Raw genomic sequence first — 107,154 nt, 5'->3', positions numbered from 1 at the left:
ATTTAATTATAAAAATAGTTTTTTATTTTATAAATTATTATTTTATCAATTATCTATTATATTTATTAACAATCAAATACAAAAATAACAACTAATTATATCCTCCATTCATCCTAATAATTCCAATTGATTAAAAAATTAATTTTGATCTCGTTACGTTCGTCCATGGCTTCCAAATCGTGTTTCCTTGAAATTCAATCGATTGGTTTTTCAAAACAATCGATTGAATGATAACTCAATCGATTGGTTTACACTATATCACAAAACAATCGATTGAAAGTTGTAAGGTAGAATGGTAAAAAGCTTATACCAATCGATTGTTTATACTTTCCAATCGAATGAATGCCTCAAAACAATCGATTGTTATTGTTACTCAATCGATTGAATTCACGAAAACAACATGGATTTGCCAAATACAATCGATTGGAAAGTGATGACATTGAAGTTTTAGCCAAATTCAATCGATTGGTAATGTAATCCAATCGATTGGAAGGTGATGAAGTTGAATGTTTTGCCAATTTCAATCGATTGGTAATGGTACATAAAATTTATAAAACGTCAATGATATTTTCTTTTAAATTAATTTATAAAATTTTTTAGATTTGTGTCTTCTGAAAAGTAAAAAAAAATTATAGTAGAGTAAAACTTACCTGAAACCAAATAACATAGTGTAACACACATCTTTGATCAATATTAAAAAAAAATTAGCCTAATTATGTACATAAAATCCTAAAGAATACAGTTCTATCTTATTTAATTAAGTTAGCTTTAAAATACCAATAATGCTTTTTCATGTGCTGCTTTTAATCTAAAATCCTAGAAAAAATTGATTTAAAATATTATAATGTTATTATATTGGTACAACACTTTATTTTTGTATGATAAATACAAGTACATTTTTATATAAAGTATTTAAAGTATATAAAAATGTACTCCTATTATAAAAAAAATATTTAAAAAGTCATTAAATTTTTATATGTTATTAAAATTTAATAAATACAAGTACATTTTTATATGTTATTTTTAATTCAATATACTAATAGGAGTTAAAATTAATTTATATTTAATAATTTTATACTAAAATTAATTTACTATAATCTTGTTTTATACTTCTTTTAGTATATTTTTTTTATATTATATAGTATTTTTTCTAGTATCTTATTGTACAATGTGTAATTCGAATTACCATTTGATTCGAAATGTGAGTAATTCGAATCAATTTGATTCGAACTTCTTCCTACTCACGTGTTCCTACTAATTCGAATTGATACAATTCGAATTATGCTTTTATAATTCGTTTTAAGTTGATTCGAATTACTTGTATACAATGGTTGGGAATAATTGGAGCTGTATTGATTCGAATTATTAAGGAATGTAATTGGAATAAAGTTGTTTCGAATTACATTAAAGTGTGCTTTGGTGAATTCTTGTATCAGATTCTTGTTTGGCTTATATGCGTAATAAACTTCTCTCCTTGGCTTAAATGCGTTTTTTACCCTCAATTTTATATTAACTCTAAATATATTAAAAGAATTTACTCAATATGTTCTAACATTTAACTAATTGCAAACACTTATCCCAAAACATATTTACAAAAATTAGAGCACTGATTACTAATATTTTAACGAAACTAAATTTGTGTATAACACAAATAAATAAATTAAGCATACTTACTACTTGATACGCTGCTACCTTATCAATATCATATACTTTTTGTATTTTTTACTCTGCCTTACTTGAATAAAAGCAAAAGGTACTATTGATCGGCAAAATTAATTTTATAAATTACCAATCTATAAATTAATTTTATGTACCATTACCAATCGATTGAAATTGGCAAAACATTCAACTTCATCACCTTCCAATCGATTGGATTACATTACCAATCGATTGAATTTGGCTAAAACTTCAATGTCATCACTTTCCAATCGATTGTATTTGGCAAATCCATGTTGTTTTCGTGAATTCAATCGATTGAGTAACAACAACAATCGATTATTTTGAGGCATTCATTCGATTGGAAAGTATAAACAATCAATTGGTATAAGCTTTTTACCATTCTACCTTACAACTTTCAATCGATTGTTTTGTGATATAGTGTAAACCAATCGATTGAGTTATCATTCAATCGATTGTTTTGAAAAACCAATCGATTGAATTTCAAGGAAACACGATTTGGAAGCCATGGACGAACGTAACGAGATCAAAGTTAATTTTTTAATCAATTGGAATTATTAGGATGAATGGAGGATATAATTGGTTGTTATTTTTGTATTTGATTGTTAATAAATATAATAAATAATTGATAAAATAATAATTTATAAAATAAAAAACTATTTTTATAATTAAATAAAATATATGGGGTTGATTTGTAATTAAAATTAGTTTAAAGACTACGTAGCAATTGATAAAAAAACTCTAAAAACATGTTTTTTACTTGGACTACTAAGTGGTCCAAAGGTTCTTGGACCACCGAATCCTGTGCCTATTAAGTGTATTAATAAGCAGGATTCACTCCTATATTTGTCGTATATAAAATTAATAAAAATAAAATTAATTAAGATGACAAGTAATTTATAACTTAATTAAGAGATCATGCGTCAAACATTGGAAATAGCAAGATTTTTTTTAAAAATTATAGATAACGAAGGATGTTATTTTTAAAAAAATTGGATATCAAATTTTTTTTGTATTTTTATTAGAGTCTTATTACAAATATAAGTATTTTTTATAATTAAATCTAACTAAGTTGATTCAACTCAACAAAAATCATTCATATAATGTGCGTGTAAATTATACATTTTTTTTGCGTTTTTTTTCTGTGTCTTTCTTTTTTTTTTCTTTTTTTTTGGAATTTCCTTCTCTTTTTTTCTTTTTTTATTGTTGTTGTTGTTGAGTTTTTTTTTCTCATCCTCCTCTTAGTGTTATTGTATCATTTTTTATTTTTTTTGTTTGATTTTTTTTATTTTTTTTCTTAGAGTGAGAACAAGAAGAATTATAAAAAGATGAAACAAAAAAATAAAAAAAATTGTTTAAAAAAATATAAAACAAAAAAATAATATTAAAATTTCTTAGCTATGACACAGAAAATTTTTTAACCATGACATAATAAAATTTTAAATCAACTAAAACTTGTTTGATTACTTCTTTTTTTTCGTGCAGAATTTGTGTGTTATTGTTTGTACAATTACATTTTTGCTTCAAAAAATTTTGTGCTTATTGTTGAATATAATAAACCAAAAAGTAAAATAATAATAAATTATAGAATTCTGTACAAAACTAAAAACACAAAAATTTTTACTGAAAAACGCAATAATTTTGTTAAAAAAAAATGTCTACATTAGTGTTGCATTTTTTTTTGCTACTTCTTATTATTTTCTTTTTTTGTGTGTGAAATTTCTGTGTTATTATTTATAAAATTTTGTATTTTTATTTAAATTTTTTTGTATTTATTGTCTAAAAGAATAAACCAAAAAATAAAATAAAAATTATAAAATTCTGAACAAAACTAAACATAAATTTTGCTAAAAAAACATAAAGATATTTTTTAATGTTGTAATTTTTTTTGCAACTTGTTTTTGCTGTTACTTATTTTTGTTATGCATTTGTTTCGTTTTTTTGGCTTCTTGTTCTTATTCTTTTGAAAGAGAAAGAGAGATATAGAGAGAATTAGAAGAAGAATACGTACTTAAAATACTTAGTTAAACTTAGTTATTAAAATACTAGATTGTCAAGTATTATTATTCTCATTATATACTATACAATATGACTTGCTATAATAATTTATTTTTTTTCTTGTAAAATTATGTCATTATAATAAATAACTAATACAAAAGATTTTGCAATCCATGAAAATTATTTATAGTTTATGTATCAATACCAAAACTAAACACAAATACTAAAGTTATTGAATTAAAAGATGATGAGTAAGTTAAACTTATAAGAATGAGCTGATATTTGTATAAAAAAATTGCAAAAAATTGAAGGGATAGTATCATTTATCTATATATTTTTATTATATAAAAGTGTATATCGATTTTTTATATAATAATTTTAAATTATAGTATTCTTTCTAATGACATCATATCATCAATTCTAAATACATGATAATAGATGGCAATTAGTTAACCATTTTTAAGCAAAATAAAAATTTATCATTTTAACCTCCTTAAGTAATTAATTAAATTTATTATTTATCATTATTTAATTTAAATATTAAGTATTGATTATGTTACAAGAATGAATGCTACAATAGAACTTTACTGCAGTTGAGAATCTCAATAAAATTGCTAAGAACAGTAGCAGTTAACTTTTCGTAAAAAATACAATATGAAAAAGAGAGAATAATCACACAGAACCAAATTGATTTTATTTTATCACTTCTACTTACATTACATACATTGTACTAGATATATATACACACTCACTAGAACAGAGAAGCTAATATAGCTGCTGAGGTGGACAAAACAAAATAACAAAATATTCACTTTTATTAACTATCAACTAATATTAGCTAAAATTGGTTAACAAACTATTTTTTATTTACAGTCTTACCCTCAACGCTCCCTCAAATATAGTGAGAGATGAGTTTTTATCCTAAATTTGCTCTTAAATTTGGTGAAGAGGATGATTGAGAGAGATTTTTTTAACAAGTCTACTATTTGGTCAAGAGCAGAGATATAAATCACATAAAATTGTTTAAAATTAACCAATTCTACCTGCTGTGTATTACAAGATTCACAGCAAGTAATATGTGTTATTATTGTCACAATAAATTGTTGGAGATATTGTTTGTGAGACTCTCAATTCTTTTAATAGCTGCTCGATGCTCATGATCTCAGTCTGAACTAAGGCTATCGTTTTATATTCTGTTTCAGTTGTAGACCTGCTAATCTTAAATTGTTTGCCACTCTTCTAAGCTATTAAATTTGTGCCAAGATAGATACGATAATTAGTAGTCGACCTCCTATCATCTAAATCCGAAGCCCAGTCTGAATATGCAAAAGATAAGATACGATAGTCAATGCATTTGAAAAAAAATTGAACCTTCTAGTGTTGAATGGTTGGTGAGTGCATAAATTGAAAAACTTTATTCACAACAAATGCTAGATCTGGTCTTGTAATTATGAGATACTGTAAGGCTTCTATAATAGATCTGTATTGCTTAGGATCTTTATAAGGATTTGAGTCGCTTTTGCTCATCTTTAAAGATGCCATCACAGATATAGACATAGAATCTGTATTGCTTAAAATCTTTATAAGGATCTGAGTTATTTTCGTTTTTTTTTTTTATTTTTTAATATTTTTATTTTTATTATTAAAAATTTACTAAACACACTAACAATAAAAAAATCTTTTGTATTAAATTTTTTTTATCGTCTGTATGGGAAAAGCCGTTCCCCGTTAAGTAGTTTCCTGTTTCCACCCCAACCAACTGTTCTGTGAAAAGATCTTTCTCTCTCTCTCTCCACACAACAAGCGCCTCTTTTTTCATGCTCTCTCTGTCCCCCCACCCCACTACTTCAAACTCAAATTTGTTCTTCTTCTTCTCATTCTTCTTCTTCTTCTAATTATTATTATTATACCTACCTAACCGAAATTATCCACTTTTTTTTCTCTCTTCTTGGTCTCCTTCTTCCGTCCACAAATTGCATAGCAGATATTGTGCCACAAAAGGCACAAAAGTTCTCATGGGTCGCCCACCCAGCAATGGAGGCCCTGCCTTTCGCTTCACTTCATCTGAGGTGCTCATTTTATCTTATTTTCCCCTCCAAAAATTCTCTCTATTCCACGCACGAACATGTTTATTTATATGGTGAACTTTTGGATGTTTTGAATTCGAAGTTCTCACATGGGTTAGTGAAGTTCTGTTCCATACTTCTTTCGTTTTCGAGTATTGGGTACCTGTTTTCAAGCTAAATTTTGAATCCTGTGCAGTATTAACGAAGTGGTTAGCTTTGCCTTCATTATGCAAGTACCTACTTGCTTACTTTTAGGGTTCTGAATATATTTCATTTTTTTCCCTAATAAATATTAAATACATGATTACTAAATTACTAACTAATACAGCCAGCAGTGGATTTTGAAATACGCATGCATGGAGTTCGTATTGGGAAATTTTTTTATTTGAAAACATCTATGTCTTCAAAGAAAGCATTCCTTATTAGAAGAATTTCGTAATGTTTTATAGGCTGGATCACATGATGATATCCTCTGCACACTGTTGCAGAAGCTAAATGCCACATTCTATTTCATTTTCAATTTGCTATTCAATGAAACTTTGTCCGAAATAGAGGGAAAATCTTACTTTTCTTTATTGTGTCATTCAATTCAAATGTTAGACTACTCAATATCAATAAACACATGAAAGTAGACTAGGGGCTTTCCATGTGTTTCTGATGGGATTGTAGTTGTTTTCCTTAAGGGTGTGTGTGGTTCAAGTATTACTTTGTTACAAAGATTCCATTCCCATGGGAATCAAAGATACCCAAGGAGAAAGTGGGAATTGAAATGATGGTATTCTCATTCTCTGAAATCAAATTTGCTTAGGAATAGCTTTTCAAACTTTGAACCAAATAAGGGAATATGATATTCCCATCTTAAAATTTCTAGGAATCATTTATAATTCCTCCAACCACACACACCCTAAAAACCTCACTTTAACAGCTTTTGATCGATGCAAAATAAGGGACTAATCTTATTAGAATTGCAGAAGTGAGACAATATGGGGCTTCACCACTAGTGGCATATGGAATATTTTCTATTTACAATGCTGCCATAAACTGTTGTTTTGACTGTATAGGTTGCAGAAATGGAAGCTATTTTGCATGAGCACAATAATGCAATGCCGGCACGCGATGTTCTTGCTGCTATTGCAGAGAAGTTCAGGTGTGTCATACCTTTCTTGGCTCTTATCTTTAGTTCTTGAAGGAATATTAGTATTCAGTACTATTCAGTTTGCTCTAGTACATTAAGATTAATGAAATGAGTTCCTTTATTTTTCAATAATTTGCAGTGAATCACCGGGTCGTTGTAAAGACAAGATTACTGTTCAGATGAGACAAGTACGATAATCATATTTTGTTGTGAGACGACTCTTTCCTATGCTGTTATCTTAGCTTTCATCTATTTTCAGGTGTGGAATTGGTTTCAAAATAAGCGATATGCTATAAGGGCAAAATTAAACAAGTCTCTTGTAAAGTTAGATATCACACCAATGACCAAGGCCAGTTCAGCCGTAGTAAAGAATATTCATCAACCAACAGCCGCTACAATTCCAACTGCTTCAGGTAGAACCATGCCACCTTTTTTATGCTTCAACAGATATTATATGGTCCAAGACTAGTAATAATGTTAACATTTGGCTAGATATATATCTTGGGGTCTGAATGTGTGTTATATGAACATCTCCACTCTATGTCTCTGAATACATGTGTCACAGTAATGTAACTTTTTAATGTCCACGATACTATGCTTCTTGCAAAGATGTTAATTTTTTTAAGTCATGACTGAGCAGAAAGAAAACTCGGAGTTTGCTCGTGATGATCTTGGCTTAGAGTTTCATTTATTTTCTGATTATAATCTTTAATAGTCGTTGGAGAAAAACTTATTAAGCAAATGATATCCTACTACATCAAGTGTCTATGCTTGTATGCTCTTATTATTCGATTTATTTGCTTATGTACACTTTTTTCATTTTTCTGCTTATTCCAACTGCAGGAAAAGTTACTCAAGAAAGCTCAGCCACGGAATTTGAAGCTAAATCTGGAAGGGATAGAGCATGGTCAGGATTTTTTCCCTGTTCATTTTTAGGATATTCGGTTTCCTATTTTCCCTCTAAATTGTTTTAGGATCTTCTGTTTCTTATTTTCCCTCTAAATTGTTTTGTATCCGTGGGAACTGACTTATGGTTTTTTATTTTCTCTGTAGGTATGACGTTGCTAACTTTATAATGCACAGATATTTGGAGAGTGGTGATCCGGTAATTTTAGTTTGAGATTCTTTAAATTCACAAGCTTTGTTGAGAAATGTTGGTCTTTTTATTTTCATGGGTTAATTTCCCTTTTCCCTTAATATATAAACTTGATGATCCAGTGAATGTACTACTTTTATATTTCCAAATGCATGTTCACGGAATATCAAGACTATGTAGGGGATTTGGTATGCTGTAAAACATTCTTAGCAATTGTTCTTTTGGACTGGTTGATTTTGCTGCAATAAACCATCAAAGATCGGTTTTTCTTGGTTGCATGACTGATTTTTGCATACAAGTTCCAAGATGTTTGTAAAGGTTGTAATGTTTTTACTTGTAAACAAATGAATTGATTTGATTCTCAATTTTCTGGTCGCTCATTAATGATTATGCAAATATCTGGAGTTGCGTCATGAACTCTTTCATAACAGGAAGTGACTATTTTCTTGCGGCTTATGCCTTTATAGTTCCTTAATGGTAGTAATATGTTCACTTTCAGGAAGTGCTGGTAAGATTTTCTGGTTTTGGACCTGCGGAAGATGAGTGGGTAAATGTCCGAAAGAATGTCAGGCCACGGTCTCTGCCATGTGAATCAGCAGAATGTGTTGCAGTCCTTCCTGGGGATCTTATACTATGTTTTCAGGTGTGAGGCTCTGACTTGACATGACATCATTAGAAACATAATTGCGGTTATTTTTATTGTCTATTATCGTCCTATTTGACTTCTTGGACACTCACCATATCTGGTAATCATTCTTTTATGTTTTTGTTTTCGACATCTCAGGAAGGTAAAGAACAGGCCCTTTATTTTGATGCCCATGTACTTGATGCTCAAAGGCGGAGGCATGATGTAAGAGGTTGCCGTTGTAGATTTTTGGTTCGTTATGATCATGATCAGTCAGAGGTATTAATATTTTTTTGTGGTTCCATCTTGTGGGATTTGTGTGTTTTTATGCTACGATCATTAGTGTTCATGTTAAGATCCATGATTGATCAGCGAAACGGATAAGATACAGTACTAGAATATAAAGAACGGATAAGAGAATAATGTTATATTACTTAGATGGTGGAGACTCATATGCAATTGTGTTCATACGAAGTTTGATAGTTAAGAACCGTTAAATAATTTGACATGTCCGACTAAATTGCTATCTAACGACTTCAACTATCAACTTCACTTGAAGAAAACTGCATATGAGTTTATCTTTTTGGATTACCGAGATGATTTGTGTACAAATATCAAACTAAATCAATTATAAATGAAAGGTGTTGTTGTATAGTGCTACTTAGCAATTAGTTCATATTATGTTCATCATCAATTTTGTTTATTCATCATCCACATCCACTTGTGTTCTCTTCACAGGAAATTGTGCAACTTAGGAAGATTTGTCGCAGGCCGGAAACCGATTTCAGGTTACAACAGCTTCATGCCGTGCCGGAGATGAAGAGTGGCATCGATCCAGCACCTGTTCATGCTGTCAGGGTTGCTACTTCGGCCGAATCACAGAAACAACAGAATGCAAACACTCCAATGTCAACATTAGCACAAAGTATAAGTAAAGTCGAAACATCTAGCGATGTTACGGCAGGAAGCGTGTTCCCGGTCAGTGCTGCTACATTCGCAACCAACGTTGCTTCAAGCAGTGTTCATGGTGCCTCTAGTCACAGCATGGCCGAAGGAAAATAAAGCATGCTTATTCTAATCCTCTCCCATTGCTGGGTTTATTTTTTCTTCCCTCAAAATGATTATTGACATTTATGTAAGAATTTTATGATAATTCAATTAATGTTAGTAGGGAGAAAAAAGAAAAGCACACGTTATCATAGTACACGGGCAGAATTAGATAAAATATTAGAGGGATTAAAAATATTTATACAATAAATTAAGGCTAAAATAAAATTTTAAGGGGGAGTTACATATAATTAGTAATTTACAGGTAAAAAATTAAAATTAGGGGTCCATCGTCCCCTTTCCTACCCCTTGTTCCGCCATTTTTGCGTTTAAAAGTGTATATCAGTGAAACGCACCATTTTTCGAATTTTTAATTTAAAAATAAAATATTAAAATGAATATATTTTTCAAAATCCCCAGATAATTTGCAACTTGCGAGCCCCAACTTTACCCGATTTTCGTCTTAAGAGCAGAATTCCTTCTGAACCTACGACAGTTCTTGCCTTCTTGGACATGGTGGGCATTTTCCGTTCCTCCGTGGAAATTTTCAAGATCACCAAATATTATTGAAGTTCTTACTTTCCATTGAACTATTCCCTTTATAATCTCGAAAAGATGCACTACATTCTTGGCAATTTACTCGATCTGATGGAAATTCAACTTTATGTTCGTTAGTAACACCATTTGGAGTAACAATTTTTTCCAGTTTAATCATTGCTCAGAGCCTCAGACTATAGCAAACAACCAATTTAAAGTTTTACTGGTAACAATCCAGATTTTAGTTAATACCTACAATATTATTGATATTATGTGAAAATAATAATTAATATTAAATAAAAATTTAATTTTGATGTATTGTTAATGTAAAATAATTTTATATATACATCTAACTACATAGCACCTTAGTAAAAATAACTATTTTTTTATTGACCGTATAAATAATCATTTAAAAAAATGAATGTGATTGAATGACGGTATAAAATTATATGCAATGTATAAAAATTAAATTATAAATAATTTGATATATTTAATTAAATTATATTTATAAAAAAATTGGACATTGGAGAATTTCCTCAAACCAAGGCTGAACCACCAATGTCCATCAGAGTTTGGGCAAAGAGAGATAAAAAGGGCATAACAAATAACAAAAACAGTTTATCTAAAATGTTTAACAATCCCACTACTTATACATTTTTTATAATAAATAATATATACTAGTATTTTTTTAATAATTATACACATATTTTCTTTATTTTATTAATTATAAAATAATTTAAATACATAATTAATTTATGACAACTGTATTTTAATACTAATATCAAAAGTGTTTAATAAGTAATATCTATGTGTTGTAAAATAAATAAATAAATGAAAATGAATATAAAATAAAAAATATAAATAAAAAATTCTACTAATATTTTTTAATATTATTCTTTTAATATAATTGAGATAATTCTTATATTTCTTGATAATTTACTTTTTCATATGTTAGAGCATACATATATAAAGAGAAGTATTTTATGCTAGTATTGTGTGTGTTCTGTCTGGTAGCGTTTGGTTACTGAGACATAGACACTGAGACATAGACACAGTGGTACACGGTGACACATGTCTGCTATTTGGTTTGGTGAGACACAGATTTTCGAAGGACACGGGAGGACACAGATGGACACGGAGACACTAAATTTGTGTACCTCCAATTTGGTGAGACACTAAGACACAACTTGTGAGACACTAATTTTTTACTCTTTTACCCTTATTGAGTTTTTAAAATTTGTCTTCTTATCTTCCCAAATCTTTTTTTTCTCTTTCTCTTTTAGATTCTACAACTAAATTTACTTTTCTATTTTTTTTCAAAAAAAATTTGTACATTTAATTTTTTTTATTTATTTAAATTTTGATTAATCTTTGATAAATTCTGAACGTTAATTTTCTATTTTTTTTCAAGAACAATTATATATTTAATATTTAAATGATAATTTAAGATGGTATTAGAAGAAATAAAAAATTATTAGAAGAAATAAAAATTTAATGGTGATGGCATGCATTGTTTGGGATAATAGGTGTATTGTAATAGTGGTAAAACTTGTGGTTGAATGAAGGGTAATTTAGTCTTTTTTAAATATATGTGTCTTATTTCTTATTTTTGCCAAACACAATACATAGACACAAATATTTTATGTCCATGTCTTTAATGTCTGTATCTCTGTGTCTATGTCTCATCAAATACATCAACCAAACGGAGCCTCTCAGATCATGCTCTCTCTATTTATACATATACAAAGTTAATATTTTCAAACTTTATTAAGATAATCCATCTTGAGAACTTTAACCTTCTACTATTGAAAAACTGAACTACTCATATTATAAAAAAAAATCACATATCATTAAATGGACATCAATATTACAACACTCTTCTTTAGATGTCCATTTAGGATTATACCTCATTAAAATCTTATTAAAAAAATTCAATGAGAAAAAACTTTAGTAAAAGAAAAAGAATACAATATTCTTTGTGATGAGAAATGCCTCGTTAAAAACTTTATCAAGAAAAATCCAATAAGGATAAAAACCTGACAAAAAAAAGAGAGTACAACTCCCCTCTTGATGTCATTATTTAATATCTCAAAATCTGCGCATCCCAATCTAATGTACCAATCTTTTAAAGAAGAATTTTGGAAGTGACTTTGTAAATAGATCTGTCAAATTATTGCTTGAGCGGATCTGTTAGACATCAATTGTTCTTTAATTTTTGATGGTTTATCAGTGGCTAAGAGAATGGGGGTTGAATCTTAGCCCCTTTTTTGCTTACTAACTCTTGCTGTCCTTTAGAACACTTGAGGAGATATTTCTTGTTTTTGTCTCGTGCCTAGTCAGGAGACTTTTTCGTTTTGTCTCGTGACTAGCCAGGAGATATTTTTCAGTTTTGTCTCATATGCAGCAGAATCAAGAATGGAGTAGAAGAGAGAGAAAATTACACCAAGATATATCCTAGTTCAGCTGCAACGTGCAATGCAGCCTACATCCAGTCTCAATCACAACAATGATGGAATTTCACTATAATCATCCTTGATTACAAACACCAATTCTCCCAGGAACTACCCTTCCTATCCGGGACAAGTCCAAAATCTAAACCCCAATCCTGAACTTGACTTGGTCACCGACCAAACTTTCAACTGCAAAGTGCTAACCTAACTTGCAAGGGGATTTCCATAGAATCATGATACACAACACATATGTACAAAGGACCTCTAAGGACATCTATGGCTTTTTCTTTTAATTTTGCACTCTCTGCCTTTTTCTGGTCTATAGCTTTTTTATACAAACCTCACTGTTTGCCTTTTTCCATGTGACTCAAGACAGACAAAATTAAACAGAAAAATACAAAACATAATACATTAAAGGAGAAGAACTTCTGTTAGCTTAGGTAGCTATGTGAACACTATGCTTTGCACTCTCACTCCTTGCTCCTTGCTTCAAACCCTGGCTGTTCTCCCTTATTTATAGAAGGGGGAGCTTCCACGGTTGAAATGTTGAACCAAGCTAAACTTCTTCTTCTTCATGCAAATCGGTTCGGCCAAAGAGAGAGAAGAGATAACCGAATGCAATAACCAACATGCAATTACCTCTGGGTCTTCCTTGGTCACCAATCTTCATCAATCCGAGCCTTCCATCTTGCCTTGCACTCCAAGATGGATCCCTAGCCCTTGATGAGTTATGATGATGACAGCTTCATCTGCCCTAACTTCTGCCTTCTCCATCACGTAGCTACTGTAGCTACCTTCTGTGGTGGTTGAGCAAAGTCAGAAACAAGCCATACCTCCAAGGATCTTCTCCTTGCTGACCGAGATCTTCTTCATCCATTTTTGGTTTGAAGAGCTTGAGGTTACTTCACCAAATCTTACCACTCTTGGTGAAGATTTCAGCCACAACATACTTTTTGTTTTCTTTTTCTTGCCATTATTACAATGGTCTTGTTGCTTGTTTCTTCTTCCTTTCGGTAGCTAGGCTTAGCTTCCATTCTTTCTCTGTGAGGTGACCGAAGGAGTAGAAGAAGTGATGAGAGAGAAGAGAGAAAAATCAAAGCTATGAGTAATGAGTGTTATCACAAATGAATTAATTAAAATCAACTTCCCATGCTTTGTGTAGTAGCGTGTAAGCTACATTAAAGCCATCAAATCACTTATCTCTTTCTCTTTCATGTTTCCAATGCAAGTCAATTCAAGTTTAATTGAATTTGAAGTCCATTACAATTGAAAGTGGGATCCGTTAAAAGCAATGAAACTTTGCTTTCTTTGCTTAATGGTTTCGGACCAAGCTTTGGTCTTGGTAGCAAAGTTTTAATTGGGCTAGTAGTAATAGTAATCCATTCTGGCCCAATTAACCACAAATTGTTTCAGCCATTCAATATAACATTTTTTGCTCAAAGCTGAATGAACTGGGCCTGTTTCCCAAGCTATTGGCCCAATTAGCATAACCATAATTTCAGCCATCATAATCACAACAAATTAATATCAAGGCTGAGTATATGGATTCATGTTGGGCTAGCCAATTTTTCGGCCCAACAACAAAATCTGCATAGCAAAATTATTTAAATTAGCAATTATCAAATTAATAATTTTACAATTAATTGTTTTAGTAATGTTTGATCATCATCAAATTAGATTAGAGTTTTTCAAACTCATCAATTTTGAAGGTCATGAGTGAAGAAGAATTTGGGAGAAATATCTTTGTTCTATCACCTTTGATGCTTAAGTTGAACAATGCATGATATATTATCTTCAAACAGAATATTTAGAACTATTTTTTGATCAGTCAATTCACATGATGATAGGATATATTGGATTAAACTCCTGAACTAAAAATACTCGCGACTTGTTGAAGGATTACCATGTGTTCATAACACGCAGCGGAAGAAAAGAAAGTAATCCTAAAGATCTAATTTGTGCTTAAATTTTATTCCAATAATAATATATGAATAGATAAGATCTAAATACATGTATACGCTAGTAAAAATGACTATCTCCTTTGATGATACGAAGGTGCTATGCGTATCCACATCCGAGACCAACCTTTGCTGTCAATTCCTTGACCAATGAACATCTGATCTAAATTGAGAAACCTCTTGCAACTCTTTGCATGCCATAAAATTCTTCTCAAAGAATTAGGCTCACATATATTTATGTGTGTATAGGTAAAAGAATAAAACTCTTGTGTTTTATTCTCACCTCTTTTCTCTACTCTTGGCATATATATTTATAGCATGAGATTTATTATTGATTTTAAATTTGAATCTCAATTCAAAATTGAATCATATCTTACTATTTTAAACTTGAATCTTTTAAATTTATGAATCATATCATAACTCAATTTGAAACAGAATCAGTTAGGATCTCATCTAAATTTAGAATTCAAGTTTAGAAATAAAATAACTAATTATTCTCAAATCTCATTTAATATTCTCAATTATCATATTATTATTATATTCTTGGTACTAGCAAAGAATATAATAATATTCTATTTGAATTAATATAATTATTTATTTGATCAAATCAAAATAATAGTTAAATAATTCTACAGCAAAAATTAAAACACTCGTTAGTGTGTGACCTCATAGGTTTAATACTAAGCGGGTAGTAAATTAGTCATACTAAATTTACTAATCAATGTTGGGGTCTAGCAACACTCCTCAACGACCTGATAGTATGAAGTAATCTATTTTTACTAAGAACCTCAGAAGAACAAAGTATAATTCCTCCCATCTTTCCAGCTCTTGGTTAACCCTTAGAGTATGGTTTAATTGTCAAACTCTAACTTGTTATTATCATTATAATGAACTGTGAATGATCTAAGAAACTCATTTCTTCATTCATTCAAATCCCTTTGGCCAAGGTTTTATTCATCTCAGTCATTATAATCATAGAGCTCAAACTCTTTACCGAGAGTTGATGGATTCCTTATTGACTAATCATTAATTCTACAAGTATTTAAATTATACCCAATATCCATTCAACTAGCACCCTAGGGTATTAGGTGTCCGGAATCAAAGTATAATAAATACATTGTTAATTACTATGATAGTCGTAGGTCAAAAGAAACTCTATTACTATGTTCATCTTGAGAATATCTTATTGACAAATATGAGGTAATTATAACCATTAGAAATTCTCAAAGTGAGTCAGTTCAATGGTCATGTCTCTATATGCATCATCTATATATATAATTTAATAAAAAAGAGCTATTAATCTTCATCCAATGAAGACCATTATATATATATATATATATATATATATATATATATATATATATATATATATATATATCTTTTTAGATTATAATGTCCTTTTTAATAATTATATGACCAAGAACAATTCAAATTAAATTATAAAAGATTTATCTCTCAATATTATGATCACTATCACAATGATAAATCTCTAAATTTAATCAAGAACCTTATTATATTAACATTTTAATGTAATAACAATAATAAATTATTTGACACATGATTGATTGGATTGTGGTCATACTACTTATTCCCAACACTTGCTTCATGTATCGCTAGTATTTTATCATGATTAAAAGATGTTGCTGCTATCGTCTGTTTTGTAGACCTCCATGATATAGCTGTATCACCATATGTGAATAGGCATCTTGTTTAAGATCTTTCTTTGTGTGGATCAGACAAGTATTCTGCATTTTCATAGCTAACTAATTGTGATTTGGATTCATATGGATTAAATAGTCCCATATCAACTGTTCCATGAAGATATCGAAAATTTTGTTTGATTTCATTCCAATGTCTTCTGATTAGAGAGAAATTATACCTTGCTAGTAAATTCATAGCAAATGATATGTCAGGTCGTATAATATTAGCAAGATACATTAGTGCTCCAATTGCACTGAAATATGATACTTCAAGACCAAAGATATCTTCATTTTCTTCTTTAGGATAGAATTGATCATTTTTCACATCTAAATATCTTACGATCATTGGAGTATTTAATGGATGTGACTTATCCATATAAAACCTCTTCAAGATCTTTTATGTATAAGTTGTTTGATGAATAAAGATCTCATTGTTTGTGTGTTCGATCTGCATGCCGAGACAAAATTTAGTCTTTTTGAGATCTTTCATCTCAAACTATTCTTTTAAAACTTTTATAATCATTGAAATCCCTTCAGGGATTGCAATGATATTTAAATCATCAACGTACACAGCAATTATAATGAATCTATATGCATATTTCTTTATAAAAAATATGGTAAATATCATCATTTTTGAATCCCTTTTTAGCCAAGTACTCAATAAGACGATTAAAGCACATTCATCCAAATTGCTTTAGACTATATAAAGATTTTTACAATTTGACTGATTATAACCCCTGCGAATATTCATTGGACGGTTTAGATATCTTTATTCTTTTAAGATTTTTCATATAAATATCACGATCTAATAATCTTTATAAATAAGTTGTCAACACATCCATTAGATGCATGTGTAGTTTACGGTATACAGATAAACAGATCAAATAACGCAATATTATTGTATTTACTACAAAGAAATATATTTCTTTATAATTTATACTGGGTCTTTATGAAAAATCTTGTGCTACAAGTCGAGCTTTATAGTGTATGAACTACATGTCCAAAGATTTTACATTTTACAATTGAGTCTAACTCAACCTTTATAGCTTCTTTCCATTTTGGCCAATCATTCCTTTCTCGACATTCTTTGATTGTTCTTGACTTGAGATCCTTACTTTCATGCATGACGTGTAATGCCATATTATATGCAAATATTTCATTGATAATTGTTTTATTTTGATTTTATTTTTCCCCTGTATAGACATAATTTATCGTGATCTCATTATTTTCACACTTTTCAGGTACCTGAACGTCTTCTGGCATTAAAACTATATCAGAATTTTGGATAATTACTGGTGTCATTTCTATGTCTTTATCTTTTTTAACAGGAGTACCATTTGTCTTGATAATATCAAATGCCTCTCTTTTTTTCTGAGAATTTTTATTTTTGGAACCAATTAGTCTACCACGCTTTCTAGCATGTACTTGTTTCATTAGCCATTTGTCCAACTAGAACATCAGAATATTTTCAGCTGGTATGCAGGATTTGATTATTCTCTTTGTATCAGAAAATGCATCAGATAATTCATTTGCTATTCTTTGCAAATATAAAATCTCTTGAACTTCTAGTTCACATCGTTCTAATCGTGGGTCTAAATGCATTAACAATGATGCATTCTAATTACGTTCTTTCTCGAATAGCTTATTCACTATAGCGGGAGAATTATATCCCATATAAATCTCTAATTTTTTAGAGATCCCATTTTGGTGAGAGAAGGTGAGATAATTGAAACATATATTGCATACACAAATATTCTCAAATGGTAAATATTTGGCTGTCGGCCAAAAGCTAATTGCAGGAGAGAGAATTAATGGTAACTTGTTGGCCTCAAATGAATAAGTGTTGCAGCATGTAAAATCGTATACCCCTAAACAAAAATAGAGAGATTTGTTCTCATGAGAAAGGGTCTAGTAGTTAATTGGAGACGTTTAATAAGTGATTCTGCTAACCCATTTTGTGTGTGAACTTGAGCTACTGGATGTTCAACACTTATTCTGTTAATCATACAATAAGCATCAAAAGCTTGGATAGTGAATTCACTAATATTATTAAGGCAAATTATTTTGATTGGATTTTCTGAAAAATATGTTTTTAATCGAATAATTTGAGCAAGTAATCTCGCAAACGCCAGGTTACGAGAAGATAATAAGTACACATATTACCATCTCAATGATGCGTCTATTAGGACCATAAAGTATCTAAAGGATCCATACGGTGTATGAATTGGTCCATACATATCTCATTGAATTCTTTCTAAGAATTTAGAGGACTCAAATCTAATCTTTACTGGTGATGTCCTTACAATTAACTTTCTCTGAGAACATGCAGCACAACAAAATTCACTAGATTGAAGAATTCTCTAACTCTTTAGTGAATGTCCATGGGAGTTTTTAATAATTATCCATATCATAATTTTTCCAAGATGACCCAATCGATCATGCCAAATTATAAATTCATTTGAGTTAGTAAATTTCTGGTTTACAATGACATGTAATTCAAATGCACTGATTTTAGTATACTGAAGAAAATCTCATGTTTTAAGCTATTCAAACTGTGATGTTAATGGTTTGATGAACCAAGAGAGAGAGAAAGAGTGAAATTTGAGAGAGAGAAAAATTGGTTCTTCTCATTTTAAAAATTTCAAATGAATGAAAACAGAAAATTTTAAAAAAATATTTTGTGGTTAACCTTATATACTCCTTATGTACTCCTACTATAATTAATTACCATCAATATTAAACTAATAAAAAAATAATCTAGGTAACACCTTTCCACAAGCTATAATTGCATAAATCTAACAATTCTCGTTTGGAAACATTAATAAGAAAAGGACTTGATGGCAGAGCTTTGGTAAGAATACTAGCAAGTTGGTCTTTGGAACGAACTGGCATTAGATGAATGAGATCAGACAAATATTTTTCACAAACAATGTGGCAGTTCACTTCAATGTGTTTAGTTCTTTCGTGAAATATGGAATTATTGGCAATATGAATGGCTGACTGGTCACAAAATAGAGTGATAGACTTTTGAAGTGACAAACCAATAAAATCCATTAAAAAATAACTAACTAGCTTCACAAGTGGCAACAGAGACCTATATTCAGCTTTTGCAGCGGACTTGGCAAGGGTGGTTTGCTTCTTACTCTTTCAGCTAAGGAGAGAGTTCCCAAGTATGAAGCAATAACCGAAAATGGAGCTATGAATATTGGCACAGGTAGCCTTGTCAACAAATCTGGTGAGATGCAGATCAGAAGTAGAGAAAAATATTAAACCAGTTACAGATCTGCGTTTTAAATATTGAAGTATGCGTAAAGCAGCCTATAGGTGAAAAGTGGTTGCACAGTCCAAAAACGGGCTCCAACGTCCTACAACATAAGAGATATCGGGTTTAGTGTTTGTGAGGTAAAGGAGTCGGCTAATGAGATGTCTGTAAGTAGTGTTGTCTGTTAAAATAGTACCTACTCCTTTGAGAGTTTCTGACTATAATCAAATAGAGTAGAGAGAGGCTTACAATCTAGATAACCAAGATTCTTGAGAAGGTCTATGGCATACTTTTGCTGATAAATGTGAATTCTAGAGTTAGACCGTGCTACTTCCATTCCCAAGAAGTACTTAAGATCACTAAGATCCTTTATTTTAAATTTGTCATCCAAAATTTGCTTGATAGAATTGATTTCGCTGATGTCATCCCCGATTAAAACTAAGTCATCCATATATACTAGGATGACAATGAAGCTTTCGGATTGTTTCTTGATGAAGAGGAAATGATCATAAAAAAAAATGCTTACAACCAATATCAACAAGAGTCTGAGTGAGCTTAATGTTCCATTGTCTGCTTGCTTGCTTAAGTCCATATAGAGGATTTTGCAATTTACAAACCAACCTGGTTGTGACATAGTCAAACCAGGTGGTATCCTCATATAAAATTTCTTGTCCAAATCTCTGTGAAGGAAGATAGCATTGACGTCCAGCCTGTTTCAAATGGCATTTCTTTGCCGCTGCTAATGCTAACATTACTCGTAGAGTAGTCATTTGGACAATTGGACTAAAAGTATCACCAAAATCTACTCCTTTGTACTTGAGTGAATCTTTTCGCAACTAGCCTGGCTTTGTGCCTTTCTATGGTGTCATCGGGGTTAAATTTACCCAAAAAACCCATTTGCAACCTACAGTCTTCTTGCCTTTTGGTATTTCAGTGAGACACCAAGTTCTATTCTGTTTGTATTGCCTTTCTCCAACATTCATGTGTAGCTTCTTCCTCATAAGTGTTAGGTTTTAGATTTGAGGTGATGGCTAGAGAAAAGAACTTATATTTTGGGATTAGTTTATCATATGACAAGTGTTGTGGGATAGAATATAAAGAGTTAGAGTTGGCAAAGTTGCTAGAGTGAGCTGCATGGGTTATCATACAATGGTAGTCCTTCAAATAAGCAGGCAATTTTTTTACTCTTTTAGATTATCTAGTTATGCAGTCATGTGTGATGTCATAGTTTTTTGATGCATGTGCATTGTTCGTGTGTGGTGTGGTAATGGGTGCAATGGTGGGTGAGAAAATTGATGAGTACATTGAGTTTGAGAAATGTTCATTTGAATCTGTAAGTGTGGTATGTATGGGTGATTGCAAATGATGTATGGATGATGTATCATATTGAAAAAGATCAATGCATTGTGGAGTGTGAGTGAGTGTCGTAGGAATGTTAGTGCTAGTGGAATGTGAAAATGGAAAATGAATTTCGTAGAAGGCCAGGTTACATTTCTAGATATGAATTCGTTTGATTTTAAATCAATAAGTCAAAAATCCTTTGTTCCAAATTTAAAATCGAGAAAAGTTATTTTCCGGACTCTTGGGTCTAATTTGTTCTTGAATTTGTTAATGTGGCGGCATATACAAGATAACCAAATACTCTTAGATATGGAGGGTTAGGTAAGTTACCATACAAAAGTTTATAAGGACTAACATTATCTAGTTTAATGTTGGGCAGCCTATTAATGAGGTGAATAGCGTAAGCAACTGCGTATTGTTGAAAACAATGTGAAATTCCTAATTGAAATAATAGTGCCCTAGCAACACTTAAAATGTGCTGGTATTTTTGCTCTACAGTCCCATTTTGCTATGGTGTTTCTACACAAGAAATTTGGTATAAAATGCCAGTTGATGCAAAAAAAAAATTTAGAGTGAATTCTGGCCCATTATTAGTCATTATACGCTTAACTTGTTTTCAAATTCTACTTTAACAAAATTCACAAAATTAATAACCAATTGTGATGCCTTAGATTTAGTTTTCATAAAAAAAATTCAAGTGAATCTGCTCTTATCATCCACCATAGTCAAAAAATACCTATGTCTTTTATTGAAAGGGACAGAAATGGGACCCCAGATATCAAAATAATCTTCTATTTCAGTTGTACTAATATCAAAAGATATTTTTTTTGTTTTACAAAATGACATAAGTCACAAGGAAGTTTTGAAATAATACAATCTACAAAAGGATAATATTTCTTCAGTAAAATCAGTTTATGCATAGGAATGTGTCATAATTTAAGATGCCAAATATTTTTGTGCTCAGTGTGAAAGTGTTGCGGGATAAATAGTAGTCGTAGTTATCGCCAATAAAGTTTGATTTGTTGGAGGAGGGAAAAGTGAGAGAATTCTAGTTCTCTACTCATTGTATATAACCCTTCTCTACGCTTAGCAATGTCAATCATCTTCGATGTGGATCGATCTTGTATCTCACAACATTTATCATCGATTAACAGTTGACAATGTAAGTTTGAGGTTAATTTTGACACAGAGATCAATTTGAAATCGAAAGAGAAAATGTACAAAATATTTTTGAAAAAAAGCTTTTAGAGAATGTGATTATGCCAATGATAGTGCTGACAGTTTTGGTCTCATTTGGCAATATCACATTGATTTGAGCAATATTTTGAAAGCTTGCGAAATTTTTTAAGTCAAAAGTCACATGATCTGTTGCACTGGAGTCAATGACCCATAGTGAAAATTTTGGAGTGATAATGCTCATAATTCGTGCATTATAATGTAATGCATTGGTTATACCTGGAGTGAAGGTCTGAATGAAATTAGTCAAAATTTGGTTTACATTATGAGATTGTTGCTGCATACTTTTGTCTTTGATCAACTCTAACAAGGCAAATCTTTGTTCTGGAGTAAACTCAGATCTTGATGTTTCGGTGTTCTCTTGGAGACAATTGAGCTGGAATTGTTTGTCACTGAGTATATCATCATACTCCTCAGTGATCACGTGATCGATTATGGTGTTATGTTGCTGCTGTTGCTGAAAATGGAAGGAGTACCTATGCTTCTTATAGCACACATTTTTTGTATGACCTTGCTTGTTGCAATGAGAGCATGCTATTGTAGCTCCACGACCTCTATTACTTGGATTTTTTTTAGGATGGAGAAAATAAGGGTTTGATTGATCTTAAATCAAACTTGTTGCTCTTTGAAATTTGAGATTGAAGATTTGTTAGTTGATGGAGGAGATTGGCATTGCTCTGGTTGTCAAAACTAACACCCAAGGATCTGTTTACCATGTCCGTCATTTTGAGAAATCAATGAATCACAAAGTAATAAGGATTCATATTTTCTTCTTCCTTCCAACTGTTGATCGAAACAACTATGTTCACCAAGAAAGAATATTGCGAAATAGCCTCTCATCAAACTCTATTGGATGAGTTTGAAGGAAGAGGTAAGAAAGTGAAAAAGAAAATGTCGAAAAAAATAAGGGAAAGAGAGAAAACGACGTCATTGGCAACTGCTGGCAATTCATAACTTTTTAATTCGATATACAACTTGTTGCTCTCTACGCTCACCGCACTAATAAAAAACTCATGTCTTAATCTATTCAAGCTCTGATGTTAGGAGAAAGAGTGAAAGTTGAGAGAGAAAAAAATTGGTTCTTCTCATTTTGAAAATTTTAAATTAATAAAAACAGAAAACTAAAAATTATTTTTTGGTTAACTTTATGTACTCCTACTATAGTTAATTACCATCAACATTAAACTAATAAAAAATTAATCTAGGTAACATGTACTATAACCCAGAAGAAAGTGAGGATAACTTTTTTAATATAACTTTTTCATTTGAATAATGACTTGTGATATCTAAGTACTCATGATTTTTTTCATTCATTATTTCAATTTAATATCTATTTTGGAGAATATCTTTAAAACTCAACAAGTTCCTTAGAGATTTAATAGATAATAGTGCACTATTTATTATGAATTTTATTCTTTCGAAAAATAAAATTATAGCTCTTTCCAAACCTTCTATCACATTGCCTAAGCCAATAATGGTATTAACCATTGTTCTGAAAATCGAACCGGACCGGCCAGTTTGACCGGATTAACCGAAAATCGGTCATCTATCTGGTTTGGTTGATGTGAAAAATTGTCCTGCAAAAAATTGGTTTAAAAACCGGTCAAACCGGTGGTTAACCGATAAACCACATGAACTATCTGGTTTTTTTTCGGTTCAGTACTATTAATATATATATATGTAAAAAAAAAAAATCAAACGTCCAGAATCAGAACCCTTCACCCACCCCTGCCCCTTTCTCTTTCTCTCTCTCTGGGCAAACCCTAACGACGGTAGGAACCCAGCCCCATCCCATCGTCGAGCTCTTCTCTTCCGATAGACGATGTTGTCACCGCCGGCAGAGACAGATTTGGGTGCCGTCGTCGCTCGTGGAAGGTTTGCTCGCTTCTTGATCCTCTTCTCCTCAACGTCGAGTGCTTGCTCGGAACTGTTGGCGGCGCCGCTGCGAAGGGCTTCTCCGTTGTCGTCTCTGCTTGAGTTGTTGGTGCCCATCTCTCTCTTCGAGTCATCTTTCTTCGAGTCATCTCTCTCTTCGAGTTCTCTCTATCCGAGGCTACGAGCTCTTTCTGTCTCTCTCTCTGCGACGTCTTTCTCTGATCGGCTGTGGAGTATTTGCCGCGCCGTCACCTTCCTCCCTCGCCGCCGATAAGCACTACTACCTCAATTTATTTTGTTAATTTTATTTATTCTGATTTTTGAGTTGTTAGCTGTTGATTTTTCAGATTCTGCGTTGTTGATGAACATTGTTAATGCTAGAATTTTTTCAATTCTGAGTCGTTTATGTTGGTTTTTCTGATTGAGTTGTTAATTTTAGTTGCTGATTTTGTCTGATTCTGAATTGTTGATGGTGGTACAGTAAACTTGTTTTTCATCACTTCTCATCTTTCAGTAGCACAAATATATTTCTTTCAATAGCACTAAAAATTGTTATTTTTCATTGCTATCTTCTGCATTTAATTTCTGTTGATTGCTGCTGTCTTTTACTTTTTAGCTTTTAATTTTGTTAATTAAATGAATTAATCAAGTTTTTTTTATACTGTTTTTGTAAGTTTTAAATTATGTTTTTGTTCTATTGTTAATTTGTAAATGTAATTTGATTTCGTAATATGTTTGTTTGATTTCATAATATTTTTGTAATTCTGTTTGTTTGTTCAAATTATGATTATGTTTGTTCAAAATTTAAATTATGATTATGTTTGCAAATTCAATGGTTAGTGGTTATTAGTGATTTATTTCAATTGTTTGTTATTTTTATTATTAGGTTATAGATTGAAATTTTAAATTTTAAATTTTATTAGGTTAAATTTTATTGAAATTTAAATATTTAAAATTATATATTAAATTTTTAATAATTTTATTTAATATTTAATTAAACCGGTTGAACCCCGGTTGAATCCCAGTCGAACCATTAAACCTGTGAACTAGTCGTCTCACCGGTTTATTGACCGATCCGGTTTTCACAACCTTGGTATTAACACATTTTTCTTTTGGTACAAGATGAATAAAACATATATTACTTTTAATAATGGTAAGTGAACTTGCACTATTTGTAAGACAAATATCTTTATTATATGTCATTGCTATTTTTTTGAAGACAAATAATAATAATAATAATAATAATAATAATATCAAAAAATAAATAAAGGTGTATGCACAGTAAAATTGTATTCTTGAATGGAACTGTTTGTTTAAGTAACACTGTACAAAAGAATAGTATCATATACTAAAAATATTATTATTATTATTATTATTACTATTATTATTTTATAATTTGTGACATATTTAATGATTTTTTAAAATTTTTTAAACATAAATATTAATATTTTATTAAACATTATTTATATACATCATACTTGAAACTCAAATGCCTAAGAAAAAACTTAACAAGTTTTTTATATTATTTTATGGCATAAGTACTTAACGAATTCAAATATTAAACTTTTTTATCATTGATGAAATGACCAATATTTTCTTCAAGATTCTCAAAGAAATTATATACTTCATAATTAGTGGTATAATTTTCAGCAACATCCTTTGAAACAAAATTTGTCTCCTCTCATTTGTCATCTTTCTTTAAAGATTCTTGATAAAGATCAACTAAGTGTCTTGAGGTACGACAGGTACGTGACCAATGACGTTTTCCACCGCAACAGAAACATTTATTCTCTATTGATTTATTTTACTCATTATTTTTTTCTTTATCCCACTTCTAGTGAGATCATTTCTTGTGAAAATAATTTTTCTTCCTCCCATCATTTTTCTTCTTACCAAAGTCTTATCATTTACCTCTTATGGGGTTATAATTTGCCGCATTTATTTCAGGAAATAGGCCGGCGCCAACTGTGCGCGCATCATGATTTATTAAAAGTAATTCATTATTTCGTTTAGCAACAAGAGCACAAAAATTATATCTGAATATTTTTTAAATTCTTTTTCTCAATACTGCAGCTGCCTGTTGCAAGAGCACTTTCGAGGCACAGAAAGTTAAGAAAGTTTTTTCTAACATGTCATTATCATATCTTTTTTCCACATAATTTCGTTCATGAGATAATTCGGAACATGGCTGAATCATATTCATTTATGAATTTAAAATTCTGTAGACACAAATGCGTTCATTTATATCAAGCTTGAGGAAGTATCACTGACATTTGATAATTATACTTTTCTTCAAGATTCTTCCAAAGATCTGTAGAATCTTTTAATGTGAGATACTCATCTTTCAGACTTTCATCAAGATGACGACGAAGGAAGATCATGACTTTAACTTTATCTTTTGGAAATTTTTTATTATCATATTTAATGATATCTCCAAAATCTGTTGAATCAAAATGGATTTAACATCAAATATTCATGATAAGTAGTTATCTCCAAATATATTATGACCATTAAGTTCAAGATGAAAGAGTTTTGATATATGTAAATTTATTACATGTGTCTTCCTAAATTTTTATCAAAGCATTGTGCTGATAACGTATACCCCATACAAATATTCATTGGATCATTTAGATATCTTTAGTCCTTTAGGGACTTTTATATAGATATCACGATCTAATGATCCGTATAAATAGGTTGTTACCACATCCATTAGATGTATATGTAGTTTATAGTATGCGGATAAATTGATCAAATAATACAATATTATTACATCTACTACAGGAGAATATGTTTCTTCATAATCTATACCGGGCCTTTGTGAAAAACTTTGCACCACAAGTCGAGTTTTGTAGCGTACAACTTCATTCTTCTCATTTTGTTTTATCACAAATACTCATTTGTATCCAATAGGTTTTACATCTTCTGGTGTACGGACTATAGGTCAAAAGACTTCACGTTTTGCAAGTGAGTCTAACTCAACTTTCATAGCTTCTTCCCATTTTGGCCAATCATTTATTTGTCGACATTCTTTGACTATTCTTGGCTCAAGATCCTTACTTTCATGAATGATATTTAATACCACATTATATGCAAATATTTCATTGATAATTGTCTTATTTCGGTTCTATTTTTTTCCTATAAAGACATAATTTATCGAGATCTCATAATTTTCACAATTTTTAGTATTTTCAGGTACCTGAACGTCTTCTGGCGTCAAAACTATATCAAAGTTTTGAACAACTGCAGGTGTATTTACTATGTCTTTATCTTTTTCAATTGGAATAGTATATACCTCTTTTCTTTTTCGAGAATTTTTGTCTTTAGAACCGACAGGCTTACCACGCTTCTGACGTAAATTTGTTTTTAGTGGCCATTTGTCCGACTGGAAGATCAATTCAAATTGGAGCATTTCAGCTGGTATATAGGATTTAGTTATCCTTTTCATATCAGAAAATGTATCAGGCAATTCATTTATTATTATTTACAAATGTATAATCTTTTGAACTTCTAGTTCACATTGTCTTAATCGAGGATCTAAATGCATCAAGGATGATGCATTCCAATTAAGTTCCTTTTCATAAAGCTTATTCTCTCCCCCTAATTTTGAAAATTTTTTATAATCAAAATGATAATCCGCAACTCGAGCTTTAAAAACATCTTCAGTTTGTATCTCAAGATACCTCACTATAGAGGGAGAATCATATCCAACATATATCGCTAATTTTTTTTGGGTCCCATTTTGGTGCGAAAAGGTGGTGCAATAGAAACATAAGTAATTATAGGCGTTTAATAAGTGATTATACTAACCCATTTTGTGTGTGAACATTAGCTACTGGATGTTCAATGCTTATTCCATTAGCCAAACAATAAGCATAAATGGTTTGGAAAGTAAATTCACCAGCATTATCAAGATGAATTGCTTTGATTGAATTTTTTGGAAACTGTGCTTTTAATCGAATCATTTGAGCAAGTAATCTCGTAAATACCATGTTGTAAAAAGACAATAAGCACCTATGTGACCATCTCGAAGATGTGTCTATTAGGACGTTAAAATATCTAAAAGATCCACACTGTAGATGAATAGGTCCACATATATCACTTTAAATCTCTTTTAAGAATTTAGGAGACTCAAATCCAATCTTTACTGGTGATGACCTTAAAATTAGTTTTTCTTGAGAACATGCAACACAACATATTCACTAAATTTAAGAATCTTCTGATTCTTTAGTGAATGTCCATGGGAGTTTTCAATAATTTTTCGCATCATGGTTATTCCCGGATGACCCAATTGATCATGCCTATTTATAAATTCATTTGGACTAGTAAACTTCGAGTTTACAATGAAATGTGATTTAATTGTACTAATTTAAGTATAATATAATCCAGATGAAAATGAGGGTAACTTTTCTAATATAACTTTTTATTTTTGAATCATGAGTTGTGATACATAAGTACTCATGATTTTCCTCGTCCATTGTTTCAATATAATATTCATTCCGGCGAATATCTTTAAAACTCAACAAGTTTCTCAGATACTTGGTAGACAATAGTGGATTATTTATTATGAATTTTGTTCCTCCGGAAAACAAAATTATAGCTCTTTCAGAGCCTTTTATCACATTGTTTGAGCCAATAATAATATTAACATATTCTTTTTTTGGTACAAGATGAATAAAATATATATTACTTTTGAGAATGGTATGCGAACTTGCACTATCCGCAAAGCAAACATCTTTATTATATATCCTTGTCATTTTTTTCAAAGACAAATAATAATAAAAAAATGAGTAGTAGTACATGCACAGTAAAATTATATTTCTGGTTGAAATTATTTTTCTAAAAAATACTGTACATAAAAATAGTGTCATATACTAACATTTTTATCATTATTACTATTATTATTATTATTTTAAATCTTAACACATTTAATAATTTTAAAATTCTTAAACATAAACATTAATATTTTATTAAACATTATTTATATACATCATACTTGAAATTTAAATAGTAAATACATTGAAAATAAAACTTAACAAGAAACTTTTTACATTATTTATTTACGTGATTACTTTAATAAACCCACATGTTAAATTTTTCCAACATTGATCAAATGGCTAATATTTCCTTTAGGATCCTCAAAAAAATCAGATACTTCATAATGAGTGGTGTAATTTTCAGCAACATCCTTTGAAACAAACTTAGTCTCCTTTCTTTTGTCGTCTTTTTTTAAAGATGCATGATAAAGAACGAATAGGTGCCTTGGGGTACGACAGGTACGCGACCAATGACCATTTCCACTACAATGAAAAATATTTATCCTCTGTTGATTTATTTTGTCCATTGTTTGTTTCTTTATCCCACTTCTGATGAGATCCTTTCTTGTGAACATAATTTTTCTTCCTTCCATAATTTTTCTTGTTACCAAAACTTTGCCATTTACCTCTTTTGGGGTAATGATTTACCGCATTTACTTCAGGAAATGGGACGGCGTCAGTTGGGCATATTTCATGATTTTTTAAAACTAACTCATTGTTGCGTTCAACAACAAGAAGATAAGAAATTAGCTCAAAATATTTTTTAATTTTTTTCTCGATACTGCTGCTGTAGGAGCACATTCGAGATATAGAAGGTCGAGAAAATTTTCTCTAACATATCATTATCAATTATCTTTTCTCCACATAATTTCATTCTTGAGGTAATTTGGAACGTTGCTGAATTGTATTCATTTATGGATTTAAAATCCTGTAGACGTAAGTGCGTCCACTCATATCAGACTTGAGAAAGTATCACTGTCTTTTGATGATTATACCTTTTTTCACAGATCTGCGGGATCTTTTAGTGTGAGATATTCATTTTTCAATCCTTCGTCAAAATGACGACGAAGGAAGATCATTGTTTTGACTTTATTCTTCTGAGATGCATTATTTTCAACTTTAATGGTATTTCCAAGATCCATTAAATCAAGATGGATTTCATCGTCTAGTATCCATGATAAGTAGTTGTTTTCAGATATATCAAGAGCATTAAATTCAAGATGAAAGAGTTTCGACATAATAAAAATTTATTATCTGAGTCTTCTTAATTTGATCAAAATCGCGTATTCATAACTTGTTGTGAAATAAATAAATAATAAAGAGAAAATAAATATAAAATAAAAAATTTTATTATTAATATTCACCATAATTAATATCTCAATATAATAGAAATAATTTATATATATATATATATATATATATATATATATATATATATATTAATATATATATAATATATATAGTACCGTCTATATTAAATTTTAGAAAAATAGTGCCGTCTATATTAAAATTTTATACCATTCAAATAAACTTAATTAGAGGAATGGTTTGTCATCATCTACATTATAACAAAATTGAGCCTTTTCAAACTTTATAAAAATAACAAATTTAGCCATCTATATTAAAAAAAAATCACGTATCATTAAAATTAAATGGGCATCCATATTAACACTAGATATTTTTCAATATTTAATGCATGTGTAATAACATGATTATGAAGGATCAGGAGATGAATAACGATCCATCATTAACCGTTTAAACAGCAACCGCTACGTCAGCAAACCAAATCCACCACCCAACCTCCCTTTCTCTCTCTCTCTGCTTCTGTGTGATGCTGTGCGGAGCCTAACACGGACACGTTCCCCTCTTCTCTCTCATGCACATGCACACACCACACACATCAAATTTCAATTTCAATTCACTCGTTATAATTCTTCTACAATCCCTAATTTCCCAAAACCCCTCCATAAACCCCACCAATTGAATCAACAAAATGAGGATCCCGACAAGAATTGCAATCACTCTCACACACTCTGCTAGCGCTGCTTCCAATCATAATCGCAGCTGCTACTCCACTTGCCGCGCCGTTCTTGTTCCCTCATTCGGCGGTCCCGAGGTTCTGCAACTGCACCCCAACGTCCAAGTCCCTCCCTTGAAGCCCAACGAAGTTCTCGTTCGCTCTCGCGCCGTTTCCATCAACCCCTTGGACACTCGCGTCAGTTATACTCACTCACTCACTCTCTCTCTCTCTCTCTCTCTCTCTCTCTTAGAGTAGATGCCAATTTCAGATTCCTTTATTCCTCCATTTCTTCAATCATTCGTTTCTAAATTTGGATTTTACTCCATTCTTGTCTTGTATAGTTGCATCTCTAATTTGTGGAGATTCGATTCTTGCATTGACCCTGTTCCGGATTCATTGACTTTAATTTTCCAGCTCGTTTCTTTCTATTGAACAATGTGGATGTTTTGGAAAATGCTGAATCGAGTTTGTTTTGGCTCAGATGCGTTCTGGCTATGGGCGTTCCCTTTTTGAGCCGCTCTTGCCTATCATCTTGGGCCGCGACGTCAGCGGCGAGGTTGCAGCCGTTGGAGCTTCGGTGAGGTCGGTGAGCATCGGACAGGAGGTTTTTGGGGCTTTGCATCCAACTGCTGTGAGGGGTACTTATACTGATTATGCTATTCTACCTGAAGATGAGATTACTCCAAAGCCTAGTTCACTTTCGCATGTGGTAAGTGTCTTTAGCAGGGAATGTTGATTTTAAATGCAAGTTGTGATTTCATGTGCCATTGACGAAAATCAGAAATTGGTCTTGTTGCATGTGATATTTGGAGCTCTCTTGTTTCTGTTTTGGTCCCAAGCTTTATTTGGAAATTTTATTGTTCTTCCTTTTTCCATCAGCTATGTGTGGCCTATTGATTTGATGGATCGTGGGCCTAAATTAATTTGAAACACAATATTTGGTGAAGGGAATTTGATAGTAGAAGTGTGTTTGGAAAGACCGAGTGTAAATAATTTGGTCGCTTATTTAAAGAATGAATATTTGATGTGTAAGTGGCCAAATATGTTTTAATATAGAGCTGTCTATTAGTCAATTTGTACAATGGTTCGGCAACAGTGATTGGCTTATATTATGATCAAGACTTAATCATAACTGAATTTTGAATATGAAAATGGCAGTACATTGAAAAACATAATTATTTTAAGATCTGCAGCTAGAAGAAAACATTTGAAAATGTGCTGGCCTGTCCTATAGATTATGAAACATTTGCATGCTTTATAGGCTCAATTCACATAAAATTTAGTTTCTTTAGGACTTCTTGTAGACTATGTTAATCAGGAAACATATCCAACTTCTTTATCTGTCATGTTGATCTGTTCAAAATGTGAGCCACATATCATCCAAAATGTTCTTATTTCTTGGAAACCCTTTTGTCCTTCCTAACCGAGAGATATAAAAATTGAAAGCATGTTTGCTGATATTTTTATCTTATAGGAAGCAAGTGCAATACCTTTTGCTGCACTAACGGCTTGGCGTGCTCTAAAAAGTACTGCCAGAATAACTGAAGGGTATGATTTCAATTGGATGAATTTAAGTTTTCATCTTATACCCTCTAAATTCATCTTGCTGAGACCTCTTTTTGTTTTACTTACTAATATCCTTTAGTTTACCTCAACAGACAAAGGATATTAGTAGTGGGAGGTGGAGGAGCAGTAGGTTTTGCTGCAATTCAGATTGCAGTAGCTACTGGTTGTCATGTTGCAACCACTTGTGGAGGTCAAAGCATTGAGCGACTATTAGCAGCTGGTGCTGAGCAGGCTGTTGACTATATTACTGAGGTGGTTATGAATCTTTTTTGGATCATATTACTTGCCATGTTCAGATATTTCAATTATGACAGAAAATGTTACTGAAATTCTTTGTTCTGATTTCTGGAAGCAAATTTCATGAATTGGAAAGTAAATTAAACTTTCATCATTGAAATCAGCTAATTTATTTTAGTGCGATTGTTTAACTGCACTTTTAATGTAGCAACAATTATTTCTAAGCCCTTATCCTGATGCAATACATCAGGTAAATGGAACAAAATCCTGAATCCTATAAGTATTTTAATACTGTTAGTCCATAAGGGAAACTCACTGGATGAGTAAAACTTAGTAAGACGTGATTAACATAAACCCCAAACCCAAATACAACCCATACATACATGTAAAATAGGTGGACTATGTTATATAAGTAGCAGGTTAGTAAAGCTAATAACTATATAATATGATCATCCAGCATGTTATGAAAATACAATCAACCCCAAATCAGATAATTTGATCTTTGAATGTATGCTTTCTTGATGCCAAACATCTTGTTTAAGACCTGGTTTGTCGTGAATCTCATCTTGAGTGACAGGATGTGGAGGTAGCTATAAAGGGGAAGTTCGATGCTGTTTTGGACACGATTGGTGTGCCAGAGACAGAAAGGATGGGCATTAATTTTCTGAAGCAAGGTGGGCACTACATGACACTTCAGGTAGGTGATTAAAGTTAATGATAAATGGTCACTCAAGAATAATCTTCTAGATTTTTTCCCTTTGAAAGCAATAGCTGCGCTTCAACCTTTCTTTTCTTTCCTTGAAGGGTGAGGCAGCATCTTTGGCTGATCGGTTTGGACTGGCAGTTGGGCTTCCTGCAGCTAAAGTTGCCGAGTTACAAAAACAGATTCGATACCGATACTCTCATGGAATAGGTAAAAAAATGCCCCTGGTACATTTCGTTCTTTTGCTTTAACATCATGTATGCCACTTTTTTGCTATGCAATTTCTGTTTTCCCTTTAACAGTGTTAGATTGTCCTGAGAAATAGAGGAAAAGTGGAATCATGTATGTTGCTAAGTGTTCTTAGGTCAAGGTGGCTTGAGAACTTAAATAACATTAACAGATAATCGAGGGGAAATTTGAGCAGGGACGGGGCCCATTATACTTGCCTCACCATTGGATAACTCACAAGTAGGGTTAAATAGGGGCCCATTATACTTGCCTCACCATTGGATAACTCACAAGTAGGGTTAAATGTGAGTGCTGCCCGTGCTTAGATTGTTGGAACTAAATTTAGTTTTATGGCTTGCTTTACAAACAATCCTTAAGGCTCAATCTCAACTGATTAAAAGTTTAAGAGCTTCTCTACTTAGACATAAATTGAGCGTCTTGTCTATAAGGAAACAATCTATTGAAAATATAATTTACATATCAATACTATAACCGTACACTATCTTACTAAAGTTACATAATAACGAAAGAATATTAGAGTTTAGTACAATTATAGAAACCGACACACACTTGTTGAAAAATGGCTCAAGAGCTACTAACTCAAATATGATCAAGCTTAAACATGGCTGATTTTTCATTTAATAAATGAGCTTTACCCAAGAATCACTCTTTCGGAGGAGGTGCTCTCCCTACTATGGTGTCTGGTTTATCTAATTCTGGCAGTACATTTGGACTTCCCAGCTCTGCCGTTAATAGTTTAGTATTCATGCCGATATCCACTGATATGATATAATTAACTCTATTGATTCCGCTGGATGTTCGTAGTTAAGGTTAGGGTTTATTTCGATACTGTTTTTTAACCAATATTTACAAATGCTGTGAAGTATGAAGTTTATGTTTAATATGTAATTCCCCCCTTTTTTATGGTGCAGATTACTCATGGACATACATGAGGGCTGACATAGAAGGTCTAATTGAGATTCGAAAGCTATGTGAAGCTGGAAAGTTGAAGATACCTGTTGATAAAACATATCCCATAACACAAGTAAGGGAGGCTCATGAGGCAAAAGACAAGAAGTTGATTCCAGGTAAAGTGGTGCTGGAACTTGATTAACATTCTCAACCTATCGGGAGTTTACTTAAACCAGATTTTTTCCTTCAATAGATTGTTCAACATAATTGAGAATTGGATAGTGCTCTCTCTCCCCCACCCCCACCCCCGCGTAAATCTCTTTTTTTCTTTGTTTCCCCTGTATGTAAGGGGAACCTTTTTATTTATTTGTAAATTTTGATTCATAATATCCAATAATAAAATTCTGTAAATTGGCTTGAGAATTTTGTGTGATGCTGAGGTTTACAACTGTTCACTTTTTTAGTTATGTTCACTAGTGAAAAGTGCTGGCATGATATAACAGCACTAGAAGTTTGATGTGTCAATTGCACTCCCCCGTCAGTACCAAATCCATGTTCTTTTGAATTGTGACATTGAAAGAGAACATTGCTCAATTATTAGCAGAAAAATTGCAAATTGTATCAAGATTTGGTGCTGGAGGGTAGAGAATTACGCATCTTTTGTTATCAACATTGTTAGGCAGCATTTGTCCTTTCGCTTTATTTTACCTTATATGAACAAGCTATGTTCCCTTCTTTCTTGATCAAGTGTGGCACTCGTGTGGTCGTGATCCATATACGTTAACAAAGAAGTGTCTAGATTAAAGGTTGTAATGCCATTATTCGAAATGCAAATGTTCAATAATATATAGTCTTGTGGGGGCATAATCTAACATGGGTTGTATAGAGTGTGACACACTTTGACAAGGCACAGCGATGGTCACCAAAACCAGCTGGGAGAGAATGGACTACAATGGCATACGTAGTTACGTACGTAGAATGCAAATTAGGTTGTCCCTTTTTATTCGCTTATTATTATTATACTACACACTAATCAGCTTAATAATTATTGACGTCCTTTTTAAGCTACAAGGAAAGGTACCTCAAAAAAACTCATTGGCCCACCCTTTTGGTGTTGGCTTTATCCCAAAACAGGGCTCATGCAGAGAAGCCCAAGAAATTAGATACAAACTTATCCCAAATTGTTATGTAGCATTGTCTAGTGGTTATGATGTATACCTTACAACAAGTGCATCTAGGTTCGAGACTTGTTAGTAGATGAAACCTTAAGTATTGTGTACGAATGTGGTGTGGGTGAGTTTGTAATACTTAGAATTGCGACTCTCCAATCCATTTGAATAAAAATAATTGTTCGGTAGCATTAAGACAATCTGCTTTTCCTTCATTTGATTGATGTACGTGGCTTCCATAATGCCCTTTTAAGTTGCTGTTTTGTCTAGTTGTGGTGTTAATATTTGGTCAAACGCCTTCTTTTTAAGTAACTTTGACCCACTTAATTGTTTTCGTTATCATTCAACTTTGGAGTTAGGATCATAAAGTGTGTGTGCAACTCTCTTTATATGAGTGATCTTTTTTGTAGCAGGAGTGCAGGACGACAGGACCACACTACTACCCTCTAACCCATCCATATTAAATGCTTCCTTTTGTTGCATGTGGTGCGAATTGAAATGGTTAAGGAAGAGTAATTAGGTATCCTTTAAATTACTCTTCTATTCAGCTTTTTTTATTATATTAATTAAAAAAATAAAACAAACATATCGAAATAAATTTTGTTATTTTTTAAATTTAAATATAAATCTGCAAAAATAAATTAATTAGAATTAAAATTCAAAATTTTAAATTTAAATTTTATAAATTCTAAAAAATCCTAAATAAAATATTAAATATTCCAAATCAGATTTTCACTAATGAAACTTTCCCACCATAAAGATTCAAAGCTGCAGCGCTTACTCCTCCTCATCTTCTCCCTCCTCATCTGTGGCCGCTTTCGTCTTCTGCCGCGCTGCCCACCTCTTCTGCGACGATCTCCTTCTTTGGCGATGCGCACCTCTCCTACGTCGCGCATACACCTCTACGCCTCCCTGTGCCCGGTCTCCTCCCTCGTGCTGTGCACAACCGCCCGCTCCTCCCACGACTCTTCTGTCGATGCGTGCCCCCCTGTCTCCTCCCTGAGTCGCACTCCTTCTCTGTCGCTGGTATTTTTGCTTGTACAATTCTAAAAAATTTTGGTTGACTTCATTCATGAAGATATGTTATCCCTTTTTTTGTTTAATAAAAGGTTCTATTTTTTTAATTTATGGATAATATTGGAAGTTTTTGTATTTTTTTAAATGTGTTTGTGATTATAATTTTTTTTGGCACTCATATGTTTGATTTAGAAATTGTAATGTTAACGTAATTTAGATGTGTCAATATCTAATTTTAAATGTTTATGTTGTTTTTTATGTTTCCCAAGCCTATATTAAGTTTTTTTTATATAAATTTTAGATGTGTTGATAAAATATTTAGAGTGCATTCTTATAATTTTATGTGTATTTGAGTTTAGTTTTTCTATGTCTAATATATAATTTAGAGAACTACAATACCAATAATTTAAATGTGTTAGTATATAATTTTGGATGTGTTACGTTGTTTATTTAATTTTAGATGTGTTATTGATATGAAATTTGAATATTTTGATTTTAAAAAAAATTAAAGTGAATTTAATTTATTTTAAAAATTTCACTGATTTTTTTAAAATTAGGGCCCGAAAAATTGTTACAAATTTTATGATTTAGTTTACAAAAAATCAATATATTACAAGTAGTTACAAATTTTACGTGACAAATATAATAATAAATTAAATAAAAATAAAAGTGATTTTTTAAAAATAAAAAACATAATTAATTAAAAAATTAAAATAATAAAATATTAAATTTAAAGACCGAATAAAAAATAATATTTAAAAAATGAGTAGTATTTTTTTTAATTTAACAATTCTATTGATTATTTATAATTATAATTTGGGCCTATAATGGCTTAATATGTATTACATTTATTTGAGTGGTGAGTGCTGACATAAATAAACTAGGTATGCAATTATAGATACCGCAGCTGATTTCTTGCAAAGGCAATCCTGTTTTTATGTCACGCGCCACATGTGCGGGAATTTCTATCATATGCGTGGGGAGTACAGTACTATGCAAAAGGGATCCATTAAGCATTGTTAGAATCTACTTCCACTCTCCTTTTGGTGCGCGTGCATGCCTTTCTTCTCACTCATGCCGTTACTACTATAATTTGATTAATTTCTTTTCTCTCTCCATCTACTATTTCTTGTCCTTCTCAATGCCGTTATCAGTTATACACCCCGCTTTTTCTCCTTTCCTCTTTGAATGTTAGGTCCATATCATATTACCATATAACATAAAAAAAAAGTCATTCCAATTAAAATATCGACGTATGTGTTTAATAAACTTACGAGTAAACAACTTTTTTGGCACAGCTCATGAAACGATTTTGATGAAAGAAAGATGATGGTATAAAGCACTCTGATGATGATTATTGTGATTGGGATTTGGAAGAAATGGAACTATGGAAGAGGGTTCCATAAGTGCGGTCACGTGCCATGCATATTCCTTCCTCATTGTTTTGTTCGCCACCCTATGATGATAATCGATCCTATATCTTATCCTATGGCCGTATCACGTGCATCACATCTTTTCAAACTAACTTCTCATTTTTCCACTTTATTTCCTAACGGCCATTCTATCATTTTTTTTGGCAAGTGAAATTTATTTAGAGAGTAAATTATCAAAATAGTATCTAAAAATTTACATCACTAATAAAACGAATTCTAAAAGATATTAATGGTAAATAAATTATTGAGAGATATAAAATACGATAAAAAAAGAATAAAAATTAAATATATATTATAAAAAACAATGTTAAAGATTAAATTTTAAAGTAAATTTTTACAATTATTATTAAAAAAATAAGATATTTTTATTCTTAAAATTTGTTAATTTTTGTCAATTGAGTTTCTTAAAAAAATTATTGTGAATAATCATGTTTTTTTGAAAAAAAATTAGAGATTAAATTTTGTTTCGATTTTTTTTTGTATCTTCTAAATATTTATTCAAATATTGCCACAAAAATTTAGATCTAATGGATAAGTCATTTATTAAATATGAAAATTGTTTTGTTACTTACAAAAAATATAATATTTATTAATTCTTTTTGTCATATTTTCAAATCATTCAAGAATTATTTTGTCGATAATATTTTTTACAGACCTTTTAGTCAACGGATGAATCTTTCGGGTATTGAATTGGTAATTAACCCTTATTCAAATCAGTATACTATATTGCAACAAAAGATAATTTTCATGGAATATCTAAAAATTAATTTAGTTATGGTTAAATTTATTGCCTTATTTTTTTAATATAAAAAAATGTCAGGGTTTTTTTTGTTAAAATGGGTTAATCAAGTGTAATTGCAGGTGTATGGAGGTGGCAAACATATAAGCCCAACACGCAGGTGACGGTTGGATGTGAAGTCTGAGAAAGAGGCTAAGTATCACTGACACGAGGAGCAGGGTGATATCCCAGCCAACTACGACGTGTGTATTTGGATTTCAGTTTGTAAATGGGAGTTTGTATAAAATTGATTTTGCAAACTTGATTTTGATGAAAAGTGAGTTTGTGTTAAAGTGATTTATGTTTGGTAATCTTTTATCAAAATGGACTATAGTAAAGTAAATATTGTTTGGATTACACTACTTAAAATTACTTTTAAATAGAAAATTACTAAAATAGACATCAAATTAAATAAATTTTTTATATTATTCTATCATTTTAATTTATTTATTTAAATAAATATTATTAATTAATTTTATAATAAAATTAATATTTGCTTACTAAAATAAAAATAATATATAAAAATTGACAAAATATATTTTTATATCAAAAGCAAAAATAATATATGAAAAATATATATCAAAATATACTTTATTAAATTATATTACTTATAATTTTTTTAATATTCTCAGTACTCTTTTATTTAATACTATTTTAAATTATAAATTTTAATTATTCATGACTTGATTCTTAGTTATAATTAATTTTTTATTTATTTTATTCTTTTTAATGGGATCAATAATTTATATTATAATAAAATTATATAATAATTAATATACAAGAATTACACTTACAAATTTTAACAAAGCCAAACAAAAATATTTTTTTATACAAAATCAAAAGTAAAAATTTAATAAAAAAACATAATTATATATTTAAAATATTTGAATACTAAAAGGACTACAAGCAAAGAAGTAAAGGGTAGAATTGATAAAACAAAATAAATCCAATCCTAACGTGATTATTTAAACGCAGAAGCTACGATTTCTAGCTTCTTATAAACGCACGTTAAGAACCTAAAATTACGTTGGCGTTTAAAGAAAAAAAAGCATCCAAACAAAAAGAGGAAGCGTTCAATGCACTCAAACGTGCTTCTCTTCCTTCTAACGCAAAACCAAACACACCCGTCGATTTGCCACATCCACCCCACCCCTACCACCACCTCCACCACCACTGGGGTCACAGTTACAGGCAGTTCGAGACGATTAGGATACTTCACTATGCGCAACTCCAAACCTATGCACCTCCCTAATGACATAAAATATACTGGTAGACATTTATAACAGATATAATCATGATAAATAAAAAACTACTCCCCAATTAAACTTGAACTCACCAATAACCGAGATTTTGTCGGAGAGCAACACAAAGACTCCAAGGACATACAGCTGCCGACAATGTATATAATACTTTAATCGGTCCGACTCTACGACTCAGGTACTCAGTACTTCTGCCGACAATGTATATAATACTTTAATCGGTCCGACTCTACGACTCAGGTACTCAGTACTTCTGCGAATGCTGTAATTCTTCACTCCTTGCATTATTACCTCTTTGCTTTTGAATTTGTGGACAACCATAAACTCCATACCATCGTCTAGGTTATAATCGTCTCCGCCCGTGTTGAAAATGGAGTTTTCCTATGCATCGTGTCCAGATCTAATGTATGATAGTGACTGGATATAGCTAATAAGGCCGGAATTGATGTGGGGCAAGAAGAAGATACCTAACTGATGCGTCGACCGGCGTCTCTGGTACAAACTCCTCCTCCTCATCATCTTCAGAAGAACAACTATCGTTGCTATCGTCAACATACTTTTCATCGGATTCCTCACCATCCACGTCCATGTCTTCCACATGACTAGCACAATGTAGCGATGCTGGGGCAAGAGGTCGATCATCCTGCACAAAATTTGAGTGACCAGATCCACCACTGCTGACATCACTAGCCTCCGCAGAAAGCTCCACTACTTGTTCCACCATGATTCTACCATGGATGTCAAACGTGAGACGCACATATTCTTCGACATGGAGTCAAAACAGCCGAAACTGAAAAACTCCATTTTCCATTGGTGCTAGCAACTTATACCCAACCCTTCCGACCTCTTTTCTACCGCTAGCACAAACCCTCCTTAATATCAGACTCTTTAACTCGGACAAAGAACTTACTCGCCAAGTGTGTAACAGAATGAGATTATCACACTTAAATATCATCCTAGTGTCACTATTTCTCATATAATATTTGAGATACATACTTACAACCACATATCCAATACTACTAGATATTTTTGCTTTACTTTTGAAAAAAAAATAAAAGAGAAGAAGTGAAATGTTTGTATTGAATACAAATGGTTGCAAAGAAGGCCTGAACCTTGCTATATATAGGTGTTCTCTATGTTAGCCTGTCTCCTGCATGCAGAGAAGGCTAGCAAGCATTTTGTGTGTTGCTCAACATACAATCTGTGTGTTAAAAAAATCGGTCTCCAACATGAAAAAGATTGACACCTACTGCCTGAAACACAAAATTTTCATGTTGTGCAGAATCCGCCGCGCGTCCTATTTTTGGTTCTACTATCTGAATCATGTTATCTGCATTTTGGCGAGACACGCATGCTAATTTTGTAGAATTGTAAATTCATAATCCTACATAATATTTCATGAAATATATATAAAATATATAAAATACACAAATGTCTTTTTCATATTAAAAATAATTTTTGAAATTTATTAGTATTTTAAATTTTTATAAATATAATTGATATTTTATTTATTTCTCATGTATATAAAACTAATTTTACTAATTTATGAATAAAATTTTTAATATTGTATATTTTTATAAATAAAAAAGATAATTTACTCTAAATATACTACTTAATTTGATGTGAAGTATAATCCTTTTGAAAAGCCTTTTAGAAATTATAAATGTGAAAAATGTTATGATAGAATGTATTTTCAAAACCTTGTATATATAATGCTTTTATAAACGCGAATGCTAATGCATTCTCTTCACATAAGTCCCTTTACGAACTTAAGAATATATGAATTGTCACTGACTCACAGCATTCTTCAACATAGGTTGAAACTTGGATATATAAAATAAGAGGTAATTATTAGTCACCAGAAAAAAAAAAGGTAATTATTATGATACCTAAAAGGTAGTGCTTAAATTAAAAAAAATAATATTTAATTTTAAAAATATAAATATTTTTAAAAATTTAGAATTTGTTATAAAAATTAAGCTAAGCACAAAATATACGTTAACTCATATGCACTATAAAATTCTTCAAAAGAAAAAATTATAATTGAGTTAATAATTTATTTGATTTTAGAAATTTAAAGTCAGATTTAATTTGATTTTAAAAATTTTAATGGACTTAAATTGGACTTCGAAATTTATATTGTAACTCTCATTAACCTTTGAACTAATCTCTATTGATGACGTGTTGATTTGGTACATTAACTTGTTATGATTTAGATTTCTCACCTAAAAGCTTGATTATTGTTTCCGAGCCACAAAATTTTTAAATTAAAATTATTATTATAATCTTCATGAAAATATTGCGGAGCCAATTAAATTTTTAAAAGATCTAATACATTTTAGTCATATGAGATTTAGGCAAAGCATCCAAATGATAGCAAATTAACGTGTAAAATCAACACATTATTTACAAAAATTAGTTTAATGCTAATGGGAGTTACTATTGTAAATTTTAAAAGCCGAATTAAATAATTTATAATTTTAAGAGTCAATTTAAGTGAGTTCAAATTTTGGGGTCTATTAACTCAATTATAAAATTATGACAAAAATATTACATTAATGCTATTCTTTTCTTATAACAATATTTTAATTTAGCTGGAAAATAAGAGAATTCAATAATTTCATTCAACTGAGAGCCGAGAGATAAAAAGCTAAGGAAAAATACACAACAATAATGGCGTGTTCTGAGTTGTGACCTGTGAAAACTGAAAACCGAGAAGTGAGAAATGAAAGAGCAGAAAAAACCACATGTTACAGACACAAACACTGTTACAAAGTACAATACATTGTGTTGAGAATTTAATTTCACAAACACAATGCAATTCAAGCCTGCACTTCAAACCTTTCACACCACACGCATGGAAATGGATGTGAAATGCGAATCCCGTTCTTTTCTAAGAAAAGAAAAGAAAGTGTTATGAAGAAATTAAATATGAATATAATATAAGATAGATTAAACTTTATGATCTGGCCACGTTCTTGCATATACTTGTATTTTACAGCGTGGTAACCATATTGATTTGAGAAAAATATAACCACCACTACAAGATCACTACATGGAATCAAATATATGAATGTATGGGGATTTTGTGTTGGTGTTATTCCAACCATTTCCACATGAGATCACTTGCAAGCAGCATTATATTATGGGTTTGTCTCTATAGACTAGGAGTATTTGGACTTCTACTATTATTATTATTATTATTATTATTATTATTATTATTATTATTATTATTATTATCCTTAAAGAAGTCATGTTTATTGTGTGTATTTTTGTATACTCTTATATACTGTTTGTAAATTTATATACTATTCGAAAATGATAATAATGAATTAAAAACGTGGAATGAAAAAAAACTAAAGAAAATTCGCGCGAACTCTATCATTTTTATAGAGTTCGTCGGGGTACGGCAAACTTGTTCTAAAAAAAATCATATTTGGAGAATTAAAGTTCAAAAATAATTTTTAAAAAAATATAATTTTTTTTATTTCTGAAAACTCCTAAAAATATATTCTATTTGACAAAATAATTCTAACGTTGAGTCAATAAAATTACAAAATATATTCTCACATTCTCTCTTTCATCTCTCCGGTAATTTCATCAGCATCACACCATTTCCCCCACCCCCACCATTCCTGGCTTTCACCTAGTGCGACCATCCCACTTTGTCAGCGCAACCCCTCCCCACCCAAATATTAATCTTCAATCTTCTATGATCGACATTTACAAAAAATGGCCTACCTAAAATATTTGGATTTGTGCATGTACATGTATGCTTAAAGAAAAACAAAAATATATGCAAAATACCAAGATTTCTTTAAACTAAAATTTTAGTGTATTATTTTTTTTTTATTTTAAGCCACTTGAATACTGATTAAAAGTATTTAGAATTTAACAATTACAAATAATGATTTATGCATAGATAATACTACCAATACCATAAAACACTTCCGGTGCTACTTGTTTAACAAAGTTTTTATGTAGTTTTCATTACTTTGTAGGGGTTTTGTTGATAAAAAGAGTTTTCCAATTATAAAGCATCTTCCTTAACCCAAAAGTTGTGATAAAATATTTTAGAAATTTCACCCATGTTTAACTAAATAGAATATTTTTCATAAATAATTATAGAAATGTGGACAAAATACACAATTAAATTAAATGAAAGATCAAATTATACAATTACTAAATTGAAAAATGTTATCTGAATTTTCCAAAAGTATATTCTTATGTAATTCGAATTATCCGGTGCTACTTGTTTAACAAAGTTTTTATGTAGTTTTCATTACTTTGTAGGGGTTTTGTTGATAAAAAGAGTTTTCCAATTATAAAGCATCTTCCTTAACCCAAAAGTTGTGATAAAATATTTTAGAAATTTCACCCATGTTTAACTAAATAGAATATTTTTCATAAATAATTATAGAAATGTGGACAAAATACACAATTAAATTAAATGAAAGATCAAATTATACAATTATACTAAATTGAAAAATGTTATCTGAATTTTCCAAAAGTATATTCTTATGTAATTCGAATTAGGCAAACCAACACTAATTCGAATTAGACCAATTCAAATTATTCATGCTTGTAGTGTTGGGGTAATTCGAATCAGCATGATTCGAATTATGCATGCATGTAGTCTTAGGGTAGTTAGAATCATAATAATTCGAATTATGCATGCAAGGAGGGTCCTAGTAATTCGAATGAGTCTGTTTCGATTTACATATATATAATTCGAAAGATATTCTTTCTTTTCCATCATTTTGACATGTATCAAAAAAGAATTGTGACATATCATTTCGTACAACATTTTCAAATCAAGCGTTTTTTATATATCGTAACTGCTTCAAATTATCAAACCCCGACGTATATAAATATGGTGTGAACGTGAATTCCTCCCATTAGAGTGAAACCAATGGCTAGTGAGGAGAGTTTTTTAATGTTGGTGCACTATAGAGGGTAGATTAAGAAAAAAACACGTTTTGGTATTAAGTTCACTGATAAGAATCCCTTCAATATTTTTTTTGAAACCTACAACGAGCTTCGCTAATTTCCTGAATTCTATAATACAGAAACTAGGATTGCAACAGGTTGAGAAGTTATTCTATCGCATTCCGATTTTAGTTTTGTGATATGATGTGAAATACGATTTGTTTGTCATAGGGAGTGACGAGGATTTGGAGATTCTGTTCCATTGTCGTTGGCAGTTTTCCAAGGTCAGGACACATGAGTTGTTGGCAAAGCTTAAAGATGTGGTCTCTAACTCAAGTGGTTCGAACCAGAATACCCAAACTCCAGCAACGGCAGCCTATTCTAGTTCGAGACTTGTTGGTGCATCTTCATCTGTGCCTGTGATTGCACCTCAGGAAACGGGGACCCCGTCCTTCGCAGTTGATCTCAACCGCAGTGGTGACGGAAAAGTTGGTATTATTGATAGGGCGCCGGTTTCATTACAGCATGGGGCACCAAATGGTATAGACGATGCATTGCCGGATGATGATGACGCTGATGATGTGGAGCCGAACATCATTGCCGATGATAACGGGGATGACATAGCAGCGAGTAATCCAGCTGGGACTGGCAGAGTGTCCAACTTAGGGACTCAGCAGTACCTCCCCCCTCACACTTTTCATATTTGGACTTGGATGCCATGAGACAGGAGGGGGTTCTTGGCGAACCTATTGGATTTGGTGCCAGAGATACTCAGGGTACCGGAAGTCTATCAGAGTTTCAGGTTGGTCAGCAGTTTCATGATAAAGAGAAGGTCGTGTTAAGCGTGAAGACATATAGCATCCGACGCGGGGTACAGTACAAAGTGGTGGAGTCCGATTATCGCAAGTACCTTAGGAAGTGTACGGAATTCAGTAACGGGTACACATGGTTGATTACGATCGGTCTCTACCAGGTAGAGGTATTTTGGGAGGTAAAACGGTACAATGAACCTCATACTTGTCTGGCCACGTCGATCTCAAGCGATCATAGGAGTCTTGATTATCATGTGATCTCGGCTTTCATACTGCCAATGGTTAGAGCTGATGCAGCCGTCTGTATCAAGGTACTGCTGAATGCGATAGAGGCACATTTCGGGTTTAGGCCAACTTATATGAGGGTTTGGTTGGCTAAGCAGAAAGCCGTGGTACAGATTTATAGAGACTGAGATGAGTCATACAATGAATTGCCACGATGGGTCTTAGGTGTGCAGATGACGATGCTTGGTAGTGTTGCAGTGTTGAGGACGAATCATGTGCGAGTGGGTGAGCAGGTGGACAGACTCATAAGCTTATTTTCACCGGATTTTTTGGACATTCTCACCGTGTATTGAAGCATTCTGGCATTGCAAGCCGTTGGTAAGTGTCGACGGGGTCCACCTGTATGGCAAATATGGGGGTACGTTGCTAGTTGCGATTGCACAAGAAGGAAACACCAACATCCTGCCTATTGCATTTGCACTCGTGGAGGGTGAGAATGCTAAGTCCTGGTCATTTTTTCTATCCCACCTCTTCCAGCATGTGACTTCGCAGCCGGGTATTCTAGTGATATCAGATCTGCACAACGGTATCAAGGCAGCACTTGAGGCTCCCGACGGAGGTTGGCTACCACCTACTACATACCATACATTCTGTATTCGACATGTGGCCGCAAATTTTGCCCTAACTTTTAAGGGCAAGGATGCACAGAGGCTTCTGGTGAATGTGGCGTATGCAAAGACTGAGGTTAAATTTGATTACTGGTTTGATATTATACAAACCAAAGACCCTGCCATGTGTGACTACACTAACAGGATTGAGTATGCGATGTAGACTCAGTATCGGGATGAGGGTAGGAGATTCGGACATATGATGACGAATATCTCTGAGTGTGTGAATTCTATACTGAAGGGAGCCAGGAACCTTCCGGTTTGTTCACTGGTGAAGTCCACGTACGGGAGGTTGGACGAGCTATTTGTTCGCAAGGGGAGAGGCTATAGAGGCTAATCTGAAGATGTTGAGGTGTTTCACATTGACTTTGTATGATAGAGATAATTTTGAGTTCACTGTCGGTGAAACCACGCCTACTGGGTCCTTCTCACTTGGTAGTTACAGAGTGTCACTCATGGCTCAGACATGTGATTGCGGATATTTTCAGGCACTTCACTGGTTGTCCCAATAAAGGTGCCAAAACTGCAAGTTGTATGGGAACCAACGATCACCACCTCTGTCATCCTTTGACATCAAGAAGTCAATGTCTAGTGTGGCTCGGGGTCGAGACTGTACTCCACCAAATTGCGGTAGCACCCAATCTATTTGGTGCTACTCTATGATAGCAAAATATATCAACGCTGTCACGGACCTCCATAACGCTGTATGCCAATGCTCTAATATCTTCGGATGCACAACCTGAACTACGTCATGAGAGTTATACGGCATCCAAATGAACTGTGAATAGAAATAGTTACAAAACGTCATCGTTGATAATACCGAATTGCTAATCTAAGAGAGATTTTAATTATAAAGATTTGTTGAAGTACTCATATCCCCTGCCTAAAAGAGATATATTCTAAGCCTCAAACTCACAACTCGAGGTCCTTTCTCGCTCGCTGTAGGGTTGTGACCTGACCACCTGCAACCCACACCAAGTTTATCACTAAATGAAGGTAACACCAAATAATAGAATAGAAAAATTGTGAATAGGACAAAATAATAGCATATAATGAACCTAACACCTAATAGTTGTGACAAATAAAGCATTCGAATATAATAGTAGCTCGAGGCCAAATGCCATCCGAACGTATCATATCCAGCGGGTCTGAATCCAGGAAACCGCCAGCAGATCCATAACTGAAGCAGCTGTAACGGTCCGGCTAACTTCACCACTTGTCTGTTCGCCACTCGACACTTGTACTAGTATAACCACGAGAGAGCAGCTGATCTCCAGCTATACCCACCCATGTTCTCAAGCCTGGCTACGTACGACAGCCACTTAATGTGAATGCGAGTACCGGACTTATCACCAAATAGCTAAGTCCCCAACAATATCATGATATAGGCCTGGTCATACCTCCTAACAGTGGGCTCATCAGTTCCATCAGAAAGCTCTCTGAATGTCTCCTGGAATCAGCTGCAATTCACTGTGAACTTCTGGATGCAGTTTTCAGGAGTCAATATATCCAGCAACTCCTCGAACCACGCCCAAGCTGGGCGACCACCCTCGATGTACGTTTGGAAATCTATCAGGCAACCACTAACATAATGTCCATCGATCGACAGCCCTAACTGGTACGCCATGTCCTGCAGTGTAATCCTGTACTCCCCCGAACGACATATGAAACATATGCGTCTCCAGACGCCATCGCTCCACGAATGCACTAACCAGAGGTTCATCCAACCTAAATCAGCTCTCATTCAACCTCGTAAGATGGTATAAACCGGCCATCTGCAAGTACGGAACAATCCTCTCGTCCAGGCACATACCCTGCTGCCGTCGCATGCTCGTGATACATTAGTGGGGCTGCATAAAGAACGTATCAGATTGTCTCTCAGTTCGGAACATATTTATACAACATCATTCACTAATGCATATCTTAATCCAAATAATACAACTTGTACTCTACCAAATAATGTTACGCATTAAGATGGAAAATAACATCATATATACATCAAACTAGGCCTAATAAAAAAATATTTTCTTAAACATATTTTCTTAAAAATAATATAATATTAACATAAAAAATTTACTTCAATGATTACTATTCATGTTAACAAGAAAAAAAATCTTACTCTAAATAAGTTTCATCCTCCGTTATTCTTACTACTCATAATTTTCTATTTATTTGCAATCACTATCCAAATTAGAGATTGATCCGTCGAACGTCTACAAACTAATAAATCACTAATATAACCACTCTATCTAACTTAACAACGGTAAATAATGACTACCATTATAACAAACAAAAAGCAAAAATATAAAACAACACATTAAATTCTATTTTAAAAGGAAAAGTGTGCACTAACCTCTTCATTGATGATACCAACTATATGGACGACTCAATCCAAACGATAAAGTCGGTCCGGGTTATCCCCCATCAGCAGAATATGATGTTGAACACTTTGTTGGAGTCGTAAAGAAAGAATTTTCTCTGGGATTTGGTGAGGCAGGGGTTGGAGATTGTAGTTCGAATGAGCTCAATTCGAACTCTATTTATAGAGAAAGACTTTGTAATTTGAATGAGGGCAATTCAAATTAGCATGGCTGCCTAAACCTTGAGTCATTCGAAACAGGCTATTTCGAATTACTATGTGCAACAAACCGTGTGCTAATTCAAATTAGTGTGGCATATGTGTGTAGTTTGAATCGGGGTGATTCGAATTACCCTAAAATTCTATAAATGCATTATTCAAATTGGTCCAATTTGATTTATGTTGATCACTTGTAATTCGAATTATTCTTGAATTGTGTATTACATAAAATTGTCTTTCTAGTAGATTCTTGTAACATTTATCTTTTTAGTAGAATTGTGTAATATATGCCTCCATTTAATTTATAGATGTGATTTGTCCTAAAAATATTCTAATTAAAATATCTGGCCATACCATTTTTTTCTGCTGAAAATTTTCTTTTTGTACACTTCAGATTGAGGGGAGACGATACCAAAATTTCCTTTATCCATGCCTAAAAAGAATATGCTTGTTTTTCCGATATTTCTTACTCAACCTTTTCTCACCCGCCCTCATGTATTTCCTTTTTTTCTTTTTAAACCACATCACTTTCTGTCGTTACCAAAGTCCAAAGTTGTTTATCTGCCAGAAGTCTCGTGCAAGCAGATAATTTTAACTTTCCCTTTTTCTTCCTGCTCAACACTTGATGAACTTTGAAATGTTCACCATCAGCTATCATTCAACACTCTCCATTGACTTGATTTAATCATAATATGATTCATCAGGATTATGTTGTGTGCATTTTGCATACATTGTGTGACATTCTATCAACCTGCATGTAATCAAGTCTAAATTACGTTTACATATAATTATAAATGTGAATCCAGTAAGGCAGTAATCATCATCTTAGCCAAGAGTTTTCACCCCAACAAAAGAAGGGGCATTATTGGCATAGTGGAACTGGACCCCACAAGCACCGTTTTGCCAAAAGACAAAACACCATTTCGTCACCCTCCGGCATTAAACCCTTTTCTCTTCTCTCATTAACACACCACGTAACATAACCCTTCAATCTCTCTGCAATATCTTCACAACACCACAAAATAAAGCACAAAGCTCCTTCATTTATCAAACCCCATTATTCACTTCACTCTCATTGTCCTTATTTTACCACTCCCTTAAAAAAAAAAAAAGAAAAAGAAAATCTTGTTCTGTCATTCCATGGCCATATCCTACCACTAAAGTGTCTTCATCCAAATTCCACAACCCCCCCCCCCACCCCCCCCCCCCCAAAAAAAAATTGAAATATAAAAGAAGAAAATAAGAGAGACAATGGAGACAGAAAGACCCCATAGAAGTAATAGCAATAGTAGCAGCAGCACAAGCGAGCTCTTTGTATGCTTCACTTCAAGGCTATCTTCTTCATCAATGAAGCTCTCTTCCAAGTCACTCCTCAGCCCAAGCAGAACCAGCAGAGACCCTCCTCCTCAGATTTCTCTGTCTTCTTCCCTCAGCAGAAGGCTCAGAAGCAATGGAAGCATCAAAGGAGGTGGCCAAGCTTCTCCAATGTTCCCAGCAACAGCAGCTGTGGGAGGGAAGAGAAGAGGGTGTGGGTTTGAGAACCCTGAACCTTCTTCACCTAAAGTCACTTGCATTGGACAAGTGAGAGTGAAGACAAAGAAGCAAGGGAAGAAGATGAGGGTCACAAGGTCAAAGTCAAAGAGAAGAACTACAACAACAAGTGAAGCTAGCTTCAGAAGAACATCAACAGAAGGTGGAGGACAAATAACAAACTCTTCAGATCTCACGAGGCAGAATAGTTCTTCTTCGGCTACTTACTTGAAGCAGCAGCATAGGAATAACCAGAAATGGGTTCATCTTCCATTGACCATTTGTGAAGCTCTTAGGGAGTTCAATTGCTTCTTCCCATGTAGGTCTTCTTGCATGAGAGACAAAGGGGACAAAGGGAATCATCATCATGACCATCATCATCATCATCATGGTGGAAGAGAGGGTTCATCATGTGGTGCTGCTTTTGCAAGGTGGCTGCATTTGGCTTTGCAAGAAGGGAAGGAGAGGGAGATTGAGGTGATGATGGGTGAGGAGGAGAATGAGGTTGAAGATTATGATCATGATGATGGTGGTGGTGGTGATTTCGGTGGGAGGAGCCATAGGAGGCACGTGTTTGAGGACATTGACATTGATGTTGTGGAAGGGAAGAAGGAAGAGAAAGAAGAAGAGGAAGAAGAAGAGAAAGGAAGGGTTAGCATTTGTATTCCACCGAAGAACGCTTTATTGCTTATGAGGTGCAGATCTGATCCTGTTAAGATGGCAGCTTTGGCCAACAGGTTCTGGGATTCACCTGTTCACAAAGACCAACATCAACATCAAGATGATGAGGAGGAGGAAGAAGAAGCAGAAGAGGAGGAGAATAATGTTGATGATGATGTAGATAAGCAAGTACGAGAACATGAACAAGAAGTTGAAATGGAGGAAGGTGAGGAAGTGCTAATGAAAACTGAAGAAGAAAGGATTAGCATTTCTGAAAGAGAAACAGAAGCTGGTTTTGTGAACATTGAAGAACACAGCCAAGCATCATCACTCATGGAGCAGCCAGAAGAAGAAGAAGAAGAAGAAGAAGAAGAAGGAGAAGAAGAAGAAGAAGAAGTAGCGGTGAAGGAAAGTTGCGAAATTGGAAGCAGAACAAACGCAGAATTCAGTGAAGAAGCTCGTGAAAGCAATAATCAGCACACCGAAGAAGAAGGAGAAGAAACAGAAACAGAGCAAGTGGAAGTAGAAAACGAAGAAGAAGAAAATCACAATCAAGATGGAAACTTTTCATGCGTTTCAACCCTAGAACCGCATCCAGATCCCGATAAACCGGAAGAAACTAGTCTTCAAGAGGAAAAGAAACAAGAAAACGACGAAAGCTCAGAACTTTATTCCATTGCAGAAACCCTAACAGCTCCACAACAAAACGACGAAGCAGAACCAAAAACGACAACAATGCCTGAACCATTAACAGATGAAGAAGCTTCAACAGAAGAGGAGCAACAACAGAACGTGGCCGCAGAAACACCGCCGCCGCAGCTGCCGGAAGTAACACCTCCGGCGAACGAAGCATCTGAGCCGAACAACGGACTCGGGTCAGAAGAGCGAAAAATCGGGTCAAACGGCGAGGAGAAAGAAGCAGAATTAGAAAGAGAAAAGGAAGAAAGGTTACCGGAATGCTTGCTTCTGATGATGTGCGAGCCGAAGCTTTCAATGGAGGTATCGAAGGAGACGTGGGTTTGCAGCACCGATTTCATACGCTGGCGACCGGAGAGACCTGCCGGAAAAAATTCCGGCGCCGGACGGAAGGTCCACGCGGCGGTGGAAGGCAGAAATAGCGTCGATAAGAAAGCAACCGCTGCGGCTCCGCTGCCGCCAGTACAGCCAGGAAGGTCGTCGTGCTCGTTCCCGGCAGCGCCTGGATTGTCGATGGCGGCGATGATTGAACAGAAGTTGGCAGCAGGACCGAAATCCAACGCTGGCTACGAGCCATTTGTGCTCACGCGGTGCAAGTCGGAGCCGATGAGGACGACGGCAAAGCTCGCAGCCGATGCGTGCTTCTGGAAGAAGCCTCACGCACCGCCGCCAACACTCGGAGTTGGAGCACCCGCCGGGGTTGGATTTTGATATACTTTTTCCCTTCAATTTTCTATCTCTTCTAAATTTTACTTGTTAGTTAACAGAATAATTAATTGTTGTGTACTAATGTCATGTGTAGATTAAGAATTAAGATTGTGTTAAAAGCTTTGGTTAGCCGTTGATAAGTTAGTTATTTCACTGTTTGGGATTTTAAGTTTGGAAAATTCTAACTAATTTAATAACTATATATGGCAAATATGGAGAGAGATATTCCATGTAAATTACGTTTCTAATTGTGTTTTAGTTGGTACATATTATCAGCTGCCAAATATATGGGTTTGAAGAGTAAGGTAAGGGGGCATTTGGTTCTTTGTCTGTTGATTCCCACAGGTTGGGTTAGAATCTTTTTATGGTGGTCAAAATCTCATCCGTCTTATCTTAAATTGGCTGTTGTGTGCTCTCATTCAGAATATGTTGTCATTATCAGAGTTGTCGCATTGTATTATTTACAACTCATGTTAGTGTTGGAATTTACCGTCTCTTTTGTTAAATAAATGAACTTGTTAGCACTAAACAAACATAAAGAAGAGTTGCGCATAGGAATTTCTTCATTATTATTCTTTTTGGACTACTTTTCTCAGCTTATTTATACCAACCAAGCGTTGTTGACAAGTAATGCACCTAATCCAACTAGTTTAGAAAACAGTGAATAGCTTTCTTTCAAAGATTAGGCATTTAGGCATCATTTAATATTTGTTTGGATGTCATTAAGTTGATAAAAAAATATTATTTTAATAAAAAAGATTTTTTTATTTTTTATTGTATTTGATAAATTTTTAATAGAAAAAATAAAATACTAAAAAAATAAAAAATATTTTTTTAAAAATTATACTTTATATTTAAAAAAAAATATTTTTTATATAATAAATAAACAAAAATATTTTATATTATTATATTCAAATATAATTAATAAATAAAAAAATTTATATAAAATATTTAAACATAAAATTATTTTTATTTTTTATAAAATCTTTAAAAAAAATAATAACTAAAAAATATTATTTTTTTTTAAATTTTACTCAAACAAGCCCCTTATATATTATGGTGTCTCTTTGATCTCTTTATTTTTTGTTGTCAACATATTACATATCCCCTTCCCTATGAAAAGTGTGACACGTGATTTGTTTAATAGTTGATACCTTTAAGTTTAGTATATAGTGTCAATATATAATAATATACAGCTCAAGTTGAAAGCAACCGCACTACTGTAAACTGTAAAGTGAACATTTTGTTTTGTCTTTCCTTTCAACTCTTTTTCAGTTTCCATTGCAGGGTCTTTTTTTTTCCACATTATTTTGCCATGGATTTGCAGAATTTCCAAGCGTTAACTCAACTCTCAATAACAGACACTGAGGCATAATCAATTCCCAAGGTGGCAAAACTGTGGTATGATTATATCTAAGCCAAACCTTTTTCTCCATCTCACCATCCTTCACCTCTTTCTTTGCAATAGGCACAAGACAAAGCTAAGCACAATAAAGAAAACCACCATACATAATTGAATCAAATCATGCTTATTATTTTATTTAAGCAGTTGGACTCTCAGCCTTTTTAGGCAGCTTCTCCTTGACCTCACTATGTTCAATGTTTAGGAAATGATTTTCTTGTATTAACCTTCTTTCTTTTTTTCTTTTTTCTCTTCTTCCTCACTCTCTTTCACTTCAATTCTCTTCTTCCTCACTCTCTTTCACTTCAATTTTCTATGAATTAAGATAGAAAAATAGTTATAGAAAATCACTTTTTAATTTTGACAGAGAGATAATAATATTTTACAACATTTTTAAAATATGATATGTTTGATCGGAATGTAAAAGACACAAATTGAACTAACAGATTTGTCATTTAAAATACAAAGTTTATTCTAAATTTTTATATATCTGAATTTTTAAAATTTTTATAATACAAAAATTTAACTCTCAAATTTATATAACTGAATTTTTTAGAAAATCTTAATCTCAAATTTTGTGTATCTCACATAAATCCAACCTTTCGATTTGTTTAATAACAATTTTAAAAAAATTTAATTCTATATTAAAAAAAAATACCAACTCTTTTAATAACTATGCCTTACACATCAACACCTTCCATATAAAAACAATTAGCCACAGAAAACATGTTTGGATATTCTATAATTTAAGAAAAGATAAAGGAAAAGTATGAGAAACCAATGAAATATTTGTATAATGTATACAATAAAAGTTTATGAAGTATTAGAGATATAACTATTAGTGTTACTTTTTTTTATCAGTTGAAGTTTTTGGGATGAGTGGTATCATAATATGGTATTAGAGTACTAGATCCGAAAGGTCAGGAGATGTTTATTTTATAACTCAATAGCCCATTGTACACATTGTACAAATAATTCATTGTCTCCCTAGCGGGATCCAAAAATAAATTCTAAGATCTAATGCAACCGAAAAAAACTATTTTTTAAAAGAGTGAATAAAAAAATAAATACATCATATATAATATGAAATTTTTTATTTAAATTAGTTAAATATAATATTTATAAAAATATATAATTTGTAGTATATTTATCTATATACACAACAACTCATATCCCAAATACTGTACCTAAATATTAATTAATGGCATATCTCGAGTATAATGCACCCGAGATATAATACATAAAGTTAAAAAACGGAAAATCAGGTTTGTGTACTCAAAATATGCTCATAAACAAAATTTGGGCACAGTACCCAGGATATATATATTATGATAACTGATCTGAAGTCAATCTTCGGGTTTTTCACCGGAGCAGTCTTTCAACTCGATTATCCAGGTCAAGGCCTCCCTCACGGCCCAAATCGGTCCGATAATCCCAAACTCTTAACCATTATTCAAAATCAATTATCCTTTTTATCTTAATCAATAAGATAAGATAATGACCGCAAACTATATCAAGAGGTACGTCACATATTCCTAACCCTCACTTATACCTCTCAAATTCATTCTAACTTGAGTGTCAGAGTGTCTTTACAAGTACTACCTCTGTTGCTCCAAGAAGATCCGATCTCGTCACCACCCAAGGCCGACGAGTCCCTGATCCATCTCACAAACCGTACCGACAACCCCAGTACATTGGCGCCGTCTTTGGGAACTTGCCAAAGTCTCGATGACATGATGGAAGAATTCGAGGAGCAGTCCTCAGGTCATCATCGTGAATCGGACCCACCCGATAAAACGTCGGACCCACAGAACGATATTCCCCCACCAACCCACGGGAAGGTAACCAGCACCGTATACCGCCAGCCAATCCCTAACAGGAGAGAACCAAAAGAGGACGGTCGCCACCTCGATAAGGCCCGAGCATTTGACGGCCTAGAAGAGAAAGCAATCCAGATAATTCAAAAGCTCTACTAGAAAGTACAAACCCTTGAGGGCTGGGTCGCGACCAAAGAGCAATACCAAGCTAAACACGCAAGTCAGGCGATCTCCAGGAACCGATCATGGTGAGAAACCAGAAACGAAAGATCGCCCGACCGACGTCATGAAAAATGCCGGAATCACAATGTCTCCCTAGAACCAGAGCACCATCACGACGATGAAGATAGAAGACATTGTCGAGATTCTAAACGGACAAGGAGCGAGCACGTGATAATAAGAGCCACCCCGTTCACTGAGAGGATCCTAAAGGCTAAGTTACCAAAGTTTTGATAAACCAACCGATATAAAATATGACAGCATCAAAGACTTCCAGGAACACTTAACGGCCTTCGAGGTCAGGATAAACCTAGAAGGAGCTGCCAACGCAGTTCAGTGCATGGCTTTTCCGGTGACCCTGGCCAGACCAGCGATCAAGTGATTTAACGCTCTCCCAAATGGTTCAATTGCCAGCTTTGAGGACATCTCTAGGAAGTTTATAGCACAGTTCACCACTAGGATTGCAAAAGCAAAATACCCAATTAGCTTGCTCAGAATCACGCAGTGAAAAGGTATGCCCACGCGAAAGTACCTCGATAGGTTCAATGATGAGTGTCTAACGGTAGACGAGCTCATGGATTCCATGGCCAGCCTGTTTAACCAACGGGCTCATGAATGAAAACTTCTGTAAGCACCTTATGACCATACCGGTCTAGACCATGCATGAAATCCAGAGCGTCGCCAAGGAATACATAAATGATGAAGAGGTAAGTCAAGTCGTGGCAGCCGATAAACGATAGCACGGAACCTCGCGGTAACTCCCCGCCCAAAGACACCTTAAAAGAGCACTTCAAATCCACTGCTCCTAGCCAGCCACCCAGGGTGGGAAAGTTCATGAACTATATCCCCCTGCCAACCCCAATCACGGAGATCTACCATCAAATAGTAGAGCATGGTATTCTCCCGTAGGCATGACAATTGAAGGAATGAACAGACGGTAACAAGAGCTTATACTGTGATGATCATAGAGGATACAAACACAAGACTCAAAACTGTTTCGATCTTAAGGAAGCTATCGAAAAAGCCATTCGAGACGGCAAACTCTCCGAGTTCACCAAAATTATTCGAGAACCCAAGAAACCTAAAAGGAAAAGATCAATAGAGCGAGAAGGATGCAATCTTAGAATGGTGCAACAAGCGCACCAATAAATCCCGGAGACCGATCCAACCATAATAGTAAACGTGATCACAGGAAAAGACACGCCAGAAAATCCAAGTTGGCACTAAAAAAAGATCTCAGGGTGCTAGATGTGAAAAACGGAACACCAACCTCTTCCCTCCCAGCAACAATCACGTTCTTCTCCGACAACTGCCAACACGGTACCTCAGCAGAGGATGCCCCTCTCGTTATCTCGGAAAGAGTCAGAATAGACTGGTAAAACGAATATTAGTAGACATCAAGGCCGACTCTAACATCCTTTTCAAAGGTGCCTTCGACAAGTTAGGCCTCCGGAATGAAAATCTACAAAGTCACCACAACATAACTGGACTTGGAGACAACTTCCTCAAACCAGATGACTCCATCGTGCTATCGGTCACCATTGGAACCAGGGGTCAGAGAAAAACCATACTCTCTGAGTTCGTGGTACTGAAGGACTCGACAACCTACAACATGATCCTTGGAAGAAAAACAATTAATGATCTATCTGTTATTATATTTACCAAGTTCCTAATAATGAAGTTCCAAGTCGACAACGACACCGTAGAAACGATACGCGAGGACCGAAAAATCACAGTAGAATGCGACAACACAAGCCTGGTCCTCCGAAAAGAGATCCCGAGATATTTATTTTAAATTAATTTGGCAGTGCTCATAAATAACCATATAAGTATAATAATATAAATACATTTATTTATTGGATTAAATTAAATCGTTAATTTAAATTAAAATAAAACCAATTTAACATTGTCCAAAATATTATATCGACGTATAAAGAGGTTTTACACATACTTTGAATAATTTTAAAATTTTAAATTATTAATTTTTTAGTTAAAAAATTTAAATCGTTACTTTTTTTTCAAATAGAATATCTAATCCACCATACGAGTACAATAATATAAGTACATAATATTAAAATTAAATTATTACCATAATACATGTATCCCAGATTGATATTGTGCCTAGAATTTGTTTAGGAGTATATCTTTTTTTAACTTTTATGTATATGTCCCGGTACAATATATTCAAGATGTACCTTTAACTAGTTTTTAGACTTTATACTCGAGATATGAGATGTTGTGCATACAGAATTATAGGTATAGATTACACATTTTCGTAAATATTGTATTTAAATCATTTAAATAAAAAAATCCTATATAATATACAGTTGTCTCAAAATATTAGTTACAATTTTTATTCTTTATCCATTTTCACTCTTCATAATTTTTTTTTAAATTTTAGGTAACGAATATTATTTTTGTTTTTTTTTTCTTATTTTCAGTCAACACCCAATTCTTTCTTTTTTCTTTACACTAAAAGTGTTGATTCCAAAGATCTTCTTAAGATATAATTAGTTTTTGAAGTGGCAAGTACATGCATGTGTCTTACCATATATATACCATGTAATTTGTTCACAACGTGCAAGAACTTAGCACATGTTTTAATTATCTCGTTGAGGAGATTTTAACGAAGAGAGATTTTACTTCTTGATGAAGCAGATTTCATACTGCTTTAATATTATTATGAGAAAGAAAGAAAATTGTGCAAGTACTGATAAGGAATCTTGACTTAAAAGGACGAACATATGAAAACACCATGAAAATGGAAACTGGTAAAGATAAAAATGTTTTTTAGATGGAAACTTTTTGAGATGATTGGAAATGGTATAAGGAATAAGGGGAAAAGACATTCTGGTACCCACAAAATTGACAGGTAGCACATGGATTGCAGAACCAATGATGAAAGAAAAACTTACATAATAAGCCAATCAAGCAAAACCATTGCCCCCATTTGCAGTTAGATATTTATTCCTTGTGAATATCGAAATTCACCTTAGAATTCTTGAGAAGTGCTATATCGACCCCAAATGCTGTTTTTTGTTACTAGGTCACATAAAGAGAGAGAAAGATTGATGTATCTACATCTACCCTACCTAATCAAGCTTCAAATATCATTTCTTTAGGTTTTCATGACACAATAATCACTTGCTATGTGTTTGCATTTTTGTTGGGGTTACTAGTGTAAAATATACACATCACTCTTAAGAATTCAAAATATGACATTTAGGCAACTCAAACAAATATCACTTGTGATAGACCTCATGCTTATGTATGTGCGTGTATATATAAGAAAATGCAGTAAGACTCACCATCATTTTTCTATATATATTTCATCAAATATAGAATCCTCCCAAAACATGCAAGATATTTTGTTCTATACAATATTTCTACGGCTCATTGGCCTTGTAAAATTGCTTTAGAATATGTTATAACATGTAGATGGGCCAGCACCATGGATTTTATGTTGAAATGAGAAGCAGGTTAAGTGGGGATTTTGGCCGAGTTCCTTTGCAATAGCCTAAACTTAAAAAACGATCTATATAATTTCGTTGAATTTTAAGGTTTGATTATATTACATTGCTCATAATTTATCCTCAAAGGATTATTACTTTTACAAAATTTTTAACCACAAAAATATCTAGTATTTAGTATTTACTCCATTTAATGTTTTTAAAAGTTTTCAGAGTGGTCTTATATCATATAGAAAGTGTAACACTAAACAAAACTGTATAGGAATCATGTGCCCAACATCACCATTGATGCTGCTTATCTTAATAAGGAATGATATTATTACTCTCCACTTCCTATCAAACAAAACTGATATATTTGACATTCAGTAAGAAGAATAATGAGGGGGTAAATAAGTGCATCAAAATTCACTGACCATCTCACAAAGGTGCAAGCCCATTCCTGCAATTCAACTTCACTATACTTCAGTTCTCAATCACTGACCATCATTTGAACTTTGTTCTCCCTTGCTACTGCTGCTCAATTCAGTGTTATTTGTGGGACTCTCAACCGACAAATTCGATAAACTTGACTGATCAGTGCTTTTGCTTTTGCTTTCGGTTTCCTTTTCGGTTGATCCTCCCATTAGAGAGTCTATGCCAAGCTTGCCAGAATAAAGGAATAAACCAACCGAATTGATGCCGAAAACAAATGTCGCAAGGTAGGTCAAGCCATTCAATATTGTCCTGTGAAGTTTTTATGATGATTGTCAGATTCTTCATCAAATGAAGAGAAAATTCTTCGGGAAATGAACAGCAAGAATCCAGCAGAGGCAAGTCATGGAAATTACCTTATGGTTATTGTAATCTGGCGAACCTGAAAAGCAAACCATCACTGTCAGATTATCTTGAGCAGGCAGGAAAAAGGAACAACTGTCAATGATTAAGGACTTAAATGATTCTGTTGTCATCTTGTCTCCGCTATTAATTTAGTAACATGGTTTTTCTATGAATTCCATCATTGTCAAAAAAATGCAATTCCATGAAAGATATTTGAACATCTGAAGCAAGAGTTTACCCTACATACTGACACTATCTTCTTTGTCACAATAATGCAAAACTGTTGCCTGTTACTGTAGCTAAAGTAATTTCATACCAATAATTACAGGCCATAGCAGCAAAAATTTTGCCTGAGCTCTAAAATGCACTAGTCAATTCACGCACATAGATGGGTACATATTGGATTCATTTAACCACCATATGATGAGCATAACAGAAGGTGCACTTGTGAAAGCTAATATTTCTGTTTCGTGCAAGTCATGTAACTGTAAAAATATCGTTTTATTAACCGTCTTTCCAAGCTGGATTTGAGTAATTGCTAGTGAGGTTCTAAAAACCAAGACATAATTGAACATTCTGATTATCACAATTAATTGAATTGAGTATTCAATATGCTTACCAACGATACAGAATAGCATGAACTAATACAAATCAACAATACAGAGTCTTGTAATACCAATTGTGTTCTTGATTTTGTGAAAGAATCACAAAACCGGATAAATTTGAATATTTCAGCCCTAAAGGATACAAGACCAATCAATGACTGTCAAGAAAAGAAACAACAGCCCAATTCCACTTTGTTTGACTCTAATTTTCCTATTCAATTCATTGAAGAAAATAGTCCAATCAAACATGCTTTGCAACCAAATAGATAAGAAGATAAGAAGACATGAGATGAGAGTACCGAGTAATTATCCGAAATTGTTTGGCGGTTAAGAGCTGCCTCCACCGTAGTGGCAAACTTATAAAGAATGAGAGCAATAATTCCGGCTGATATTCCCCCAAGAAATGCCTGAACAGGTGAAGGTGGACCTTTAGCATCTTCAATTGAAGATGACCCCATAGCCTTCAAGGTATCTAATGCTTCTTCCTTTATTGACTTCTTTTCTCCTGAAGACCTAAATTGCTAAAACGACAATACCTCCAATTTCAATGAAGACAGAGACTAAATCAAAGTAGCACATATCAATCAGAGGAGAATTAGCGAACAGGATACTTAATAATAATATGGACAAGTGTCCAATCAATGTAGTTAGAGCAATGCTACATGGCAGCAAATATTATATTTTTTGCCCGTACTTAGCCAATAATAATTTGCACCCATATTTACAGACGTTTTGTACACAAGTAGCATATAATTTGCACCTATATTTACCAGAGTTTTGTACACATGAATCAATACAGTTTGCACTCACGTTTTTCAGAATTTGTACACATGAATTAGTAAAATTTATTTGTTAAAGATAATTTGGTGTTTGTGCTGGCCAAATTATCGCCAAAACTACTAAAAGTTGCTCGCCCCCAAGAGTTTCTTATGTAGTTATTGGCCCATTCCATTAATTTTGTATCACTAGCAAAAACCTTCCAATTAATTCTACGAAATTCATATGGACAAAATCTAGTAAAACCAAGCTTATTGGATGATAATGTACACACAAAGATGCAATTCTTGTCTCACGTGCCATTTCCCACATACCAGAAATCACAAAATAGTTGTAATTGTTACCACATTATAAACATCCTCGGTTCAGGGTTACCAAATCTAATCAATCATGACCATAGTTACATGAATTTAACAATTAGGTGGCATACCAATTCGCGTGTACCAATTCACTGTACCGGAACGCGATAAATATACTTTTCACGTAGAGGAATTCTAGAAGGCTATCAGAATTTATTGTTTTTGACCTTCAGTTAGCCATCAATGTTTAAAAGTATAGGATAAAGTATGTTGTTGGATTACTAGACCAAATAAACTAGATTAAAAAAATTGAGTTGATGGCTAAATGATGACCAAAAACAGTAGATTCTGATGGCCCCTAGCATTTCTCTTGTAGATAAAATATTTTACATGTAGGCTAATGCGTACCGTGTGCCCATTCCTGTACCAGATTGCATTGCATTGCGTTCCGTGTAACTATGATCATGACATAATAAAAGGCAATAGGCAAATGAAGCACCGGCATATATGGTGCGCAAGTATCTTTATCCTTATATATAGCATACTCAACTCAAATAACCCCCAAAAGAAAAAAAAGGCTTCCAATTGATTGGATAATTTATGAACATTACCCTAAACAAAAACTCATGCAGAGACATAATTGTTACAAGAAAGAGGGATATGATGCCAAAAAGAAGAGGAACTTTGAGAGAGAAGATACCAATTCCTTGGCACGTTTGGCCCTGCGGCGGAGGGCGCGGAAGAGGAAGATAGAGACGGCGCCGGTGAGGAGAACGCTGGAGGCAACCTGGATGGGAGAAGGATCGTCGGTGGTGGCGAAAATGGACTGAGTAGAGGAGAAGGGGAGCTCAATAGGGCCTTGGTCCGCCGGTGCGGTGGTGAGTTCTGCGGCGAGGTGGGTGAGCCATGACCACGATGAAGCTGGTGGAGGAAGTGCTGCCGGAGAATGGATGCGCATGGAAGAAGAAGAAGAAGAAGAGGAGAAGAAGAGAGAGGGATTGTGGTTGTTATGGTGAGAGAAGAGTGAGAGTGGGTTTGAGAGGAGAAGGTGGTGGCAATGCTGAAACTGCAACATCACTGCAGTGCTCAAACTCACTTCTCACTCCTCAATCCACATTCCACTTTCATTCATCGCAAAATATCTTCTGCGTTTTTCCATTTTCGGATAATTATCCACAAAAATACTCATCTTTTCCATCAATTTCGTATAACAAGTCAAATCTTTTAAATAACTGCTGATTTTCCTTTTTTTTTTTCATGAATACTTTTATTGATGATATTTTTAATAAATGATTTTTTCAACTACTTAATCCTTTTGCTCTTTTCTCTCTCTCTCTCTCTTTTTACAGGTTAATGTATATTTTTTCCCTTAACATTCACAAATTTTTTTAATATGTCTGACTTTTAATTTTATTCAATTATATTTTTAAAGTTTTTAATTTATGTCAAAATTATCGTTGGATATTTTTAATTTTGTTTTTAACATTTTTAACGAAATTAACGTCTAGAGATAATTTTGAGATAAACCAAAAATACTAATGACAAGATTAAACGAATTAAATGTTAGAAATTAAAAAAAAATAGATATTAGAGACAAAAATCATATTTTATTTTTTTTATAAGTATAGTAAAGAATAATTTTGTATTCTGATATTAATATTTTATTTTTAGTGATGTAAAATACTAAATTTTTCACTTAGTACAGTAAAGAACTAATCCTTTTTATAGAAGAAAATGAAGGATATAATTGGTAAAAAGGAAATAAATTTTTCATCTAATTTTCTAAGGGTAATCACCAACCATGAATATGAACGTGAAACACAGAAGCTACAAATTTTAGCTTCCCCTGAACGTGCGTTCAAAGGCAGAATCATTTCAGCGTTTAGAAAGACAAAAATTGCCAAACATAAAAATCAAACTTTCAAAAAAGCTCAAACACACTTCTATCCTCTCCAATGTGGTTGCCAAACACACCCTTTGTTATTATTGTTTTTGTTGTTGTTGTCGTTGTGATGTAAAATACTAAATTGTCCAACAAGTAACTTGATTAGAGTGTCTAAACAACAAGGCTAACTTTTATGAAAAATGTGTTCTTTTCCCAGAGTGTGCCTAGGATCAAATAACTCTACTGCAAAATCAATACCAAGAATCATTTTATTTGTTTGCTTTCAGACAATTTTACATAGAATGATCAATCTAAGTGTCATAATGTTCAACACTTTTTTGAGTATAACATAATAATCATCTTGGCCATTTTTATTTGATTTCTCTCAGCATTCTTGGTGCACATTTGATGCAACAGCTTTAGCCCAAAACTTGATATGCTTTTTCATGTCAGCTGCAGATTTCTTTGAATCACAGTTTGGAATTGGAGGAGGACTCTTCACCAACCATGCTTCTGATAGATAAGGCCCTCTTGCTTTCTTATCTTCTTCTGTTTCATCTCTGTTCTTATCTTGCAAGCCAGGGATTATGCTAACCAAACTTGGACTTAATCTCTCTTTCTCAAATGAGAATCCCAAATCCTTGAACCCTTGAACTTCCTCTAGCTCAAGATCACTTAAGCTTCTCCTCATCATTCTTCTCTGATTTAGGTACTTAGGCCTCATTTCCTTGATTCCTTCTCCTTTGTTGATGCTGTCACCTTCAATGTTCTTAGATGCTCTATATCTTGGAATGCTACAACTCTGTCATAACATAAAACCAGAAGATAAATAACATAGTATAAGGAGTTTCCTTCTAGAAAAAGAAAAAACAATTATATGCAAAATAGTGATGGATTTTGGTTCAATATGAATTTGGAAATGTGTATGTGTTTTAAACTAAGGTTCAAAAGGACTAATGAATTTTGCTGAGGAGTCTATTATTGCAAAAGCAACTTGTATTTGTATATGCATCTTGTCCTTTCTAATGTAGTAGACTTTCACATTATTTTTGGCCTTAATAAAGCATGTTTCTAAAAAGTGTGAATTTGGAACATTATAAACTAACTTTGGCAAGGGACTAGTAATTTTTGCTACAAAAGTATAATTGCAGCTGCAACTTGAATATGCAACTTGTCCTTATTCTTATTGTGTGACTTTACATTATGCCAGGCCAAAAGATTTTTGGCTCTAGAGTCTAGAGGATCTTTGGAAATATTTGAAGAAAATATTTTTTTTAAACTGTTCATAATTTTTTGGTATGACAGAAACTAATAGACTTAGATCATAAATGAACAAAATAAATGAGTCTCTGACAGCCATTAGTACATTGAAAATTTAATGTGTCTGAATAGTGAATACATATTTATGAGAGGGAGGGAGGAGATCTTAATAAGAATCAAATGATTACATTACCTTAGGTGTTGATGTTTGCTTGTCTGATCTTCCAATTCTTGGATCATTTTCTTGAAACTTTTCATTACTCCCCATTGATAGTGGCAAAGATGGTGTTCTAACAAGCTTGTTTTTCCTTCTATTACCTTCATTTCTATGATTTCCCTTCATCATCAATTTGTTTCCTCCTTGTTTATCATCATCATTATCACCCTCTTCTTTAACTTTGAATTGTGGCATGGATGGTGCTCTTTGAATCTTCTTAGTATGAGAAGAAGAAGAACCATTTCTTGGTGGTTTATTATTGCCTCTTGCTGATGATGATGATGATGATGATGATGATGATGAGTTGCTTAAAATATCATTGTCCTTCACCAAGAAATCTGTGTTGATTAGAGCAGTTGAAGAAGAAGAAGAAGAAGGGTAAGGATCAGAGTAGCTCCTTGGCATCATCATCATTGGCCTTATGTTCAACAAATTCTCAAAGAACCAACACTCTTCAAGAAGATCCATGGCTTCCACTTTTTCATCTCTGCAGAAAGAAGATTCACTAGAGTTGTTATTATCAACTACTGTCTCCATTTGTTTTTTCTGTTCTTTCCAACTTTTCTGTCACCTTTTCAAGTGTTTCTCAATTTATACCAAGGCTTATATGTGTGTGTCTATTGTCTAAGTCGCAATTTTTTATGCTATTAAATTAAGCAGGTTGCATACTTAGGCAAAAAACTTAACTATAAAGAAAAGATATACATATATAAATATGCAAAAATAGTGTGTAATAAGATGATCAAACACGTTACAAGATTCAATGAATATTTGAATGTCAGACTAAAAATCGCACTAGAATTAAAAAATAATAAAATAGATATTGAGACAAAATACGATAATATAAAATATTTAAAAATTATTTTTCTAGTGAAACATTTGCATCATCTGAGTTTTATTTCTAGATAAGCCATGTGAGATATGACAGCATGTGCATGGAAGATGTCCCTTGTGCATTTTCTTAGCAATAATTAGCTCTCAGTCCAAAAGACAAGTGTGTTTTTTTAATATGAGAGAAAATGAAATGGTGAAAGGTGTTTTAAGCAAGTGGGGTCATGCGGCATTTAAGGTAGACAGACAACTAGGAATAATAATTGGTTTAGGGTAATTCCTTTAAGGGTATGGCTTTGTCATGCCAGCACATCCTCCATGTGATGCTAGTGTTCTGTTTCTGCATTCATCAGTTCACATAACAAAACAAATATTTGTTATTCATGGAGTCTGAAGCCGTAGTTACATATTAGTTAGCATTGTAGCATACTTTTTCGCTTATTATACAATACAATGGATGAGTAGGAATACTCTATTAGCTTCCTATCTCAATTGTTATTGGCTGTCTCCACAATAATATGTACAACTAATATATCTTTCTCCCAATAAATGATTTGATGTTTTTTTGTTTAAGAATAGCTTTAGCAAATAAAAAGAGACAGGCGTTGTAATTACTAATTAGTCATTTTTTTATTTTTAATATTAAAATAGTAGTGGTGTTTTTTTAAATGTGAATTGTTGGAGTATTATTCTCAAATGTAAAATCGTTTAATTAAAAAAATAGAAATTAAACCGTCTAATTTGTGTATCTCTCACAATTTTAAAAAATATCAAAAATTACTATGTTACCACTTCTATATCTAAAATTTTTAGCCGTAATTAGTAAAGTTAGAACATATTTTAATTGAATTCAAATTCTTTAATTTTTATCCGTTTTAAACCGGTCGTCGAACTGAATAAAATTAAAAATTTAAAAGTTTAATCAAAATTAAATTATAATCGAACCGGTGAGGTTATTGGGTCACTGTGTCACTGGTTCAACCGGTGGGTCACTGGTCGAACCGGTTAACTCGGTATAATTAAATAATTATATAAAATTTAATTATTTGACTAGTTTAACTAAATATCATCTAACAATTTTCAACTATCAACCTTATATGAAGACAAAAAATAAAAAATATATTAAAAAATAATATTAATAGATATCATATAATCATTAAAAATAAATAAATTGTGATTAATTAAATTTTTTGTTTATCTTTTTAATTTGTATATATTTAATAAAATTTATAGTTAAATAAAATGTAATTGATTTAAAAATGAGTGACTTTGAAATTAAAATAAATTGAATATAAGTGAAAAGAAAATATGATATATGTATTATAATTAGTATTATAATTGATGAGAAACATTTCAGCTTGGTGGTCGAAGTATGCTTGTTTTATGCTAGAGGAGGGGGTTCGAACCCCATTGGGAGTATTTTGGAAAATTTTCCAAAAATCATCACAAGTATGACACTTGTCAGCGCTGGAGGGTTTAGAGCATGGTGGAGTTCGTTGGTCCATTGTAAATTCCCCTTCAAAGTTGACCGAGCAGCCCGGACCGGTTTGGTTTTCGCCGGATTTGACCGGTTTTCACCGGTTCATATCGGGTTTGACCAGTTTGTACCGGTTCTCTACCTTACACGGTCCAAATACCGGACCGACATAGGATCCGGTTTACCGGTCGAACCGGCCGGTTCGGTCCGGTTCTGACAACTATGATGATTAGTACATTGAATTTTTTAATAATTATTTGATACGACAATTGAAATCAATTTACTTTAATTTTCTCAAATCGAAATTTTTAAAATTATAATCCTAATTTAACTTATGAGTTTTAAAAGCTTCTTAGGAATAAATTGTGGTAAAAAATTTTAACTGTCACATCAAGTAGTCATTTAGGCAATCTAATGTTGTAGAAGTCAATCCATCTTAGCACGTTGTAAATAATTCTGAGACAAAAATAGAGTCAGAGACTAACGTTACGTATGCTCAGTTCGAGGACTAAATTAAGTAAGTTGATATTTCAAAAATTAAATTAAAATACAAATATAATTTCAGGAACTAATTTGAATATTAATTCACTGCAAAATTATCTATATAATAAATTTAACGTTTAAGTTTTGTTAGAATGGATTAGAATAAATAACGCTTTTTTGAACAACATAAACAATAGGTTAAAAAAGAAAAGTTAATTTTAATTTTAAAAATCAAATTTTGAATTAGTTAGGTTTAATCATAATATTGAATCTTTCTTTTTTTTTTGCCACAACCGCTCTCTCGCAATCCTGTGCCACCGTCGCCATTGTATCACGACTCTGGTGTCCCCGCAGCTACTATCTCGTTACTTGTTTCTTATCAATTAAGTCGGATGTTCATTTTATTATGTATGTGGATAGTTCTTTTCATTCTAAAGTGGATGTTTATTTAGGTGTATCATTGGTATTTTACTTGATTTGTTTGATTATGCATGCACATGCTATGTTCATTTTACTATGTATGCGGATGATTCTTTTCACTAAGATGTGGATATTTATTTGGGTCATACCATTTAGGTGAACGTAGCAAAATGGCACGCAATGAAAGTGGCGAAGAAACGACGCAACGGCGTGAAAGCAAGGACAGAGGTACAGTGTTGGAGCAGCGGCAGAACAAGGCATCTGGCTTAGCAACGGTGCGACGTCACAAAGGGGAGAAGGCGTGCGACAACAGTGTCGCTTGCAAGGAGAACATGGGCGACACGACAAATGGGAGAAAAAGGTACAACGACTGCGTTGAGAGCGGGGGTGCGACGCAGGAATGAAGAAGGGACAGCGGCGGCATCGATTGAAGGGAGCATAGGAGCGGCATGATGCATGGAAGAAGAAGGTACAATGGCGGTACGACGTGTTGCTTCTTCAGACGATGGCGACAACAATGAGATGCGTTAGTGATGACGTGAAAGAGAAGGAGAAAAAAAACGGCTGCGAGAAAAAAAAAAAAAAATAGAAAGTGTAAAGGTTAGAATTACTTTGAATAAATGAGGTGGAATATTTTTTTATTTTAATAGACCTCAAGTGTAGCCATTATTTACATTGTTTGCATTCCAATTATCTACCTAGCACAACTTATTATTTATTTAATAGGAGGGAACTAAGGTATCATTCGTAAAACGAGGATCCGACCCTATAATCAAATACATCTTTTTATATAGTTGTAGTCTTAAAGTTTAAATCTCATTCAAATAGGTTGGAGCAGATTAATTACCCAGCGGGTAGGGTATAATTTCCCATCCCTATATTTATGAACTCTTTAAACAAATTCTCTTTACTCCTTTTCTTTTAATGGCTTCATCGTGACAGCTATGGATTGTGATGGCACCAAATATGCCATATCTTAGTAGGCATTGCAATCCAACAAGACCTTCATTCCTCTCTTCAGCCTGGAATTAGAAACCCAATGATATTTATATTCATTAAAAATAAAATACAGTTAAGGTTTTATGGCTTTTGATTTGTTCCTTCATCACGACACCAAAGTCCTTAGCTGTCTAAATATTATTGTGTTAATAATATTAAGCCAAGAAAATGAAACTGATTTCGTTTGCTTTGGTGTATTAAATCAAATTTTATTCCAAATTCAAGTTCATATATATATATATATATATATATATATGGATATGGCGTGGCAAATGCTCATGAATTGGATTGGATGACTATAGTAATAATTTTGTCCAAAATCTTAAAGTGATTTGGAAGAAAGTGACTGGACTAACTTATTTATGAATTATAGAAACCTTCTTAAACTTTAGTTGCAGAAGAAAGCATTAAATAATAGTTGTCACATGATAGCATTTATCATTTTGTAATGCCAATACATATAAGGCATAATGAAGTAATCTTATTTGGCAGTAATGAAACTGTAGTTAATGCTCCAACTCCCCAAAATTCTGCCGTTGTTTTGCGTTGACCCAAACAAAGAGAGTAATGTAATGTCTTAATTTAGATGGAGCAATTACAGATTAACTATAACAAGACGATGAAGGGTATTTTAGATGAATAAATAAAAACATTTATTAATAAAGAATGGCAAATTGGAAATATTCAAAAGAATAAAGTCAGCAATAACAACTCCGTATAATTTGTAATTAAACTATAAGATGCAAGGGCTAAGGTATAATCTAGAACCAGGTTCATGCTTATGATACTTCATTTATATGTCAATAACTCTATCATTTTCCTTGGAGATAAACCTCCCTTCCCTGCCTCTAAATTTTATTTGAAAAAAGAAAAACCTTTATTTTATTTTATTTTATTTTTTACATTGGAAAGAGTATGTTATGAACAGATAAGCTGATCAGGTAATTAAAAGATATAGCATGGAAAAGTGTTAGTAAATGTTAGCATCAATATAAAAAATGGTAATAAAAAATCGCAATAAAGTAATCAATACATGCATGATAAACTAAATTTCAGTTACTAGTGTCCTATGTATATATGAAGAAGAAAATCAAATGGTTAGCCAGCTTCTGCAGTTCTGCATGGGGACTCCATGGTCAAAATTGTATTTTCAATCTCATAAAAAGGGGAAAATCCATACAAAATTTCCGCATCAGTGCCAAAATATTGCTAAGAAATCCAAGCTATCATACAATAGCTTAATCAAAAGGGCTCTTGGTCATTACTATCAACTCTCTAAGAGAACAAAGGCACAGAGTTTCAACTTTACAATGAAGAGAAACATCTTTGTCTGGGTTCATAGGAACCAGCACACCATCTCTGAATATAAATTTTAAATCAAGCTTCAGTGATTCATTCACTACCTCATCTTTGGTTGCAGTTGCCTCCTGGCTTGTTGAGTGAGTGACACACTCAGCTGCCACAAAGTCCTTGTCTTGGTTTTTGGGGTCACATGTTCTCAAGTTCAAAGTTATCCCATGCCTTTCTCTTTTGAAGGTTTTGTTAGAAAAATCATTAAGGTCTCCAATGTGACATTTTCTAATTGCTGAAATAAGATCCACGGATAATGATGAAACAGCATCATGGACATCTTCTACTGTTCTATGGTTAACGCTCAACTCACTGGTGAGAAGCTTGCGTATTGCAAGATATAAGCTGTGAAGACATCTAGGGCAACATTGATACATGCAAACGACCGCAGGTTCAGCATGCTCATGGCCTTTACTTGAAGAGATATCAATACCTGTAGCATTCTCATGTTTGCGAGAGTAAACATCAGTTACACCAGTCTCTTCTGTGGACAAGGTCGGGGGCTGATTAGAGATGGTACTTACAGTACCTCCATTAAGACCTTGTTCTAAGGCAGTGTGAAGTCCATTCTCTGAAAGGACAGCAGAGTGAGTGGATGTGTATTTACCTAATTCTTCTGACATCCTGACATCTCCTTCAGCCACCTCACGGGATAGCAATCCATTCTGCTGATTTGGGGATGGATCAACAGGTTGGTTTGCAGCAGCAGAGTCATCAGAGTGATTGTTTAAAGAATCGTTTGGTAGACATTCTTTAGCGCTTGTATTTGTATGTCTACCATCGTGATCAAGTTTATCTGTATTATCATTTTTCTTATTCATGGCAGGAAATCCAGTTGTTTCAGCATGAATTTCCTTACAACTTCTCCCTGGGTTCTCCAAATCATCACCGTTCATATGAACATCCTTAGTTTCAGCTTGGTGATCTACACACGAGAGATGACTGTTTAACCCATCACTTGACGACATGACTTTCGATATAGGCTCCAAGGAATCCTTATCCATACTAAAATGAAACGAATTTCAGTCAAGATTGATGCCATCTAGGAGAATATATATATATAGTGAAAAGATAAAAAATATAGTGATACCTGTGCAATGCATAAGCCCAATTGTTTACTATATCTTCCAAATAAGCCACTTGCGATAAAATGCGAAGATATTGATATCTGTCTTTCCCAGCTTGAATTTTTGCATTGATATTCTCAATTAGGATCTCAAGAACTTTCCTCACATCAAGAGAAACTTCCCTGGCTGATTTATAAACACCCCTGTAAGCCAATAAACCAACAGCAATCAAGCCTCTAACTAAACCAGATCTTTCTTTGCTTTTATCACCACCAGAGCTACCAGGAACCATTGAGTTGTCTAGTGAATTATTGGGACGAATTACACAGGAATTAAAAGGCCAGCCCCCCCTCCATGGTCCACTTACATCAGCACAAGGACCTTCTTTGAGTTTTGATGTGACCCAACAAAGTTCAGCAAAATGTGGGAATAGAAGAATTTGATAACCAAATGTGGATATTGCTAGTGACAAGGTTGACTTTTCCTTCAGAGACCTACCATCGGGGGGTGGTGGCGGCGGTGGAGGTGCTGATGTGGATTTAGGAACTTGGGTTTCACTCTTCTCTTCATCAACTGATCCATTATCTTTACTCTGGCATACCTTCTCTTCACAAGCTTCAACAGAAACCTTTCGGACACCCAGATGAACATGAGAGCTCTGATGAATCAATTGAATCTGCTGCTCAACTAAATTTCTCAGTAGCTCTTCTACAGACAGAGTGATCAACGTCTCATTATCAAAATTACTATCAAGATGCAGTGAGAGTCGAGGGATTGTTTGCTGCAAAGGAGTTGATTGGCTGTCTTTAGATTGATAACTCTTGAAGAATTCCCTTATCTTACTTGGAAGTTCTGTATACGAAACTTCTGAAGTAGCCTGTTGCAAATGAGAAACAAAAGATAAGGGACCTGAACTCAATATATAAAATGTATCGACTTGTACTTATGTATCATGATCAATCACCTATTATTGTGGAAAACAAGGATGAGGGAGCGATAAAAAAATTTTGATCAAGGAAGCAATTTTGATGTATAAACAACTGTTTCTTAAAGATTTGCAACTAAAAGCATCACACATGAATTATTAGTTGCATAGATATACATTTTTTTATGAGAACTAAAACAACCAAAAGTTAAAATATAAAATACATATTTAAAATAAAACAAGGAGCACAAATCTTAGGAATAATTGTACAAAGGCTTTAATACATTGCAGACAAAGATAAAGCGAAACATACCAGAATCATCAAGGACGTCGATACACCAATGGACTCCACCTGCTCAATAAATGACATCCAGGCATGTGAAGCCTTCTTGTTGGCCTCACCTTCAGTAATCTCTGCAGAGCTTTTCTCTGTATTAAACTCACTTTCCTTCTCATAGATTTGGACATGTTTGTTTACAGCCCACAAATCAATTCTTGGCATGAATAATATGCAAGATTGAAGACTAGCACATTTCACTGCCACATAGAAACATAATTATCAGATCCAAGAGTAGCTGCAAGTATACAGCTGGCATCAATATATTCATATAAAGCAAAAATTCAGTCCTTCTTCCACACTTAGCATCTATAAATGGCTGCAAAAAGAAAAAAATGCATTTCATTGCAAGCTGAAGTCTTAACCCTAACACACACAAAAACAAAATAATAATAATAATAATCAAATTGATAGCTTATTAAAAGATATCCAGAGTTTTGTTAATTAGCATACTTAGCAGTGCTTCCAGAAGGACAATAACCAGCATTAAGAGAGACATACATAATATTTGTGCAATGCCTTGCACTACATCTCCATGCCCTTCTTGTGAAGCGGTTGCCATATCAATCTTCTGTATTTCAGTACTCCCCACAAAGCAGTAAAGAAAGCAGGAAGCAAGATGTCTCTGGCCAGATCGGGGATTTCCAGAAATCAATATTCGAAATCCTGATTTATTAGTAAATGCAAATGACTTGTCTAGAAACAAACCACTACGCATGCCCAAATGATTCTTTATGGAGGGATCAGACTTCATAGTGCTATCATCTGTGTCATCTGCGGTATCAGGAGAACCACCAAAGCCATCATTTGCAGATAAAATGCCCAAACACATGAGCTTGCTCTTTATCTCAGAAGCAATATTTGTTTCTTGCAGTAAGTCATCAATGTGCAACCACCAGTGATCAATAGGCATTTTCCTTTTGTCTAGAGCAGAAACCACTTCATTCTTAATCACTGTTACAGCTTTAGATAAAGGAGGTGGCAACCATAGATTTTCATCAAGAGATACAAGAAGTGTGCACAATGGCCCCAATAAACAAGGTATGAGGTGGATAGGAAGAGGGGAGCATACAACATCATTAGTGGCATTTCCTGCTTCTCTCCGAGAGCATGGTAGTGGGGAATGCAAAAATGCCTCTAACCAATCCCTCTCCTCCACTGCAAAGGATGGTAGACTAAGGTTCTTCCAACCAGAATGCTTTTCTTCAGCTAAGGACAAAACTTCTTGCAACGGGAAATTCCTCTTCAAGGCATTGATAGCCGCTTGAGTACAGAGAGCCTGAAGATCTGCACCAGCATAGCCAGGAGTCTTTTTTGCAATCCACTCAAGCAAGGACCCAGTAATTGGTTTAGGCCACCTCTGAGTGTGAAGTGACAGAATGGAAGCTCGGTCCTCAGTTGATGGCAGTGGGAAATAAATTTCCCGATCAAATCTTCCAGGTCGCCTAAGTGCTGGGTCAACGGCATCAGGACGGTTTGTTGCACCTATGACTACAACTGAACCTCTGGATTTTAAACCATCCATAAGAGCAAGCAAAGTTGATACAACAGAACTATGTGTCTGATCTTGCTGCCTAGTGCGGGTAGGTGCTAGTCCATCTATCTCATCAAAGAATATTATAGAAGGTTGACATCTCTCAGCAACCTGAAATAATAGTCTTAATTGGCGCTCAGCATCACCCACGTATTTCCCCAAGCAATCTGCACCTTTGCGGGCAAAATATGCAATCCGTCTATCGCCACGGGCACATGCACCTATCAATGCCCGGACCACTAAGGTTTTCCCTGTTCCAGGATACCCATGCAAAAGAACACCTCTGGGAGGTGTAAGCCCTAAATTATCAAAGAGCTCAGGATATAGTAGAGGCAAAATAACAACTTCCTTCATACACCGGATGACATCTTTAAGTCCAGCAACAGATTCCCATCCCTGAAAGGATGGTTCACATGCAGAGTCTGAACCACCGATGTACACTGGTGCTATTCTCAATAAATCACGATGAAGTCTCTTGTTCTCACGTTTCAAAAACTCCTCATCCTCTCCACAATTTTCAAGCCATCTCTCTTCTGCAGCAATATCCTTTCTCCAAGCATCATTTGAATGCTTCCTCATATCCCACTTCAGTTTCCTAGCTTTCAACTTCTTTATCCGGGCTAAATATTTATTACCATGTGGTTGGAAAAGATGCCGATGATCTGTGCAGGCAATAAGAAATTTACGGTGATCAAAGATGCAACCACTTGCTCTTGCACAAGGCTGTGAAACACAGATAGGATGTTAGTTCAGATTAAGGTTGGCATGAAAGAATGATTTCCTTTTTCTGTGAATTCAAAATTAAAGGGGTTCAGAATATATGCAAATGTCACTCTAAGAGAGAACACATAACCAACCAAGTGATAAGTTTTTGGACAACGATCAACACGACAACCTGAGGTTGCCCCTCGCCTCCCACAACGTGTGCACTTCAATGCTCTTCCTCTGTAAAGTGCAGCCCTGACATTCTTCAAGCATCCCAACCCAGCAAAATAAACCTGGAATAGATTGTCATAATGAATGTTTATTTTAACTTCAACTTGAACATTTAAGTTGACTAAGCTACAAATGGGGAAATTGGTTGATTATAGATTAAAAGTATTATTCTTCGAGCTGGCAAAGTGTGTTGATTACTACAGTCAACATTATTGATAAAAGGGAAATGGTGCACAAAGGATTATATCTCACATTCTCGTGTTACTTATGTTCCCAAAGATAAAAGGGAATCTATGTATAATGTAACTAGGTGAACTTCAGAAACCATTTATGATCAGCATGTGGCCTCATAAAAATTTCTTGGGCATATTTAGTGAGATGTCTTAAAAAAAATAACCACTTTTTTTTTTCTTCTTTTGTTTCTTTGAAAAGTTCAATTGCATAATTCTCAGTTTTTAGAGTAATCGCAAGCACACATATCCAGAATTTCATGATGCAAAACCATGTTACAAAAGGTACGAGATTAAAATCACACCTCTGGACTCCATACAGCACATTGCTGATGAACCCATATTCGAGCAATGCCGAAGTTATCATTAATAGGACCCAAGAGATGACCAAGCCAGCCAGGTTCATCACTGAAACCATCCCAGATATCAAAGTTAGGCTCTTCTGAAGCCGAAGAACCGCTATATGCTTCATTCTCACTCTCACCATTGTCCTGAAGCAACCTTTTTGGAGGCTTACCATCAGTGCCTCCCCCGCACAATCCACACCGTCGACCCTCTTTGATCCGTTGGGAGCCATTTGAAGCTTGTTTCAGCTTATCCTTTGTCACATAGTTTGCATCTTTCAAAGTGTTTTCATCAATCTCAACCTCCTTGTCGGCTGATCCTTCATTTTCTACTTGCTTTGTTGAAATCCCAGCAATTTCAGCTCCTTCACTTGCATTATTGCCTTCCTTCTCACATGCTAACTGATCGTCCTGTTTATTTGCATGTTCCCATTGATCATCCTGTTTATCTGCATGTTCCAAAGGAGACTGTTCACTACCGCCACTACATTCCTCCGTTTGCAAATTGCTTGACATGTTTCTCTCCCCATTCCCTATAATAGGAGGGCCATTCACATCCAATATAATTACAAGGTTCCCGCCAGACACATCAGTTACTGGAACCGTATCATTACCCTCCTCTTTGTTCACTGTAAGCTCCACTTCTTGACTGTTGCTCTCATCTAAATTACCATGACACTCATTCTCTCTATGCCCTTCATAAGACTCCTTCTCTGTCTGCTTTGCTACAGAAGATTCATTCTCTTGAAGCCCTTCCTCATGAGATTCATTCTCTCTAAGCGTTTCCTTGTGAGATTCATTCTCTCTCAGCCCCTCTTCATGAGATTCGTTCTCCTTAGGCTCTACTTCATGAGACTCATTCACTTTAAGCTCTTCTTCATGCTTTGTAGCTTTGATCCTCGCTGGTCTCTTCGACTTAACAATCCTTGGCACTCCACCTTCCAATTCCTTCTTCTTATCAACCTTCAATTCATCATCACCCCTACTTACAACCACATCCTCAAAAAGCTTCCTCTTCCGACGGGGCAATTCCTTCTCATCATTGACCTCAAAACCTGCACCCCTAGCCCTAGACCTCAACCTCGATCTCCAAGCTGAAGGACTCCCCTCAATGCTGCTGCCGGGACTCTGCTGCTCCAAATTCTTCTTGCCACTCTCTATGCGCCCTGCAGGCACTCCAACCTTCCCTAACTTCCGCCGTTTCTTGGGAGGAGCAGGAGAGGCATCCAGCAGAACCGGGGCACGCCGAACACGGGAGCTTCGGCGAACCGCTGAATCCGCAGCATCGGTAATCAAAGCATCATCACACCCATTGGAATCACCGTGGTTCCGATTGTACTCCTTCTCACATATCGCGTCTAACCTCTTGTGCTTCTTCCGAAGCCACGGACTAGATTTAGCAACATTCTTATGCTTAGATGAAGAACCAGATTTAGAAGACAATCGCATTTCGCATCACAATAAACCCAAAACAAAACTAAACAATCACATACACATTGAAACCCCAAAAAATAAGAGGCGCAGACTTCTTTTTCTCTCGGTGTTTTCCTTCCAATCGGGTGCCAACATGTGACACTATTTAGATTAAATAACAATCGCACCCACCAAACTGGGAAATCAGCTTGGAATGCAAAGGAATTTTAAGGAAAACAAAAACCCTAGAAATTGAATCGAATAACGGCTTCCAATGGGGTTCCGGTTTGATTGAAAAGAAAGGCTTCCCTTTTTTATGTGGAGATAGGGTTTCTGGGCTTTGGGGGAGTTTCTGAAGCTTTCTTCTTCGTTTTCTCAGTGCTGTTTTCTGAGGTTTTTCTTCAGTGTTGCAGAGAAACTAGGGCGTGAGTGTATGAAAAATTCTCAAGTGTTTTTGTTTCTGAAATTTCTGTGCTTTAGAACACAGGCGTTGTGAAGCGTGAAAATCACGTGAGGCTTTTCAGCCGTTCGTTTGCAAGATAGATTGAGAGTGTAACACACGCGCTTGAATAGGTAATTTGGAAAGGTATCTTGGGGGCTTATTTTTGCAATTTTTTTCTTTTAATTTCTTTTTATCCAACACATTGTTGCCGCCAAAATTGTGTTTGCATGACACTAAATATGAAGCAAAGTGGGAGGGTATTTATGTTTTGGGAGGGCAACGGCTCCTTACAAAAATTCTATTTATAAAATATATGTATTTTGATACATTTTGTGCTTTGTGGGGCTACATGTGCTCTAGTGACTTTGCTTTTTATTTTATTTTTTTTATTTATGTCTATTTTTCTCAAATTTTCACATCTTATACAGGTTATGCACTTATGTTCTAGCTCATTAAGGTTATTGTTATATATTCCTCTCACCAATACCCTTTTTCTTACAAAATAGGTTCATCAAAAATACTTCTAGGGTGACTTATGATGCAATCCATTGTTCAAGGCTTCCTTTGCACATGGTAGTGCAAAATGCAAGCAATGCTTAACTACTTGCATTTAAAAACATTCTCTATTTCAATTACTAAGAACTTGTGCATGTTACATCATAGTCATATGATATCAATAGAATTATAGGCATTTTCTTACAAGAGGAAATCATGTTTGAGCATTGAGAGTTATATAAAGAGTATTAGAGTAGTATAATTATTTTAATTTTTAACAATGGTTACTTCATACCAAGAGTTAAATTGTGAGGCCATGGATGATGAGAAAGAAATATATATATCTTTAACTAATCATATGTTGGTTTATGTTGAAGAAGTTAACTATTAGAGTATAATATGTTTATGTTCGGTTTTAGTACTATAATTGCCTATCAAAAATTATTTAAAACAATAATGAATAGATTATACTTATTTTACTTGATGTTAGGTGATATTACATATGAAATTTCTTTATTTGTGGTACTTAATTACCTATTTACCTTAACCTCCACATAGTTTTTTTTTTTTTTTTTGAGTTTCTGGCGTTGGCCAATATGCATGAAATAAGTACAAAAGTAAGTTAAAATAATCGTTGTCACTAAGTTTGAAGTAATTCAATTTCAACATCTTCCAAGTGTCTTGACTTTCTAAGTGAGCTATTTTCTTTTACATAATCCATGGACAAATAAATGATGGATGGTTAAGATTATTATTAAATTTGCAGTTTTGGGGGGTCATAGAAAATTTGGTAACTAGAAGTATAATATAGTAATTTTGATGCACTATCAATTAAAAATACTATTATAATCATTTGAATTATATTTATTTATAAATTTAAAATTCTGTAGACGTAAATGCGTCCACTCATATCAGGTTTGAGAAAGTATCATTGTCTTTTGATGATTATATTTTTTTTCAAGATTTTTCCATATAACTGCAGAATCTTTTAGTGTGAAATATTCATTTTTCAATCCTTGGTCAAAATTACGACGAACGAAGATCATAACTTTGGCTTTATCCTTTTGGCATGCATTATTTTCAGCTCTCCAAAATCTATTGAATAAAAATGGATTTCATCATCTAGTATAATATCCATGATAAGTAGTTTTTTTAGATATATCAAGAGCATTAAATTCAAGATGAGAGAACTTTGACATAATAAAAATTTATTACCTGAGTCTTTCTAAATTTTGATCAGAGTCTCATGTTGATAATATATTGTAAAATAAATAAATAAGAAAGAGAAAATAAATATAAAATAAAAAGATATAAATAAATAACTCTAATATTAATATTCACCACAATTAATATCTCAATATAATAAAAATGTTTCATATATATTACTAATAGTAATATAGTAATGTATATATAAAAGAGAGAGGCTCAAACAGTCAAACCCTAAATGCAAAGTCTATCTTAAAAAACTAGACACCGTTTACAAGGATTTGGATCTTCTAAAGTTTGAATTTCACTTTAGAGAATAAAGTATGATCTTTCTATTCTTGAATGGTTTTTTTTTTTATATTTATTCTTGGTCCCACATATGAAATAAATGATGAGAAATCACACTTTACTCTCTAATGTGAAAACAGTTAACACTGAACCATCCAAAATTACCTTGATTGGACATTCATATTGCAACAAATTATACCACTAGAAGCATTTATACGTGTTATTTAGAATTAATTTTGGAACCTACTCTTTGATTCTGATGCTTCCAAATGAACTACCAGAAAAAGCGTAATGGAAGCAAAATCATAACAGAAAAGATTTCAGGCATAGCATGCAAAACTAGCTGAACCATTGAGCATGAGATAAATTATGTAATACAAAACCATCATATAAACTTCGCTGATGTTAACTGTTAAGTGTTCCAAGTGTGTGCATGGGATATAATCAGTACATCATGCAGTTTTTCAAGACTGAAAGTTTATACACAAAATCCTACTCTTGATTTACTCAATCAATCATCAATCGTCTTCATTAAGGAGAGTAAAGTCTTCCACTTCAGTTTCTTTGTTCACTTTGCGCAATTCCTCAATCTCAATCAGTAACAAGGCATCCTGCACCACGCTATCTGCATGCAATTTCTTCGGGCAACCTAACACACACAAAGATGAAAGATCTAGTCAAAGAGCAACGCAACGATGCAGAAGGAATGTGAAGCTTATCAGACGTCAATGATCCACCTGATATTGGACATCGATTGGATAACTTTATATATTGCATTATTATTCTCTTTTCATAAATATGCTTGCATTCCACACTGCAACAATGAAATAGAAATGAGTAACATGCATAATAACGAAACCTATTAACAAGCTCTTCTACATGCTAGAAAGCATGCATTTCACCGTTAGTTGAAATTTTCTCCCACATTTTAATTCACATGCCAAACTCACCCTTATTGGTGTAATCACAGAGACTTTTAGTAATCTTTTATCCCATCTTGATATGAAAGCAAAACTCATCCTAAAGAGTGAACACTAAACAGTGCAAACATTCAAAACTTCAGTTAATCTTTTCTTCGAGTCACTTTCCAATTGTTTGTTGTATCTAGATGTTGTATCTTTCGCTTACCTCGGTGCTTACTCAAAGTGCATCCAAAATATAGTTAATCAGCTATCTCAGGAATTTAGTAACACTAAATTCACCATCAAATACAACGAGAAAACCTTGGCCTGCTAAATTCTGAATTTACTATGATATGTTCCTCCAAAATCCAGGAGCTGTGATGAACTTCCTAAGTATAAGAGATTTGGCAAGGTCACCACTCTACCCGACCTATTGACCTAGCTAGTAAAATCAGGGGTCAGTATAAAAAGTTGCACAGTTGCTGATATTGGGGAAGACTGTATTTTACTAAAATATGAATGAGTATTAAGGGACAAATTGTTGTTCTTGCAAAAATCACTAAAGATTGTAACTGCAGGTCTACAGCTCATCAACAAAGCTTTTCCCTTATGCCCCGGAGATCATGGTTTGAAATCCTATAAGCAGGATTTCTCTGAGCAGGATAAGGCAGAACATTTCTATCACAATTTTACCAAGCAAATGGGAGCACAAGTGAGAAAAAAACAGGCCAATGGTTACGGGAACAGATATAGGCATGTCTTTCTCATTTGGAGTTTCATATAAAGGTTTCAGCCTTTGACTGAAAGCCAGCCCAATCTAAAATAGGAGAGGTGAAGGATAATAAAACAAATGGGCAGGCTGTATCCCATGTCCTAGATAATTCAGCAGGGTAGAATCTAAGCCAATCCCACACTCCACCAGCAACCGGCTAAACATGCTCAATATCCGTTAATGATCATTTTGACGAGCATTTTTTTTTTTCATTTGAAACAACGGTTTCAACCAAATACAGATCACACAGTTCCAACTAAGAATTAGTGAACGTTGCACTTGTCTTGTTCAAAACAATTTTCTAACTCAATACACTGCCAATTTTTACATTTACTCATCTGTCTAGCAAGTGAGAAAACTAAACATGCATTGATTGCAAATTGACCAAATTTACATATATGTCATGAAATAAACATTGAGGAGGAATCATCAATCATAGTTTATTCAATTAAAATATGTAACTTCAAATACTAACAGAAAAAGATAAAAAATTGGAAACCAACGCGGCATTATATCAAAGGGGTATATGTGGTACCTGCGAACTGGTTCTTCAAGCTCAGTAACAGGTTTTCCAGTCAATGGGCAAGTCATATTCAAAATACTGGATTGGGTACTTGTCATTACAATGTCCTCCTGCTCTTCTCCTGGCATTGGCTGCCCTTCATGATGAACTTTCTGAAGACAAAAGATAAATAGCAAGCACATTAGATTATTAGGAAGCAAGAAGAAAAACTCAAATAAGTGTAGGTATGTCATAGTAAAATGCTATAGCATTTATTAAATTAAAAAAAATTCTAACAAAAAAGATAATGGAAACAGAATATTACAAAGCATAATGCAGGTTAGAATGTGCATAAGTATGAGATTATATAATCAAAAGAATGTTGACACTAATATTTATCCAATGGTGGGAAGGTATCCTTCTATTCACAGGTGTCAAACTCTTGTAAGACAAGGATGAGAGCTCATATCATTGCAGGAAACTGTTCTTACCAGACAGACACAAATCACCTATCCACCTTGGCCAGAACTTAAAATCATTAAACAGTAAAGAAAACACATAAAATGAGTGGTAGGGTTTCCCAAATCTTCGAACTTAATTACCATTACTCATCTTATGAATAAAATATCTTGAGAGAAATAATAGTTAACTATTTCCAAACTAAGAAAATAGGGAGGTGCACTGACCTCTGATATAAAGACAAACATTTCCATCTATCGTAAACCAAAACATGCCGCCAGAGGCAATCTTCAAAAGTTACAAGTCAGAAGACACATACCCATACAGCTTCCTTAAATTGGCGAACCAAAGGATTACTATTAGGATCTGAACTAGTAGACTTGCTCTTCAATTTTGACACTTCATCCTCAAGTAACTTACGAAAATTATTCACCTGTATTTTTAAGCAAGTTAGAATTCAGAGACAATGGTAGGGTTAGATGATAGTAACAGATAATAACTCATACTTAGTACCCAAAAAAAGGTTCTAAGCATGGAATCCAGAATTCACAACCTCTTCTTTTGGCTGGTATCTGTTTGCAATAGCTTGAACTGCTGATGAAAGATGCACACTATCCTCAGAGAGATCAGCTAACTCCAAAACAGCATCTTCCAACTCCTTCACCTGAAGTGAATGGTTACTATTTTGCACTTACCATATTATCAAAATTTCACACTCCAATATATATATATATATAAGAAAGTGAATGAATTGAAATACCTTATCAGATTCGTTGTGTTTCTCGAATTCAACTGCAATCTCCTTCATTATAGTCATAGTCTTTCGTATATGCTAAAACAAACCCAGTAGAAAGGAAGCAAGTAAACTAATCAAAATTCACAACTAATCTGCAGATATATATCATAAAATGAGCTAACGAAGTACAAAAATTCCAATAGCAAGTTGCAACCTTATTCCTTTTGAGGAAGCAAGGAAGAAAGCAGGGCAGGAAATAAAAAAACGTGCCCTAGAAAACAATCAGAAAATAAATTGAAGCGAGACAAGGGAAGGGAAAGAGGGGGGTTTGAAAATTACAGCAATGAGAGTCTGATCATCAGAACAGAACTGGGTCGCCACGATCTTCATTTGCTCGCCGTGCGAGGATGAAGCCATCAGAAGATTCTAGAAGCTTCTTCAGAAGTGGGAACCCTCTTTCGAGTGTGTGAATTGTGAAAGAAAGGAAGGAAACTTTTGGAGGGAAATTTTTGGAGTGAGCTGCGGCGGCGATGAAGATAGGGGCTCAGAGGATGGTAGTGACGGTGAAGGCTGGGTGGTTGGAGAGAGAAAAGGAGAAGGTTGAGAGAGAAGAGAATGTGCGGGTGTGAGTTTCAGAGTGAGTGAGAGAGAAGGTTGATGGTAGAGCCGGCAATGGTGGTGGCTGATGGTGGTGAAAAATGGATAATGATGGAGAGAAGAGAATGGTGGTTACGGCGATGATTGAGTGAGTGAGATTGAGAGAGGATGTGAGAAAGAGAGAACTTCGCCGGAGGATTGATGAGAAGGTTGAGTTGAGAGGGAATGAGAGCTGTGCGGAGTGGAGGTTGTGCTTTTGTGAACAAGACAAGAAAGTTTGAATTCCTAGGGTTTGCTCCTAAACGTGACCCACGCACGTAGAAGAAGCTCCTTACAAAAAATGGTAGTTGTACACGAGTCTCACTTACTATTTTTATCCACGGTAAATACAGGAAAATATTATATACATACACAATATTGCTGAAAATAACCAAAAACTTCTAAGTGCCAAAACAAAGAAGTTCTCTTTTTTCACAGCACCTTCACTCTCCTCTTCTTAGCATTGTTTGTCTCCTCTCCTCATTACGGTTTTATCTTCTCTTTTTAGTGCGTTTCACTCTGTTCTTTTCTTCTTCTAATCAAAAGTGAATTTATCATATTAATGAGTTATCAATGCATGTTAATATTAATTGTAGTTCTTCTCAATTTTAAAGTTTTGATTCTATTTTTATTGGTCAGAATTAAAAAATATATTGAAATAAAATATAGAATTCAAATTCAGAATTTAATGGAATCCACAAATTCGAATGAAAAAGTTTGAGCTTTACATTGTTCATATGTTATTAGTTTATGATTTCTGATTTGATTTTAGAATATGTGATTTGTAACGACCCAACTCTCAATATATCATTGTCATACAAGAAGCCGACTGTCACCAACTTACTTTCCTTAACTTTATCTACTATTTAATATATGAACTTGTTGCCTTGTTAGAGCATTATCGTTTTTATGGGTAAATTTTTTTTTTGAAACGTTTAAAAAAGTAAAATAACCAAGCATTCACGAACAGAAATATAAATAAACATAAGAAACAGATAACTAAATTGATAATGTACATCATATATAATCCATGTAGTGTTATATAAAAATAACTGGTAAATATACACCCTCATTATTCTCTCTCTCTCTCTACATACATACATACATACATACATACATATATAAGATAGAAATACTTATGCTACATCTTGATAAGGCGTTTATGTAGTCTTTCACTTGTTACAAGATAGTAAACCAAATTGTTCGCATAACGATCCTAAGTATTTCTTGTTCTAGGCCTTTTTCGCGAGCTAGTTGCCTTTGAATTTTGTCATCTTGACAAATTTTTAAGGTCACTTTTTGAATAAGGGAGATTAACTGTCCGTAACTTAAGAAGTCATACGTAATGATCCCATCCAAAGTTAAGCTCCTAATTTTATCCCTTACTTTGTCTCCTAGGGGGATTGGGAGACCGGCTAAGAATTTTTCTTTTCAAAAAAGTTGTTGACTATCCTCCCTTGTATATACTCTTGTTAAGAAGGTATCTTTATACCATATAAAGTCAGATAAGAATTTACACTTAAGATTAGATAGAAGTTCCGCAAATCAATCCTTCCTTGAGGACGGATACCAATGAAACAATTTGCTATGGTGAAGAATAAAGTGCTAACAGCATCTGTAATTGTTTGTCCATTGTTATCAAGAATAGGCTCACTATCATAATGGCGGAAAGGATTGAGGTCCTTCGATCATCAATAAGATAATTATCTCACAATCCTTTAAGTTGTCTTGAAAATCCTAACACTTATGACGCTTGCTACTACTTTTTTAGAACTTTCGTTGACTATTTGATAGGTTGTACAAACCATTATCATATGTTGTAACATATGTATGATATTGTATTCGATTTTTTTTATTTATGTTTTATTCATAGATGTTGTTGGCATTGAAGCTATTGAAACCTAACTCTCGATCTTCAAGAGACAATTCAGGAGCTGTGGTCTAGAGATAATGTTGTGATGAAGGTTTAGTGAGGCCTTTCTATTTTGTAATGGAATTGGTTATGATAAGATTAGCTCTAGGTGATTCAAGACTTTCCTCAAAGTCATGTGACTCCTCATTGATGACGTTAAGGGATTCTTTTGTTGATTGTCTTGTGACTCTGTTGGATGATTCTGTTGTCTGAGAAATTTCTGGTATAATTATTTGGCTGATGAGATGGTTGGTTTTTATAAGAACTTCGGAGTGGCCTGAATTTGGTTTTAGTATGGAGGTTCGGAGGCTTTGTTTAGTTTTTTGGCTAATCTTAAAAATTTTGAATAGGGTTTTTTCTAAAGGTTTGGATGTAGAAGTTTCGTAAAGATAGATTGATAATTTTAGAACTTAATTTATGTCCTAAAGTTTGTAAGTATTTGTTTGTATAGTTGGCTTGTTTTATAATGTTTTTTTTTTTATGTCTTTAGGCCCAGTAGCTTCGTCGAGGTTTTTTGTTTTGAGAGGTGAAGCTATAAGTAGAATTTTTTTTGTGCCTATGATTTAAGGACAAATTGTCCAACTGGGGGAATTTCAGATTGAACTAAGTTCCATTCTTTCACTTTCCAGGTTGTTATGACATCTGCAGAATGAGCTATACTCATGTTTGTTTTGAAGGGATACTCAATGTTATTCTTGATAGTATATGCATGGAACCATTCAAAGAATGGAATATGCATTTTGACTTGTTGAAGAAAGTTATAATATTCTTCCCTAAAATGTGAAATTTGAGACGCCTTAAACGTTTGTAAGTATCATGCCCTCTAAAGTTTTCATTCTTCAAAGTTAACATTCTTGCGTAAGGATTTCTTATCTATAACAAATTCTTCAGTACGCATCATCATGTAAAGAGGAATATGTGAGCGATTGGATAGACTGTTGGTCTACATCCTCTTCTTTTTGGTAAATAGGTAGGTCTAGGAATACTAGAGTTTGTTTGTAATCCGGTTAGGTTGATTTCAGAGTTGATTGTTCTAATTTGTCGATTAGGAAGAGAGGAATGAGACCTTATAGAGAAAGATCTCCTTGCTTAGGCGAAGTCAGACCTATAAGTAGATGCTGCTTCAGACCTCGAAGAAAATGAATTTCTTCTGTCAAAGAAGATTTCAACTTTTCCAATTTTCTCTTATTTAATTTCTTGTAATTGGGGGTGCCTGTATGGGTAGAGTAGGTGTGGCTCTGTCTATTGCCTAAGATTCAAGAAGATCAATTTCATCTCATTTGATAAGGCGAGATAGAGTGACGTTTGTCTTTGTCATATCCGTGACAAACAAAGTTGTTTTACGGTCGGTTATTTTTAGAAGGACTCGAGAATTACAAATATTTATGACCTTGTACTAAATCTTATATATTAAAGCTGCATGAATGGATCCTTCATTCATGTCCAAGCCATGAAGTCGGATATTGAGAAAAAAAAGTGAGCTTTAGATATTTCTATCTAACAAACTCACAGATTTGTTGAAAAAATAATTGAAATAGACCGGACCATGCCCTAGACTGATTTCAACTGGTCCTATGAGGGAATAATGGAAGTTATTATGCCTAATATCTCTTAGACACATGAGAATGGATGCATTTAAACCTTCTCTAATAAGTAGTTTAACTGCTACTTGAATACATCCTATATGAAGATATTTATATTTTCGGATATATTCTTGGATAGATTGTTTGTTTAGAAGGTGCGTAGAATTTCTCACTAGACTCGTGCCTTAGAGGAATGTTGTTTTCAACAGTTTTGATAATGTAATCAGATTTGCCGTCACATTTGATTTCTTCAGGAACATATAGTTCATTATGGAAAATGTTTGGTATTTTCCAATTGTCTATAGTTTGATTAATATCTTCGAAGCAAACTTCTTCTTCAAAGATATTATGTTTGAGAGAGAGTTCCTCAGTTTAAGACACTTTCTCAAAAAGGATGTTGGATCTTGTGTGGGAGTTTGATGGATTGTTATAAATTTATTCTTTGAAGTGTCTTGTAAGGGAGCGAATGAAAGACATTTTCTTTCTCGCAGTCCAGTTATAAGGGTTGGTAGCAAAATAAGCCTTCCACTTTTTTGCCGTTTTATACAAAGATGTCTAAAGGGTGCTCTCATAAAAAAAATTATTGATATCATTGTCCTCCTTTGGTTCAGTAGAAATATGCCTATTAACATTAAACTATCACTCATCCACTGAAACTGAATTTTAACTCTTTTTTTTTTTAAACAGACTTTCTGGATCCATAGCTACGAGGAACTCTTAGTGTTTTTTTTTTAATTATTTATAACAACATAATTTAGTTTGCCTTACTATACCCTATCAACAGGTCTTACTGTGCTACTGCCTTGTAAATGATGAGAAGAAATAGCATGTACTTCCAGATATGAAAATTAGCTTCATCATATGTAAACAAAACAAGAAAACAGAATCAGAAAAAACAAGAAGAAGAAAGAGAGACAGAAACAAAGAACAAGAAGAAGATATTACTGTGAAAGAAGAGGAAGAAGAGATCGAAGTAAAAGACGATGACAGAAAGAGCAAGAAGAAGATGAAGAATGAAAAGAGAGAGTAAGAAGAAGAGAGAGTACCTGAAAATGACCGTGAAGAAAAGCTAATGTTAGGGTTTTTCACAAGATAATACAAGGGGTAATAGTGGAATAATGAAAAATAACCATGGACAAAAAGGAGAAACAATTTTATTAAAAATTCCGTGTCCACCATCTTATTTCCGTATCCATCAGTGTCCTTCGTTTAGAAGTGGACACAAAAAAAAAAAAAAAGTGTCCCAGAGACACTGTATCCAATGTCCATATCTCTCTGTCCAAACACGTTTACATGTGTACTATCCATGTCTCTGTGTCATGTTCACAGAAACAAACACATTCATATAGACCTAAAAAGACACTAATTTTATATTGTATTTAATAAGACAGAATACACCATTTATTATTATACTAAAATTTTAATTTTACTCTTATTATTTTAGCATCACCATCATTGCTTCTACTTTTCTCATTTTTCTATCAGAATTATCGAAAACTACCACCACTTTTAAACCAAACCCAGAAATTACAAAACTCTTATTCAAACTAAAATTCAATATGTATAATAATAAAAATTAAATTCATAGAAATGTGGTCTTTGAAATGATTTAGAAGCATTCATTTCTATTTTTATACAATTTAAATTAAATTAAGAGATATAAGATTAACAAAAACTTTAATTTTAACTCAAATAAAAAAAATATACAGATTCAGTCTTTTCAATAAAAGATAAAAATAAAAAAAATTCAAACTCAGAGAATACAGGTTAAGACAACAAGCAATGAGATGCAAGAAAGACAATGAGGTAAGAAAAGGAGACTACAAAGATGTAGAAAGGGCATCGGTGGTTGTTCTCCATCTGCAAAAATCCTGAAGAACAAGGACATAGGCACATGTGTGAAAATCTTAAAGAACAAGAACAAAGGCACATGAGGGAAGGTGAGATAGAAGAAACACTCTTTGAAGAAGCCGAATTGCCGGTTGAGGACAGTACCATGCCGGTTGAGGACAGTACCATCGAAGCTCCAAACCAACGGCAGGTAGAAGGCTAAAATTATAAAAAAAAATAGTGTCCAAGTTAAAAATTTGTATCTCACCATTTTACAAAAAATACAAAATACAAAACAAACACTATACATATACTTCTGTATACTCCCATGTCTATGTTTTGATAGACATATATACCAAAAACAAACAAAATATAACTTTTCAATCCCGTTGAAGCTCCACCATGAATACTACATACTCTCCTCCACCGAAGGCCACATGCCCCCAATCCTCACCATTCCACCATTTTAAATTATATCTAAACAGTTGAAGAAAGCGGAATATCCCGTACCACACAACCACAACGCCATACGTGAACATCTAATATTTTAAGACTCGTCTTGTGTAAATATATAAATCTCACACGTCACACCTCGTTTAAAGGTAGAAAAATGTGCATAACAAGAGAGCAAAATGAATACAAATAAAATATATAAATGATCTCATCTTATCAGTATGCCAAAGTTCTTGTATACATCAAAATTTCCAAATTTCCAAATTTCTTTTAAGTTTATTTGTCTAGCACTTAAAAACTAAAAATATACAAAATTAAATAATAAGAAAGTAGGAAATGGATTCCTGACTCATGAAAGGCGCCAACCTGCTGATTATAAGGAGCCCCTGAGCCCCTGAGCCCCATATCCTTGGGACTTGGGAGGAAAAGGCCCACTATCCAAAACCTAAGACACTAACTGTCCCCCTAATTCTGCACTTGCATAATCCTTCTATAATCAGAGCCAAAGCCCCTTGCAACTGAATCATCGGAGTAAAATGTGCTTGATGAAGGCGGGTGCTTCGCTGTTTTCTCTGATTGATCAATCACCTACCCCTGCCGACGGGCGGCAATTGCTTTGCGGGGGTCAACTTCCTAAATGCAGCATGCAGAATCATGCCTACAGAGTTTTTGAACCTTCTTTCAGTAATCTTGTAGATATAGGAGACAAGATAAAAGAAATGAGGTAGCAAAAGGACTATGAACTCAGAAACACTCACTTGCATAGCTGACACTTAAGGCACAAAAGAGGGCCACTTGGACATTGGAATAAATTAGAATAACTGCTGTTACTGCAGAACATAAGATCCAAACCTGAGTTAGATAAATTGTTCTAACATATTCACAAACAATGTACTACAGACACCAGTTACCTCAGCATACACATACATATGAATATATGAAAGATTAAATGCCCATTTAGTTAGCATCTAAAGATCTTTTTTAAAAAAAAAATAAATTCCATGTAACTCTCTCAACAAACAAAAGAAACTAATATCTCTCCCTTTTAATGGTGAGGGACTACTCCAAGGTTTCCAAGTCCCAATAGACTAATTTGTTCCCCCAAATTTTCATCGGGGACCAAAAGATAATGTATGCAGAAACTAAGGGATGCCATATGAGATCAGTAGAAAGTTATTTCTATGCAAGAGAATGCCACAAAAGTTATTTCATATGCTACACAGGGAATAGTTTGAGATTTTCATGTTGTGTTTGTTCTCTGTATACCCCGCTGATTCCGCCAAACCCATTCCCTTGGCTGTGGTTTTGCTGGATACTAACTTCTGTTTACATATTAACCTCTAATTCAAGCCAAGCCAAGCAGCACATACCTATCTTTGAATGTTACAGTTACATTCCCAATAAAACTCATAGAATTCATAAGAAAAATATTTGTTTTTCACCCATTATCTAGTTAAGCCAGTAGAAATTACAGCTCACCGCATTGGGCTAGGCGAAGCAAACACTGCCGAGTTATAGGATATTGATCCAATTGCCATTTGTCATTGAAATACTTGAAGAAATCCCAAATTGCCAAACATGATATCAGCCCAACAAGAGCAATTGGCATCTGATACCTGCAAACCATAAAAGAAACACACATTCAAATCAAACAACAGCAGCAAAAAGCAATACAACAACTCAACAAGAGGCAGATTAAGACACCACAGGAAAGAAAAAGCACCAAACTGCTAAAACCACACTATGAGAAACAGAAGATAGCAACCAACCATGAAGCATCCACCTTAATACAAGAAATACCCCAATTCTAACTTCATTAAAAATATCAATAACATGCTGCACAAAATTTACAAAAATTAGAAGTATACACCTGAACTAAAAATCCAAATTCGGCCACTTTAAACACATTAACCACAAGCACCTAAAAAATAATAACAATAACAAAAAACTACTAAAATTGTGCAACTCAGAGCATCATCACACATTCATATGCACAATCTGCATAGATAAGCATAAAGAAACAGAATTTTCCCCCAAAAAACCACACCCACCCAACTCAATCTTAACCACAAAACAGCAAAGATCAAAAGAATCCCACTCACAAGGCGCAAGCGAAGAAGAGGATGAACAAATAAGCATAGTTACGAGCATAGCGCTTAACGTTCTCGTGAACCCTCAATCGCGCCTGGGCGGACGAAGAAGGGAAGGAGTAAGACCCGGAGAAGCCAACGAAGGCGCGAGACCACGACGGAGTGTCGCCGGCGAAGTCTTCGGCGGCGAGCTTGGCGAGGGGGTTGAGTGTGAGGAGAGAGAAGAGAATGGCGAGGCGGGAGAAGAGGGAGACGAAGAATCCAGAAGCAGGGGTGGCGGCGGAGGTGGAGGGGTCACCAGTGAAGGAGGAAGAGGAGGTGGTGGTGGTAGCGGAGGTGTTGTGGTCGAGGACTTCGAGGTAGCCGGAGTCCCGAAGCCAGGATTCGAAGGCGGGTTCGGGAACGCTTAGGGCTAAGGGATTGGATGCGAACACCATCGCCCTTCCCCGAAACGACGTCACTCGCGGTTGGTTGTTGTCGTTTTTCTGTTTTTCAGCTAAGCGCTCTCTGTTTCTTTAATGCACCTTGAAGTCTTTGCCTTCGACTTCCTAGTTCCTCCAGATAAATAAAAGAGTCCGTCCTTGTCCATTTTTTCCAAGGATAAAGCAATTTTTGTTAAAAAAAAAAAAAAACACTTCGATCATTAATATTTTTATTTAGATAATATAATTTTTTTGTTAAAAAAATTATTTAAATAATAATAAAAATTAGTTTTGTAAAAATTTTATTTGTATTTTGTGAAGGTTTTAAACCTTCAAAAAAATATTTTTAATAATATATTCGATTACTATTACTATTACCACTATTTTTTTCATCCTCATTATTATTCTTCCTATTTATATTATTTTCATTATTTTATCATCATCATTATCTCCTCTATTGTCATTATCACCAATATCAATATTTTAACATTAAAGTTTTTTTCCATTTCTTATTCGATGTTATTTTTTTAAAAGGTATTTGTATTACAACCACCGTTGGAGAAGGAACTTTTCAAAAATAAACTTATTAATAGTTTGTGGAGGATTAAAACCTCCCCCCCCCCAACAAAATACAAATAAAACCCCTCACAAAACTAATTTTTATTATTATTTAACAAATTTTTTAACAGAAGGATCGAATTGTCTTAAAATAAAAAAGTTGAGAATGGAAGTGTCTCTTTTTGGAATCGCTTTGTCCTTCGTGAAAATGGACAAGGACCGGATTGGGTGTTTACTCTAAATAAAAGGAAAAAGGATAAATTGAGCTCTGACTTTTTGATCTACAGACATTTAAATTTTTGAGAATTTAAAAATACATTTAAGTCATTCACCTCTTTATATATCGATTCTCGAGTCTAATTCGTTCAATTTTAAAAACTATCTTATGTGTGTATCGGTATCAATCAGGTCAGGACTCGGAGTCACGTTTGATTTTTTCGTTGAGTCTGACAGACCCAAGTGAACATAAGAGATCAATATGTCTAGATTTTAAAAAAGTCAGGACTTAAATGTATTTTCAAATTCTCAAGATTTAAATGTCTGCAGATCAAAAGATCAAGGACCTATTTGTCCTTTTTTCTAAATAAAAAATAGAATAAATGACATAAATTCAAACTTTTTGTTTTAGATACAAATAATTTTTTTTAAATTAAAAATATAAAATATTCTATTTTTTAAAGTGTGAAATATTTAAATTTTTTAAAAATTTAATTTATTTTTATATATTTTGGACAAATAAATTTAAGTATTTTATATTTTAAGAAATAAAAAATATTTTTATATTTTTAATTAATAAAAAATTTATAAATTTTTGAATTAAAAAATTAGAAATTTATTTATTTTTTATTTTAATATTTTTTATTAATTTAAAAGTCACAACAAACGACTTGACTCTTGGAGAGTTGTGAAAATTTTTGGAAAAGATAAAAAACCTTCTAAATCTAAATTTTACAATCAATTATCAGTTTAATATTCAAATTAATTCCTAAAAAATAGAACATTTTTAAAATTATTTTTAAAAAATTTTCAATCAAGTTAATCTTTTAAAGATTATAAATTAATTATATTTGTCTTTCATTAACTCCATTAATAATTTTTGTCATTAATTGATCATAGAAAATATTAATTGACAACATATACAATACTTGACATATCTAATTGGACGATAATTAGATATATTCATCAAAATCTATTAATTTATTCTTTTTTTCCAATTATATAATCTATATTTTCAACATAATTTAACGACAAAATTGATAGATTTTTATAAGCATATATGGTTAGCATCTAATTAGACATGACAGGTCTCATATATGTTGTCGGTTAATGTTTTACATCATTAATATTATTGAAAATATAAGTAATTTGTAATCTTTGAATGACTAATTTAATTGAAAAAAATCTTTTAAAAATGAATTTAAAAAAGTCTTATCTTTCAATAATTAATTCGACTATTATTCCATCAATTATCCTATAAAGAAATTCGTATTTAATGCTCACAATTTTTTACTATCCTACTAAAAGAATTTTAGTTATATTCTATTATGTCAGATTTAATTATTATAGTGATTGATTATTTAAGTAAAAAACATATAAATTAATATGTATAAATATATATAACTGACATTAGGCATTAAGGCTCAACTTAACCATTTTTGGCATTGCCCTTTCTTCTTTTCTATCAAAAAATGCCCATGGTCTAGAGATATTTTGATTGAACTCATTCATTCATTCAAATTCAGATTTTTTTTTCTTTGTTTGGACAGAGGAGTTGAATTTAATATTTCAAATTCAGTTCTATGCTCAGTGGAATTCAAGTTACTCAAGCAGTATGGACTAGTAGAAGTTGTAGCTGTAAAGCAAGAAATTAGGGTGGAACTCTGAAGAAACTGCAATCTGCAAAGCAGATTAACAGTTCCTTAATATCTAGAAAACATTTTAGAATCTACTAAAAAGACAGCAACTCCAAAGGTATTCATGGTGCAATGGATGCATTCCATTAATAAAACAGTAGCAAACTACATTATGGTCACCTAAGACATCAACTAGAACGAAATACAGCTAATACAGTTTGACCAAGTTCTAGAGTTCATACATGGTCTATCCATGAGTTTCTTGGCTTTTCCGCAAGTGTTACTCTTTTTGTATACCGAAGTAGATGAACAAATCGACTCGAAGCCACTTGTCACCACAAGAATGGATGTGTCATCATCGCTTGAGTTGCCTTCTAGCCAATGCAGGAGTTTTCTTGGGGATATAAACTTGGTAGCTAACCTGGACAATCACAAACGATTAGATTAGAAATATAAAAAAGGACAGAATTGTTACATGCATAACTCGATGTATCATAATATGAATTGTATCTAGAGATACATTGAATTGTTAATTGTTAAGATATCCAATTTTCCAAAGTGACATACTTTGAAAAATTCAGAATCTCAGAAATGAAGAAATGATTGTACACTCACCTGTACCATTTCGCCACCTTTCATCAAACTCATTGTTTTCCGCTCAAACTGCGAATCATGGTTGGATTCATCTTGCAATTTTCCGGAGTTATTCTCTACTGATGAGTTTTCATCGCCAGATTTATTCTTAGTGGAGTTGCTCACCTCATCGACATCTTTGCTACTGTTATTAACATTCTGAATTGCAGCTTGAGTGGTCCTGGCTGCATTTTCTGCACCACCTTCAGCCACTGGAAGCTTCACATTAGGAGGTGCAAGTGAAGCAGATGTTTGCTTGAATGCTAACTGCGAGTGCTCCTCGATTTCATCTTGTCCATTATTAGAAGGCTTAGAAACAGCAGAAGATAATCCTTCATTGTTATCAACATTATCAATGTTACTATGACTTGCAATGTGAGAAGCCTCGGAAGTATCCCCACCATTACTTCCCTCTGCGACCAATGACTTTTCCATAGAAAGTCTAGACACAGGTTTTTGCTTCAGTGATAAGCATCTTTGAAGTGATTCATGGGTAGACTCTGGTGTGGTCGACTCTGGGTTTTTTGTCCTGTAATCGGTAGATTCTATGATTGTTTCAGTGGGTTTATATGCATCACTAACCTTTTCTTGCGCACAGGTCAAGTGATTCTTGGCAGAACCAGATATATCTTTGTCCATGTTTAACAAATCACTGTTTCTTCGATGAGCGTTTAAACCTCTCCTCTCAATAGGAGAACTAGTTTCTTCTACAAAGATTTTATTATCGAAATTTGTCCCTAAAGCCTCGTTATTAACATTAGACTTACCTTGAACTCCACCATGGTTACAAGATTGCTTTACCTGGCTAATAAATTTATTTTTCTGATAGGAAATTTTTGCAGAAGACTGGATCCCACCTCGGAACTTCTTTAAGTTTTCCAACGCCTTCTGTCTTAGAATTGACTCCAAGTCATCACCATTCAGATTACCCTCAAAAGCCTCACTCGTCTTCTTCAGATATTCACTTGTCCCGGCACTATCAACATTCTTGTCTCCTATCTCACCCTCAACACTCAATTTCTCATCCGTTGTGGGAACTGTGTGATGATCCACCTCTCTTTTTGCGCCCCCTTCATTACTGCCGTTACTTCTACAAGGGTAATCATAATCATCTAAAATCTCCTCCTTATTATCATTTCTAGAAAATTCCCTAGGTTCTTCTGCCTCTTTTACAACAGTAATAACTGATCGGAGCCTCCTCGAATTGCTCTCACCTACATAATTCTCTTCAAAAAAGTTCTCTTTGGTCCTTTCATAACTACTTTCACTAGATCGACTGCATGATGAACTACTTCTGGGCCTATATCTACTACTCTTTTCACTCCCAATTCTCTCTTTCTCCAATCTCTGTTTCTCATTCTCTTTTCTAAGTGATCTTCCCCTGTGACTCTCATATTGATCATCATCACCGGCAGAAGTCCCACCCTGAAATGAAGAGCAGGTGCTCCGTGACCCACTGCTTCTTGAACTAACACTTACCTCTTTCCTAATCTTTTTCTTGTAAAGCTTCTCCTTCACCTCAGGCTCACTTTTTCTCTTCAACTTTTTCCTCTTCCTAGCATAGTGAGAGTCCTCACTGCTGTCACTGCTGTATGAACGTCTCCTAGCCCTCTTCCGACTTTTCACATCTTTTCTTGAGCGAGACCGATCCCTTTTTCTTCTGTAATTATCTTCAGAGCTAGAGGACACTGATGTGTGCAAACTTTTTGAATCATCATAGTCAGAGCTAGAAGAAGAAACATCACGGCGGCGAACCTTCTTGGATTTATATTTCCGACTCTTACTTTTACTTCTTGGCTTGGTCTAAAACATCAAATTAGGTAGATATTCATGATGAATTTGCATTACTGAGCACAAAAACAGGGATACCCACACTCAATTTTGATTGGAAAACCCAACAACCAATCAAATTTGTCCTCGTGCTCATACAACAACAACAACAACAACAACATAAAAATGCTACATTGAAAAACCAAAACGAAAACCTAATCCCAGAAAGAAAAGGATTTTCCTATCAGGCTGATGTATATGATAAAACAACCACTAGATTCTTGAGTTCGCAAAACACAGGGCAATATCAGAAATTCAGTTTCTTTTTCCTAAAATTTTGTAATTCGAAGCATAAAATCAAATACCCTAAGATACAAAATAATGATTGAATTTAAATGAGAGTACCAACCTTAGACTTGGAGGAGTGCTTGGAACGTTTCTTCTTGAGTGAAGCGGAGGATTTCTTCCCCATTTCAAGCGACCTGCAAAATCACGATTTAAAAAACAAGAGGGGAAAAAACGAGAGAGAAAAAAGGAGAAGCTGTTAATAGGCAAAAGAGGAATTGATGGAACAAATAATTGAAGGGAGAAAGCAAAAGGGTAAAAGAAAGTTTGATGCTTTTTGCGGATGTGTGAATCCAATTGGCACTATTACCCTTTTTCCTCTGAAATCCTTTTCGCTGCTCAAACCTATTTATACCATTAAAGCCACTCCTTTGTTCGAGATCAACTAACTCTCCGCCACAGACTGGGAACTAGGAAGTGTGAACAAGTAATTCATTTTTCGAGTTAATAGTCAAATGAAAATAAAATATTTTTTAAATTTATTCTAAAATTTTTTTTAATTAAATTAGTTTTTTAAAAATTATAAATTAATTATATTTGTCCCATAATTTTTTTTTAAATATTAATATTGTAAAAGGTTAAGGATAACATATATAATACTTAATATATCTAACTAGATATTGATTAAATATGTTTATGAAAATTTATTAATTTAGTTATTTTTTTCAATTACAAAAATTCTATTTCTAATATGACTTATTGACTAAATTGATAAATTTTTGTAAACATATTTAGTCAACGTTTAATTGAACATGTTATGTATCATGTATGTTATCAGTTAACATTTCACATCATCAATCGGTTGACGAAAATTATGAGTGGCGTAACTAAAGACAAATATGATTAATTCGTAATCTTTGAAAGACCAATTTAATTGAAAAAATCTTTTAGGAACGAATTTAAATAATGTCTTATTTTTTAGGAACTAATTTGGTTATTAACTCTTCATTTTTTCTTTCTTTTTTTCTTATTTTAAGCTTTTACAAAAGCAAAATATGAAGCAAAACAAGTGAATAATTGTATAAGAAGACATCAGATTTTATGGTCCAAAACGTTTCGAACATTAAATGGTCCTATAACAAAATATATTTTTTAAGTTTTTTTAATAACGGTTAAATAGTCATTATTTAATTTTAATTATAAATTAATCTTTTATATATTATTTAATTATAAAATCTATTTTTTATTTTATAAATTATTATTTTATCATTTATCTATCATATTTATTGATAATAAAAAACAATAACGAATTAGATATTCCATTAATCGTAATAAATATTTTGACAATCCTAATTAATTAGAATTTTATCCTTGATTCGTTACATCGTATTTATTAGATAATCAATCGATTGAATACACAAAACAATCGATTAAATTTCTGATTTTCTCAAAATTCAATCAATTAGAATCTATACACAATCAATTAAATTTTAAAAGACATGTGAATTTTTTCTTAATCAATATTATTCATGTTACCCAATAAATTAAAGTATTCAAAACAATATGAGGTCTCAATCTGATGCAACCCCTTACCATCTCATTCCCATCTACGAATTATTGACGACTATAAAATTGAATATTCAAGCCTAAAAAAAAAAACTATCTTTCTTTTAATAAGCCTAACCTCAAACCAGGTCTTTGTCATTACGCATGCATAGCCTCCAGTATGAGAATCAAGGCATTCTACTAGGGCAATGCACACATGTGAAAACATTTTGGAGCTAACTAGTTTAAAGTAGACTTTGTTAATTGAATGCTAACTAGTTTAAAGTAGGCTTTGTTAAGTGAATTATCTGCATACTCAAGGTCATGGTTATCAAAGATTTGAATAATGCTGGAAAGACTAGCAAGATGTTGCAGATGGATTTCCAGGTAGTCATTCTTTCTGTCTTCCAAAAACAAGCGAATACCTGTTACAGGCCTATGTCCACTGTTAACCTACAATGCATGTAATAAACTTTAATTGATTGGGTAACATGAACAATCGATTGAATAAGAAAAAATCCACATGCCTTGCAAAATTTAATGGATTGTGTATCAATTCCAATCGATTGAATTTTGTGAAAAACTAGAAATTCAATCGATTGTTTTGTGCATCTAATCGATTGAATATCTAACAAACACAATATCACTAATCTATCCGGATGTAACAGATCAAGGATAAAATTCTAATTGATTAGAATTGCTAAAATATTTATTATGATTGATGGAAGATCTAATTCGTTATTATTTTTATTTTTTATTTTAATAAACATGATAGATAAATGATAAAACAATAATCTATAAAATAAAAAATAAATTTTATAATTAAATAATATATAAAGAATTAATTTGTAATTAAAATTAGATAAGAACTATTTAGCTGTTATTAAAAAACTTGAAAAATATATTTTGATATGGGACCATTTAATAGTTTAAACATTCTAAAACCATCGAGTGATTTGAGTTTTTTGTTTTTCATTGAATTACTGATGTTCAAATTTTGTCATTTATTTTCTCTATTTAGCATTTACTATTGAGACATTATTATTGAATGGGCTTCTTTTTATTTAAATAAAATAAATTAATTATTTACTCAAATAAATCGAAACACAAAATTTTACCATTTTAAATATTTAGTTACATTTTTGCTGACAAAAAAAAAAATAAAAACATACACTACAGAAATTGCGAGATAGCATTTTCGCATTTCCTGACAGGTTTGTCTTTATAACTAACAAAATTATAGAGAAATTTTCTCCAATTTTTAGAGACCATAATAGAGAAAATGGAAAATATTTTTGAACCTGGTGCCTGTGAAAATGGAAGCATTAACGTTCAAAAACTTCTTTATAAATACCAAAGTAGCATAGCAAATTAATCACAACTACATACCTCTATTTATCATTCTGCTCATCTCTATCTCTCATTCTTCACCTTTTTCTCTTAAAGTTAACACAAAATGGCAACTCAATGCGTTAATGTTATTATTTATCCAAATGCAACAATTAGACACAACGATGATAGTACATCTTTTGAATGCAATGATTGAGTTACAGTGCAAACATGGGAGTTACATTCATTGATTGAGTTAGAAAGTTTGACTCTGGTGAACATGAATTTACTAGGGAGGAAACACATAAGAAAAATAGAATTTCGATTTTTATTTGTCGATGAAAGTCAAAGAGTGTGTTATGACTTAAAGATGATGAACATATTCGTGCTATGTTCGAATTGCATGAGAAGATTATGGTACAACAAGTGATGGAGCTTTACATTAAGATCAGGGACATAATTTAAAGTTTTTCGTCTTCATGTTCATGCATGACGAGTTCTATGCCGGGACCGAGCCACAGCCAAGGGAAGCATCATTTGTACCCCCTAGTGCTGAGTTTTCAGAAGACTCATAGACGTTCAAGGATTGGATAAAAATTGGTTTGGAAAACTACAGTAATGATGAGATGGAGTCCCTTCCAAAAACACAAGATTTTGGATTTACGCAATCACAGTTCATCTTTCTGCCATCACCTCCTCTTCCCCTCGTTCGCAAGTTCCAAGCTATTATTCTACATTGGACCTTGATGCTATTAAGTTTGATTCATTGTCTTTTGGTCTCGAGACCCCTGATGACTACAACATAGATAGGAGTGTGGAGTTGTGACTCGAGCACAGATTCTATAACAGAAAATATGTACACCTAGCCATCAAAAAATTACAACATTCGGAGAAGCATTGAGTATCGAATATTGAGTTTGATCAAATGAAGTACCACTGTCGTTGCAAGCATTATGCAGCTAGTTGTAGATAGAGCATTCAGGTTGCTTATCATCAAAACCTTAGATACTAGGAGAATCGCAAGTGTGAGGCACATCATACATGTTTAGCAACAACTTATGTCCCAAAATCATGCACAACTAGATTGCAACCTGATAAGGGTACTTCAGGAAGCTATGGAGAAAAGTTACAAGTTCAAGGCATCAAAAAGAAAGGTTTGAATGGCAAAACAAAAAGCAATTGCTCAGGTTTATGGAGATTGAGAAGAGTCATACCACCAACTTCTGAGTTGTTGAATGTGATAAATTGCCTTTTGGCCAGTATGGTGCATGATCTCCAACTTGTCCATATTATCGAGTTGATCTTCGAAACTTTAACTCTATGCAGTTTGATAAAGTATTCTAGACATTTTTCCCTTGCATTGAAGCATTCAAATATTGCAAGCCTCTTATATCTATTGATGAAAAGACTCATCTTAATGAAAAATATGGAGGGGTTCTATTAATGACCATTGCACAAGATGAGAACTCAAACATCCTTCTAACTGAATTTGCACTGATTAAGTCAGAGACAACAGAATCTTGGTCTTTCTTTTTAAAGAATTTGCGTCATCATGTTACCCCACAACAAGACATCCTTAATATCCAATAGGGATGGAGCAATTTGCACAGCAATTAAGGCAGGAAAAATGGGTGGACATCTTCTTCTGCATACCATGTCTACTGTATTTGTCATATGGCTACGAACTTCATGTCTAAGTTCAAGTTAAAGAAGAGAAGCAAGACTTGGTCAATGTTGCATATTCTCCAACCAAGGAAGGTTATTAGTACTACTTGAGAGCTCTTAGAAACAAAAAACAAGAAATGGTTACTTGGATAAACCCCTTCAAAAATGAAGTGTGGCTGCAACACTGTGATTCGAGCAAACGGTATGGACACATGACAACTAACATATCTAAACTCGTCAATGTTGTTTTGAGAGAGACACATAACCTAACTGTTGCGGCAATTATCCGATCCACGTACATATGGTTACAAGAACATGTACCAACACTACATCCTATCGAGACAAGAACTTATGTAATTGACGGTCGCATATCCGTTGTCAGGATACCAATCGCCTAAGACTCACTCTCAAATTGTGCTCTCCAAGCACCATACCAATCAACATGCTTGGTTGGCCACCACTTGTCATCACGTCTGACATTTACATGCAATAGACCGTCGATGTTTACTAGTGGCTCTGGAATGTGCTGTTGTCCTCCAAACTGATGCAACACTTAGTCATTATGGTAAAACTCTATGTACTGGAAGCACACAATAGGCACCACAGTCATCCAACTCAACCTCTCACTGTCACTCCTAATCCACAGCGGTGAAAGAACTTGCAATTGCAGGAAATCGTAAGTTGTTCATTGAAACTGTAATGATAAGTGTATAATTGAAAAGACAATAAAGTATAAAAGAATAATAAATAGTGAATTAAAAATAAATAATAAATTATATACCTTGTCAAAAGAGACAAAGTCCAACTGCTGCCTCCATTGTTGCAATCTCTGTCCCATCAACCTAAGGAAACAAAAATGATACAAAACTTTTAAGAATGATTTAAATAAAAAGATACGTTAAATTCCAAAGAACTTAAAATAATTTCCATATCTCATAGTTAGCGAAAATGACAACGTGTCTCTGTTTGGGAGACACTAGTTTAAAAATCTATTATATCAGGATAGAAGAAGAGGGATATAACCTGCTAAGTCATCCACCTCATAATTGATAGCCATATCCAAAGAATGATAAATCTATGCAAGCATCGCCAATCTCCATGAATATAACTGACATCGCTCCAAGTCAAGGAGTAACAGGATCCATCTGATTGTTGGGTTTTTGGGCTCCCTTCCTATGTGGAGAAAAAGCCCAAATGCTAGTATCCAAGCCCATGATTAGTTGAAGTGGCTGAGGTGAGTTAGGGTTGAGAGAGAGAGGTCATTTTTGCAAGGAGAACACCAAACACTAGAGAGAAGAGAGGAGAGAAAGTCATTTTCGCACATACACAAAGCTGTCTCTGTAAATTGGTCACTGCAGATTCGTTAACCGTTGGAGCGAGCTCAAATTTGGACAGTGTGTTCTACACATCTGGTTCTTTGATTTCACCGTTCGGATCTTCAATTCGACATCTGTAGCTGGAGATATTGGCCACGTACAGTAGCTCTATTTTTGTGGTATTTTCATCTTCTTGTTCTTGTTTTGAAAGCTTTGAAGCTTGGGTTGTTTGACTTGTTGTATGCACGTTTTGTGCAGTAATTTGTGACTCTCTTGTACCCTATTTTTCATCATAGTGAAGCTATATCCTAGTCTTGGTGACTCGTGGTTTTTACTTCTCTCATTGAGGAGGTTTTCCACGTTAAAAATCTTGGTGTGTTAGCTTGCTTATAATTTTTGGTTTATGTGATTTTTCCGCTGCTATTGGGTATTATTGTGCTGGTGTTAATACTTGTTGTGAGTGGATATTGTTGCTCCTCTGATTCTTGCAAGTAGGGAATTGTGTTTTATTCCTATCAATTGGTATCAGAGCTCAGTTTTGGGTATTTGGTTATAACTTGCTTGAAAGATGGAGGCAAATAATTCTACTAGGATGATAAGTTTGAATGGCACTAATTACCATCTATGGAAGGGCAAAATGAAAGATTTGTTGTTTGTCAAAAATCTACATTTACCCGTATTCTCTACACAAAAACCAGAATCTAAAACAGATGAAGAATGGGAGTTTGAACACCAACAAGTTTGTGGTTTTATTAGGCAATGGGTGGATGATAATGTTTATAATCACATTGCTAATGAGACTCATGCTAGGGCTTTGTGGAATCAAATTGAATCCTTGTATGCTTCCAAGTCTGGCAACAATAAATTGTACTTGTTGAATATGTTGATGAATTTGAGATACAAAGAGGGGTCACAAGTATTAGATCACTTGAATGAATTTCAAGGAGTTCTGGATCAGTTGTCAAGCATGGGAATCAAGTTTGAAGATGAGGTTCAAGGATTGTGGTTGCTAAATACTCTACCAGATTCTTGGGAGACATTTCGTATCTCTCTCACTAATTCTGCTCCGAATGGTAAAGTGAGCATGCAACTTGTTAAAGGTGACATTTTAAATGAAGAGATGAGAAGGAAGACGCAGAATTCTTCGTCACACTCTGAAATGTTAGTCACTGAAACCAGGGGGAGAAATCAGAATAGAGTTCAAAAGGGTAGAGGTAAAAGCAGGAGCAAATCCAAGGGAAGATACAAGAATGTTGAGTGTCACTACTGTCACAAAATGGGTCACGTTCAAAAATATTGCTATCTTTGGAAAAAGGAGAACAAAGGTAAGCAAGAAAAGAAGGATGATGGTGGTAATGATCGTGTATCTTCTGTTTCAGATGATCTTCTTACTGTTGATATTGCTGATTATGAGTACAAGGTCAATCTTGTTTCTGATGATGAGTTCAGCTGGGTAATTGATAGTGGCGCCTCAATACATGTTACACCGAAGAAGGAGTTCTTCACTTCTTATACTCCAGGTAATTTTGGAGTGCTTAAGATGGGTAATGATGGTTTGGCCAAGGTTATTGGTGTAGGAGATGTTTGTCTTGAGACCAATATGGGAATGAAGCTACTACTTAAAGATGTTAGACACGCTCCAGATGTTCGCTTGAATTTGGTTTCAGTTAAAAGGCTTGATAATGAAGGCTTTGTAAACACTTTCGGCTTTGGACAATGGAAGCTTACTAAAGGCAACTTAGTGGTGGCTCGAGAAAAAGGTACTTCAAGTTTGTATGTGATGCATGCCATGATTGCAAAAGGTAGTGTGAATGCGATTGAAAGTAAAGAAGTTTGTAGCTTGTGGCACAGACGTCTTGGTCATATTAGTGAAAAAGGACTTAGCTATTTGGCTAGAAAGGATGCTCTTTCAGGTTTGAAGAATGCAGAGTTGGAGAAATGTTCTCATTGCATGGCTGGCAAACAAAGAAGATTATCCTTCAAGAAGCATCAACCTTCAAGAAAATCAGAATTCTTGGAATTGGTGCACTCCGATATTTGTGGTCCTTTGAAGGTACGGTCTTTTAGTGGAGCTATTTACTTTATTACTTTTATTGATGATCATTCAAGAAAGCTTTGGACTTATGCTTTAAAAACAAAGAACCAAGCTTTGGAAAAATTCAAACAATTCCAAGCTTTGGTTGAGAGGCAAACAGGTAAAAAGCTTAAATGTATTCGCACTGATAATGGTGGTGAGTATTGTGGACCATTTGATGTGTATTGCAAGCAGCAAGGCATTAGGCATGAAAAGACACCTCCTAAAACACCTCAGTTGAACGGTTTGGCAGAAAGGATGAATAGAACACTGATTGAAAGAGTTAGGTGTATGCTTACTGAAGCTAAGCTACCTAAAGTCTTTTGGGGTGAAGCGCTACTTACAGCGGCTCATGTGATTAATCTGAGTCCTACAATTGCTTTGGACAATGATGTTCCGGATCATGTTTGGTCGGGTAAAGATGTCTCGTATGGTCACTTGAGAGTCTTTGGATGCAAAGCATTTGTTCATGTTCCAAAGGATGAGAGGTCCAAGTTGGATGTGAAGACAAGGCAGTGCATTTTTATTGGGTATGGTCAAGATGAGTTTGGTTACAGGCTTTATGATCCAGTTGAAAAGAAGCTTATAAGGAGCCGTGATGTAGAGTTTATTGAAGACCAGACCATTGAGGACATTGATAAGGCAAAGAAGAGTCAATCACAAGAGAGCAGTGACTTGACTGATGTAGATCCAGTTCAGCCGCCTCCTTCGTCAGAACAAATAGAGAATCAATATCAGGAGCATATGCAACAAAATGAGCCTTTGGTTCCTGATGACCAGGAGATGGGAGATCCAATTGATGCTCCAGTTGATGATGATGCTGATAATCAACCTGAGCTACCTGAAGATCCACCAGGTTTCCATCCTAGGAGGTCTACTAGAGAGCGACGACCTTCAACGAGGTATCCTTCTAGTGAGTATGTAACATTTACTGATGGATATGTGACCTTGACTGATGGGGGAGAACCTGAATGTTATACGGAAGCTATGGAAGGTGACGACAATAAGAAATGGTTTGATGCAATGCAAGATGAAATGAAATCCTTATATGATAATCAAACATTTGAGCTTGTGAAGTTGCCAAAAGGAAAGAAAGCTTTGCAGAACAGGTGGGTTTATAGGTTGAAGCATGAAGAAAATTCTCAGTGTCCAAGATACAAGGCTAGATTGGTGGTCAAGGGCTACAGGAAGAAAAAGGGAGTTGACTATAATGAAATCTTTTCACCGGTTGTGAGAAGATCTTCTATTAGGACTGTTTTGAGTTTGGCTGCAAGTCTTGATTTAGAGATAGAGCAGATGGATGTGAAAACTGCTTTCCTTCATGGCGATCTTAAGGATGA

At 33.7% G+C, this 107,154-nt stretch overlaps 9 protein-coding genes and 1 long non-coding RNA gene across 11 annotated transcripts; 4 read left to right on the top strand and 6 right to left on the bottom strand.

Moving 5' to 3' along the window:
• Window positions 1–5,447: 5,447 nt before the first annotated feature.
• Window positions 5,448–9,813, top strand: LOC130943546 (protein SAWADEE HOMEODOMAIN HOMOLOG 2-like). Its single transcript, XM_057871466.1, has 9 exons — window positions 5,448–5,744; window positions 6,803–6,888; window positions 7,016–7,064; window positions 7,136–7,289; window positions 7,720–7,783; window positions 7,930–7,981; window positions 8,472–8,615; window positions 8,757–8,876; window positions 9,336–9,813. The coding sequence occupies exons 1-9, from the start codon at window positions 5,691–5,693 to the stop codon at window positions 9,657–9,659; spliced, it is 1,047 nt and encodes a 348-aa protein (XP_057727449.1). The 5' UTR covers window positions 5,448–5,690; the 3' UTR covers window positions 9,660–9,813.
• Window positions 9,814–23,840: 14,027 nt separating this feature from the next.
• Window positions 23,841–28,006, top strand: LOC130946771 (uncharacterized). Its single transcript, XR_009072355.1, has 3 exons — window positions 23,841–26,967; window positions 27,187–27,249; window positions 27,371–28,006. It is a non-coding gene; the product is annotated as an uncharacterized LOC130946771 (long non-coding RNA).
• A 2,574-nt stretch (window positions 28,007–30,580) lies between these two features.
• On the top strand, window positions 30,581–34,906 carry LOC130943923 (uncharacterized). The gene is made up of 7 exons (XM_057872012.1): window positions 30,581–31,032; window positions 31,319–31,546; window positions 32,312–32,385; window positions 32,496–32,655; window positions 33,218–33,337; window positions 33,445–33,553; window positions 34,504–34,906. The coding sequence occupies exons 1-7, from the start codon at window positions 30,811–30,813 to the stop codon at window positions 34,683–34,685; spliced, it is 1,095 nt and encodes a 364-aa protein (XP_057727995.1). The 5' UTR covers window positions 30,581–30,810; the 3' UTR covers window positions 34,686–34,906.
• Window positions 34,907–50,549: 15,643 nt separating this feature from the next.
• LOC130943479 (uncharacterized) lies at window positions 50,550–53,354 on the top strand. Its single transcript, XM_057871370.1, has one exon. The coding sequence runs from the start codon at window positions 50,603–50,605 to the stop codon at window positions 52,946–52,948; it is 2,346 nt and encodes a 781-aa protein (XP_057727353.1). The 5' UTR covers window positions 50,550–50,602; the 3' UTR covers window positions 52,949–53,354.
• A 6,647-nt stretch (window positions 53,355–60,001) lies between these two features.
• Window positions 60,002–63,521, bottom strand: LOC130943452 (uncharacterized). The gene is made up of 4 exons (XM_057871332.1): window positions 63,051–63,521; window positions 61,574–61,795; window positions 60,681–60,706; window positions 60,002–60,576 (listed from the first exon to the last, which is right to left on the bottom strand). The coding sequence occupies exons 1-4, from the start codon at window positions 63,423–63,425 to the stop codon at window positions 60,327–60,329; spliced, it is 873 nt and encodes a 290-aa protein (XP_057727315.1). The 5' UTR covers window positions 63,426–63,521; the 3' UTR covers window positions 60,002–60,326.
• Window positions 63,522–64,449: 928 nt separating this feature from the next.
• On the bottom strand, window positions 64,450–66,320 carry LOC130946428 (uncharacterized). The gene is made up of 2 exons (XM_057875181.1): window positions 65,689–66,320; window positions 64,450–65,037 (listed from the first exon to the last, which is right to left on the bottom strand). The coding sequence occupies exons 1-2, from the start codon at window positions 66,247–66,249 to the stop codon at window positions 64,621–64,623; spliced, it is 978 nt and encodes a 325-aa protein (XP_057731164.1). The 5' UTR covers window positions 66,250–66,320; the 3' UTR covers window positions 64,450–64,620.
• Window positions 66,321–70,963: 4,643 nt separating this feature from the next.
• Window positions 70,964–78,486, bottom strand: LOC130944204 (uncharacterized). 2 transcript variants are annotated; one of them, XM_057872398.1, is made up of 6 exons: window positions 76,607–78,486; window positions 75,993–76,133; window positions 74,055–75,858; window positions 73,578–73,801; window positions 72,363–73,216; window positions 70,964–72,277 (listed from the first exon to the last, which is right to left on the bottom strand). In XM_057872398.1, exons 1-6 carry the CDS (start codon window positions 78,092–78,094, stop codon window positions 71,161–71,163), a joined length of 5,628 nt encoding a protein of 1,875 aa, XP_057728381.1. In that variant the 5' UTR covers window positions 78,095–78,486; the 3' UTR covers window positions 70,964–71,160. The 2 variants fall into 2 exon arrangements, with proteins under 2 accessions (XP_057728381.1, XP_057728382.1); XM_057872399.1 differs by having other exon boundaries at window positions 74,103–75,858.
• A 2,345-nt stretch (window positions 78,487–80,831) lies between these two features.
• Window positions 80,832–84,734, bottom strand: LOC130945895 (E3 SUMO-protein ligase MMS21). Its single transcript, XM_057874588.1, has 7 exons — window positions 84,200–84,734; window positions 83,885–83,956; window positions 83,678–83,788; window positions 83,444–83,557; window positions 82,699–82,838; window positions 81,227–81,303; window positions 80,832–81,138 (listed from the first exon to the last, which is right to left on the bottom strand). Exons 1-7 carry the CDS (start codon window positions 84,275–84,277, stop codon window positions 81,008–81,010), a joined length of 723 nt encoding a protein of 240 aa, XP_057730571.1. The 5' UTR covers window positions 84,278–84,734; the 3' UTR covers window positions 80,832–81,007.
• Window positions 84,735–90,456: 5,722 nt separating this feature from the next.
• Window positions 90,457–92,889, bottom strand: LOC130945145 (PRA1 family protein H). Its single transcript, XM_057873839.1, has 4 exons — window positions 92,377–92,889; window positions 91,754–91,890; window positions 91,033–91,104; window positions 90,457–90,932 (listed from the first exon to the last, which is right to left on the bottom strand). Exons 1-4 carry the CDS (start codon window positions 92,799–92,801, stop codon window positions 90,859–90,861), a joined length of 708 nt encoding a protein of 235 aa, XP_057729822.1. The 5' UTR covers window positions 92,802–92,889; the 3' UTR covers window positions 90,457–90,858.
• Window positions 92,890–95,271: 2,382 nt separating this feature from the next.
• On the bottom strand, window positions 95,272–98,353 carry LOC130944598 (uncharacterized). The gene is made up of 4 exons (XM_057872985.1): window positions 98,256–98,353; window positions 98,010–98,082; window positions 95,813–97,633; window positions 95,272–95,618 (listed from the first exon to the last, which is right to left on the bottom strand). The coding sequence occupies exons 2-4, from the start codon at window positions 98,070–98,072 to the stop codon at window positions 95,553–95,555; spliced, it is 1,950 nt and encodes a 649-aa protein (XP_057728968.1). The 5' UTR covers window positions 98,073–98,082; window positions 98,256–98,353; the 3' UTR covers window positions 95,272–95,552.
• Between the last annotated feature and the right edge of the window lie 8,801 nt (window positions 98,354–107,154).

The sequence above is a fragment of the Arachis stenosperma genome, chromosome 8, assembly GCF_014773155.1.
Source record: "Arachis stenosperma cultivar V10309 chromosome 8, arast.V10309.gnm1.PFL2, whole genome shotgun sequence".
In the NCBI taxonomy this organism is placed as follows: domain Eukaryota; kingdom Viridiplantae; phylum Streptophyta; class Magnoliopsida; order Fabales; family Fabaceae; genus Arachis; species Arachis stenosperma.
Note: the sequence above shows the minus strand (reverse complement) of the source record. Positions and strands in the feature narration are given on the sequence as shown.

What these genes read in the sequence shown, in the direction of transcription:
- LOC130943479 (XM_057871370.1), top strand. Translation starts at nt 50,603, where the DNA reads ATGGAGACAGAAAGACCCCATAGAAGTAATAGCAATAGTAGCAGCAGC.
- LOC130943452 (XM_057871332.1), bottom strand. Translation starts at nt 63,425, where the DNA reads ATGTTGCAGTTTCAGCATTGCCACCACCTTCTCCTCTCAAACCCACTC. An exon ending in CCAAACGTGCCAAGGAATTG is followed by an intron (nt 61,796 to 63,050) that starts GTATCTTCTCTC and finishes TTGTCGTTTTAG; the next exon opens with CAATTTAGGTCTTCAGGAGA. An exon ending in CAGATTACAATAACCATAAG is followed by an intron (nt 60,577 to 60,680) that starts GTAATTTCCATG and finishes AAAACTTCACAG; the next exon opens with GACAATATTGAATGGCTTGA.
- LOC130944204 (XM_057872398.1), bottom strand. Translation starts at nt 78,094, where the DNA reads ATGCGATTGTCTTCTAAATCTGGTTCTTCATCTAAGCATAAGAATGTT. An exon ending in GTGCTGTATGGAGTCCAGAG is followed by an intron (nt 76,134 to 76,606) that starts GTGTGATTTTAA and finishes AATCTATTCCAG; the next exon opens with GTTTATTTTGCTGGGTTGGG. An exon ending in TGGGCTTATGCATTGCACAG is followed by an intron (nt 72,278 to 72,362) that starts GTATCACTATAT and finishes GTTTCATTTTAG; the next exon opens with TATGGATAAGGATTCCTTGG.
- LOC130944598 (XM_057872985.1), bottom strand. Translation starts at nt 98,072, where the DNA reads ATGGGGAAGAAATCCTCCGCTTCACTCAAGAAGAAACGTTCCAAGCAC. An exon ending in AGCACTCCTCCAAGTCTAAG is followed by an intron (nt 97,634 to 98,009) that starts GTTGGTACTCTC and finishes TTGATGTTTTAG; the next exon opens with ACCAAGCCAAGAAGTAAAAG. An exon ending in AAGGTGGCGAAATGGTACAG is followed by an intron (nt 95,619 to 95,812) that starts GTGAGTGTACAA and finishes GTGATTGTCCAG; the next exon opens with GTTAGCTACCAAGTTTATAT.
- LOC130945145 (XM_057873839.1), bottom strand. Translation starts at nt 92,801, where the DNA reads ATGGTGTTCGCATCCAATCCCTTAGCCCTAAGCGTTCCCGAACCCGCC. An exon ending in CTCTTCTTCGCTTGCGCCTT is followed by an intron (nt 91,891 to 92,376) that starts GTGAGTGGGATT and finishes TATGGTTTGCAG; the next exon opens with GTATCAGATGCCAATTGCTC. An exon ending in CTTAAGTGTCAGCTATGCAA is followed by an intron (nt 90,933 to 91,032) that starts GTGAGTGTTTCT and finishes AAAACTCTGTAG; the next exon opens with GCATGATTCTGCATGCTGCA.
- LOC130946428 (XM_057875181.1), bottom strand. Translation starts at nt 66,249, where the DNA reads ATGGAGACAGTAGTTGATAATAACAACTCTAGTGAATCTTCTTTCTGC. An exon ending in AGCAAACATCAACACCTAAG is followed by an intron (nt 65,038 to 65,688) that starts GTAATGTAATCA and finishes ATGTTATGACAG; the next exon opens with AGTTGTAGCATTCCAAGATA.
- LOC130943546 (XM_057871466.1), top strand. Translation starts at nt 5,691, where the DNA reads ATGGGTCGCCCACCCAGCAATGGAGGCCCTGCCTTTCGCTTCACTTCA. An exon ending in TTCGCTTCACTTCATCTGAG is followed by an intron (nt 5,745 to 6,802) that starts GTGCTCATTTTA and finishes TTGACTGTATAG; the next exon opens with GTTGCAGAAATGGAAGCTAT. An exon ending in GCTATTGCAGAGAAGTTCAG is followed by an intron (nt 6,889 to 7,015) that starts GTGTGTCATACC and finishes AATAATTTGCAG; the next exon opens with TGAATCACCGGGTCGTTGTA.
- LOC130943923 (XM_057872012.1), top strand. Translation starts at nt 30,811, where the DNA reads ATGAGGATCCCGACAAGAATTGCAATCACTCTCACACACTCTGCTAGC. An exon ending in ACTGCCAGAATAACTGAAGG is followed by an intron (nt 32,386 to 32,495) that starts GTATGATTTCAA and finishes TTACCTCAACAG; the next exon opens with ACAAAGGATATTAGTAGTGG. An exon ending in CCGATACTCTCATGGAATAG is followed by an intron (nt 33,554 to 34,503) that starts GTAAAAAAATGC and finishes TTTATGGTGCAG; the next exon opens with ATTACTCATGGACATACATG.
- LOC130945895 (XM_057874588.1), bottom strand. Translation starts at nt 84,277, where the DNA reads ATGGCTTCATCCTCGCACGGCGAGCAAATGAAGATCGTGGCGACCCAG. An exon ending in AATTTAAGGAAGCTGTATGG is followed by an intron (nt 82,839 to 83,443) that starts GTATGTGTCTTC and finishes TTTTGTCTTCAG; the next exon opens with AAAGTTCATCATGAAGGGCA. An exon ending in CTTGAAGAACCAGTTCGCAG is followed by an intron (nt 81,304 to 82,698) that starts GTACCACATATA and finishes TCATTGTTGCAG; the next exon opens with TGTGGAATGCAAGCATATTT.